Below are 144,179 nucleotides of genomic sequence, written 5' to 3'. Positions count from 1 at the left end.
CTAGTGACTATAGTGGGGCTTTTCAACTCTGAATGTGCAAAAATGCAGAATCAGGCCCTTAGTGTTATCAACAGGTTAATAGCTTTTACAAAAGTGATTTTATTAAAAAACCTTCCAAAAACACTGCAAAAGACTTAGAGCTATTCCAGTCAGGCATTTCTATAAATAGTAAGACATAATGCAGGGAAACAATGTTCCAGTTTAATTACTGCTGGCAGTAATTAGGGAAAAATAGTCAGTGGAGAATGAAAAATATCTTGAATTAGACACATCTTACTTTCACTGATTTAACTTGGTTCCCTATCATTTCTAAAAAGAGTTTCTGGTATAATCTGTACATTGTAAATCTGTGAAGAAACTTAATCACCTTCTTCAGACTTTGGATGGTTCGTTTCGGAAAGTGGTATGTTTTCAAGTGCTTCAGTCCGTACATTAAACCTTTAATGGTGTCTTGGTCACCATTCTTTATTCTCCACAGATTGAGAAGCCTCAGAACTTGTTCTGTAGGTTGACATAGTTTCATTGTGCGCTCGATATCTTCTTTTCCCACTTTCTTGCCTGGTAAGCTTGCCATCAGTGTGTTGAGATGTTCAAAGGTGAGGTTCGGGTGGCCAATATGCTTTAAGACACTATTTTCGCAAAGATCGATATCTATAGAAAGCGAAAAGAAAAGCGAGGTAAGTAAATTGCATTACAACTTTACCATGGCCTGCAAAAAAACTTCCAAAATTTCAAGGTGAATATTCCTTCCCAATTTTTTTTTTACTTTATTTCAAATAATTGTCTCAGCAATGCTTTTTTTTAGGCTCCAACTATGAAAAACACTTAAGAATTTATTTAACTTTGCAAATACAGCAGCCCCAAATTACAAACAAACTTCATAGCAAGTATTTATTGCTATACGCTTGTTTCATCTGTCCTGTAAAATGTTCTGTGTATGTGATAGGATGCCTAATATTTGGTTCCAGTGAATGATAATTTTGCTCTTCTTCAGAAATGTCTAGGAAGGTTTGCTAAAATAGTCACTTTGGTTTTTGAAGTATTCTAGACACTTCACAGTCTGACATAAGCATACAAACTAAAAAGGAGAGGGAAAAAAAACCATTTCTGCAGGATTTTTCAAATCTATTCTGAGTGGACAAAAGGTCATTCAAATGTGGCAGTTGGTGCTGGTGGCTTACATGAAAAGAGTTGGCCTGACTCTCATAAAAACCTTGGTGTTAACATTGCAGCACTATTTCACCTTTGACACCTGTCTTGGCAGATTCAGCACAAACAAAGCAGTGAATTGGCATGACAAATAGGTACCGGAAGGGAAAAAGAAGGGAAAGCTTGTCTGTGTATTCCTCACTCCCATGCGTCCCCATTCTGTGAATGGATGTCCTAGTCCGAGCTGTCAGTCTCCACTTTATAGAAAACAAATTGCACTCTCAGTTGCAGGCATCCAGCTCCCTCTAACCTCAACAGCCACTGCTCGCATATAACAGTGGGAAACATTTTCCCCACTTGATCAAAATTCTTCATATGTTGTGCAACCTCAAAAGGGGATCTTGGCTGTGACACCACACATGCTCCCAAGGGGGCTACAAGTCTGGGAAGAATTCAGTCATCAGCTGATCAGGAGAAGCTGAATTCTCTTCCTGCTTCCCCTCGACTTCCCTGTGCTTACTGCATCAATAAATCTCAGTTAAGCCCTGCAGGTCCTCCTCAGAGCATAACACATCACCAGGAGGTATTTGATCCCAAGCAATTTTTAAAATGCCATTTAGAAGGTTGCTTTTAATATACGTGCTATCAAAATAAGGTACCTTGAATAATCTTCTTCACCATATCCTGTTCTTTGTTTTGCTGCTTCCATAATTTCAAAAGCTGGAAGGTCTGCTCTTGAGAACTGTGCCTTTGTTTAATCCTTTCGATATTTTCTGTGCTAACCTTTGTCCCAGGCAAACTGTCTGCCAGTATGTTCAGCCAGTTAGGTGTGAGCTGAGTAGGAACAGCAAACCTGAACAAAGCCTCCTCGCACAGGGTTACATCTGAAATGAGAAAAAGAATATGTCAATTGTTCTGATCTCTGTTACCCTGCTCGGCTCTGAAAAAAAAAGGCAAGTAGCAAGGATGATAAGAAAAAAATGCTTAAAAAACAAACTAAGAAGTGGTCTTTATAGTGCTGTCACTCTCTGTGCTTGAGTTCCATTTGGTCTGACCTACAATAATTAAAACTCTACTATGGCCATCACCATAGCAGACAAATGGCTAACAAGCTAGATATTTTTATCATAAATGCTGATACAGTAATTTTAACTGCAATTAAAGGTATGTTTTCAAGAGCACTCTTCCTTAATATGATACATACCTATTCCACATTTCTGAGGTGCCATATCTGTATTTTCCTGACAGACGTTGTCACGAACTGCATTTCCCTTCAATGCTATTTTCAAACCCAATGCACTGCAGTTTGTGTGCTTTAGACAGGCTGCTTTGGATGATGTTTCATTTGAGAAAAATCCTTCTGGACATCTCTTACATACAGTGTCACTCTCAGGTGTACCTGTGGAAACAGGAAAACAATGCATCCAATTACATATAACCTCAATTATGAAAAAAAAAATACAAGAATACATAACTAAAATAAAATATTCCTCCCAAAATTGTCATGCTTCTGCTTTTCACATTTCTGATCTATGAAGGAATCACATTTAGACAAAAAAAACCACTTTAGTTTGTAAAACCAAAAAAGATTCTTTAAGAGAATGATGTTCCTGCTGGAGTAATAGAGTAAATAGTACTCTTACATACACTTGTTACCAACTGTAAAATCAGTAATTACTGATACAGTAATTCAGTAAATTACTGAATCAGTAATTTAGTAAAGTAATATCTTTAAACCAGTAATTACTTGAGTCTATTCAGACATTACATGATGTCTGACCTTCATCCTTCAACTGTACAAATACTCTGTAAAATAATTAAATGGCACAAGAACCTGCTCTAAATTGTACTCTGCCCAGAACCTTACTCGAATGGGTTACTTTAGTTCTAGCTAAAAATATAACCCAACTAAATATCAACTAAAGACCCTCTGAAAAGTACTTTCCTTGCTTAAATATTAAATTATACAGGAAAACAGAATTTCGGTAACATTTCTGAACTTTTTTCTGGGCTTGAATAAAATATTATTTAAAGCAAAGAAAGTAGATCATCCAATACAGCAAAAATATTTAATATACATACATATGGTTTGCTTGCTGTTTTGCTTTTATAAGGCATAGTTTTACTTCAGAATCAAATATATGATATAACAATAGAAAGACAATATATGGTTCTATCACATTGACAGAGGAAGAAAATTATTGCATGAAATCTGAAACAATGCAAACAGCCTAACTACCAGTGGCTGGAAAATAACAGCACCAATAAATGCTGTATATTCACTCCTAATTCATCTTTATTCAGTCAACATTTAAGTATTCAGCCAACCTTTAAGCAAGTGCCTAAAGTCTAATATCTAATATTGCATTATTGAACATGAACTTAAGCATGTGCTTAAAATTATTTGGAAATAATTGGAAATTACATTTGAATAAGAAAATGCCTCCATCTAGTGTATTTTGGAAGTATTTACATGTGGATGCTTATTTTAATGCTAGCTTTTAAGTAAATTGTATTTATTTTGAGCATTTCCTTAGAGAAAAAGAGTACGAATCTTCAGTTTTCAACAAGCTGTGAAATAAAGAGTAATACACGCATACAACCAACCTAGCACTTCTTTCATCAGACAGCAAGTGAAAACAAAGGAGAATTTTTTAGTTGTGCATCTGAAAATGAGAGACCCAAACCCACAAAATCCTCCACCTCGGCAGCCGGCGCCCAGCCCGCAGCAGCAGCCTCTGCCCTTGCGTTTTCTTGCACAATGCGTGCTGCCCGCGGCTCTGGGCTGTACGGCACTCCAGCCAACACCTGCACCTGGGCAGGCAGCAATTAGCTTTGCTGAGAAGTCTGAATTTTTAGCAACTTTCCCTGCTACAGACATGCTGCTGTTGTGTTCCAGCAGCGAGGAAGGGGAAGAAAGGAGAGTCCCTGCAAACGGTTCATCGTTCTGCTCAGAGCTTCCTGTATAACCTGTGCGGCGCAAGAGGGAAATAAACTGCGTAATCCATCAGTGTTCTCAGGGTTGAGCAGAAAGTCACCTCCCAGCTTTGATAGCTTCTTCTTTGCTGCTTATCTGGCCGCTCTCGTTCAGGGCACAAACCGCCGCAGCCCAGCCGCCCTTCCGCCGCTCCCTCCAATTCACCTGGAATCCCCTGTTCTCCCCAGGGAAATGGCAGCTGCCACCGGGGAGATAGTGCAGCCTCCTAGCAGCGCTGCTTCCCCAGCACACTGCTGCTAAAAACTCTGCCGTGTACAGGGCCAGCTGCGGCAGAAAGGAACAAAACCTTAACCTACACTCACAAAAGGGGACTACCGAAGTAAAGTGATCTGCCCAACGTAATCACAAGCGACCAGCAGTGGGGAAACAGATTTCTAATGCTTTAAGCTTTGAATGAGACACTGGACCACACCATCTCTCTGTGTGGCAGTGGAAGCATGTTTTTCTACACTTAGGTTTTATTTCACCTGAATTTACATCGTTACAAAGTTCAAGGCTATCATATGGCAGAAAGCGGGAACACAGTGTGGTCCATGCTTATTAAATTCTTAGTCGATGCCTCACCTCAAAAACTGACTGTTGACACAGGGGGACGCAATTATTTTTACAATGTTTTCATTCCTTTTTTGAGGTCTGCTTGGGTTTATCTGGTTCATTCTGATGGTCTTTTGGAAACCAACTTTCCAATAAATTACACGATTGAACAATTTATCTTCTTCCAAAGTTTGTTTCATTTTGAACTGAGGGATTCAAATATGTCTGCCACAGTTTCGCTGTGCTTGCAGGGATGCAGCAGACTGGTTGCTCAGAGAATTTATACTTCTTTGCTTCCCAAACGAGCGTTCTGAGGACTTTGTTTCTGTCCCCTTTTGACTGGCTGCCGAGGTCCAGTGGAACCTCATTAACCCAAGCCCCTGGGGATAACGATTTAGGTTAATGAAGGTTTATAGTATGGAAATGCGGTAGCTGCCAGTGGAAATGCTTAGCAGTGGCAAGAGCATCAGGGTAGTGTTTAGGTAACCAATTACTAGGGGAACAGTGAGCAGCTACAGCAGCGACATTACTCCCTTACAGTAAAGTTATTCTCCAATGAGATGTTCATAACACGAGAAAGGACTCCTGACCTGTCATTCAGCATAGCTCTAAAATGTACAGGCCAGCCCTCATGTTTCTCACTGTCTATACGTAATTCCTAGGGAAGTAATTCTGTAGTCTGGAGGTTGGTTGCCTATGGGTTCGTGTCTGAGATGCTTTGATTTTCTGTATTCCCTTCCTCAGTACTCTTCTCCGGGCAGTTATCAATCTCCGGTACAATGACAGTTTACAATTCTTTCAGGCTGTATTAAATACTGGAGCTAAACTGGGCCATGACATTTGCCAAATGATAAATGATGTATTTTGTTTCGAAACAAGAACTTATTATTGGTTTAACAATTTATGTTGTCTTAAATGAAGAATACACTCCACTGAAAAGCGCTGCTTCACTCTGTATCCCCACCAGACATACAGCACAATGCCAGCCTGCTTGACAAAGGAACAGTTGGTTGTTTGATAATAGTAACAGTTTCCCTAAGAGTTCCACTTAGGATGCTGATAATTAATTATTACCACATATTGCTGTGATGCTAGAGCTATATTAATATTGTTATAATTATACACTTGGTGTCAAACACGTAGTGCTCCTGGTGTTTGTCAAGATATACAGTTGCTTGAAACAGCAGATTTCAAAATGAAAAACATTATTATTTATCACACACACAAATACTACATTCCAGATAATGTTCCTTTAAAAGAGGCAATCTATCATGTTTCTCATTAGAGTGCAATTTGCTGCATTTGCTACTGCCATTAAGTTATATATTACAGTAGGAGCAGGCTATTCCGCTGAGAAATGTTCCTTTGGCTACAGTCCAAATGATGCAGACTAGGAACAGGTTCAATTGGCTTTACAATTTACTGTCCTGTAATTTCATCTGGACGAGCCTCTTTCCTAGTCTTGTAACTGCCATGAGCCGTCGACGTGCAGTAGAGCTCTAATTAAGTCTGTGCGTATTGACAAGTGGTACATACCTGGCTGTGCAATGCCGAATCCAGGAGGACACTCTGTGTGCTTTAAACAAAACTCGAGCTCCAGGTATCTGCCTTCGACGCACTCGCAGACGCGGTTCTGCGTGCTGGTGCACTCCTGCTTGACGTACTGCAGCTCTTTGCAAACGGTGCTGCAGTACTGGCATTCATCGTTGCTGTTCCACTCTTCGGCGTAGTACTGATCCGGACACGGGGCACACTGCGTCGGGCTGGTGGCTGTACAGTGCTGCTTTACGTAGCTCCCAGGAGGGCACTGGTCACACAGCAGTTGACGAGATGTCCCTGGGTCGTAATGGGGATACTTGGGGGGAGAGTCGTCCTGGATGGTCCACTTAACAGAAATATCCAAGAGCTAGCAACAGCAAAATAAAAAATCGCTTGCTTTAGTTCTGGGGCACGCCATGGTCACAAAGGAACCTACATTTTAATGAGTTCATGAGTCTAATCCTGTTGCTGTCTTCAAAAAAATGTTTGCATTAGAAATTTATAAAATATTAGCCAGCTTCCAGACTCTCCCATGTCTATCTTAGAATGGGAAAATTTTAGGATCTTACCCCAGCAAATCTTCCTGATGTAAGTACTTCTTTGTTCTTCCAGAGATGTAGATTCTATTCTTCTCCTATTTACACCCTTTTAGTATCACTGGGCAATGACCTTTTACTGCCTGGCACCAGAGAACCTGACCTATTAGTTTCATTGGCAACACGCTTGATGCACAGCAAGGTGGGGATTATGCACTCTGGTGTTCTTATGTATCAAGTACTTCAGATGCAAAAGAACTGGTATCTGAGCATATAAATCTGACCAGCGTACTGCACCATTACCACAGATACCTTTAAAGGTGATTCCTTACAATATTTCTTTTTACCAGCAGCGAATGGCTTGAACAATACAGGTTACTTTTTAATGCCTTCCATTTAATCTTGTACTGAAATGCAGCAGCTCTGGGGATAAAACGTGGCAGCTACGTCAAGTACGAAGATGCAGCTTCAGACAAATGTAAAGAATGCTGCAATTTATGAAGGGTACATTAAGAACTTAATCACACAAGCTGGAAGAGGCCAGGCCAATGCTTTCACTTCTTATCTAAAACCACAAGCTTATGGCTGTCGTGAGGACCTGGTCAGTACCAGCACACGTCATGACCACTACACTCCGTCTGCTTCCTGCAACAGTCTGCTTTGCTGGCACGATTTGGGATCTAGGGATCTGATATGACCCTGCCCTTCTGCAGAGACCTCCATATCATGTCATATTGGTCTTATAACTGAAAATTTGGTTCTGTGATTCCACCAGCCTACCAAAAAAAAACCTCTCAGGTTTACTCCCTACATACCACCCCGAGCCCCACAGGGTCCGCTGGCAGCTCACTCTCCCCACTGAGAACCCGGCTCTGTCCCAGCGCTGCGTGACCAACGTGCCACTTCTCTTCTAAAACTTGTACATTTTATAAAGATGAAGTAACCTGGCTCTGAATGAAGATTTTTCTCTATATATCCATTCAAATTATAGATCCAGCTGACTTGTCTTTGTTGCTATTTTAATCCCAGTCAGCTAATACAGAGTTGCCAATTCAACTTCAAGAATGTATTTTCCTCTTTTCCAATGCAGATGTCCCCAAAGTGTAAGTGGAATTAACTCTTTTTATTCATTCAGACTCTGTATTTCCTAAAGATGCTTCACCTAAGGGTCTCACTTCTGCCACAGCATGGCATTTCTTAAGCAATAGTCTTATTAAGGTTGGAAAAAACAATGTAATCGTTCATCTGCATTAACACAAGTTACAGCATTTGCACCAAATATTAGGTGCCTAAATTAGGAACTCTTACTGCTTAAGAAAATATTCTTAAGTGCATTCTCCTGTTGCCTGTCTATGAACCCACTTTTTATGCAGCTATACTTAGGCTGAAGAATGAAATGCAGATAGTATGGATGAATATCCGCAGCCCACCCACAGTCTCTTCTAGTGACCCTTGACTAAGCCCTGTAACTTGTCCAATCTGTGATTTCTACAGGTGGAGATCCCACTTTTTCTTGTGGTCTCCATGCACAATCTCTTCCATTGTGAGAAATTCCTTATTACTCATTGAAAGTTGATGTACTGTTCCATTTTTCTTAAATGACTGAATCTGTTTCATGTGATCTATTTAACAAGAGGGTGCAGCACATTTTTTAATAGTGAATGGCTTTCCACTGATGAAAAATGCACCCACCCTTGGTAAATCTACAGCTATTACACTAGTAATAAGGAAGTCCTGGTAATCCCATTAATTGTTGATGTGAACTGTCAGGTTTTCTTCTATGGTTTTTATTCAGTAATAGATAATACAGCATCCCAGAGTCCAAGACTGGCATGGACACATGCATTCTCTTCACAGAACATAATAGATTGCAACATGCAGCACAGATGCTACAAAGACAAGCATCAGCCCACATTTCATGCAGATGTCTGTGGAAACCCAAGACAATACCCAATGCAGATGAAAATCTTGAACACTGATGAATACTTGAACAATACGTGTGTGAAAATGATTAGGGACAGCAACCAGACATTCAGGCAGCACGTCCTCACGGAGAAACGCCAGTTTTCCTTCTCTGCAATGCACGGCTCACAACAATCCCCAAGCTGTCACTGCAGCAGAATCTGCTTCTCTGGGTTCTGCCTCTGCCCTTGGTGACACATTTTCAGGTGCTGAACCATTAGGTGGACCATTTCATGACTGCTCAACTCCCCCCGAAACATGCAGGAGCAAGAACAACAAGATTTTCTCTATTTTCCTTACTCAATCATTTCCATTGGAAATCATATACGAGGCAAGTGAGAAGTTTTGCTGCAGGGAATGATTCAGGATTAAATATAATTCAAATTCAATAATCAGGGTATGAGACCATGGGGTTTTGTAGGGCAAAATGGAGGCACTTGCTTCCCGAAGAACCTATAGCTATGTGAAGCAAGCCAATAAAAACTGAAAACAATTCAACACAATTTGAGAGGAATTGATTTAAAAAATTGAGAAAAAAAATACTTGAACAATACGTGTGTGAGGCCATGTGAAGTTTTGCCTTTGGAACTACCAATAGCTGTGAACTATTAATGGCAACCAGAATACTATTAATCTAAATGAGCATAACCAATAACCGTAATAATAGGATTCATAAATCAGCATCACTAAAAGGACGATCAGTCTTTGCATTTGATCTTTTCTTTGTGTTTTTAAAAGCAAAGCACATCACACCTGTCTTCCCTTCTTTCCCAGAAACACACATTATGTAGCTGCAGTAATCCATCCATCAGTGGCTGAGCCGTACGTATGCAGCATCCAACTCTTTTATTTAGTAAACAATTATGACAAAAGATTCTTCAGTCAAACTAAAGCTATAAATGCAATCAGTATCTCAGTATTTTACCAGAACTTTTATACACAATTTTCAACACAGAGCTAGATTACCATTACTATTACTGTTTGACTACTATGATCCTATTACTACAGTGAGCTGTGCAACTCATTGCCACAGGACATTGTAAATGGTTGAGGTCAAAATGTTACTTGACTTAGTAATGGAGGAAAATAATAAAGGGCTATTAAACATAAGTATCACCTTTTGATCAGGAAATCCCAAACCACAACTTGCTTGAGCCTGGAGGAGTGTTTTGGAAAAATATCACTATTTTTCTGCCTTTTTCTTCTACCTCCTCTACGCATCAGTTATCAACCCCCGCCATAGACAGCATATGGGGCTTTTTAGGGCATTGTTTCTGGATTATTTTTTTCTTAGACCCAGTACAGCCATTAGTATGTTGTTAAGTACATTTCTAGACTCCAATCCCCAATACCACACTTCTTCATAAGACTACTGTAGGTCCCTTAATAATACTTAAGAGAATAGATCTGCAAGATTGTCTTCTATGCAGACTGAAAACACCTAGCACATATGAGTATTCTGAATGTTAATATGCAACCTGAAAATCAGAAGTTATCCTTGAACCTACATCTAGTGCCAAAGTAAAAGCAATCTATTTTTCAGAAGTTTTGCAAAAATGCAGGAAGAATGGTGGAAGGTAATTAAGTAGAATTTTTACTAGTTTTACTGCAGCAACTTGGCACAAACAGAATGAAAAAACTCTTCTTGTCCCCCAGCTCACAGAATGAGCTAGAGGGGAACCTCCTAAATTGTCCTTTCTCTTGGCCTAAGACACACTGAATTTGTGCTTACATTAGCAAGTTGGATCACCTGTTACAGCAGATTTGTAGAGCAAAACAGATGGTGCCGAGCACCTGACATCCACATTATGCATGATTCAGAGGGGGTATTTTGGACTAACTTCAGTCTGCTCTCATGGAGTGAGCATGCATTAGTGGTTACAGTGCATCTGGTGTGTCTCTGGAGTCCGTCTCTGGATTTACTTTCATCAATCCAGTTTACTTTTGTAAATCCACTTTGTGCACTTCAAGTCTGCTCTGATGTGCAAACTAAACTACAGTAAATAAGGATGATCAGGAGAGGCCATTCAAAAGCATGTGCCCAAATCAAATTAAAGTGGTAATTAAATGCATTTCATGTCATTCCTGACATTTGTCCTCCTAAACTATGCTACGACCAACTTGGTAGCAGATTCTCAGCCACATAAAACCTCTGATTGACCTGAATGCCCATACTTAAAGGTGGGCTATGTACTAAACACCTGAATCTCTGCTGTAAGAAACAGCACTGTTTGAGCACATGAAAATGCCATGATCAGAACTTACTAGTTCTGAACACTGGTCTTCCCAAAAGCTTCACAGAAAGCAGGATTTCTCCTATAATCGCACTGGCACTGGCCTGTTTTGCTCTTGCTGGAGAAGAAGCCATGTTCCAGTTTGCAAGGAGGAAAAAACTAGAAGTCTGGCTTCAGTTTACTGGAATCAGAAGTAGGGGCAATGAGCATATTCACCCTTTAACCCTTAAGAAACCAAAGCTGCAGTCTATCAGTGTTACACTTGGCCAAAGTCATGGATTTGTCATTCAGAAGACTGTGTAAAATTCTGTTCATCCTTGTTTAGGAAAGGTTAGTTCAGCCTCAAAGAGGTACAGAGAAAGTTTAGAAGGAAACAGAGAGCTTAATCTTGAAGAGGATCTTGACTTGTTCAATAGCTTGGCAAGTCAGAACAGTACCTATAGATTCAGTACAGGTAGACGGTGAACACACAGAGAGAGAAGAACTTTCTCCGTCAAAGGATAATGCTGGCAAATGAAAAGGGGATTCTCTCGTCAGATGAAGTTTGGGAACAGCCTTTTACTGAGAAGCAGGTGCAAGAAACCCAAGTAGTTTAAATATAGCTCTCAATGCATTTCTGAAAGCAAATATGCCATTTGGTTTCCTGGAAGAGCTGGGGAACGGACTGAAAAGATCTAGGCAGTTTCTTTCAGTTTTAAACCCTAAGCAAACCCTTTATATCCCAACACCGACAGAAGCCAATGATATCAATATCTTGTTCATCTCAACAAATTAACAGTTACTCTGATTCAGAGTGCACTCAGTTGCAAACGGTTTTCCTAGGGGTAGTGAAATGCAAGGCTCAATTTAAAAATCAATCCCAAAGGTTGGGGTTTTTTGTTCTATGAGTATGAAATGCTATCAGTAACAAAATAATTACAACAAAACAAAACCAAAACAAAATCTAAACTACATCTATCAACCTACTGGGTGAAATTCAGTTCTAGTGTCATGGGCTCAGTTCTGAAAGGACTGAAAAACTCAGTCTTTGTCCATCTCCCTGGGCCAAATCCTGGGCACCTCTCAGGATGACTGTCTCAGTGTGAGGAATTGGGATGAACTGTAAATACTGTAATACAAGTCTAGTGTAAGTCAGTGTCATGCAAGTAAATACTGAGAACTTATTCAAGATGAGCTACCCAAGGTTAAGAAGCAGTTCTTTGATTGTGTCACTCAACACATTAGGCCTGAAGCTATATTTTCCCATACCATCTTTATGTCAGCATAGACAATGCTAACATAAAAGGCCTGTTCAGTCCAGTTATTTGAGCCCTTAGAAGATGCCTTTGAAAGAGAAATAATGTGATTGTAAAATTTCATTTCAGATCTTGGGCATGAAAAAAGTACACGCCCTTTCTTTTCATCTTTAAATGTAAGGCGAAGAGGCGCTTGCTTTTTCTTGTTGAATTAAAATGAACTGGAAGACAAAGCACATAAAGGAAAAATCCTTCAAGCATCATCCCCTTAAATCACTGCTTTGTGAGAGAAAATAAAGTGGCTTTTCAGCATATGAAAATATTATTATATAGCTTGGCTTTGTGGTTTTGGGTTGTAGACCAAAGGAGAATGTTTAATTTGCTGAGAAAGATAAATCTGTTTCTGTTTTGCATTCCACAACTATTCCGAAGCATATTTTCCTGTGTGATAAATAATCATTCAAGGCATCTGTCAGATTGCTCCTAGTGTTTGCATTGGGTTCAAAGTAAAACCTCATAACTCTCCTACTTTGCTTTCTACACAAAGTGTTTGGACACAGCTGAAGCAGGAGGCCTTCACTTACCCTCAGCCCTTAGGCAGAATGCCTCACTGAAATCATGCACAGACCCCAGAGAAAGCCCAGTGGCAAAATATAGCACTGAATGATATTAACGAGGTCCTCCTAATCAATAGCTTGTCAAATCAAAACAGTATCTATAGATCCAGTACTTGACAGTGTCATGCTGGATCAGATCCATGGCCATCTATTGCAAATAACCATTGTAAAATATTTGTCATCTAGGGAGAAATTACTCCCATCCATCTGGGGGATACTCAACTCTCATCCTCCTCATCCTCCTCACCTTGCTGTTCTGGGGGGCCCCATGCAATTACTGAATTTAACCTCTTTGGGCCAACAGCTATGCAGCACTGCTTACCCCATGAGTTGCTGCAGGCTCACTTAGAGCACAGCCCAGACAAAGCACCTTTCAGCAGACCACAGCTGAGCGTCAAGAACACAACGAAAGCTAAAATGGAGTCATTTTTGCTGGTTTGAGTTTAGCTTATAAAGCTGTTCCATCATTCTGCCAACTACTTCAATGCAATCCACTCACTTTGGACATAACGGGACCTACTTTTGTATGGAAGATGCTTTATCACATGGAGGCTGCTCTTTTATGTAAGGAATATAACTAGTGACTCTCCTGAGCCACCTGTATTCGAAACTGAGGCTATCAACCACTGTCTTCATTTCCCTGTCAGTAAAGCAATGTGTCAACAATTCAAATCTCGTAAGGCACCATTAGTTGTCACTCACAAAGCAATTTAGGAGTCTAAACTATTGTTTCATTTTCAGTGGTAGGAAAATGACATGCAGTTGAAGAGCAGTTTTGCAACTTATCAAAGAAGCGCTAAGTTGGAAGTCTTTGGTTATGAGAGTTCCGTTTGCCTGGAAACTTGTGAAGGGAGAAAGCAGAAAAGACTAACCAGCTACTCACCAAAGGATGTGTCTTATCCATAACTCATATTTTGGAACATTATTTACCAGAGTGACAGCAAGATTTAGAGATAACCCAAATCTGGGATGTTACCACCATCACTACAGACTGCCTTTGCATGGAAGAGAATTACTAACTGAAGAGAATTGACCATCTAACTAGAGAAACCATCTAGCTAGTATGTCCCGTATCATGTGCAAACAGGTGTTTTTCTCCAGGAAGACCATCAGAGTAGTAAAACTACTAGCATAAAAGTTAAATACAGAAGGAACAAAATTAAAGTTTCTGTGAGATTTGAACAGTGGGTGTTATTTAAATTGTGACAATATCTTTTAAAAATTCTTCTGGTAACCTTGGTGTTTTATTTTTAACCAACACACATGCAGACAGACAGAAAGAAAGTCAGACAGAAGATAACTCCTACCCTCGCGGGCTGCAAAGCCACTGCTGCCTACACACAGCAAACCCAACAGGCCGGCCAGAAAAAGCATGTCACATGCGCCCAGAGATCCAAAATAGAGAAAGGTCAAGTTTAAGGGTCAAGTGTAACTACGTGACAAGTAATGAGATCCAGCTCTGGGGAATTTCTTTCAATTCAGTCTGATTTCATAACGCTTGTCTGTTTGTAAGCAGTTTTAGTGTTCCAGCAAACAACACGTACATGCATGCACCACCACAGCAGGTCCCCTTTCTGAAACGTTAGCAAAAGGCCGAGGCTGAAAGTACATCATGTCCAAAGAGTCTTTTTTAGGTATGGTGTCTCCAAACTAGGTTTAAGGTATGTGAGCCAAACACACACAACTTTGAGGTTGCTGAGGTGCTGTTGCACCTCTTACAAGTATTCTTATAAAACAGGTACTAAAACTACTTTTCTGAGCTCTAGCACATCTGACAGTACTTAAACTTCACGGACAGTGCTTAAACTTCACAATAAGTTTAAATAAATTGCTTTTAAATAATAATAAAAAAAGGAGTTGAATGATGAAGCTCTCTGGTAGGTACTCCTGCCACCGACGTATTTCAGCTCTGAGACTCATCTGCCAGAGGATTATGCTGAACTTCACCAAATGCTACTACTTTATGGGAGAACATGAACAGGCACATTACATTTAATCAAAATCAAAATACTGATGTGATTATTTTATGACAGCCACAGATAAGAAGCCAAGCTGATAACAGGCTATTGCTGAAATTCCCAGATTAACTTCCTGTGCTTTCATACAGACAAAGAAGGCACAACATCATACATGAGATGAAACAGTTATCCTGCGTGTCAATTTGCTGACCACGAGCCTGACAATTTTTGCTTCCCCTGCACCATTAATTACTTTGGTTTGTTTCTCAAAAAGCTCTTTCAGAAAGTTGTACAGAGAGTAATAAACATGCATTACTCATCGGATCCTGGAAATCTCGTTGCATTTATAAAAAGCTTTCAAAATAAATGGATCTCAGTTCGAATGCTCTGCCACAACATTAATGCCACTGTACTCAGCAAAACAACCCAGGAACAAGTTACCGTGCAGGCATGCATAACAGTCTGCTCTGAATATTATTTTTTTATGTTTTTCTTTGAATGTTTTCTTATCCAAAAGATGAATAGCCTCCAAATAGATGTTACACAGTATCTGTCTGTATGCAGGTTTTAATTAATCTGACATCATATACAATTCCACACAGCTAAATGGATTAAATGACATTTTGAAAGATTTACTGCACTGCTAACATCTCTAAATTTGCATCTGGAAGTATCTTGCTAAATCACCAAGTAAACAAAAACTTATTAAAGCGGCGGCTTATACCGGATTTAATAACACAACTTTTTCTGTAATAGCTACTGACACAGCTACTAATTCATCACTTTCTTGCACATGAAGCTGAATTTTCTAAGCCAAAACAAGCACCGCAGGCTTCTGCTTCTTTCTGGACTTCACAGTGGTTTTCCCGGGTAAGAAAGCCAGCGCAGTATCTGAGATACTGACCAGTGCCACTGTAGCAACGATTACAGAGACAGGCAGGGATGGAGCTTTTTGGGAGAAAAAGCAAAACCAAACATCCCAGCCTACAGTTTCTAAATTCATTCCTAGATACAGTGTTCTGTGTCAGCCCAGTATGATGAAGCCTTACAAAAGGAGAGAGGAAGATAGGAAAAAAGGCAAAAGAAAAGCAAATCATGCCACTACCTTAAGAGTGGGATGAAAATCCCTGCTGTCTCCCTGGAGCTAGACGTGTCCGTTGCACTCCAAACCTCACCAGAAAAGCTCGGCGTGATGAAAGGAAAAGAGTTTACCAAGAAAATGGAGAGAAGACAAAAAACCCCCCAAAACCAAAAAAAAACCAAACAAAAAAAAAACAAACCAAAAAAACCCAGAAGAAAAGCCGTATGTCTTTACAGCCGGATCTCTGAAGCTGTAATGCATCTTAAAGCCTATCTACCTCTCTGAAGGGACTTACCACAAGCGTGCAGCACAGGAACTTGTTCATTGTGGTCGGTGGAAGAAACCTCAGCGAGCTGGGAAATCAGGCAGAGAGTCAGCTCCCGCTCCAGTCTCCTAGCAGCCTGCTTACATCCCCCAACATTAAAGACACGATATATATATAGTCCCGGTGTAACAGGAAGCTTTGGCTCAGCTTTGATCACTCATTCCCTACCATGACCAAACTTTTCTCTCTCACTCACTCTCTCTCCCCCTCTTTTTTTTTTTTTTTTTTAAGGAACCTGTAAAACTTGATGACTTAATGGAACCCTTTGAGTGCTCTAACCACAGACTGGAAAATGCAGGAGGGAGTGTCAGGGGCTGGCCAGGGGAGGGTTTAATTGGGCTCTGGCTGGCTGGCTGGCTGTCCCCCCCTCCTCTCCCCTGAGCAGCTGGCTTGGAGGGGAGACGCGGGCCCCGGGGACGACCGCGGCTCCCTCGGACGACCGCGGCTCCCTCGTGCCCCAGGCTCGTGGGAGACACGGTTAAAAGTCACTGGGAGACATAGTTAAAAGTCACTGCTGGAGGCTGAGCCCCGGGGCCCTGCGGCAGCGCGGCTGCCCGCTTGCAGGGCCCTCGAGCACACGTGGGGCTGCCATTTCCCCGGGAGGAAGAGGCTTCCTTTCGGCTCGGCTCCCCAGAGGTTTCCAGGAGCAGGGCTGGCTGGGAAGCAAAGGCCAGGGAGGGGGAGACTGAGGGGAAGGAGGATCCCCACTGGTTTCCCTTCCCTGCTGAGGCAGGCATGCAAGGAATGGCCCCGCTGCCCCTGCCGCCTGCCAAGGCAGGCCTGCGTGACATGACGGGTGTCCGGCTGCCTGACCCACCCGCCGGCCAGCACCAGCCCCGAGGGGCTTTGCAAGGAGGAGAGACCTGTGGGAAGGATACAGGGCTTTTGCACGTGTGGTTGTGAATTTTCAGTGACATTCAGTGTCCAAAAAAAGGGAAGGCTTAGCGTTTTCAGCAAGCCCTTGTCCACAGGAGAGGCCCAACTCAGGGGCCTGTTCTTCCTTCCCCCACTTGCCATGCAGTGCTCTTAGTTAGAAAAGGGCATTTTTCTAAAGCCATAAAGATTAAACCCTGCTGGTCTTGCCTCCCTGGATTTCTCAGAGGGCTCCTCGGAAGCCCCAGGGAACCTGCATGTACCAGGCGCAGAGCTGAGCGCCGCTTCCCAAGCAAAGGTGCGGGAAAGGATTTCTTTTCCCAACCTGCAGATATTCAGAAAGTGATTATGGGAGGCTGTGGGATCCTGGGGTAGAAGCCAAACCCAGATGTGCCTCCAGTTTTCACAGATGGTTTTCTCTCCCTTTTCACAGGCCAGACCAAAACCTCAGCTCTGGATATTCCAGCTCTCGAGCATTTGAAATCTGGGGCCCATGTTGGCTCTGGGCTGTGCAGTTTTGCCCCTTTGAGTCACAAGGCTGTGCGGGATTGGCAAAAGAGTGAGGTGGAAAAAGCCTGCATAATGTTTCACAAAAATTCGGCTACGCTAAGTCAGGAAACCATCGTCTTCAAGCAGGACAGCCTCGCGCATTCCTTCTTACACATCTGTAACCGTTTGAACACCCATCAAGCATAACCTGAGATTGTAACAGATGCTGATTACACTCGTCAGGACAATAAAAATTCAAGACACTTGAATTAGTGATGAGTTGTCTGTAAGAGACAATGTGAAAACTGGCACAGAAACCCTACCCCCCGAGGGAGTATTGCTGGCATCTGTTGGGTAGTAGTCACCACTCAATTACTATTGCACCTTGAATGGATGCTGTAACTGTTCCTGCAATCTTTTCAGAGCCTTTTAGTACTTTAGCATCTATTCTTAGATATATTTATGAACATACTGCCCAGATAGAGGGACAGTAGTGCCAATAAACAGGATCTACCTCTACATTTCTACAGTTTCATTGTGGGGTAGGGGGAAGGACTATTTTTGAAATGGCCATCTTTGACCATGTAAGGGTAGCTATGTGTGAGCACAGGACTCTCCATATAGGGACCAACTTGAAGTGTCAACCAGAATCTATAGCAACTGCATCAGCAGAAGTTATTTAAGCCAAACTAGCTTTATTCCCTCAGAGGCCAAGAGCTGGGCATGGCAATGTATCTCTTCTCCTGATTGGGAACAGCCAGCTCCAGGGTCAACTCAGGGGTCCCTGGGAGGTGGGGGAGGCTGATTGCTTCCTGCTCCGATACAGCAGAAAGAAAAGCACCAAACCTACAGCAGGCTCCCTGTGGCTGCTGAATTTCAGTGGGCTTTGGGATTAGGCTGTGTCTTCTCATTGCTGGTGCCAGCCATAAATACACAACAGCTGGCTCTCTAGAGAAATAAAAATGTAGCTTATAAGCCTGTGTTTTAACAGGTTAATGTGTATAGAGAATATTGTTCATATCAGAATTTTCTAGAGTTTGAAATATTTTATGCCATGAAACAGACCAGAAAACAAATTAAAAAGCCATTAAAATTCTTTAGCTGAAAATGTGGCTATGGTTAAGCAGTGGCATCTTCTTCAACACATCTGTGTTGTGTATATTTATGTTACGAGTTAGATTTGCTGACCTGCCTAAAAAGATGTTTTACTCCCATAAGCAGTGAAAAAACTGACACAGGTTAATGAGAAGAAAACAGATCCTCCTTGAGCTCATTCAATTAAATGGAAGGGGGCCAAGGTGTATCTCTTTCAGTGAGGACAGGAGATTTGGAGAGATGATAAGGAGACCATCATCTTAACAATACATGAACATCAGAGTTTCAACTATCTTATCTTATTGGAATCTGTGGAGCTGGCTGTGGATGTTAGGAGGGTACTATATAGTTGTACTTCGCATGTTTGATCTGGAAATCACAAATAGACAATAAATACAGGATCCCACACTGCCATTTTTAGTGTCACTTTTCAGAGAAGAACTGTGCTTTAACAAGGTTTAAACTGCAGTTTGAATGTTTTCACAAGTGCTTTACAGCATTGCCACTTTGCCTTTGGGAATTAGTTAAGATGTGCTTTGCAGAGCATGGAATCATAGGACAAGGCAGTAAACCCTGTAATAAACACTTGTCCATGCTACAACCAAGCTGTTCTCAGCAGTGTTTAAAAGAACCACGTTTGTGACTACATGCCATAACAGGGAAGGGACACAGCCTAACATTGTTTTTTAAAAGTTAAGTCCCTTTAATTATTCATTATCCATAACATAGTTTATAAGATGTAATAGGAAAAGAAACTAAAAAAAAAAATAAATCAGGATTTCTTCTTTCACTAACAAACCTAAGTGGTGAATATAGGCGTTAAGTAGTCCGTTCCATGTTACAGGGATATGACTAGCTTGTTTTAAAAATCATTAGCTAAAAGTGATGAAGAAACAGCCCTCTAGTTAACAGAAATGGTTCATTGCAACTTGTAACAGTACATAAAACTGGAGAAAAAGGACCACTTTCATTGGGCAGGCTGAAAGTTACTGATACCACATTGCTTTCAATCGGTAATGACGTGCTTTTGGTAGGACATCAGTTTATTGATTCAGTAATAGTCATATTTCCAGACAGGTATTTATCTTTCCCTGGTTTTTATCCTCACTATTTGTATTGCTGTCCTGGATGTTATGATTGTTATAAATCTATTTTTGTTCCCATGCATCATTATAATCACCGGGTCTATAAATGGCTTTGCTCTTTCAGCCTGTCTGCTATCTGGAAAAACTCACAAGTCCAGACCAGTGAGTTGGTGCTGGCAGGTGAACGCTGCGTAGCTGAGTCATCTCAATATATCAGTGTGATGTTTATTGAGCCTAAGCAACAAACAGTGGGAAGACTGTGGCTTCATGCTTGGGACTCAAAGTTCACCACACATTGCATTTAGAGAACACTCAGAGCTTCGTCATTAACAGATTTCTGTCAAACTAAGGGGAAGAGGGATCTGAAAAAGATCGATTGCCTCTGAAAGCAAACATACTAGTAGCTGCAAGAATGAAACAATCTGGCATTCTACCATGCTGTTATAGCAGTCCCTTGGAAATTAATCTCTCTGTTTAAATTGTAAGAGCTGATAATCTGAACTATCCTGGGAAAACTTTGAAAATGGAGGCTTAAGGAAACCTGATAATCTGTGAACAATTTAGTGGTTCAGGTAGCCGGAAAGTATGTTTCAGATTTTGCCAAAGTGGGTGAAAACCCCCTGCGATATTTCCTCATCCCTTTTCTCTCATGTAACTCAGAAACCCTGGGGAAAAGATTTCATGCCAACATATACTGAAGGAAGAGAAAAGGTATTTAGCTAATAATGTTGTGAAAAGAAAACCACCTAGGTGGTTATCTTTGTTTTAACTGTGTGGCTTGTTTTATCTTTTAAATGGTTTTGCCTTATTTTTTTCATTGAGACCTTGGCTCATTTTGTAAATCTGAGGCAGATACAAGGTGCTAATATACCAAAAAGAAAACCTCACTTGTTGAACTACGTATCCAGAGAAGGAAAGATGGAGCTTGTCTTATCAAAACAGAACTTGATTTGGATTATAGGATTTGAAGGTTGCAATGGTGCAACTGAAAAATTGGAGTCAAAGAATGTCTATAAAGTTACCAGCCATAAATAATTAAATACAAACATCTCCTCCAACTTCAAAGTGAAGAAAGCCATATATTCTTTGCTGTTTGGGCTTGCCTACCTAGGGAATTAAGTCAGCTTGTGAATCTGAAAAGTGCTGGTTCCCTATGTGAACACCCTTAGCTTGCAGGTAACATTATCTTCTCTAGTCCCCTTTCAAAGTGGATTTACACCACATCGCTCATCTGGATTTGTGGATTTTTCAGGTTGTGTAAGGTACGTGAACCAAGTAGGATCAGACTCCTAACTTTCAGATGGCAGTAGTTGAGAGTAAGCCCTGTACCTCTGTATGGGGGCCACCAAACTGCTGCACTGTAAATCTGCATCCCAGCCTGCTTCACAGGCACTCCGACCTACAGGCAACCAACCTCAAGCAGAAGGGATGCTGGAGGGCTGGGAACTGAGAAGTGGCGGTGTCATTTAGATCATTCCTGCCTTGGCTTTTTTGGCCTTGAATTTCTTCCTAACTTGATCTCTGTGGCATCAGGAGGTTTCTTGCAATGCTTCAGACCCTTCGAGCACTCAGAAAGCTTTAAGTTCTTCTGAAAAACTAAGTCATAAACCCCAACTATTTGATAAGAAGGAATTCATTGTTCTCAGAATCAACATTTCCAGTTAACACCAGTACTCCAAAAGAGACAGCACATACTTTACCGAAAGCTACGGAAACTGGAACTGAAACAAGACAAGCTTTAGCCAGTAAGATTTTCTGGCTAACAGGTTTTTCTTTTTTGTCTCTACTAATTTGCTTGCTACTCTGTAATTGAAGGTCACTGGTTAAGGAAAATGGTCCTGTTAGCTCATGAGGAGCGGCTGTAATTTCATTGCTTTCAGTCTGACTTCATGGTGTATATTTGGGTGGTATTAACATAGCACCAATTTTCCCTCCTTCTGGTTTTCCACATACGCGAGGATGTCAGGCCAGCAATGATGCCGTGCTCGGCCTTCAGTGAATTTTGCATGGACATCTGAGGTTTTTTTGCTACATGCTCAGAATTTCAATCTCTCAGACACTGGGTTCATGCAGCTGTGAATCAGCTATTGGCTTCTGCAGCTTGATGGACAGCCTGTATCATTTACATCCAAATGGTTTCTCCACCTGTGGATTGCTAGGCTCTCCCCTTCCAGTCAGGAAAGTAGTTAAAGGCAGTTATCATCTATGAGAAGAAGCTGGCTGCTCCTTTGCACAGCACCTTGGCTGCTTCTTGTGGCAGTAAACCTCTACAGTACAGCAGGGACTTTGAATGCTGAAGAATCTGAAACACAGGTGAGAGAAGAGACTGGAACCTCAAGTGTAGACTTTACTGAGGTTGGACAGAAAAAGCACTGTGAGAGAGTGCAGCCTTTTAAGGAAATCAACCAAAGAAAGAATACTGTGGATAAAAGCAGTATTTTCCAGCTGCAAAGATCAAGCAATCTGTATGTCAGTCCTATGAAGTATGTAGAAAACATTACAAATCCAGGAATTTCAGACACATATAGCATTGCTTTTGCCCTTATTTATAAAAAGTTTCTGACCTTGCCCTCTGGCATATCAGTACCATCCTCCTTTGAACTTCTCCAACAGCCTCTCCTTTTCCCACTGAACTGAATTAAAGCATCTTGTCCACACCTTCGAGAGAGACGTGGTCCTTTCCCTTCCTAATTATCATGTTTCTTTTCATGTGGCTTCTGTTTCCTTCACCATGCCACTGAGGCCAGCCTCAGCTTGCCCATTTTCCCACAACCATCTCCATGTCTTCATCAGTACTGTTCTCCGTTCATAGGTCACCCTTTCTTGAATGAAGTTTGAAGACTCTTTACTTTCTAGTCCATCCACCCTCTCTGGGAGCAACCCACTGCCTGTGAGAGATGAGTGCCTGAGGGGCAGGCCAGGCTAGTATAAAGGAAGATTTTTTTAAAGTGTATGTAATATATGTGTGTATACATATTGTAGAAATTGGACGTACTTCTGTGCCATCTACTTGCTGTACTTTCAAAAACATTTTAAAGTTTCTTAAGAAACTATTCTGCCTTCCTCAGACTTTGTGCAGCACCACCCACAAAAAGCCCCACTTATGAGTATACACAGAAACAATCACAATAAAGTAACAAAATCAATAATGAACAGCCGATGTTTCCTCCCCAAAATGGCTATCAGAATTTATTTGAAATTCCTTGTACAATGTCAGCTCTGCAGCTTCTGGCTTCAAAGGGAGTGCAGTGGTGCAAGCCAAGAAAAAAAGGAGGGACATTCATGAAGTAACACAGAAGGAATACGCAATTTGTGGATGATGGCAAAAGTCACTCAGAGAGCTTGCCACGTCCCTGCAGAAATAGCACACGCTCATGTACTAAATGCTCTGAAGCACCTTTTAGGTACTTTTGCTTGTGGCCAAACTTCAGGCATAATAAAGCTTTTGTCCTTTTCTTGGCAGAGAAGGTTGAAAACCAAAAAAAGGAGGGGGGAGAAGGTGGAAGGAATTTCAGCCTCCTCAGGAGATGCATTCCAGCCGGCGTGGTCTGTGCTACATCCTCCCTGGATACTCCAGTGCATTCCTTTGTTCCCTCTGACCAGACATTTTCTTTCGTTTGGTCCATCAGTGCCCTGCAAAGTATATTTTACCTCCTCAGCAACGTGGAGTGCATTGCACAGTCCTTGCCTCCCAGCTCTGAAGTTTCCTGAGATTTAGCATTTTTATCACATGCTGCTCTTTACTCACTGTATTAAAAGAACTATTAATTATTGTTATTAATTTCTCTTATTCTGTGCTGACAAGTGAGCTAAATTAAGCTTTGGTGGAAGCCAAACTAACTGTCGACTTCATGCATATTTATTCTCCATCACCATATGCACAGCAGGGTGGCACCCTGACAGCAACAGCACAAATTCCAGCGCTTCACCCAGCAGGGACCAGGGCTTTTAAAGAGATTGCCCAGAGACAAGTGACTGTTGTCCACAAGGGAATGCTGTTGATTTAAAGATTTTGCATCTACCATACCGTGCCTCAGTTAGCACCTTGGATTTGCTGCATTTCATGCAATGTGTGCTTTAAGCATTGGATGTTTGACTGCTCTGTATGGATGTGTGTGTGCAAGATGCACCTCTTACTTGAATCCACCTTTATTCACCTTTCTAAAAAATTCTAAGCTTCCCTCTTAGCTTTCTTCGAAGCTTGTCTGCTCCCAGTGTTAGGGGGATTTTGTCTTTGATGCTCCCCCTCAACTTTCTAGCCTCTGCTCCTTTTTTTTGCATGGGGATCTTCATATACTGTCGTATTTCTAGAGATACTAGAATTCTCCTGGCCTGCTATCAAAGTAGGCAATACAGCTTTGTACTGTGAGACAAGTTTCCGTATTACCATGTTCCTTTTGAATCAGGATTCAAGAATATCACTACTAGGACAAATATTAAGGAGGGCGCCTAGAGTCAGTGGTAGTGGGCCATGAGCTAGGCTTGTGTCAGTGAACAACAAATTAAAGTCTCCTTCCTCCAAGCTATTAGTAAAGAGCAGATTTTTTTAGCAGTAGCAAAGCAGAACTTCCTTGATAGAGCCATGTATTGCAGGTGATCCTGCCCACTTGACCTTTCATGAAATTTTGCAATAAGTGTTCCTGCAGCTATGACTGCAACTTGGGGAGCGGGAAGCATGGCTCCTTGGCTAGGTCTGCTCTTGGACTGGCTTAGGACTCAAGAGTCTTGAGAAGTGAAAAATAAAAAGAGAGGAAGTGAATGTACACCCTGTTAAAAAGGATTAACACAGAAGACGTGAACATACTTTTTTCTATGATAGGCAGATATTGCAAACAAGAAAGAATAGTAATTTTAAAGTGCCCTTTCAGTTAAAGAATTCAGTGCTGCTGCTTTAAATTGTTGATGCTGACTACACAAGGAAAGCTAACAGCACTCTGATTTGTTGTGAGAACTTCTCTCTAAAATGTAAAAGCCTGTCTTATCAGAGAAAGCCTTTCCCTTCTCTGCTTCTGACATCTTTTTTCATATTGCTATAAAAAGGCTAACAGTAAATGTCAATGAAAATGAAGGCAATGTGGAAATACACAGAAACTGCTGCTCTGTTTTTTTTTCCCGGTGAATTCTTTTAAATAATTTTGATCTGCATCCAGAGCAGTTTATGGAGGCACAAAACAGTGCATGTGGAACAGCAGGCAAGAATGTGGAGTGAATACTAATGCACTCAAACACCCTCCCCCAAGCTCCCTAAGCCTGAAAAATCCTTCTGCAGCATAACTACCGGTTCCTGTAGGACTTGCTTATATCCTCATGGAGGAAAGTCCTTTAGCGTTTAATAGAAAATTATTATCTTTTCAAACACTTTTTGAGCTGTTAGAATTTAATACAAAATTATAACCTTGCCATATAGTAGTTTGGGAAAAAAAAACCCTACAGGCTATCATGAATAAATTCTAAAAGGTTTTTAGGGGAGATTTTTCAGGAGAATAATACTTTTTTTATAGGACCTGCCTGAATACCTCTTGTTAAATACAATGGGATTTCTTCACAATGGCAGAATCTTGAACTAAATAGATTTTTACAGATAAATTTATCAGGGCAAATTTTGGCCCTTTAGTGTAAGAGGAGAACAGAAGGGGGCCCCACCTGTGAAAAACAGAAGAAAATTAAAAATTGACTTTTTTCCCCCAAAATATAATATCAGTCCTGGAAGCCTAAATACTTAAATTATTTAAACCTATTCTGCACAAAATGCCACAAAAGGCCTTTCTTTTTCTTCTACTTTCAAAGGTCTAATTGCGGTCTGACATACAACGCAGAGATGCCAGCTGAAGTCGCTGAGGTGCACAGGACACAGTTTGGGGCTAGACTCATATCAGAACATTTTTTTTCACTAAACCATTAATTTTGTGAAAGGGACCATGTGATGTCTGGCCTGCAATAGCAGAAGACTGCCATTAGTGACATCCCCTTTTCTGCTCTCTCTGCCCCATATTTCTCATGAACTGGAGTTTCATTTTTCCTCCCATTACACCCATAAAATGACTTTACATGTTCAGAGTGGAAATACGCTTAGGTGTATTTCCACCCAGAAGGACAGACGTAAAAATTCCGGCAACTCCGGAAGACTCCGGCAACTCCAAGGACAGAGCAGCTGCTGTTCCTGCTCACATGTGGAGTTTGAAGTTGTAAAGGGATGAAAAGCATCACAGTTCCATAACTAAATGCAGCAAATTTACTATTTATAAACCTTGCATGTAGGTGGCATGGGCTGTTTGCAAATGTTTGCTAAATCAAATGTTCGGCCTCGTGCCCATGGGGACTGGGACTGCCTGGGAGTATGGACGTAAAAGGAGAAGGAAGAAATTGCACGTTACTTCCCCTAGGCCATTTCTCCACAAAAGGACGGGTGGCCCAGTGTAAGGCTCTTGAAAGAGCTGACTTGAGTTCTCTGCCGTAGCACCGCCTCGCCCACGCACTCCCAGCAAGACATCTACAGTGATCTCCAAGTTATTTTGGCTCTGCAAGCAGAGATGGGATCTGACTATCTTGCAAGATGGAGCTTGTCATTTATTTTTGCCTTGTTTTTTTATTGTGTTTGGGTAAAAAGTCATAAACCGGGATTGCTAACAGATTAATACCTCAAAGCTGGATGCAGTTGGATTCTGCAGAGAGAAGAGCTATATAATGACCTTGGGTAGGTAACTAAGAAGTGGTGCTGACAGGCCTTGGCATTTAGTGCGCTGACTGTGACAATGGAAAGATTTATTCAAAACTACTGAGTGAATTAGAGTCCGTATTTTATTTCACTACACTATGCTTCTTGGTGTTTTGCTTTGTAGCTTATTTAGCAAAATAAGCTCCCTGTTGAATACATCAGCTGACTGTTAAAATGAGTCAAAATCCATGGCCTTCCACAACAGCACTGCACAGAAAAGAGGAAAGCAAACAAGCCAGACATGCAGATGAGAAGGGTGGCGAAGGAGATTCATCAGCCACTCTGGCAACAGCAAAAGCCAGACAGTGGTTATTTCTCCATCTCCCTTCTCCACCGTGCGGTGGCAGGGGCTGTATTCAATGAGAAGGGGAGAGTGAATCTGTCCATTTGGAGCAGAACCCAGATCAAGGACCTCTGAGCACTCTTGAGTGGATTTCCATTGCCCCACAGCAAAGAGCTGTTTTTTTTCCACCCCTTATCTCCATCTCCATATCTTCAAGCAGCCTTGCTGCCTTTCTCTCATCTCACCCCTCCCTCCCCAACCTTACCCCATCTTCCATCCAAAAAGGAAGAGGCATAAAGCTATGATGTTGCTTGCTGCTACTACCTTATTCATTTTCCTTGCATGTTGTGACATTTCTTTTGGGGCCTGTCTTGACTACTTGCATTTTATGCTTCCCTGTTTTACACTACTCACAATGGGGCTGTGGCCTCTTGCATGTTACCCAAATAAATAAGATCAAGATAAGGTCAAGTTGAAGCAGTGGCATCCTATCCAGCAATTAAGAGCAGCAGGCACTATCTCAGACATCAAATCAAAACTTAGGTGAGACTCAAATCATGTCTGGGTCCCACACACACCAGCTAGTTTCATTGTATGCCAAGCCCTTGCTCCTGAGATGTGTAAGCACATGTCCGACTGTGTGTCAGTAGCCCACTGCTTTGAATAGGGTTACTCACACTGTGAAGTACCTTCCTGAACTGGAGCTTCAGTATTGAGTTGAACAGCAGAGAAAGATCCATTGAAAAAGTGCTAATTCAAACCCCATGTAAAATGTGGGCTAGTCTGAACCAACTACATTATTTCTCTAAAAAAATATACAGCCGTCTTGGCAAAGCTCACTTGTTACTGAATTCATTTTTATACTGCAAGTTACGGGAAATTAAATAATACCTCACATTTTTCTTTGTTATGGAAACAATGTGAAAATATTTCAAGTTAACAAATGCTAACACCCTTTAGTAGTCTTCAAAACATAACTAGAAAATTAACATTCTTCTTTATGATGGTCCTAATTAAAAATCACAGATAGACACAACTTCTTTCCCCCTGAAACAATGGGAAACCTTTTTAAGTAGTGCATATCAATGAAAGAAAATGCAAGTAGATATCAATCAAATAACAGCTATATGCAAGTAGATATAAATCAAATAACATTTTTGTTTCTTTTACTGCCAAGCCTTGTGGAGGTCCTTTGCTTTCTCACACGCTGGATGGTTGCTTGGGGCATGTCACTCTTTCTGAATCGTGTACGTTTGCCCACCATTGCATTTGTCCCAATGACTTTTCTGTGAAACCATAGTTTGTGGTACCTCCTAAGGGTATTCACAGTGAAAACTTTGTGCATCCTTTTAGGGGTGTTGAAATGACTGAAATACAGTGAATAAGAGACATACAGGAATTTCCCTCACCAGCAGGAGATGAAGTAAACAAATAAGAAAATACAATTTCATCACAAACCCACGGAGGTCAGAGTTGGGTCATCATGTCAAGCAGTATAGAAAGAATAGCTTGGTTTCCATGTTCATTAAATACTCCTTCTCTCTGCTGAAACTGCAAGCAAGAATGCTAATTAGCACTTGCCACTCTACCTTGGACTGACATTGTGAGATGTCTAAATATTCATCTGGCTAAAAATCTGTTGTTTCTTGTGACCTAAGTTATTTCTGAAGCAATTATTTGGAGGTAAACAATTCTGCTTCCCCTTTTCAAAACCTCTCTCTCCATCTTAAGCTGTTGTAATTTTGCAAAAAATGCACAGTTAATTCTTCTAAAATCCCCAGTCATTTATTGCTACAATAATGTATTACATGTTGCTCAAAGGCTCACATGACAGCTGTAAAATTTTGCCCTGAAACTATTGTATTGGCTGGATTAATCATATTGGCCAGATTAATGGACTCCAGAGCCAGAGAGATTGTTTTGTTTAGCAAACCTGACTGCTTGTGTAATACAGATGATGCAAATGCTCTGAACTGAATTAGAGAAGATCATGTGGAAAAACATCCCATTTTGACTGTAAAATCACTCCTTGAAACCTTAAGGTGTTGTTCCACGGATTAATTACTAACAGCATAAAAAAAAGCGCGGCTTATCTTGTCTGCATCAACTTCTCTTTTATGCCATGCAGTTCGCAGAACACCACTCCGCTACCTCAGTATTGAACCCAGCAGCTTTTGTCCACTTTTTCCACATCTAGTCTGTATTCAAAGACATCAAGAAGTGGAGAATACACCAGTATTCTTGGTATTTTGTTCCAATGGTTAACCACCACCAAAATTATTTCCTGACTGTTTATTTTCAGTATCTTCTGATTTAAATTATGCAGACAGTTCTTCCTGATGTCATTTTGAACAACTGAAGCCTCAGTCCAACACCTATTTAAATCAAGGGAAACATTCCTATTGATTACAAAGAATATTGAACCAAGCTCTGAATTATATATAACACTTCTCTGTGGTTTATGAGATGAATGTTAAAGAAAGTCTCTCTTAATTTTCCAGCAGAAAGAGAATATGAATGATAGAGAGAATGCTGCCCTCTCATGGTTTTATAGATGAATGTGTTCTCATAATATATTAAAAATACAAAAATAATATTTTTAGGCTGCTACATGCTGATCTGTTCTCTTTTATGTATTGCACTGAAAGGCAAACTTGTAACAGGCATCACTCCTGCCACAATAAATGATATAAAAGCACTGAAAACAGCCTGTTAATGGCAGACATGGAGGTAATGAAGCACAAGGAGAAAGGGTGATGCAAGATACAAGTTTAGGATCACTGTTTTTCAGTCAGCTTTGTAAGCTGAAGCTGGCTGGGATGCAGCCGGGTGCTGATTTTGTTCCCCCTGCCTGAAACTGTGGAACCCCACATGTTCCCAGGATGAGGACTCATCCGTTCTCCAGGTGAACTGTTTCACAAGCCATGCTTTCCCTGCTGGAGAAGTCCTGGGTGCCACTGAGCAGGAGGTGCAAGAAGAACTTTTCTAGTTTAAGAGCAAGTCAGTTCAGCAGTGTGCACACAAATTACTGGAATCTTTTTCCCCTCCAAATGAGTAATCTCTGCATGCTTAAAGGACGAGAAATAGGTACAAAGTGACTGCAAGCAAATCAAGGCTTCCTACACATCCTTGGTAGCTGTTGAGCAGTATGGAACATATCCAGCACACCCAACATATCCAGTGCATGCAGGGCCCAGGGCAGCTACAGACCTAACCACAAGATCAGAGCTGCCGTTGGCCTTCTGTGCCCTCCATGTACACTCTCTGCCCAGTTGATAATTTGACCTTTATTGTCTTCATGACCAGTTGAAATTTCACAATGAAAAACATGACATCAAAGGAGAAGACCCCATGCGGTGATCTCCCTGGTAAAGGATTCCTGCAGCCTATTCAAAGAAGCCTTCTATTTTTTGGTAAGAACTGGATATCATACCGTATAACCTCAGACCATGAGCTCAGTCATGTCCCACATTCTGCGGAGTCCTTCATGTGTAAAACCATGAAATAAACCACATCAAGATGTGCAGACCATTGAAATCTTCAAGTAAACATTACCCACATTTATCTATCACTTCCTTACTAGGAATAACCAAATGCTATCTTGACTAACTGCTAAACTATGTTAAATTGGAAAAAAAAATGTATAAAATAACTACTTATATTTAAACAATTCATAGGCCAGAATAGACCATTACATCATGTAGCTTTGTCTCCTGCATAACACAAGTCATTGAACTGCACCTGATTACTGCCAATAAGTTATGTTTGACTATAGCATAATCCTCCAGGAAAGCACTGGTGTGAAAATGTCAAGAAAGAGATTTTCTCTCTTCCTTTGGCAGTTTGTGAAGGTTAAATCTCTCTCCTTCTTAAGAGTTTGAGCATTTCTCCTTCACTTCTCACTGGAAGATATCTCTCTGTCTTTCAGTCATCATTTTATAGCCTCACTGACAAAGTATATCTTAATTTTACAGATGGATCTTTCCAACAGGTGTTACTCAAAGGATTTTTTTTTTAATGGAGACTTTCTAAAAAAATAATGGCTTCATCTCCACAGTGGTATTTCTTAACAGTTATGGGCGTAGTCATGGCAACGTAATGTAAAATAAGCTTCTGTTCCGATGTGGCGTGGTAAACTCCTGAAGTTATTGCACTGAACAGGGAACTTCACCCTTAACACATTGTGAATGGTATGGCTTACCCATTTTCTCAAAATAGGACTGGGAAGTTTCAGTCTGGCCATACTAAGGCTAAAAAATGTCTTGGATACCAAATGTGAGTATTCAACATATTTCAAAGTACTTTATTTTGGGGCAGGTTATAACGCTGTAATGGGGTGAACGGCAGCAGAGTAATTCTGGTTTCCAGTTGGTCTCAGGGAGGAAAACCTTCTGTCTGTTCTATCACAGTCAACCAGATATATCCCTCTGAGCACAGACTGGATTTTACTACTCTAGAGTGTCCTAGAGAGAGTGAGAGTCCAGGCTTCCCCAGTTACTCGTCTCTGTCTCTCCCTGGTGCCAGCGTTGTATATTATGTTAAGCAATTTTAAAATGTCAGAATAAAGGTACAATAAAAATATACTGCAAATATTTTTTCTCCTCCATTTCTCTGTAACAGTTTTCTGGGCTTCAGGAGTCAACTCACACATAAAACCGTATTCAAAAGATCACTTGAACATACCCCTGTGTTCCTTCCCAAAGCTATTGCATCAGAAAAAAAAACAGGACAAGAAAAGCTTATGACCCTTAATATGGCTGTATAGACCAAAACAGGGCAAATATCTGCTTGGTACATGTCTACACGAGAAGATTCAGACTGGCTAAGCAAGCTTACCTCTTTAATCCCTCCCAAAAGACTCAAGTGGAATAGGTGTCTGGCAAAGTTATCAGACAAGGCCCACTTTGGGGAAGATCACAGACCTCAAATTTCCATTCCATGAAGAGATCTGATGGTGGCAAACAGAAAGAGATGCACCTGTAGAAAATCCACAGATCCAAAGGGAAACGTTCACAGATTTGCATCCTCTCTGATCCGTATGATGGTGTAAGAGGCTTGTGACTCATTCAGACACGCAGCTTGCTAACAAGGCTATCTTGTTACCCATGTACTCTGGGTTGAAATTATAAATGTTTCCCTAATAGAGGGTTACACTGAAATATGACCAGTTTGCATTTCTCATACTACATTGAAAATGCATATAAGCAATGATGCAAGTTAAATAATGTTTGTCAAAAACTACCCTGGCATTTTGATTCACCCAGTCCGCTGGTAAATGTTCATTCTTCCTCTCCGCAGCTATGCTAAATACAGCATGGCACATTTTATATATTAGGGCTTGGAAAGCATTTAATTCTTTACATCATGCATCTTCAGAGTCTTAACCAGAAATATACCTTGCCAAATATCTATATTTATGCCAGTGGCTAAACCTAATGTTACAGGGAACAGCTTCAGAAGACGGTGCAATCCTAGCACATGATATGCAAGCTCTGTAGCCTGAAGCTTTGGAGAAGTGGCTTACGGGCAATATTACAGACTCTCCAACTTCCAGCAGTAGCCAGGCTGTAGCCAGGCATGACTGCTACTACCAAAACCCAAGCTATAAGGAGAATAAATGATGTTGCTCCAGAACATATTTTCAGTCAGTAATGTCACAGGCCAATAAAGTTTTGGATCTGTTGCTCTAGAGGACACAGAGCTACCTCTGAAGGGGCTGAAGGGTAGATGCCATAGAGCTCTCCACCACTGTACACAAACGTAAGCTCTGAGCTAAAAGGAATGAAGAATGGGAAACAGCATTTACTCGTAGTTATCTTTGGGTGCACTGAGCCCCGCTTCTCCCTCACTCTTGAGCATGGTGAGGTGCCAGAGAGCCCGCAGTGGAGACTGCATGCCTCACTGTATTTCAGAGTTGCTGCTCTTCTCTGTGGAAATCTGTTTACTAAAATAGCTCTACAGCTAAACCAGCTCCAGAGCTACAAAATAGAGGCTTGCCATCTCCTTTACACATGTTTTGTATTATCTGTGCCTTGGGCTTTTTTTTTTACCCATACCTCATCCTGCCTTATTAGTATGGACAAAGGAGATGATGACTACAGAGATTACGAGATTTTTATTCAGAATCCCTCAAGGGTCATTTTGAGCATATTTGTAGCTATTTATCTACTCAAAACAGAAATCAAATGGACAAATGAAAGAGAGAGGAATGCAGCATTATGCAAAGAAAGGACTGAGAGAACTGGGATGACTTAGTCTGGAGAAGGGGACAAGTCTTCTAAAAAAGTAAAAAGTAACAGCAAAATTCGCCATTCTCTACCCATATTGAGCACAGAAGAGGAAGGTATCAAGTTAAAAGACAGCAAGAGAGAGGTAGGCTGCACTCTGGAAAAATACTTTCTGCTTGGAAGACAGTTAAATAGTGGAAGAGATTGTGTGGAGAAGCTATGGCTTCAGTGTCATCAGGGTTGTATAAGGAGAGGTTAGATAAACCTCTGTCAGCTACAGTTGATTTTATCTGGAGACAGCAGCAGGTCTCCACTGGCTTCTCAGGGTCCTTTCTAGGGAACAGCCACAGTCCTGAACAAACTCTGTCAACTTCTGCTCCCCATCAACTGACGCTGAAATCACAAGAGCTGCAGTAGGTATGAAAGCCTTGGGAAAGAACCAGGCAACATTTCCGAAAGGTTTGGGGAGAGGCTTTCCAAGTACACCTGAAGACTTTAGGCCTTTATACCCGCTGCCACTGCCCTGGGAGAGAGGGTTAGCCGAGGTGGAAGGATGGAGTCTTGTGGTTGGAGGACATTTGCTACTGGATGTTTACACCAGCAGGCAGGAAACCAAATTAATGAACTCTTGGCAGAGTTACCAGGGGAGAGCTTTTTATTTATCGTTCATATAGACGTATTGCTGTTTTCTCCCGCTAAGACTGTGTGCCTTTTCCTCCGAATACAGTTCCACCGGTCTCCTATAAATTCTTGCACTTGGCGGCAAAGATGTGTTGTGTGTTAGGGGCACATCAGAAGGTCACACAGTCTACAAGAGAATTTGAGCTGGGGATGTTGGCTTCAAAAGGAGATCCGCCCAGGAGCTATTTAAACCTGTCTCTTGTTTTTGCCAGTAACACCAGGAAGAAGGCTTACACATAGAAAATCACTTTCTCCTAATACTGGCCAGAGGCCTTTTTCAGGAAACAGAGAATAAAAATCTCTCCCAGTAGAGCTTCTTTTCCTGTCTCCCTGATAGTGCTTGCCTAGCAGGGCTAAGAAGCAGTAAGTAGGTGCAGAATGGGTTTGAAATGCTTGATTAGATATGGGGGAAGTAGCAAGGCTCAGATTTTCAAGGAGCTCAAAGTGTAGGGCTGAGTTTGGGGTCTGCTCTCCACAAGGAAGCGGGGAAAGTATTCATGCCAACGAGGTGAGGAAGAGCAGGGGAGTACACCTATGGACTCTTACCACTATGAAATTAAAGTATATTGACTTAAATCCTCTGAGCAGCTTTGCAACGGCAGGGCAGCATCTTCTAATAGATGCTTTGTTCAGGGGAGGCCTTGAGAGGCTGAGAGAAACCCTGATGCACATCTGGAACAATAATCATCGCCCTGGCTACACCAATCCCTTCTGGGGAATCAGGAAGAAAGTTCAAGGATGGCTGAGGCTCTTAAATACACCACAGTGCTTTTATCTAAGCAAGGCACATCCTCTGCCCGTCCCAGGGGCAGTATCAGGTACTAAATTTCCCAGCAGTCATGTAGCGTCTGTCATTCGTAGCACCCAGTCAATTTTTCTAGTGGGCCTTTTCATCCTTTCCGAGTACTTTAAGGTAAGACTCAGCCTTTTGTTGCAATCGGACATTCCTTCCAATGATTTCTAGGATTTATCTCATGTGCGCTGCAGACGTGATATAGGCTCTGCTCCAAATCATGTTTCAAGGACCATTTGTTTCAGTCATTTCTGGGTTAGTCTGTACCTCCCAGCACAGCCTAGTCCAGGCACTTGCTCTCCCAACACAAAAGCGACTCTCTGTGCCAAGACACTGTCTTCTCCACCCCTTCTCTCTTGGGTGAACTCACTGTCCCCAAATCATTTAATCTTCCCACTTGGCTGCAGGATAGCAGCTGCCTCTTCCAATGAAACTAAAGCCACTGGCAACCAAACCTTCATTCCTGGGAGAAACACCAAGAACAGTCCATCTGTCTGTTTCTTGATCTTTTGAGGCTGTTTCTACCAAACAGCCAGAGATGGGAGATGGGAGATGGAAGGAAATGTGTTCTTCAGTCACAGGAAATTTAGGGGGCAGGCTTGAGGAGAGGGGAAGTAACTCAGGGAGGGAAACAATAAAACATAAAATAATGAAACAAAATGAAATGAAATGAAACAAAATGAAATGAAATGAAATGAAATGACATAAAATAAAATAAAATAAAATGACATAAAATAAAATAAAATAAAATAAAATAAAATAAAATAAAATAAAATAAAATAAAATAAAATAAAATAAAATCAAATCAGATGTTCAGTGCCAGAACCTGAGTGGCATTTATGAGTGTACAGGAAAATACTAGCATCGGCGTGGTCTCAATGTTTTGTGAGTGCAATAAAGCTAATATGGATTCAGTTGGATCTCTAAAATCCTGCCACAGCATGTTATTGCTAATTCTTGAAGATTAAAGCAGCCTCTGGCTCTCCCTCAGTGGCCCAGTATGTATTGCAGGCTGCCAGAAAATAAACAAGCAGTATTAATTGCCCTCTGTGGTGCTGTTTCTTCCAAGAATGGCTGGCAGTATTGCTGTAGCCATTGCAAGTTCTCGCCAATGGCCACAACTAAGAAGTGGACGGGTAGTTGTGGCCCCTTTTTTCTTCTTTCCGACATTCGCCACAGGTATATCATACCACAGTGAATTTGGTATTAAAGATATTAATATGGCACTATATCAAATGTTTCTCTTCAGGCATTCACCATCTACAAGAAAAGTACTGAACAAGGTATCTCAAGGTTAAACTTTGCCAGTAACTGGCAGGGATTTAAATTCATTAAACAGTGGAATTCACACTGGAATCAAACAGCCTTCTCCTTTCCTGGGCAAAGTTTTGACTGATGACAGGGTTTTCCAGTAAAGAAACTCAATGGACTTCCAATCTTTCCAGCTGAAGACTCTCTTAATTATGAATCAACTCAGAGCTGCATTTCATGGAACTGAAGAGACAAATAAATACAAATTATGCATTCCACTCCATTTTAAGAGGGTTTTTTTTTCTTTTTGTTTGTGGGTTGTTTTTTTTTTAAATCAGCACAGATATCAGCTCAGATACAAGTTCTCAGCTTTCCCAGTGTTCTCCATAACATGTTCCTTACAGGAAAACCCTAAGTATGATCTTGGATTCAGACTTTTTTATGCTTGTGCTCTTTTCAATACTCAGGGGAATATTTCAGGGGAAACAACACATTTCCAAAGCTCCTTCAATATTTATATTTTAGAGGTAATAACTGGTGTGTGAGATCATTGTACATATGGAGCCTTTTCACTTTGAGGCTATTCGTGTAAGTTATAATAAAGACAACATGTTTTGCAAACTGTGTTGTTTCCAGGCCCAATGGTTATAATTGTCCACACTTTGGTTAGTACTTTACATATGTTTTCTCTGATCTTTAGATAAAGTGGCAAGAGGATGCATCAGGTGGTGTGGAATATTGACATAATTTTCTGATGACAGAAGAAGGGAGGCTTGCAAATGAGATGTGACAGCTCAGAGAAATTATGTGGGTAGAAGGGAGAATACGGATCAGAGTATTGAATTTCCATTGCATTTTATTTAAAATGTAAGGAAGAAAAAAGAAACTGCTGAGACACGTAAGCTGTTAATCATTGCCAACTACAGCCCATGCAAAAGTATAAAAACACTGCTTTGCATTAGATTAAAAAAAAGATGCAGCATTTCTCCAATGTAACCAATAAGGTTGAGTAAATAACTCATAGTGTATAATATACTCAAGAAACTAGTGTTCAGTAGGTTCTGTGAGAAGGAGCAGCATTACATTATTATATTCCACTTAGGAGATACTTGTGTATTCTGGAAAAATGTTAATCAGGCCCTGTTCCTTGGAATTTGAGCCTAACAATATTTAATAGCTGCCTGAGGGGGACAACGGGGGACAACAGACACTGCAGATCTGATCAGCTCATTTCCTGGTCCTTGGGCTCTGGTTTTGGCTGTGCTAGTTTCTTGTCATTACCACTGGAGCTAGGATTTGAGTCGAGGGAATTTCTGGAATTCAGTGTTCCTGAGTTACGTACGCACTCTCTTTGCTTTTCGGTAGTATGTCCTTTTCCTGACTCATGGCTTGAGACCAGTGGTCTAAGTAGAGAGAGGAAAAAAAGGAGGGTGTCATTCCAGCCTCAGCATGAGCTGCTGCCTCCTACAAATGCATCAAGGCAATGGCTCCCAGCTCCGACTGTATTCCTCTCACAGCTGAGCGTATTCTGGCTTTGGAGAAGATGATGGAGATCCAGCCCACTGGACATCACTGGCGGAACCGCAAAGGCACTGCTTTGCTCAGCCATATCCTGCTGCCGTGCAGAGCAGCCCACCTGGCTGAGGCCATGCAGCTGGTCAGAGCGCAGCCTGGAAGCCTTTGATGGCCATGCCATTCATTCAGACAGTGGCAGCGTGCCATGCTGCTATGGACTTGGAGCACTACTTGGGAAGATTATTCACTGCAGGAGTGGCATGAGGATATCTGCAGCAGCAACTGCTTTAAGCATTTGTTATTTATGATGAGGGCACTGCAGGAGGGCAGCCACGGACTTCCTTGCAGCTGGAGTTTTCTCCAATAGGAGAAACGAATGTCCTAAATCAGAGAAAATGGTTTCTGGTTTCTGTTAGTTCGATTCTCAAACTCCCTCGAGATTTTAAAGAGAGTTACCTAAAATATTCTGTTGTGAAGAGTCAGGTTTTCATACAGATGTTCACCCTTTCCCTTTCCCCACTAATTCTTGTGGCTAAACCCTTGCTTAGAAGAGCAGGTAACCAGAAGGTATGTTACAAGTCCTCTCTTGTCTAAGTTGTTTATCATTATGGAGTCAATAGATATTGGCAGATCCTCAGATGCCCCAAGGCTCTTCTTCTGTTAGAATAATTGTTATTTTTTTCCCTTTTCCCTCCCAGTGATACAATGGTTATATTATGGGACCAGGACTCAAAGGTTTGTTGCTGCAACAAACTATATGACCTTAACATATATGACTATATGACCTTCTCTGTATGACCTTGGAGAATGTAAGGAAGCACTTAGTCACCAAATAACTCTTTTATTATTATTGGGGAATAAAACAAAGACAAATCCAAACTTTCCTTCTCCCAGATTTAATGAAATTAGGCAAAGGAGGACTTTATTCAGTTTCTTATCAGGTCAAGAAAGACTTTTGGTTGGCCTGTTCTGGGAATGGAGTTAAAGGAATTGAAGTAGAATGCTGGTGTGGGGAATTTTAAAAGGTTAAAATTGTAATATATTTATTTTAAAATCATAAAGGTATACACAGGCTCACATACACAGTGTCTAGCAAGAAATTCTTATGGTTTAAAAAGTAAAGCCTTTGAACTAAACCCAAATCTCTTGCAGCAAAAGTGAGAAGAAATTTTTGTGTTCAGCAAAGGAAATACTTTGTGCGTTTTTCCTTAGTGGAAGCAGCACAAAGAACAATTCGTACTCAACTGAAGTTTTGTGGTGTCTCAACTTTGTTTAAAACACTTTGGAGAGTCCAACTTTACACTGTCTGGTAAAAAATCTATTTTTTCAATCATTTAGCTGACACAGTGTGGTCTCCTTTGAAGGATGCAGAGCAGCCAGAGCAGTCAAAGAGCAATTGCCTTTAAGACAAGAACAGGCTTGATTCTTTCTTGAAAGGCCTCATCCCTTGTTTAATGAAATACAGAACATTTCTTACTCACTTAGATGGCCTAAGAACTAAGGGCCTCAGAAGTCTGGGCCTCAGAAGTCCTGTAAATAGTTTTGTGTTTTAATTTCTAAACAAGGTGAATGAATACAACAATTCACACATTCAGTGACAAACCTCCTTTGTGATGAAGAAGACTCCTAAAATGCAATTAAATGCATGATTTTGACTCTAAGTGATGCAGGAAAGCTGCATTTAATCCATATATGCACCTGTGGCTGGATGGGCACCTCCAGTTATTACTTCTACTCACAAGAACCACTGCCTTGGCTGAGCTCAGCATTCAGAAGCCGTTCTCCTGCCTAAAGCTGTTTGGGATTCACACAAAAGGAAACTGCAGCCATAAATTGCTTGATTCATTGGGTGTGCTCACAACACGAGTACAGTGCACAGAGACCTGCAGCCACAGCCACCTTCATTTAAAGATAGTGGGAAGAGGCAAGCTACACAGTAACCCGGAGGTTATGGTACTTGCTCAAGTAGGAGAGTTGGCTTGTGGACCTTCTAGGATGATAGAGCTCAAGTCCATGGCTCTTGCTTCACAGGAGAGAGCCTAACCATCAAGTCATAGGATGCTCTGAGTAAGGAGTACACTATCCCTTCTCGCTGAAATTGGGACACTCTGCAACCTGAATTTGAGATCCATGAGTCCAGAGACAGCAATGAGGAGACCTACAGTTGGTAACTCAGCAGTGAGGGAGCTCTGCTTCTGAAGCAGGGCTTAGCTTTCAGGTGTTCAGTATCAAAACAGTCAAAATTTTTGTCGTTTGATCCTTTTACCTCATGAAAGAGAGCGAATCTTCCAGTAGTACTGCTTCTTTGTAATAGAGACCAAAGTGTGCACTGAGTGGAACTGGATTGAAGTGAAAAGACATCATAAAGCTTTAAATGAAACACAGTTAGGCTCATAAAATTATCCTTTACCCCCCAAAAGTTTCCTTTCCACCTCCCCCCACAAAAAGATGTATATTTCCCTTTACTTTTGTTGGGGGTACTTATAAGTCTTAGCGACGGCTGCAGACCACCTATGTGATTTTCCTCCACTAGGTAATTTAAAACTAGCCACAGATCTAAGTCATCATGAAGTGTTTAACAATATAAACATATAAAATTCATAGATGTATTGTTCACTTACCATACAACATAGCCAAGCATTCCTCCCTATTATTGCCATCTTATTATTGGGAAAATGCCCAATCCTGCTCATTCTTACAACTCAGCAGGTTCTTTTAAGCCAAAAGAGTGTTTCAATGAGAGATGAGCCGGCAAATTCACTTCTAGGTTTTTGTTAACTAATTTCATGTGACCTTGGCAACAAAATACCTCTTAAATAATTTCATATGACTATGATGATCAACGCAGAACCAAGATTTGCAGACAGTGAGCTGGTAGAAATTGCTGGACCTAACATTGAAACAAAGACGCTCATTCTTCTAGGAGAAAAAAAGGGATACTACTTTGCCATCCCTCTGGTTTTGCAATAAACTTTTCCATTTGTGCTGTGCTGTTTGTGTCTTCTGCACTGGTGATGAGTTAAATTCAACAGACAACAACAACAACATCCTGAACATTTCAAGCAATATTTTATTTTGGTTTAAGTCTATTGAAGTAGATAGTATCAAAGGTGAATGGATGGAAACGAGTGTAATAATACACTGAAGAATCAACTCCTTTGAAAGCAGTGAAGAAACAGAAATTGCCATTAGAAGTACGTTAGTAGCAGGCTGGAAGGAGCATTACAGAGAGACGCAGAACAAATGGAGAGCTCATTAGAGACTGACTGCAGTGAGCCAAGCAGATAGGCTGGTTGGGTATTTCCAGCTCCTGAACGCTAGTCATTCAGGGTACCAGAAGAGTGACTTTTCTGAAGTTGTGTCTATTTTGCTAAAGGATCAGCAAGCTGATCCAAATTAGCAGATCTCAGTAGGAAGAAAGTCCACAAACAAATCCCCATCACATCCGCTCAACTAATGAACCACTTGATACAAACTGCCTTCACAAAGAAGTGACACCACTTCTGCTGTACAGCTTTGACTTTGCATCAGTAGTTTCTCATTGTGTCTATGTTCACAGCCACCCACACATTGCTACTTCCAACAAGACAGTAGCGACAGAGAAGTTCTTTCGAGTCTTGGGGCTGTTTCAAAGACTGGAGTAGCGAGGAACTGATCTGCACTGCCTGGACAGAATTTGGCTTGGGATCTTGGCAATGAGAAATATCATAAATCCACAATACAGGTTTGGGTGATCTATAAGTAAAAAAATTTGCATTTTGGCATCTAGTTTATTCACTTTACTGGTCATTCAGGAAAGGGTATAGATTAGAATCACTAACTCATTCCTCCGTTAGTTCCTCTTGTTTAACAGCAGCTGTTGTTTCTCAGCTTATGTATAAAGTAAGCTTTCAGGCTAGAACTGATATGTCTTGTTTCCGTTTCGCCCTGTTACATTTCTCAGGGCTAAGCTACGGACTGCAGGGAGTCCAGCAATAGCTCTCCTTCAGCGGCGAGAATAAGAGAAGCCTTGGCACCGAAACATCCATCAAAACAGAATTCAGTGATGACAAACATAAAGGGATCCATTATCTGCTTTCCTGTATATATTACAGACCTTGGACCTCCCTGGTTTTCAAGATCAGAGAGACTAAAATATGTGACAGGATATGAGGCCGTAAGTACTACTCAAATTCTCCATGTAGCACTGAAGTAGGGCTGAGGCAGTACCGAATTTTATGCCAGCTTCCTGGGCAGGTGTGCTTTTCACCCTGGCTAAAGGACATAACATTTGCTTAACTCCTGACAATTGTGGAATGCATTGCTAACCTCACCACAGACTGCCACAAATGCGAACGGCAACCTACGGCAGCATGACAAACCTTCCTCCGTGTCTAGCTTAGAGCCTTCTTCTCCTTCCAGCCACATGCAGCCTGGCAATCATTCAGTCCCTTACTGTCCCTCACCTGCTTTTTGTGAAAACAATATAATTTCCATTACTGGCATCCAAAACCCAACGTTATAAATATAAAAATCAGACGGCTATTCCCTCTTTCTTTATGGGATTTTCCAAGATTGTCTTGGATATATTTAGTATTCATGTGTAATGAGTCAGAGTGTCCACCTGTGGTCTCCATAAACCGATTTTGTAAATAGCATTGACTGATGTGACTCAAAAAAAAAAAAAAAAAGGCCAGTTTCTGTTTTCCAGTTTTAGTCTGAATTCAAACACTGTTTGCAGTTCCAAGAACTCTGTGGGTTTCATGCTCTGGGTCAGTGGGTGGGGAATACTGGAAAAGGCACACTCCATCCTGTCCCCTCGTTCCGGTGGGCTGTAGGTCTGCAGAAAGATGACTTTATTTTATAGCACAGCAAACCACCTTTTCATTTAGAAACGGTTTAATATGCAACCTGTAGATGAGGCCCTGGCCCCACATACTTTCCTGTGTCCATTCCTCACTTGGAGGTTGCTATTGAAAAACACTGAATTTTGATCCAGCACAAATGAATGCACAAAACGAGCTGTGGTCCATTTTTTATAGGTATCAAAAACCATGGAAGGATGTAAGTATCACTGACTTTTCAGTAACACTTTGAAGAATATGGGAGAACAACTTGACTTCAGTGTTACATTATCTAAGCTCAACTTAGCCTCATGCTAATGGAGGTGGCCACACTGTCCTTAGTGACAATGTCCTTAGTTTGGACTGGAGTCACCTGTGCGTGGTGTGAAGCCCTTTAGGGCTTTGGTACTTGTCCTCAGTCTTCGGACAGCTGAACTGTGGGTCTGAAATGCTCCTGTGCGAATTGAGAGGGAACTTCCAGGCCTTTTTGGTGCAAGGGAGAAGTTTTGGGCAGACAGTAGAAGACCAGCAGCAAAGAAGAGGAGGCAGCTTGTGTCCTGTTAATAACTGAAGAGTTGTGTTAACTGAAGCTTAGATTAACCCCTCTGGCAGATCAGTATCTCAGGTTAAAAGCACCATCATGCATAATGTAGGGATATAATATAGATTGAGTCAACTATAAAAGGATAACTGAAATCAGCTCTGCAATGTGGGCAAGCCCCATCTCCAGAAAAAATATACCTGAAATGGGAACTCAAGTTCCATTTTAAAATATGGCATTTCTTAAGCCATTCTTAAGGCTTTTCTTAAGTTCTTGCCTTAAGATCTAGTTTCTTCTGCATCCTTTGTCATCTTGGCACAAAATGAGCCACTAGACAGCTGTACTATAGTTGCCAAAGGACAGTATAAAACCAGTTCAGATTAAGGTATTAAAAGGACACGTATAAGAGCACAGGTACATGTATTAGAAGGCTGTAAATGTCCAAAAATAACCAAGGAAATAAAGTAACAGGATATGCTTGCTAAGTGCTTAAATAGTCTGTTGACTTTAGTGGAAGTTTTGGCAAAAGCTAAAGGCAGGCTGGCCCCTTACTAAAGAGAACCAAATGAAATAATTGCTGATTATGGCAATATCAGCTGTGTTTCTTTTAGGTTTTACATGAAGTGTGCTGTGTTTGGAGCTTAGAAAGAGACCCCTAACTCACAGCACGTGTATCAAAAGGTCCATTAAGACTCAGAGAGCTTTTGAACCTGCTCTGAGTTGCAACCTTAATAACACTGCTCCATTTTCCTTCACCAAAATTTTATGAAATTTACAGTTAGCATGTTTTCATTATGAAAGTCAAGAAACGTGATACCTTGAAGGATTTTGACATTAATGCTTCAGAAACACTTGAATCTGGAGCTCAAAGCAAACTTCAAGGCTTGCAAAACCACTTAGGTTGGAATGTATAACACGATAAAATGCAATAGTCTGCATGACTCTTTGCCAACTGAAACCACCAAGCACCACACAGATCGATTAGGGCATGATTCTGCCAGGTGCCAACGTGTCTTGTGAGTCACTGTGTAGTCTCAGCTCTTTGAAATCAACAGAACCAAGTCAAAAGACACTCAGTACTTACTGAGATCAGGTTTCTAATAAATCAGTAAAAGAGTGGTTTCTGCTATATGCTTTGAATAAAAGAAGAAACTCAAAACACCCACTCTCAGACATCAAAATTAATAAAATTACCAAGGAACCAGCATTTCTTATATCGTAATGAATGCAAAGCAAGCAGCTGAGCTAGCAGATAACACAAGGCATGGTAATTTGGAATTACAGCAGCATTTGATAGCAAGGCGATGGCTAAAGTTCTATCAGCTTTTCCATTATAAGCCACCATAAAAATCTACTGAAAGCAGATATTTGGTGTGTGGTTTCTGAGCCTCAGAGTCATTCTAAAATTTGCATTTGATTAAGTAGTTTCCACTGAAAAGAAATCAAATCAGTTATTATTATGGCATTCTAGATAAAAATTCAACTGAAGTTTAGGAAAATTAAGTTTATTTGTGCTTTTATTACCTAGCAAACTTCAGTCCTTAACATTAATTGCAATGCTTATTATTCCATAACTGTAAGAAAGAGCTTCCTTACTTTAAAAATAACCTGCAAGGGAGTAAAGTAATTGCTCATTCTTTATGAGTATGTGCTAAGTGCTCCTGATACATGTGGCTGACAATTTGCTGGTACTGTTAAAATGTGCACTAAAATAAAATATGATAACTGACTCAAGCCAAGTATGTCTTCTATGTGGGAATGGGGTCTTCTGCCTATTGTACTTTGTGCTTTTTGGTACCTGTGATGCTATGTAAAGATTATTTTTATTTCCTGGCATAGCACAAATTTCCAGTGTTCCTCAGGCTAGCAGTGTTCTTATTTGGACATGAACCCCAGTAGGTTGGGCACTTCCCAAACAGGAAAGGCAGTTCAGCTTTTGTTCCAACGGTGTCACAAGCTAAAAAGGCATGACGCAGAAGCAGCAACTCAGAAATCACTGAAATCTAGCCAGGTCCCCTTGGGCACCAAGCAAAGCCAGTCACCCCTAGAAACACAGCAGCTATTATAAAAGTGCCAGCAACATGACACTGACCAAGGGGAAGAAAATACAGAAGAAAAAACCATAGGCCATTAAAGCAACCAGAACTTTAATGTAATTACCCAGTTTGTAATATAGCCAAAAGCCAGAATAGATGCTGCTATTCTTGTGACAAGTGTCATCCAATATTTCACGGCATGGAGCAGTCAGGACTCAGAGCCTCAGTGCTGGGATTTACCTGCAGGAGAGCACCCCAGCAGGGCATGGCTGACTCAAGGTGAACGATGTCATCTTCTGAATCACAATGCCACTTCCTGTGACCCTTTGTTTTTCCTTCCAGGATTCCCCTGGCTGCCTGATACTGGGTAGATTGTAAGATCTTTGGAAAGCTGAATACATCTAAGGTCTCGGACCAAGTTTGTGCCCAGTGCAATGCAGTCAGCATTGCTGGCTTTGCCTCCAGGTTGAAGCTGAACCATTTAGTTTCCTCTAGTCCTTATAAAGGTAAGAATTGTAGGTCTAATTTTAAAATATGCCCTTGTTTTTGTTAAGCGTTGCCTAGCCTTCTGGTTCCGTAGTCATTTAAGAAGCAGTCAGTGTTTCCATTACAAACTCCTCTTTCAGGGATTTATCATTGCAATAAAAACATATCCTTATGGCAGAAATATACTCTCTGCACAAATTCTCTGGTGAAGGAAGGTGAGTTTAAGTGTCAAAAATTGCTATACCAGAGCAGGACACAAGGAAAAGGACTAAGGACTTGATTCTGAAAAGAATGTCAAATGCTTGGTTTTAAGCACCTGAGGAGTTTCATTGAGTTCCAGAGCTTTGTTTACATTTTCAATAAGCAAGCACATTTTCAATAAGCAAATAAATAAACAGACAACATACATATGCCTAGCATTCCTGCAAGTAAGAGCCACATCTGCCCATAGAAGAAAGGATGAAGATCACAATCCTAATACAGAAAACAGTGCCATCTCAGTTGTGTAATGAATTTCAGGTGTGCTTTGTACCCTAAGCTCTTGTTAAATTTAACTATAAGAAACTCAAGCTGTTAAGAAAGAGGATTGTATCCTACCCTCTGAAGGAGATGATAGGTTTGATAATGCAATAAGTCTTATGCATCTTCCTTCTACCTGCTCATAATATCTACCTTACATAGATACAATAGGAAAAATTAATATATATTACAGTTATGGGAAGAAGACTAATGTGTGACAGAGAGAAACTGAATGATGTTTCTGTAGATAACCAATTCTTCTGCTGAGGCTAGAACTCTAATCCAGCATTTCAGCAGTAGAAATTGTTCCTTCTCTCATTAACACTCTCACAAAATGGTATCTCTTTTGTCAAAAGTATTTCCCTACACAAATCTAACAGAACCTCCTCTGCACAATCCTGTGGTGCAGATAGAGGCAGAGTTAAAATAAAGCCTGAAACTATTGTCTTCTGATACATAGAGCTACTTACTAGCACAAATTTTACTGTGTATATAGTATGTTAAAAGAAGAGCTGAAACTCTTGCTTATTAAGAAGATAGTTGCAATACTAATTATATAGCTAATGAATATAATAAAATATTGATTTTGTCTACTGTAGCTACAAAAATTGTATAAGACTTACTGCAAAAATTTAAGCATAACAGATGCACAATATTATATAATTATAACAGATGAAACTAATATGGAACAGATAGTGAAAAAAGATTTCCTGAATTTTAACATTATAACTATAGAAATTACAAGAAGTAGAGATCAAGAGAAATTGATAGAAAAGCAAAGGGAAGCCAATGAAGAAAGAAAGATCCATAGACATTTTGAACATATTTGTAGAGTTTATGCCTCTTAATTAAATTCTCTACTGCAGTTCCCACAAACCCACATCAAATATTCAAAGAACCTGCCATACCCAACAGATTTAGTGAGCTGTAGGCCAAAAGCATATGCCTGTGGAAATCAAAGAAAAAGGTTTTTGATGAACAAGTGTACCGACATTTTATCATCTCCTCTCATATTGAATTGAGCTGTAAGTACTGATAAACAAAAAAAACAAAACAAAAATCCCACTTTCAACATCATCCATTAAACCACATTTTGACAATGATTTTCTTTTTTTTCTGTGCAGTCCATCTTATCTACAGAAATATCAGAATAAGAACACCCCTAGCATATTAAAATACTACAGTACACTTTAATTACCCATTCAGGTGGTTTTAGCATTTACTTCCCGACTGAAATGAGGTGAAGTGACTGCAGACAGACCTGCTCCTTTCAGCCCTCCTCATAATGCTGCATCTATCAGCTCCCATGGTTCAATCTCATTCCATCAATTATTTTTAAAAGTGCTCATTTTTAGTCTAACATCACTATATAATGTGGCAAAACTGGTACATAATATGGCATGCTGAAACTTACCTTTCTTTTCTTTTTTTTTTCCCCAAGAGAGATGATCCAGTTCTTCATATATGGGAATGGCAGCCTTCTGGGAAAAGGACAGACTTTTCTCCAACTCAGCTCCTGCCCAAACTGCTCTACAAGTTCAATTTTAGCAGGCTTTGATCAAACTTACAAAGATCTTACTGAAACAATCTTTTTCATATGTTTGGCCTGCAAGGTTTGAATTACTGCAAAATTTAATCATAGTAGTTACTGGCAAAACTTTTTGAATACACTTAGAAAAGAGGGAAGGGAAGGGAAGGGAAGGGAAGGGAAGGGAAGGGAAGGGAAGGGAAGGGAAGGGAAGGAAAGGAAAGGAAAGGAAAGGAAAGGAAAGGAAAGGAAAGGAAAGGAAAGGAAAGGAAAGGAAAGGAAAGGAAAGGAAAGGAAAGGAAAGGGAAGGGAAGGGAAGGAAAGGAAAGGAAAGGAAAGGAAAGGAAAGGAAAGGAAAGGAAAGGAAAGGAAAGGAAAGGAAAGGAAAGGAAAGGAAAGGAAAGGAAAGGAAAGGAAAGGAAAGGAAAGGAAAGGAAAGGAAAGGAAAGGAAAGGAAAGGAAAGGAAAGGAAAGGAAAGGAAAGGAAAGGAAAGGAAAGGAAAGGAAAGGCTGCAAATAACAGAGGTAGCTCCACAGGTAAAACTGTTGGGGACAGGGTATGAAGAAGCTGGCCAGGTGCACAGACTATGTTGCTGTGTTTTAACTGTATCAGGATTGAGTCATATTTCTTGCTTACGTATAAACTTGAGATGCTGAAAGAGTATCAAATTGTAAACAAATTTATCTAAACCTGCTCTTGTTTCCTATCGGACTCCTGGTTCACTGGACAGTATACTAGAGGTGTTCAGGGAAGTGAGAGTCACCTGAGAAATTTTTATAGGAGGTCTCCAAGATAGAAAGAGATGCTTTAATAACTAATAAATTTTTTCAGCTCATCTTCTGTTTAGCTAAGGGAAAACTGAAAGTAAGAGCGAAGCAGACAATAAAGCTGACAAAGAAGTGTTGTTCAAGGCTGAACACATCAACCCATCCTTGACAGTCTGTGAAATCAGCCAGCTGTGATACTGGACTGACAATTAAAAGCTTTTATTTCCCTCAATTAGGTAGAATAAAGGTGTCACAGGTTTTCCACCTGCACTTCCTAAGGGGATTTCACTTCAGAGATAACTTCACTTTAAATGCTGGCTTAGTAAAAGCCATGCAGAGATTTCATGCATGTGGTACCTATTACACACACTGGAAGCAGTGCTACCTCTCTTGCCATGGTATATGTTTCTCCAAGTAAGGAAACTATGTACTTTCATCTTGTACCAAACATGCCAGCTGAAGGGACTAAAGACATAATTTGTAAGAACTGTTTTGAAGCATAAGGCAAGAATCTGGGTAAAGCCTCATCCCTTTCACACAGCAAAAGTGCAGTTAGCCTGAGTGCTTTGTGCATGTTCTGCACCCAGTCCCAGGAGTGGATTTATCCCCAAAATAACACAGGGGTGCACTCATTTTGCTGAAATAACAAATAAACCAGCTGAGCATACTCTGGTGAACAAAAAAACTCCTAACAATTTCCCCATGGAAGTACTAAGCTGTTTCTGTAATACTCAAATATATCAAAATGGTGCTTAGGCACATTTAGTCTGAAAATGTTGTCAAGTGCCATGCTGCTTCAGACAAAGAAATATTTTACAGTAATATCTTCTCAAAACTCAAGTCACTTTTAACCAGTAGTTTCCAGTTACAAGCAAGAGGAACTCACATGCCTTTAGGCACTTGCGTCAAAAAGCTTTTACTGAGAAGGGGTCAACACACTTAGACCCAGCAAAGCACTGCTGATGCAGAAAACTTTGTCATATTTAGTCAGCATGTTACAACGAACAAGAGCCATTTGGGAAGGGCTCTGTCTTAACAATTCCACTACATCTTGGGGAAGGGCTCTGTCTTAACAGTTCAGCTGCATCTGTTCACCTCCACTGGCACCACAATACACAGAATGTCAGAAAAAGATTCTTTGTGGAAAAGGAAAATAAATTAGGGCTAAAAACTTGTAATATAATGTTATTATTAGATTAATATTAGGGGTTGACATCCCTAGGAAGGAAAATTGATAGGAAAGGGACAATCTGCCATAAAAGCCTACTTGGTAAATAAGCAAAACGCTGAATGTCTGGGTCTGCTTGTGTTATGCAGCAGGTCAGTGACTACACCAAAAACAAGGTGTAGGTTTGCCAAGCCTCAGTTCAGCAGCCTGGTGTAAGACCCAAAATAAAAAAAGTGTCTATGATATTTGGTCTTCTTTTTGGCTGAAGTTGTTTTTTAAAACTTCTTCATAATTTGTTTTGGGGTTATATTCCTATTGATTTTAAAATATCTGCCAGTTTTCTTACAATTCTGCTCTACTGTTAAGTACAAAGGCTGAATTTCTGCTTACAGCCCACACATTATTTGCTTTTCTCTTTCCTGTGCCTTGGAGTTTATACTAGCCTGTGATTTAGGTACTTGAAAAGTGACAGGTACATATGACTGGGTGAACTGATCCATTAAGTGCAGTAATGCTATATTGGTAGCCCACAGTCCATTCACATCACCAATCCTTTCAGATTACTGGATTCGGGAGTTTTTCTACACTGTTTATTACTTACCAAAGAAAGAGCATTAAGAGATTGCAACATGGGCAAAATCAAACTTTCAGAAGTGAGGAAATAACACATTTGCATTTGCCCAGATAGCCTTAATTTTGACACTTTGTGTTCAAACTAGGAATGAAATGGAGAAGGGCAGGCGTGCAAAGTTGCAGAATGAAGGACACTTGGGAAACCCCAAGTTTGGTACTTCCTAATTTCAAAGTGTTGATTTTGAAACCAGGCTGAACTTCATATGAATCAGGGCCCTGGGGAAGAAAGAGTCCATGACGAAGGCAACTGAAGATCGTAGCAGAACACACAAACACGAGGCTAAATTTGGGTTGGCCAGACAGACAAATATCTGGCATTTCCCAACTTCAGAGGACTTGATTTTCCACCTAAAAAAAAAAGTGTGTGTTGCTAATTTAATTTTTCAAGTGTGCATGGCTAATTTACTTTCTAAAGAAAGCCTACACTGTTCACATGCAGCCACCTCTTCATCATCAATGGGACATCAGTGCTGACTGCTTATGATAGCTACACAGAAGCTAGCTGCTGGAGAAACCAGATGAACACTCTCAGCTACCAGCCCTACAAGCCTTATTGCCAGTGGAGAGAACTGGTGGAAGAGGGGGTGGAGAGGGCTCCTAGAGTGGGGCAAAGGAGGGAGCCTCTCCCAGCCCCCTTTCCCCAGCGAGCAGCTCCAGCATACCTGTAACCTCTCCTAGCTGTGCTGGCTGCAGTGGAGCTACGGGCATGCCGGTGTCAGCTGGTGGTGCTGGCAAGCTGCCACAGCTTCCCTGAGCTCTGGTAGGGAGAGGTGGGAAACATCTCAGGAAAAGCAATTTTGCAAGACAAAAGAAATGTATTTTTTTCTACACTAAGAGCTCCCTCCTTTTTGTCCTGCCACATACATATGTGCACAGTCCTCACACAGCCATATTTCAAAGCCCTGTTGGAAGCACCAAAGATGTTAAAACTTCTCACGATGAAGTAACAAGAACCTTTTATGCTGAAATGGGTCAGGGCTCCCAGGTGTGCAGGTAGGCCAGCTGCCACCCCGATGATTAAAGCAATATAAGATACAGCCTACCACAGTGCATCAGGCTGGAGAAAAATTTCCTCCTGCATCTCCTCCAGTGCATACCCACGTATGGGGTGCTCATCACTGGTCCAGATTATCCCAGTAAAAGTGCTACCACTGACTTCAGGATGAGAGGAACCCTCAGCAGGTTTCTTATCTGGTCTCCCTGAATGAATCAGAATTTTGAATGTGCAAAGCCAATGCTGAGTGTCTGCCACAGCTATTACAGGAAGAAAAAAAAAGAATAAAGTCACATAATAGCACATTTCTCTCTCAAGAAGCTTTGATGTCAGGAAACAAAGTACCCAAGTACCACTGTTTTTCTAACTTGTTCATCTTTGGGGGTTGCCAGAGGAAGGTCTTATTTGCCTCCCAGACCACCACAAAGTTGAGACACGGAGAACAAGTGATCATCCACATGACTCTCCTGTGAAAAGTTCTGGATTTTCCAACTGGCCATTTACAGTTACATGTTTATTCATTTTTCCAGTCAGTGAGCATTACAAAAATAAAGGACAGAAAAACAGAGGTTATGCTAATAGTTCCCAAGTGACTATCAAGAGCATGCAGTTTCAGTCTCGGATGCAGATGATAGTAGATTTTCTCAGGAAGCTAAGGGAAGACACAATTGTGAAATTGCGTAGAAGATAATAATTTGTAAAATTTGTATCTATAAAGCCATATCAACAATTGATTTCTAGGTGATTCTTTGAATTATTGGTAACATTCATCACATTCTCCCACAGACACCAACTGTAATAGTTGTAGTGAGGTAGTGAGGAATTTTCCATCAGAGCTGAAAAGCCCTTAGGTGAGAAAATACATCTATGACTTAAAAAAAAATTCTTTCAGTTGAAGAAACAGTACCAAATTTCTGATCTTCTGACACCAGACATATTCTGTAGTTGAGATCTGGCATTTAGACTGGGTTTTTTATTATTAGATTTTCTGTCTTAAGAAAAAATAAAGTCAAATTAGTAAAATTTTGTGTACTTGACTAAATACTGAGAATGATGGCCCATTTCACTGCTCTCCAGCATGATTCACTGAATAATCCAATATGTAGCCTTGCTCCAGCAGTGATGGAATAAATTATACCTTGCTTCCTCATTGGGATGTTGATAATAGATAAGCTGTTCATCAACATTAAATGTAACAACCCTTCTTTGTGATTTCTCCTTTTTGCAAACCTCAGAAACTTCTGAACGAAACTTAATACAGATTGATGAGCCATGCCAAAACGAAAGCACTCATGGACACAAAATTGTATTGTTGGGCAAAAGCACAGAATTGTCTTCAATAGAAACCTTTCTGCATAAGTCTTACTATCTTTGTCATACCATTTGTCATGTGAATTCACCCGGTGTTTTTTCTGCTTTCCAAAGTAAGTGAAAAACAATCACTTGGAATGGAAGGACCTTTGATATGTCCATTCTTACGTTCTTCTACATATACCCGTTCCCATTGTGAGTTTACGTCATTCTGTTGAAGTGAACCTGGTGAAGAGGTGGACTGGGCTCTTCATATTTAAACACTCCATTTTCCATGCTATATAATTCACAAAGGTTTTGGTACAAAACTCAGGGAAGTTAATGGGAGTTTTTCTATTTCTCCATCACAGATCTTTAACTCTTCATTGTCTTTCTGAACATTCACCTGCAAAACTGCTTCCTTGGAGTCATGCTTTTTCATTCATTTGCATTCAAAGACTGCCTGGAGAAGCTCATTCTAGTTCTGTAGCTTCCCTATATTCTTCTCCTTACCCTATTTCCTCGTTTCCACAGAAAGGTAGCTTGGGATATTCTCTGTTGCTCCCATCTCTTTCCCAATTGCTTCATGCATCCTTCCCAAACTCTTGCCAAATCCAGTATAACAAGGTGGGACTCAAAGAGCTACCTGGCTTTCTTGTTCTCATTCATGGTGGAATTTGTTTCCCCCACATATAGCTACAAAGTCAAATGCTTTGCAGAAATCTATTAGAATCAACTCTCCACTCTCCAGAGTTATGAGATACCACAGCCAAAGGAAAAATACAGGCACAACTCCTTCTGGACCTGAACTCTTCTTAGGAACAACTGCATAAGCAATATTGTGGCATCGTGCCTGAACTCCTTAGTTTTGCCAGGCCCAAACTGACTCACACAGGATCATCTTAGCTCTCTCTCTAACCACTGCACTGGTTGATCTGCAAACCAAATCGTCTTCCCATGCATAATGGAGAGATGACTCTTTGCTTTATCAAGCAAATTGGCTGTCTCATCTAAAAGGTTATTCAGGCAAAATGTTGAGGTTTTGTTGCAAATATCTGATCTCAGTTTTTTCTCAAGAGAGACATTAAGGAGCATCAAATGAGAACAATCAAGGTCACTAAGGACAGCCAGGCAACATCTCAGCCACCTCCCTACATGAAAGACAGTGGTAAGACTAAAGCCTCCAACTTAAATAGCTGTGGATTTTGCCAAGAACACTATATGCTGCAACAAGCTAAAAACAGGGGACCTCAGGACTGTTATCTAATGGAAAGCAAACCAAGAAACATGTATTGCTGTGTGCTGAAAAATATCACCAGTAAGAAGTGTAACGCTTCAGGATGAAAGATACTCTCTAACTGGGATACACCGTGTCATAAATCAGCTTTTAGGATATAGGATGTAGATCTATTTGGCATTTGGGCCTAAAATTTATAGAAAGTTATAAATACTTCAAATGCACTGGTTTATTTAAACAGGCACGCATATTAAATATACTTTACTAAATGTGCATTGCAGAAGATCCAGCAGGTTACAAGACGAGGGTAACTAGCCACTGGGATGGGGTAATTGTTGTGTTTTCACTCACTTGAAGTAGTTAAATAGAGATGATACATATTCCCATCACCACCAGCAGCTGTGAGCAGGAATCGTTCAGTGAAATTCCAAGGCTTACGTTATGTAGGAGGCCAGCCGGGATCATTGTAATGATCCCTTCTGGTTTTAAAAGCTCTGAACACTATATGTAATCCCTGTAATTAATCTAGCTCCATAGGCTTCTGTTTACGAGTCAGTTATTTTGGCTGTCTGTATCAGGAGAAATAACTAGTTGCAGCCAGTCAGGGTTTATTGAAAGCAGGGAATTACTATTTGGAGCGAAGTCTGTTTCTAAAAAGCCTGCTGTATAAGCCTATGCTCTTTGGAAACACCGAAGTTGATCTCTATGACACATCCTATTTGCCGAAAGTTTACGGTAGATTGACTCATGCAGTTTTATGTTGTGCTCTGTTTAAAATACTATTTTTTCTTGGTTGAGTGGTAGCTGTTTCAGTGGTTACCTTTTGGTTTGATGGTTTGTTTTTATAGGGCAGAGAAAGTTTACCCAAATTACGAGCAGTTGCCAGTACTGCCTGAAGAAAAATGTCATCCTGACATTGATTTCTTTGGGGAATGAATCATGCAGCTATATAACTTTTAGCAGTGCTGTCTGTCTAGATTTGTGATCTTTTTTTCTTTCTTTTAGTACAAAGTTTGTCACTTGAAACAATGCGTGATGTCTCGTCTTAAGCATATTTATAGTTTTCCCTTGGTTTACTAACAGTTCTGTTCTGTGTGTCACTTGTGTCTGGCATATGCATCATCAGTGGTTCCATTTCAGTATAGAAACCCGTAATTTCACTTTATATTTTGTCCATATGCATCATTTTTGTGGCTATGTTTTATCCATGATGGGGCATTACAAGGAGGCCTTCTTAATGATAGAAACCATAATGTGTCCCAAATATAGCACAGTATGGATAATTGTAGACAGGAGTTTAGGGGTATTTTTGGTTTTGACAATTAATGACTGCCTGCATGAAAGTTTTAATGCATTGCATCACATAAAAAACCACCAACAGAAAACCAATGGCACATTCCTTCAGAGAGTTCCCTTGAGCTCAGCTAATCCAAAGAAAATCAAAACGGCCAAACCTTTAAATCAGCACAAACAGAAAACCTAAGCAATGAATACAGCTTTAGGGATTTCTTCAGGCCAGATCCTGCTCACTTGAAGTGTTCCACTGAGGAGGAAAGGGGTGAGGAATCCCAGGAGCAGCAAAATCAAAGCAGCAGATGTTTCTAGTCTGGTTCTAATCCCATGTAATTAGAATAACAGATAAAAACATAACTTCTCATTTTCTCATCTCTGCTTTCTTTTTAAGATTGCTCAATTCCTTTGTTTCCTTGCTCTATTACTGCGTGTCCCTGTTACTTACTATTTATTAAGTGCTGTCTGATGCAAATCTTTGGAGGTATAAAGCCATCATGCCTTTGCCATGATGTTTAGGGGTTCCAGTCAATAAATCTCAGCTCTTGCCCATTGTATCCTTGAAAAAGGGCAGCTCAGCATTCAGTTTGTGCCTCCATCGCCTTCCCCACCACAGCATGGACAGACACTCACTGAACATGCGCCAGTCCGAATAGCATAGCATGACGGCGGGTACGGTCATCACATCTGAGGGAGTCAGCGCTGAGGACACACTGGCATCCACACACAGGGAAAGACTCACAGTTACTGACTCATTCCCTGCCACAGATCCTCCTTAAAGGAAAACACGTGCTGTCTGTGAATCTCTTCCTAGTGCTAACAGGCAGTAATTCATTTCCAGATCAATTAAGTCTAGAAATTTAAAAAAAAAAGTTATTGAAAAGAGGCCAGTTCCAGCTGGGGAACTGGCATAGGCAGCATCGAGCAGGATGCCAGTCTAAATCCACTTCCAGTGCTCATCTATATACCCTTGTGAAACTGGCTTCCCACCTCTGTGAGCAGGCACCATGCCATCCTACTGCATGGGTACTAGGGTGGGCAGCGACGCGATCATGCGCAAGCACTGACTGTGGGCAAGAAGGGCATGAATCCAAGCCCAGGAATGTGGATGCAACAGCATGGCTGGAGCCTCTGCACAGATTCAACAGTTTATGGACCGTGTCAACAGCATGAAGCTGGAATCACCTCCGAGATCAGCCAAACAGCTTCCTCCACTGTGTGAAGTAATTTTTGTCACCAAGGGATCAGGACATATATTGCACAAGAAAAGGAGAGGGAGGAGAGAAAGGAGAAGAGCAATTGGAGATTTCTTAATGATGTGTTGGGCATTCAAGTTCTGCCTGCCCTTTGCATAGTCCTTATTCTTTTGATTAGGTCGTTGGTCTTTGGAAAGAAAGCATCTGATCTGTGATGCAGCACTGTGGATGCTTTGCATGGCAAATCTCTTCTGTGCTATAAAGCCAAAGACCAGTTAATATTACGTAAGAGGTAATCTCTTGCCATTAACCCAGCTCCTCACAAATTCAGGTTTATTCTTAATTGCTTCTGGCTGGTTATGGCCCAAGGGGTAAGACCTCTCCACCACAGCGTAGGACAAAAACCTGCCAGGAACTAGCATTTCTTCCCAGCACATGCTGCTCTGACCAAACTGCAAGCACCTATCAGATTGTGGCAATTTCCTGTCCCTCAGACTGAAAATGACTGTGAATCCCATAATAAAGTTGGAATCTCCAAAACCCTTGGAGAAATGACAATGCTACATAATGTTTTACTGACAGTGTTAGACATAGTCCGACACTGTCCTTGGAACTGATTTAATGTTACTTCTAAACTCATAAATTCGTTTGAACGCTGCCACAAAAGCCCACACATTAAACAAAACCGTGCACCAATTTTTGGTGATGAGAAATACTGTGCTGATTTATGAGTCTTTCTTCTATATCTATACTTACATTGCTGCAGCCAGAGAGCAGGTAGATTAAAAAGCAAAGCAGCCAAGCGGGTGTCACTTCCTATGTGGGGATGAGACAACAAAAACTTGGAAGTTTGGGGGAATTCTGCCGTGGGGAAAAATGCTGAAAACTCAGTGGTTCCCAACAGTTCTCATCAATGGCAAAATAATTACCATTCAGAAATCTTTTTATAAGCCCTGTAGCTCAACTTTTTCCTTGCCAGGCGTGGCTCAGCAGTAGTTCCAAGTGATGTGAATTACTCCAAATGGTAGAAGTCACAGCAGTCCTCTTATCCAGTCTGTGCTAGTGCTGTACTTTATATGTTAAACTACTGTTAAACTAAAACCCAGCCATAATGACACCACATTGTATCCCTAAGCAAGTGTCCACAATTCAGAGACATGCATATAAAGTGGGGACTGGAATCCAGCCTTCCAGCTTCCAAATGACAGGTCAAAAGCTCCAGAGGTACTAGCAATAATCAGAATTGAGCAGAAATAATACCTTCATTTTTTTATCTTTCTTCATTACACAAAACTTGAAGTTGTAAAAAGTCTAATTCATTAGCAGGTTAAAAAACCCATAACAAACAGCTTTCTGAGTACGGACTGAGTGAAGGGGGTTTTTTTCCTTTGGTTTTGTTAGGCTGTCAAGCAGAAAATACGCCACCCCCATCACCCTCCTTCCCTTTCACTAGCAAACAGTCTGGCAGACAATAACTAGGAAGGTGGGAGAATGAGGTTCAAAAGTTTCTTTTTCTTGCCAGAAAGACACCCACGCAGACATGAAACCAACGTTACGATACACATTACACAACACTGTGCGTCCCCAAACACCAGGGAAGCAACTCAGGAGGTAAGACAGAGTTCACTGAGCAGGGCAGATGTCTCGAGACACATTTGGTAGCAGGGTTCAGGCAGTGACCAAGTTCAGGAGCTCTGAGAGCAAGTCAGCCCCTTCGAAGCAGTGAGCAGCCACTGTCACCACTGATGGTGTTCAACAACACAGCAAAAAAAAAAAAAAGTCTGGAATACCTGTTTTAGACTATGCACATATTATCACATACCTATGGGCTAGGAGGGAGGTCTTCAAGCTATCTCTGGTTTCCTGTCGATCCCTCCTTGTTCATTGTGTTTCCCTCTCTCTCACCTTCTTCCTTCCCTTTTTGCTGGATGAGCTCATAAATCTTCCAGGGCAGGTTGAGCTGCCTCCTGGGGTTTCTTTTGCAAAGTGCCGAAGAAAGTGCTAAAAGCTGTTTGGCTCTGGCTCTGTTTGGAAAGTGTGCAGCAGAGTTTGAACTGAAAAGAAGAAAAAAAAAAATTATAAAAAATTATAAATAAATAATTATAAATCTATACAACCTACAAATATGCGTGTTCAACAAGAAGGTCAAACAGGTAATGCAATGCACAAGCAGCTGAATGCTAGAACCAGGAGACTAAGATCCTGTAGGACTGACAGAGCTTGTTCTTTGAAGTTTTGTCATTGCTCTGCACGATAAACAGGTTTCATACAAAATCCACAGGCCAGCACATCACCTTGGTACCACTTACTCATTTGCATGTTTTATCCTGGGCACAAGTTTAGCGTCTGCCACCTCTTGTTACTATGTCTTCTATCCATCACATGGCTTTCCCTGGAGGACCCCACACAGTTCACCACTTCATGGAAGGGTTGTGAGCGTGTTGGCAAGCAAAGCTCAGCTTTGCACTAACACAAGGCTTCGTACAAGGCTCTGTCAGTCTGTACTTCAAGGTCAGTGACTTTTCTGTTTTCTTAAAAAATGTAAAAGAGAGCAAGATCAACCTTTTTCTGTTTGTTGTGGTGGGGAGTATACCTGTTCTCTTGGGGCAACTTGTGCACAACTTTGCCACTAATCCCTACTAAAGATGTAGAAAGCAAACTCAAAAGACTGCATGCCAGCTCTATTTCAGTTCACAGCAGTGTGTTTAGGTCTGTTTTTAAATATAAATACTTTCATTAGCCATGCAATCCTCTGTTTAATTGCTTACATGATTTTTTATTTATTTTTTTTTAGAGAGGAGCCTCAAACCAGAATTGGAAGGGCATAACTGGGCAGGACAGAAGTGTGATTCCATGCAGAATATTACATTTGGTGCCTATTTCTGCAGCCCAAAATAACGCTCCAAAGAGCATAGGGAATGTTCAAATTCCAGAGCCAGAACTAAGCTCTGTGGCTCAAGACATGATGCGATCTCTAGAAGCAGAGTGAAGGAGAACTCTAAAAGACAGAAATGCCTGAGATAAGAATGTAAAAATCCGAGGCTGGGTACATGCCCATAATCTCTCATGTGTAAACAAACAGTTAAATTTGTGTCAGAGAGCAGCATGTTCAGTTTTCTGAAGAAGACATGTTTCCCAGAAGGAATTACATAAATATTTATGAAAATGAAGTAGGAAATATTTTCCCAGGGTAGGACACTGTTCAGCACTGCATCAGGTCAGCAGAAGCCGAGGTTTATTCTGTCAGTCTTCCCCTGGAACTGAATCATTGCCCTCTTGTTTGCAAAAATCTGTTCTGACACAGGAAGAGGCTGCACTTAGATAAACACAATTACAAACCACACTGAGCATTTCACTTTCTGTCACATCTCTGAATGTATATGTGAATGCCTTACTTTTTTGGACAGCTTCTCCAAGTGATTGCATGGAACACAATAGCCATAGGTATCTGTCTCAGGGCTCTCAGGAAGGCTGATGCCATATGAGTAAAGTCAAAGGCACTTCCAGTAGAATTTAAAGCCTGCAGGCTAACTGTCAGAGAAGTATTCTCAATGAAAGTGTTCACAATAAAAGTGCTTATAACACATTCACTGTGAGACAGTAAATTCTTGCACAGTGCAAAAGTTAGAAATGCAAAGTTGTAATGCAGTGCTACCTGAGTGAGCAGAAGTTACACACAATTGAGGTCTGTTTAAAAAATGGGGTACAGGGTTCAGTACTGCACTTCATAAAGCATCCAGCAGCTCTCTGAATCTGTGGTCTGCAACCCAAGCTCCTTCTGAGATTTCGGTGTTGACCAGCCATTCTGCTCCCTGGGCACCAGCTGTCTCCAAATGCCTCCTGCCTCACAGCAGACACTTCCAGCTGGAATCTGGGTCAGCTTTTCTGTTTAAGGGCTAAAAGCTGAGGGGGATAGGAGTGGGAAAAGAGAGGTAGGAGTATCCCAAGAAGGGGCTGTAAGCTCTAAAGCAGACCTAAGGTTCTCCTAGAGCACCATCCCTGCGTCAGATCAGGGAACGCTCACACCCACTCCTGAAGGTACCCAACTCAACAGAGAGTCAAACTCACTAGCAGGAAACCAGGGAGATCATAGCTGATAGGGGAACATATATTTCTACACTGCTGAGGCTGATGAAGCCCCTCAAATATCCAACAAGAATTACCTAAAATCATTAGTCCTACAAGATCTGTTTACTGAATATAGAAGCAAGATTTTGGAGAATTTTGTCCTTAGTTTGGTTCTTTTTGTCAGCTATTTGCAGGCATATCAAGGTCCAGTCATTGTTTATATCTTACTCAGAGGAACAACAACTGGTGGAGACTGTGTTTACAGGCTTGAGTAGTCATTGCGTGGTGTCAAAACCAAAAATGACGTTTTACAAAATAGCCCTAGGATTACTTTCCTCCCTACACTTGGCAAACCACGTTACTGCTTTTCCTCTTCCATTCTCTCTAAGCTTTGCCACCATGATTGATGTATCCAGTACAACAGGCTGAAACACTCCAAATCATCATGACCTCTGATACCAGGAGAACCGAAAACATCTAGGAACCCAAAGGAGAGAAATATTATACTTTCTTTTTCTTCTACTTCAGATGCTCCCAAGTTTATTAAGTATAGTAAGGTACAGAAGAGGAAAGTTCTCCTTAATACTAAATTTGGATTAGAAAGGATGTCAGCAGACTCTTGGCACTTGTGGCTGAATCAGCCCATGGTAATAGGCAGGGTGTATTAGCCTGGAGTCCAACCACAGGATCTGGGACTCTACGAATTATTAAAATTGGCTGTAGATCTGGCCACCTTTTCATGAGCAGTATTTCAGGATGTTGTCTGTACTCCTTCTAGTCTATTGACACTTAACTACTAACATCTGAAGAATAAGCAAGTGAAGGTAATACAAATTACCAAGGAAGTACTTGGACTCCAAGGAGGCAAGGCACTACACAAAGGTTACCCAACTACTGCCCAACTCAAAGCAACAGAATCTTTCAGGATTTTCTTTTGTGTCTTCTCAGGGTTTCCTTGTAACGCCCTAGGAAATGTTTGCTTTATGTCTTTTATGTCTGGACAACACTGCTTAGTTGTTTTTTCTCTCTTGCCTACAGACATTTCTCTAAGCCCGATTCAATAAGAATTAACATGCACAATGCAACGTGCCTCATTAAATCTCCATCACCAATGAAGCTGCTTGAAGATTTTTCAATGAAACTGGTTTGATAAATACCAATTTGCCAAAATCCAAGCTTTTCATGCTAGTACATCAGTTTTGATGGATTGCCTGTTAAGGCAGGTTTCCTAGCTCCAGGAGAGGATTTCTGGTCCAACATACAGGAAGACATAACTGATTAGCAAACAGCCTTGTAATAAGGCAATATAACCTTAAGGCTCTAGTGCAAACACTGGTTTGAATTAGGCAGAGGAAGAATTTGAATCTGGATCTCCTACATTTTGAGTAAGTGCCTTCATTACCAAGCTCTTGGATATATTAAGCTTCATTTCTCACTGTGCCTTTAGGGGTTTTGTGACTTTCATGGAGGAAAAAAAAGTAAGGTCTTGGTTCCTTTTCTAACGTGGAATGAGAACATTTGAAAATGATCACAGCAATTGTAGTATCAGAAAAATGTTCCCTGCTTAGTCCTGGTCAGTGACTGAACTAGTTAAACAAATGGTTTCCTCTCTCACTTACACTTATGCCTCTTTATCCCTGATAAATAACAAAGAAGTCACTGTAAGTCTCTCAGTACTGTGGAACAGATAGCATCATTCATGTCAGTTTGGCAACATTTCCCAAAATGCCTCCTCCAAAGCTAAGTACACTAGCTTCCCACTCCTACGCTCTCTATTCTTGCTCTTACATTGACCTTCTGCTCACAAAATGGAAAGTGAAGGGAAGAAAAAGATAAATAAAACAGATTTATAGTGTACAAGTCAGAGGCACAGTGCCCAACGCAAATCACAGAGGAACAAGTTTATTCCTGGTACAACTCTATCCATCTATAATCCCGGCTTTCTCTTTCCTCCCCCTCTAGCTATGGTGTATCTGTTATTAAGGCCACATTTGAGGGTGTTAGTTAGATGACATTCTTTAGGACAGAGACCACTATTTATTTCTGAAAAGTACTACATACAGTTTAACAAAAAAGAAAAGTGTTTTGAAAAGTGGGACAGTCTGTGACCAGGATAGAAAGAAAGAGGGAGAGGAGTGTCTTGACCCCACTTGGGACTTTGGCCAACATTTCATCCTACATGAAAGCTTGAAATCAAAGCCTTCCTTCAGCCTTTAAGAAAAGGTATTCACTTTTACATCAGTGTTGCTACGTTTTCTGTCTACCAAAAGGCTGAAACGTTTGTAGGGCTGAGAAACTAATACTCTCTTAAATAATGAGGAAGGCATCTCAAAAGCTATTATCATAGGAAATATATTTTTTGCCTAGAATGGAAAGCAAACATGCGCTCTCACACACTAGGCAGTTCAAAAGCATGGTTCAGCTTTTTCAGTAGCTGTCTCCTTCATTGTGTAAGAAACCAGAAGTTAACGAAATTCCCGGAAAGATTACAAATACTCATCTCCCCTTTCTTTGCTGCCAGGCTACCTCGAACAGTCTGCTGTCCCTGGTTACAGTGGTTATAGTTACACACTCTAAGAGAAAGCTAGAGTTTTTTTTCTAGGAAGGGATTGCACATGGACAGATATCTGTCACAGCTCCATCCAAGAGGATATATAGTGGATATATAGGATATATAGTGGATATATAGGATATATAGCATGCTCTCTGTTCACCCATCCAGGAGGCCTCCTACACCTGGTTTCAAAGTCCCAACACCCAGCTGAAAATCTGACAGTTCAAATCTCATGTGGATTTGAACCAGCAGCAGCTTCCTGGACAACCCAAAGATGATGTTCTCCTGGGACCTATGCTATACCACTGTCCTGATGTGTGGTCTCTCCCAGTTAGCACATAGAGGAGAAAAGTGGTATGGGAGGAGGTACTGCAGTCATTCAAGCTCATCCTACTGTGGCTTCAATCCTGAAGTCTGTCCTTCTGTACTGTGTCTACCAACATAATCTGGGCTTGGAGCAACCATTGTGGAGCAATCTGTAAGCATAAAACCATCATTTGTGGGTTCTGGCTCAAACACCCATTGGTAACATCAACTTTTCATTTCCTACTCTGGGGGCTACAGGTACATGGCATCCAAAAGGTGTGAAATTCCTTGTGACTTCCACCCACAGCAGACTAGCAGCTTGTCTGTTGTCACTAATGGTCTCCTTGGAGGAAAGCTGTTGTTGAAAAGTCTCTCTACATGTTACACGGAGTCTGCGTTACTCTTCCAGCACAAAACCAGCCACAAGTATCCTGTAACTAATTAGTACTCACTTGGATACAATACTGAAGTCTTTTGTCTCTTGAGTAAGTGAAAAGCTGGGCATGAAGAGTCAGTGCTGAAAGGAAAAAAAAAAGGACAAAACAGATATCTCCATATATTGAAGAAATTTTCCATGGCAAAAGCAGCTAAACATCTCACAGATAAGAGATAAATTGGAATAAACAGCTGTCAGTGTTAACTAAATATCCTGGATAACGTACAGGACAGAAATAACTACAGCATTGTCAAACTCCTTTCTTCACTTTATTTAGCTGTTCTTGCATGTAGCTCCCAATCTTTGCACTGCTTCAGTTAGTGGAGCATTTATTTTTGAATCAGCTGCATTTGTTAAGACTGTAACAACGAAAGGCATTTCCTGGGAAGCTGTAAGGATGAGCAGCAAGAACGAACAACAGCTAAGGAAATATGGGACCCTAGTAGTGCTTTTTATCTTCCAAGTTCAGATTTTTGGTTTTGATGTTGACAATCGACCTACAACAGATGTCTGCTCGACACACACAATTTTACCTGGACCAAAAGGTGAGGAATATCAGGTTGCTAATGCTGAGACCAGTACTGATAAGGGCTGATTTTTAAAAATAGAGACATGGAGGGCTTGTGGCATGGGCTGGGGATGAAAGATGTGAATTACTGCGGACTGTACGAACATCTAGAAAAGTGGAACTGTGATGGGGGAAAGTGATGAAGCAAGGAGATTTGAATTTGCTTTTCTTTAGTTTCAGGAACAGTGCCACATAGTCTCATATAAGTTAGAGATGTCCTTTTGCATCTTTCTCCAGCCACATAAATATTCTCTTACTTCTTGTATTCATCACACAACCAGTACAGCTAGCAGCCATAAATTGAGTGACTTTGTCTAAAAGGAGGCACCTATTGTGAACTGTTAATGGTTCACTTTGCACCTATAGGTAGAGAGAGATATGCAATATTTAAAATGACTGAACTGTCATTATTTCCAAATGCTTACTTGTAAACACAGCTCTGCTGCATTCATCAGACCTGATCCAGCAGCTCCTGTTGAATTAAACAGGACCTTCACTACAGATTTCAACAAGAACTAGATCAGCTCTGGCATGTGCAGTTCTTTTATCTTCAAAACACTTTGCAAATATCTGAGACCAAATTTTCTGCATTAACTTACTTTTTGTGTAACACAACTAACGTCAATGGAATTGCCTGGAGGGTATCTCAGCCAAAAATTAGGTCCATGACGTACAAATCTATCTTGCGGTGACAGATCTAAAAATATATATTCCACACCCAGGCTATTGCAGTTCGAACTATTGCTTTCTTTTTAGTAATTCATCGTATTTTTCTATAGGCTATAGACTGAGAGAAAAAAATGCAACTGATTTAAATTTTAAGCCGAAAGAAGATTATCAAGTCAAAAGCACTGCTACAGACTCATTTGTTTTTATGATGGATTATTCAAATGCATGTTGCTTAAAGGAGCATTTTTAATCAGCAAGTTAATTTCTTTATGATTACAATCCAAGCTTAAACTTCTGCTGCCACAGCATAAATGCAGAGAGATGTAATGATCCCCAAGGGAGCTAGTGGGAGTTTGTTTAGTTAGTATCTGAATAATGGCAGGCTGGAGAACAAAGTTTGACAGAATTGTGTTTAACAAGTCACAAGGCTAATGAGGTGGTCTGGTGACAACATGAGAGTAGCTGGGACTCCAGCTGGTTTCTGTGGTGTAGCTTGTATAGGGAGCATTTAAAGGTTAGATATTATGGTTCTTTGCAAGCGTGATACTGAAAAGGCAGTATTTAGTCATTACCAGTCCTACTGCCTCCTGGCTGACACCAAGACACAAGAGGAGCCAGACAGTATATCGGCATGGTCCTCACTACTACTTTAAAATTAGATTACCATGCCCAAGATTCATGATTGGTAAAAGGAGTATCAAGTAAATCATCTCCAAATTACTGCCTCACATCCACTGCAGGTTATCAAATACATTTTGCAGTCTTTGTGGTATGATCCTATAGACTAATTTCAGTTCCTACCAGATCTGAGCTCATCCAGGACAGTCACAAGAGGCTCTCAATGGCACTGGTTGTTTTGACTGCCAGTCAGCTGGGCAATTAAAGACTGAGCAGGCTGGGTGTGTGAGCTACCCTGTTACTCCGCAGGCATCCCTTGTAGTCAAAGATGAAGCATGCTGACCTAATACGGCAGAAGAAAGTCTGTCCTGCTGTCAGTTTTCCTCTATCCGTATTATGTCTACAGACTCAGAGCACATGATCGCCAGCCTACAACCACACCACAGCCACAGGCAACACTTTGCTGCTCAAACTGTAACCCTGACAATGGATAAGCCTCTGACTCTTGTTGCTGTAAGTTTTATTTTCTGTGCTACATCTGTTGTGCCCCTTTGTCTGCCATTCTCCTGAAAATGGGGTTTGACGCACCCTGCACAAGTTTCACCCCCTCACGCCCATCTGCTGAGCATCTTCAGCTATGGGCAAACACAGTGGTGCTCCCATGAGATGGAGGTGCTGAACTAGCACAGTACATTGGCCAGCTTTTTCTACCACCACAGGCCAGATTCCTATTGTGGCAACTTCCTCCTTCCATATGAACATGGGAGTGTCTAATGGCCCAAAGCACCTAGAAGTGCAAGGAATTAAAAGGTATTCAATAGCTGTAAGACCTCCTACACTGTCCCACCTCACCTATCCCAGTGCAAGGCACAAATTGTCCTGTAGGCTAGATCCAGTCTGTGGGCTACAAGTGGGATGGTCCCTGGTGCTATGCAGCGGCAATATTGCTGTTCCCATCACACAGCTCAATGGAGAGGAGAAAGCTGAGGGAGAAGTGAGGTTGTCTGGAGAGGCTCAGAACTTATAATCCTTTATTTCTTGCACTGTTGGAGGTTGCGTTACTCACTTCATCATCTAGGCATTCACAGGAGCAAGCACCTGACCTCTCCGTGTTCTTGCCCTGAAAATCACCTGTTCAAAAAGGGTCATTAGTGTTGTGAAAATTGGCCAGTTCTTGTACAAGCCACATGTAACTTTTCCAAGTTAATTTGTGCAAGCCACATTCTTTCCCTTCAAAAATGTACTCTTTGTTATGCTCATATCTGAGATGCCACAAGAGAAGTATGATATGAGTGATGGGATGAAAAGAAAGGGTAATTCCAGGCTGATTATCAGGAAAGTCTTCAAACCAGTTGTGACAGTCCCACCAGCTCCCAAAAAGCATGAGGCAAAGCCAGAGGCCTTTGTGTATATACACAAAGAGCTAGAAAATACCCTGGAAGGATGCAGTCTCCCAGGAATAGAAGGAATGCAGTAAATGTCTTGTAAGCCTTTTGCACTTTCTGTTGCAACGATAGAAGTCAGTCTGAATTAAACTGCTCAACATCAGAAACGAACAGGAGTTTAAGTCCGACCTCTGGTGGTTCTGCACGATGCAAACCAGGCGCCTTGCCATCCCCTCTGTCTGTCTGCTGCTTTTCCATTGCTGGTGCAAGCAAATGAAAGTTGAAGTCTGTTTGTAAAGAATTACGCAAAGAAATTTTCTAAATAGGCATGCCAGAAAAAGGGAAAAAAAGAGTAAGAGAAAAGCAAAAGCTGGCACTCCTCTCCCAGTTTCCTTTTCTAGGCAATGCTCAGGTCTCTTCTCAAAAAGAGGGGAGTCTTTTTAGTGAACATAGTCCTAGTGCAATGGCTGTCTTGTTCTGCCTTCCTGAAAAAGCTTCAGAGATGCACAGCAAGCTGGCTTATATAGCAGTTAAAAACAGAAATGTGTGAGGCATTTTCTAGGACCCTTATTGAAATACCCTTAGAAACCAAAAAAGAAAAAAATATGTGCTTTGGACCAAAACAGATTTTCAGTATTCATAACTAGTGATTTTTGGTGTTTTACCTGAGATATTTAGGAATAACTTGGTCTTAGCTGGACTGCTTTGGCACAGGACCTCTGACAACTTGCATTAGGTAACGCTGAACCACAGCTGAGTAACTAAGGCAACAAAGGCCAAGTTCTGTACTCCATCGACTTCTTGGGCCCGAACAGAACAAGATCAAGCATAAACAAAACAACAAATTTCCCAAAGCAGCCAAGTGCTTGGCCTAGCAAAATTAGTCATGGCCCTGTTGTCTACTTTCCACCCTTCCAAGCCTGGAAGTAGGCTGGCTGTTGCTGCTGCTAAGAGAGGAACTGGGTCTGTGGGGAGGCAGCAGCTAGTGTGGTGAGAGCAAAAGCACCACTTGTTGGTCCATGCCGTGGCAGCAGCAGGAACACCAGGCTCTGCTCCCCTGGGCTCTGCCTTCGACCGGTATCCCAGCTCTGTCCTTTCTTCTAGCCTGCTCTCGCCTGGAGACTGCAAGCTCAGCTTTGTCTAACCTGCAAAGGAAGTTTTAAGTGGGCTGTTGACATAGATGAGATGGGATCTGACCTAATCTGAGTAAATGAATAAGCAACAACACGAGGGCAGAAGTAAGCAGAGGGCCCAAAACTTTGACTCCTAAACTCCCATTAAAAGCATTAGCAAGGGGAGAAGAAGAATGGGGCGGGAGCTGGCTCTGCAGAAGCCGATTTCATGTGGATTCGTGGGAGCTCAGTGTTTCAGAAGACTAGATCTTGCTATCTGTCCCAGGTCCCAGCTCATTTCCTTTGAAATCCAGACACAGGAACTTCAAAAGTCTTGAATCAGATCCAGGTTGAGAAACTGGAACGAGATGAAATCTGAAGAATACCGGGAGTTTCCCATAGCAATTTAGATGTAAAGCATTTCCTTATTATTATTTCTGACAAATGATGCTTATAAACTCTGTGACAGTGGCTGGCGCCTCAGAATAGAATTTACTGTGGTCTCTGGTATAGCTGTCCATCTCTCAGCTTTCATTGCACTTACGCAATTCCACTCCTGGAAAATCTCAAACTCTCTCAGAAGCCAGATATGCTGCTATCCACATTTCCTTCCGAAAATATAAAATGCCTTACCACATCCTATAGGCTGTTCAAACCTGTAACTAAACTGCCCTCCTAGCGCCTCATATTTGATCTGAAGAGCCCTTTAATTTCAACACATAATTCTATTTTTCATGTCTTTTAGACTTCCTCATTTTAGTGTACGTTAAGTTTCTGAAGTTTTTCAGCCTGCGCTACAAACCATGTATGCGCTACAAACCATGTATTCAAAAGATAGTGGGTCTGTATTTCTTACCAATGTCCATTTGATTCCTCACTGAAGCCACCGTAATCCATGGGTCTCTGAGATCATGTCAGAATGGCAGGGGAACAGGCTGGGAAAATTAAATTGGGCAGACCAAGTGAAAGGAGAATCAGGAATAATTTAAATTATTTCTGTGTTATTAAAAAAATAATGTATGTCCCAGTCAGGCACAAAGGCCCACACTTTCAAATAATACAAGTCAGCAGAGCTTCACTGAGCCTACTGAAGGCTTGGGTCTGGCTCATGCAATGCTATAGGAGAAGAGGGTATTTCTACGGAAGTCAGTGGACATTTGTAAGTGGAAAGTGGAAAAGTGAGCAGAGAATCCAGTTTATTCTTGAAGATTCTTTCCATTTCACCAGGGAAGGTGACTTGGGCCCCTGTTGTATAATTTGGAGCTGGGTGAAAAAAGACAATGTGTCCAAGAACTTGTGAGCAAAATTTTTTATTTCTCACAGTGCAAACTGTGGAATCCTGCATGTTCCTGTGGGACACCTGGGAGAGTGGCTATGGGTGCAGTTGCACACTACAGGTGCACTCGTCTGTCAGGTTTTTCGCCAAAAGGGGAGGCCCAACATCTTTTTCATCGCCCACTCTGACCATGTGGTCCTACCTTCACCTTGTGCTGGCTCGGCTGTTTACTCACCAGACTTTTCACTGAGCTGATTCAGCTCACTCACTAAAAATCTGTATTATTTGCCTTATTGATATTCCTCTGTTTAGTGAGTTGAATTCCTTCAACACAGGGTCAGAAGAGTGCTCAACATCAGGCAGAGGGGAGGGAGATATGCAGGTCAGTGCTGGGGGCTGAAGGGAGGAGGAAGGACAGGGAAGAGGACATTGTGTCAAATAGGCAGAAGATGTCAAGCAATCCTGTCCTCACTAGCCATATATAGCTTGAAAGCAAGAATCCCCACTGCTACAGGAAATTTGTTAAGGATCTAAAAGACACTGAAAGTGAAATTAGAGGAAATCTTGAGGCTTTCCATTGACGCAGCTGTGACGCGCGGGTACACTAGAAAGACAAACTGGGCTGTATTTGCTTATTTTTGGAGTCTGTGACTCCCTCTGGTGACAAAACCTCTCAATAGAGACTGCACATGCACAAGTGCTGCAAAGGTTCACTGTGCTCAGGGTCAGTCTCTGTAAACTGCAGAGCTAATCCTGTGGCTATCTGCAAGGCTCTTCCAGGAGGGCAAGGCATTCAGTTGCTCCTGGAGGAGTCTCAAAGCTTCAGAATTACACACATGTCCTTATCCCTTTAGTTTAATACCCAGGACAGGCAGAATCACCCGTACTCTTCACACTCTGTCTGTGGAGGTGGGGAAGGTCTCTATGCCACCTCAGGTGGAACCAAGAGCATGAAACACGGAGCTCAGCAGAACTGTGTCACGTATGATCAGAGAGTAAAACCGTGTAACAGATTCCATGCAAAGCCTTTGTGGTGGGACATTGGCTATGCCTAGGAATGCTAAATGCATCCAAGGCAAGCAGTGCAAAGCATCCATGTGCATACTAATCAAGATCAACCATCCAGGGATTACACCCCAAGTCTCCAAGAACCAGGGTCAGCCCTTGATCACAAGACTTGGAGAGTCACTAAACATATGTGGACAATTTAACCTGACAACTTCCTCCATTCATGAATGCAAAGCAGATAAATTGCCTACAAAAGAGTCAGCAGGGAAATCTAAGTCACTTGAAGGTCAGTAAATTCTTACTAATTAAATTCTTACCAAATGTAGCCTCTCAACATTGTGTTATTTAGTGAAACTCCTAAAAAGGCAGAGCCCCTTTCAGCTGCCTAAAAATCCTACTGATTATTAGATCTTCAGCATTTTCCTGAGCTTGTTTATAGGAGAAGGAAAGTCTGGGGTTCCCTCTCAATTACAATTAAAATTTTCTAATGGCTGCAAAAGTCATTTACTGGTTATGGCTTCTGCTTTCCTTCTGTCTCACACAGTCCCATGCTGGAAGAGTCTGGTAATTTATTGTTCCATGTGTTCACTTTAATAGTCCAGTATTTTAAATCTGTGACACAGAAGAAGTGAATCAGCTTGAGGGAATACTAACAAGGTTGAGAAATGGTCTTACTTCAGCTACTGGCTCCCAGTGCTTCACCCATGCTTCAAATGCCAGTGCAGTGCAGTATCTGACATCCTTGCAACCACAGTTTTAAGGTGACAGTCTGCTAATTAGGATAAAACTTAACCTGACACTCTCCCACGTGTACACCAGCACAAAAGAGAGGTTAAACTCTAGGTATAGACTACAAGCATACGAGGTCAGGGATCAGAGAGGGGTTTTTTCTGTAAGAAAACTCATGTTGCACAAAGCACAGTAGTACAAAATTCAAAAACCCAGTCCAGAATACTGGCAGGTTTAGATTTTTTTTCTGGCAGATTACAAAAAAGTGGCTAATACAGTGGGATGGCCTGTCCACGTGAAGTCCCAGAAGAAAGGGAGGGATACTTACTATAAATTAGAGACGAAGCCAACTCAACCCCGCCCAATACAAAGTCAACCAACCTCTCACAATCCCTCCTACCTGGCTGCAAATCATAGCGAGACCACAAGGGGGGAGCATAACCCAAGAGTTCACGTTTCTTGCCAAAATGTGACATCACTGCACACAACAGCTAAAGGGGGACTCAATGCATTTGTAGTTATAAGACCGTATTATCAAGCACTGAGCTTAATCCAGTCTTAAATTAACAATGAGGTGGTACCACTGATTAATACTGTTTGCTTCTACCCTTGCCTATCCATTCTCAGATGCCATATGGGGAGCAAAGCAGGATTTCCCTCCCTTACAGATAGGCAAATTACTATTCTTCCCATTTTCCTAGGTAGGGAAAGTAAGGCAGAGTGTGGTAGGCTGCTTTACACCAAGATGAAACAGGTGATAGACCTTACTTCCATCTCCCTTGGGCTTTTAGAGGGCTTGAGCAAAAATTGGGACTACACGAGGTGTTAGGAATAGAAGTTGAGACACTCCCTAATCTCTCAAAATCGCCAGAACAAATTCCCCCCCCCCCCCCCCCCCGCTTTTATCCCTTTCATCTGTCAGCTTTCAGTCTGATGGCCCATACAGGGCAACCTAACTTGATCTCCAGCAGCCCCACGTGTGAAAAGCTTGCTCTAAAGTCTCTCAGAAAAAAACATGGCAGCTTTTAGTGGCTCCAAATGTTGAAACTAAGATTGGAAGAAAACACCTTCAGAAAGTAATCACAGCTTCTCCACTGGTATATTGACTTTCTTTCCTGGGTTCTATTTCTAAGATTAACTGTCTAAGCAATGTTTCTTACCACAAAAAAAAAAGAAAAAAAGAAAAAAAACCCCATCTTTCTTGCACAGAGGTCTTCCTTCTGCAGCAAACAACAGTCTCTCTAGAGCCCTTACCCCAACAGAGCAGTCTGCAAGCCACAGGGAATGTAACTAGGTGGCCTGAGACAGGTGATGAGGACTGCCAGGGTGACAAGCCCTGGTTTGGAAGGTCAGCAGGAATCTGGTTTGCTCTCCTGCGTGACACAGGCCAAAGAAACTCCCTCAGCAGTTTCTACACCAGACCCAGAGTTACAGCATATCTTACACAAAGGAATTCATTGCACGGGGAAAGGCTGGACATGAAAAGCCTCCTACATCTCCCTTCCCTGCTGGAGAGCGCAGTTCATTTGTTAAATATCCCCATGCTGCATTTCTAGTCAGGACTCATCCAGCTTTTCCAGCCTTTGAATAACACCCTGCTTCCTTTCTTTTATCACACATTTCTCCCCCTGAACGGGTTTGCAGACCGTGATCAGATCAGCTCTTAACCTTCTCCCGGAATTTCATTTCACAAGCCCTTTGACAGCCTCTGGGAATCTTTTCTGAATTTCTGAACTACTGAGAAGTGACTTCTACACTTTTCTCAAGGGTTTCATAGATGGGTTTGGAAAGAACAATTTCTTGGTTTCTCAGTTGTAAATGTTGTTAGCACTGAGGTCAACAGCAAAATTAAACCGTACATTCTCTGGCTCTGCTGTTTGATGATCAGTAGACAAGAACCCAGTACAAGCAGGCATCCTTCCATCAGCTCCAGGCTTAGACCCACAGCTTCAGCTGGATATTTAAGGAGCTTGGCTTTTGGAAATATATACTGACTTTTCCAGTATTTTTAAGAATCAGTGAAAATAGAGATGTTTAAAATTTCTGTTGCTACCTGCTTATAGCCTTTTCCCTTCCTACTTTGTCCTGTAGCAGCTGGTGTTAAAAACAGAGCGCCCGAGTGAGCCAGCACACCCCACATGTTTCCTCCTTGTCCATCCCTCTAGCAAATGCTTCCTCCCTCCAACGGGGACTGAAGTTCAGCCCTTTATCTTCCTCAGCTTGGACCACTGACCATCCCCGCAAAGCACATCCTGACCAACAGGGTGAGTCTGCTCTCCACAAGAGAGTCCCAGCACTGCAGTTTTTTCAGCATACAGGGACAGACTCAGCCCAGTCCACGTAACTGACGTGGAAAGGAGCCAACCAGCTAATACTACATTTTATATCCTGCAACTAATATGCACCACTTCTCATCTGTCATCACCTCATAGAACAGCCCACAATATGCTACCTATGGCTACAGAAGTAGGAGAAAGTAAATCAGGAATGAGTGGGCAGTATTTTTCAGGAAATAAGAATGAGATCCAATGAAACGATCAGTCTGAAAGCAACCATGGGAAGCTGCTTTCTCCCTCAGCACATAATTAAATCATTGACCTCTCTGCCGCAGGATATTACAGGGGCCAAAAATAGAAATAGGTCTAAAAGACACAGGACTAATCTGTGCAGGGAAGAATCACTAGTGGCTGTTCACGAGTGGTCTGGATGCAGTGCTTGGCTCAGGCAAGCCCTTTAAACCGCTGCTCGTGGGAGGCTGGAAGTGGCTGCCTGGGCCATAGTCACCCTCAGCACATCCAGTTCCCTTCTGCCAGGGCTGGAGGTACCATCCTCAGTGAAACAGGTTATTGGTCTTGTCACGTAACGCTGTTCTGTCCTCACTTCTCTTTTGCTGACATCCAGACTTCCCTCCCTTGGGTACTCCGTATGCTGAACTGCAGCCTCTTCTCCCCTTCTGGGCTGCAGGCACAGACACAACTGGCTGCCGCTCACACGTGAGATTCTGGCTTGGCCAAGAGACGGTGGCACTGCTTCCCACTGCACAGCAAGGCTTACTGCAGACAAGGGCAGGGGACGGGGGGAGAGGCTTTGGAAGGCTGCCTGTATTCAGTGCTGGTCATTTGGTGCAAAGGGGTGCAGGGGTTGTACCCCCTCAGTATTGTCCAAAAAAACCGAGGAAAGATGTTCTTGGGATTTGGCTCAAAACTAAGAAGTAGAAGGTAAGAAAATCATCTCCAGTTGTGCCTCCAATTTCCTGCATAATGTGAAGCGAAATTGGATGCTACTGAAGGAAGGAGATAACATTTCTTTCCTACTAATTGCTGTCTTGCTCCTTTAGACTGTAAGCTGCTCAGTGAGAGACTGTCTCTTAGAATAGTAAGAGTACTTATACAGGACTATACAGGAACCTGTGTAATAGGGTCTTGATCTCATTTGGAGAAATCTCTGCGCTACTGTAATAAATGCAATGATTTTACCTCTTACAGATACTCTGTGTATGACATTTTCAAAATAAAGCATTGGAGTAATTGCAAAACACGTTTGTTATATCAACATATAAATGTCACCTGTCAAAAACTGAAGGCAAGACTTCTGCCATACTAAGTGCTATGGTCTATGTTAAGACCTATTTCAACATATTTACATTCCTCCCACTCCAAAAGCATCTGCATACCTTGGACACAGAATCACTACGAACAGAGTCACTAGGAACAATTAATAAATTCCTATTGCCTCCCCTGGCAAATAGTTCTTCCATGTGTGTACAGGTTTCCCAAGAGAGAAAGACTGGCTTATTTATCTGCTTTATAGCTAATCGGGCTTAAAGGGTAGGACTAGAAATTGGTGTTCTATAATTCTCATGTTGGAATAGCCTCTCCAAAAGGGAAAGTTTTTAGCTTTTCCTAATGATAATCAATCCTAATGATTCATCAGCTCTTCTCTGGCAATTTCTCCCATGGCTACTGTGCCTTCAATGTGAAATAAAAATAAATTAGTAGGAAAAATAACCTGTGAACTTTACTTTCTGAGGATGTATGGTTGCACTTACTGCACTGAGAGAAATGTACCATGATGCTTTATTTTCTGTTTTTTGGAAGGGGATGGAGGTGAAAAAGGAGATAGAGGAGAAGTGGGCAAACAAGGAAAGGTTGGACCAAAAGGACCAAAAGGTATTTATGACAGTTTGTTGGCTATTACTGGTATATGAATATCATTACACACAACTGTACTGGTGCATATGATCAGTGACATTTAATGCTTTTCATTCTTGTTGCACCAGTGGATTTCACAATCCCGTCAAACATTAATCAGTGAATTTAACAATACTCGGAGAGCTTGGTGCAATTCCTACCCATACATAAGACAGCTATATATGGCAATAAATTTGAAGAGTCATGTTATAAACAACTACATTTACTGCTGCTCTCCCAAGTGGCTGCCATGAGTGCGATCCAGAAGACACAGATCACAGATATAATCATTACCCAGATCATATGTATAATCAGAAAGATTACTGTTCTCTTACTGAAATGATCCTTTAGTTGAAACTGAATTTTGAGTTATTTCCTAGTAATACATCAGGATGCTCAACAAAATTCGGTCTCAGTTGTCCCTGTTTTGCAGAAAAGCAAATGGAGGCATACACTGAGAAACGAAGTTCCTCTGATCAAACAGCATCCGAGCTGAGAACAAGGAGTCACAGATATCTCAGGACTCGGATCTACTAAACATATCCCATATCCACAGTGTGAGCTGGGCAGAGCATTCAGAGGCACCAGATGTGATGGTGTCAGCCTTGTTTGCATACTCTAATTCAAAAGCTTAATTTATCATTAGAGTTTAATGATAATGCATATCCATGGTCTTTCTTCCTTGACAGTGGTTTAAGACTAATCAGGAAAGTTTTTGCTTTTATAGAAACTTTAAAATCACCCTGATTATTGTTATAATTAAAAAAAACTTTTCCATTTTTAAATGCATTCATATGACTTTGCTTCTTACCTTAACAAGAAGATCAGGTAAGATACAAGGGAATCAGGTAACCAACCATTTACAAAGCAACTTAGTGATGTTAAATTTAGTGTGCAAACTGAGATTCCCTAAATTGGGCTGTCATCATTAGCCAGCTATTTTAGAACTTAAACTATTAATCAATTGAAAAGGCATCCGTTATTTTCGTGCTCTGAGGACTGGGAAAGCACATACAGCAAAACTAGTAGCTCCCTATTTGCAGTCCTGCTTTGAGAAGGATTCCCAGCAAAGCCAAGAGGACTTTACCTCAAGGAAGAAGGAAAGGCTTTTGTCTGGGGTGGAGAAAAAGAAACCCCACATAAAACCTGCTGTTGGCCTGGTTTGGCTGTGAAGTAAAATCAATATTTGAATACTCACTAGTAGTTTTAGTTTGTATTTTCTGTAAGAAAACATGACATTTCTGGGCATTTGAACAGGCAGTTCTAGTAAGGTGCCTTGCAACGTCCTACTGTTGTATCCTACAGTAGCAGAGATCTGTGCTGTCCTCCTCCAACCATCCTTGGGGCTCCACTCATTTCGACTGCCACACATGCGGACTGGCCATGCTCAGGAAAAATAGCAGCAGTAGAGACCTAAATAGTGCCTTGGGAAAGAAATGACAGAAACCATCCATACTCTTTTCCTCTTTATTTCTTCTCTTAGGAAACAAAGGACCTGTGGGGGATGTTGGTGACCAGGGAATGCTTGGGAAAATCGGTCCAATTGGTGGAAAAGGTAAGCTCTGGTCTGGGAATTTTCTCGTTTTTTCCCTCAAGGTAAATATGTGTTTTGTGAGAGTTCCAGGTATGGCGTAATATCAAATAACGGCTGTGACCAATGCTCTCCAAATAAAGTTATGCATAAAGATTGGTGGTGAGAGCTAACTGAGATATTCTTGTTTTATTTCCCACATGCAATATATCTGACTTACTTGGCTAAAATAATTTGCTTTATGAGTTAAGAAATCAGTCCGCTCTGATGGTAAAAGAGGAAGGGAGAAATCCAGCCCTTGTGAAGTAAATCCTCTGAATGCTCTTGTCGTGGTTTAACCCAGCAGGCAGCTAAACACCACATAGCCATTTGCTCACTCCCCCGCAGTGGGATGGGGGAGAGAATAAAAAAAAAAGGTAAAACTTGTGGGTTGAGATATAGGACAGAAAAGAAAGGGAAAATAATAATAATGATAAAAGAATATACAAAATAAGTGGTGCACAATGCAATTGCTCACCACCTGCTGACTGATGCCCAGCCAGTTCTGAGCAGCAGACCCCCGGCCAGCTTTTTCCCTAGTTTATATACTGAGCGGAATGTCATAGGGCATGGAATATCCCTTTGGTCAGTTGGGGTCAGCTGTCCCAGATGTGTCCCCTCCCAACTTCTTGTACACCCCAGCATACTTGCTGGTGGGGTGGTGTGAGAAGCAGAAAAGGCCTTAACTCTGTAAGCACTGCTCAGCAGTAACTAAAACATCAGTGTGTTATCAACATTATTCTCATCCTAAATCCAAAACACAGCACTATACCAGCTACTGGAAAGAAAATTAACTCTATCCCAGCTGAAACCAGGACAATAGCCACCCCTTATCCTATACCATCTACGTCATGCCCAGGTCTCACACTATCCAATACATCCCAATTAATCATCACCACCTTTCCTGTATTTTGATATATATACACACACGCATTTGATATATACACACAGATGGCCCTTAGTCTATGGACCATCCCTCTAAAATGTCTGTTGGGTTCATTTAGTCCATGACTTTGGGCTCCATCTGTCATAACAGTCCTTCCAGGCAAGAGAGATAGTGTGTGGGGTTGGATTGTTGCAGGCTGAAGCCAGTTCTGGTTCCATCACTGCTGCACTTGTCCGGTTCTCCTGTGCAGGTCCCTTGACCTTACTTTGTTTTACGGCAAAACCGGCTTTCAGAAGGATTTGGACCATTTTCTTCCCTTTCTCAAAAACTTCTGCTGCTGTGTTGCCCCACACGATGAGGTCATCAATGTTTTGCAGATGTTCCAGAGCTTCACCCTGTTCCCATGCAGTCTGGATCAGTCCATGGCAAATGGTAGGGCTGTGTGTCCACCCCCGGGGCAGTTGATTCCAGGTGTACTGGACACCCCTCCAAGTGAAAGCAAACTGTGGCCTGCACTCTGCTGCCAAAGGGATTGAGAAAAATGCATTAGCAATATCAATTGTGGCACACCACTTGGCTGCCTTTGACTCCAGTTTGTATTGAAGTTCCAGCATGTCCGGCACGGCAGCACTCAGCAGCAGTGTGACTTTGTTCAGGCCACAATAGTCTACTGTTAGTCTCCACTCTCCATTAGACTTTTGCACTGGCCATATGGGACTGTTAAAGGGTGAGCGAGTCTTGCTGATCACTCCTTGGCTCTCCAGTAGACGAATCAGCTTCTGGGTGGGAATCAGGGAGTCTCGGTTGGTGTGATATTGCTGCCGGTGCAACGTTGTGGTAGCAATCGGCACCTGTTGTTCTTCAACCCTCAGCAACCCCACAACAGAAGGGTCCTCTGAGACACCAGGCAGGGTGGACAACTGTTTAATTATTTCCTCCGTCTCCAAGGCAGCTATACCAAAAGCCCACCGGTAGCCTTTTGGGTCCTTGAAATACTCTCTCCTGAGGTAGTCTGTGCCAAGGATGCATGGAGCCTCTGGGCCAGTCACAATGGGGCGCTTTTGCCACTCATTCCCAGTTGTGCTCACTTCAGCCTCCAGTACAGTTAGCTGTTGGGATCCCCCTGTCACTCCAGAAATACAGACGGGTTCTGCCCCTTTATAGCTTGATGGCATTAGGGCACACTGTGCACCGGTGTCCACTAGAGCCTTATACTCCTGTGGGTCTGATGTGCCAGGCCATCGAATCCACACAGTCCAGTAAACCTGGTTGTCCCTTTCCTCCACCTGGCTGGAGGCAGGGCCCCTCTAGTCCTGGTCACAGTATTTGTTACTCACTTCTTGTAAATACGAATCAGAAGTCCCTTCATTAAGATCAGAAGTGAGATAAGCCTTTCTACTCTGTCTGGGGAACTGCCACTGGAAACTGGAGCAGCAATTTTCTTGGAAGAACTCCCTTTTGTGATTGTTTTTCCTTGCAGCTCACGTACCCGTGCCTCTAGGGTCAAGGTAGATTTTCCATCCTACTTCCTCACGTCCCCTCCTGTGGTGTCTACCCTCTATATCTTCTCTCTTGAGCAGTGGAACGCTTACTCCTAATAGCTGAGATACTGGTCCATACAGGTGCGGAGTAGGACATCTCCTCTTTGAGTTGCTGGACCTCCTGGGACAGTTTCTCCACAGCCCAGATGCAGGCCCATAGGGAGGAAGAGAGACTTTCTTTGTATTGCCAGAGTTGGCCAGCCAATTCATCCACCGTTTGTCCTTCTCCATCTTTCCTGGTCAGTACTGCCAATGAGTTGGCATATGATGCTGGTGCACTCCGTACAAACTTCCGCCACAGGGGTCACGTGCGCTTGACGTCATCTGGATCTTTGGATAACTGCTCGTTGTCCAGGTCCTCATAAATCACCTCCAGCATGGCTAATTCCCTCAGGTACTGGATATCTCTTTCCATGGTAGTCCACTTGCCTGGGTGACATATAACATCTTCCTTGAAGGGATACCTTTTCTTCATACCTGACAGGAGTTGCCTCCAGAGGACTTGTGCCCCTTTTCCAATCGCTTTGTCAATGCCCCTTTCTCGAGAAAGGGATCCCAGCTTCTTGGCTACCCTACCCTCCTATTCCAGCCTACTGGCCCTGTTATCCCAGCATCAGAGCAGCCAGGTGACAATGTGCTCGCCTGGACGACAACTGAAATCTTTTCGCACGTCTCGCAGCTCACGCAGGGACAGGGATCAGGGTGGTTACCGTCTCATTTATGAGTTCTGCCTCTTCCTCCTCCTGTTCTCGTGATGGCCCTGCTTCAGAGTAGTCTGGCTTGTTCCCTTCCTCCCTTAGTAGGGGAAGAGTTTCCTCCCTTACTAAACGAGCTGTCTTTCACTTCCAACACTTCTTCTTGTGTATAGGGGTGACTGATACCAGCATGGGTTGGTTCTCTCGTTCCACTGCAGTGCCTGTCACAGGGCTTGGAGCAGCCACAGTGCCTGTCACTTTGTCATCAGATCCAGAGACCTTCTCTTCCCCTTGAGGGTACTGAATAGTGTTGAACAGGGCTCGGTAGGCATGGAGCAGGCCCCAGCACATTGCAGTGATTTGTGTCTCTCTGGAGCTGCCAGGGTGACAGCATACTTTTTCAAAATGTTTTACTAGTTTTTCAGGATTCTGCACTTGTTCAGGGGTGAAGTTCCAAAACACTGCAGGTGCCCAGTGTCCTAGGTACTTGCCCATACTATCCCACACACCCTGCCACTCATAACTATCCAGCCTTGGGGCAGATCTCTGGGTGGTATTCTTAAATAGTTGTTTAAACTTAAACAAGGCCTGAAACACATTCAGGAGACATAGAAATAGGAACATGCTGGTTTGAACATCCCAAGGATATTCAAAATTCTCAAGAACTATTGTAACTAGCCTGGAGGAGAAGGGGAAGGTGAAAGACCAGGGGAAAGTGTCCCCCTTTGTCTTCCCCATAAATTGGCTCTCCAAGGAGAAAAGGTAAAGAGTGCAATTATGAATAGTTTCCCAGAGATGGTTCCCGAAGTATGGAGATTACAGGAACGCTGAGTACAAATACCAGATTAGTCTCTCGACCAGTAATTTTGTCATATCATAAGCCAGTGCTACACAGTACAGCAAAATGATAACCTTAATCCAGCCCCCAGAGGTGATAAACGGCACAACAGGGAATATATACAGCAAGTAAAGTGTTGCATAACACAACTCTGAGAACAAGCACAATGACTCTGAGAGCAAATAAATCAACATTATGACCAGCAACTATTAACCTAATAATTAATGCTTATAACAAATTTGTTTCAATACACTCTGGTCAGACCTGTCGTTATCTCAACCCTTCAAGCCCCAAAGCACCAAGCCCCAAAGCCCACTTTTTGGGCACCAAAAAGACTGTTGTGGTTTAACCCAGCAGGCAGCTAAACACCACACAGCCGTTTGTTCACTCCCCCGCAGTGGGATGGGGGACAGAATCAAAAAAAAAGGTAAAACTTGTGGGTTGAGATAAAGACAATTTAATAGATAGAAAAGAAAGGGAAAATAATAATAATGATAAAAGAATATACAAAACAGGTGATGCACAACGCAATTGCTCACCACCCACTGACTGAAGCCCAGCCAGTTCCCGAGAAGCAGACCCCCAGCCAGCTTTTCCCCTAGTTTATATACTGAGCATGACATCATATGGTATGGAATATCCCTTTGGTCAGTTGGGGTCAGCTGTCCCAGATGTGTCCCTCCCAACTTCTTGTGCACCCCACCCTACTCGCTGGTGGGGTGGGGTGAGAAGCAGGAAAAGGCTTTGACTCTGTAAGCACTGCTCAGCAGTAACTAAAACATCAGTGTGTTATCAACATTATTCTCATCCTAAATCCAAAACACAACACTATACCAGCTACTAGAAAGAAAATTAACTCTATCCCAGCCGAAACCAGGACAGGTCTAAAAGAGAAAGCCAAATTTGTACCTCTGCTTTGGACGCTGAAGGCCTAAGTCAATATTCTGCTGCTGCTCAGGGACATGCAAGCAAGCTCAGGCGCTGCTGTGGGACACGTGAGCAAGCAATGCACAGGATCGCTCAGTAAGGAAAGGATTTTAGGAGTTTTAAGAAAGCAGTCACGTAACCAGGGACGACAACTACTTGCAAATCAAGGTAGACTCCAAGTCTACCTGGACAATAATTTAATGAAATTATGCTCTAGTCGTCTGAGAAGAGGCTCAGGCATTCCTTTCCGGTGTTCCTAAAGAGCTACTTAAGAAGGAATATTACTTCTGCCACAAGGAGACCTGCTTTGAAAGCTGAGCAGGGACTCCACCATCCCCAGGGGAACTCTGTGGTCTCTAACCAGCGCATCAACCCAGGCATGCAGGAGAGTGAGTGGAACAATCTCTCCAGGGAGCTTCTCAAGCCAATGTTTTTAATAAACCTTTGATGGCCTCTAGCCAGCCTCAGTATCAGAGAAGAACAAAAGAATTTGGCCTGAGGGACTAATTTTCAGAAGTACCTAGACAACTGAAAACACAGACAGTTATCTCCTAAGATGTCTTCAATCACGAAAGGAGACTAGAATTTAAGAATCCCACAAATTGCTTATCTTTATCTGTAAGTACACCAATGCTCTGAGTCTTTAAATCAAGCTCTCTCTCAACCTGAACGTACAATTTATTGTCCCCTTCTAGTTTTTCTCATTTTCTTTATTTGCAGAAGCAAAGGTCACTAAGTCACTGTTTAAATCTACCATTAAACATTCAAGTTCTTAATGAAGCAACCCTGAAATTTCAGCTTCTTAGTGTGCAGTGTCAAGCAATGCTAATTAAAATGACAGCCAACTCCTAATTTCTTTAAAAAACCACAACCATATAAAGGAAAAAGCACATCAAAACACGGCCATCAACAAGACAGAGAAAGCATTCGTATTTTTTGACCTCTGAAGGTTTTAATTCATAAGAGCTGACATAAATTTCAGATAAAGTCCAGCTGCTCCTGATCCAAATTACAGCTGAGATTTTTTAAAAAGCTAGTCACCTCCACTTACATAGTAGCATAGCATTTGGAGAAGTATTTCTATCATTTTTATGATTTACAGAAGAAGAGGAAAGCAGTTGGATGAAAATAAATCACATTTCCATGAACTACATCTGAAATGAAACGCTGCTCCTTAACTGACCACATTTCGTGCAGCTGCTAACTGCTGCCTGCACACGTAATCTGTTGCACACATGAATTCAGTGGCTTAGTGCACATCAGCCTCATCTGGTGCCTCACCCCATCATGGAGCTACTGAATCCAGGGAACGGCTCCCTCCTGCAAGGCAATGAGAGAACCCAGGTCTCACCTCTCGCAGATTTCTTGAGTGCTTTCAGCCTCTCAGGGTCATTTTGCAGTTTATATTTAAAGTAAGTGGTACCAGGAACCAGCAGCACACAAGATGCCTGTGTTATCAGTGAGTTAACTATTAAAGGGTTCTCCTTATTTCCATATACCAGAATTAATCAAGGTTTGTTTGACTTGGCCAGTACAGTACATCAGGGCTTCCTATCAGAAGCACACCATTAATATATTATGAAAGAGGTTTTTCAAATATGGTCCCCTGACATGTGCACTGTCTGAGATGTGAGAATATATTTTCCTTTTTATTCAGGTGACAAAGGAACCAAAGGCTTATCGGGGGTTTCTGGAAAAAAGGGAAAAGCAGGTATGCTATGCATCCTTCTCTGCAGAATGGTCAAGTCTGCTGCGGCTTTGATTTCAGGGTCGGTTTATCTGGAGTTTCATAAAATTTTGAGGCCCATGGGAAAAACTTGAGAATAGATGAAACAAACAGGAAGAGACTGAAAAAGTTTTGTTTAGCAAAATGAAAGCTTGGGTAGGGACATGACTGATACCTATGAATATACCAACATACACAAAATATGGAGAAGAGTCACCTAAATTAATGGAAAATATTTGATATCATAAAAACTAACACATAGACAGGCCAGCAGTACATTTATACTGGAAACTAGAAGAAAGTTTCTGAATACCAAAGGAATTAAGTCCTTTAAGAGTTTCCTAATAGGAGCATGGGGATGAAAAAATAAGTGATTTTAGATAGAGCATAATCTGTTGTCAAATGAATGCAATGCATTTGCTTGCAGGAGAAGAATTTGGATCTGATGACCCAAAAAGTTCTTCTCAGTCCTAATAACCTTGAACGTTTTCCCACCTTGAATGTACAACAGAAGTATAACTGAGACTTCAGTGCTTGAAAGTTATTGATTATTTGAGTTGCTATCAACTATTACTGCTGTACCACAGCTGCATGCAGCAATTCACTAACATAGTCCTTCTACCAAAGTTTTGCCAATCCCACCTCAATGCATACTCACAAAACTCCTTCACTGAGAAAGCAGCAGTTCCCCATTTCAGGGATGCTGTTGTTTGTATTAGAAGGCCAGGGAACCTATGCTGTTGACGCATACAAAGGTAGACCTTTGGCATTCAGATGTAACGCTGTAGTGATCACCGTGACAAGCCCCATCTCTGCAGCGAGATGGAATCAATAATGAGAAGGGCAGAGGATGTGCAAAACCCACACTGATATGGGTGTAAAGAAGATAGCAAACTCTTCTATCTACGTTTTTAAAAGCAGGGATTCTTAAGTGAGTTAGCAAGGGAGTGTACAGAGCCAAAATATTAAGCGCTTTGATCAACAGAAGTATGGCCAGCACGACAGGGTGAGACTGGCCCTCCACAAGTAGATGCCAAGTCTTCAGACAGTTTGGAAGTGGGCTACAGACGACCCTCCATGCACACACACAAATGCTTCTGAACAGATAAATCCTCTATCCTTTGTATTGCATCAGGCACGGTCTGTGACTGTGGAAGATACCGCAGAGTTGTTGGACAACTGAATATCAATGTTGCGCGTCTTAACACATCCATCAAGTTTGTAAAGAACGGTAAGGATCCTTATGTATTTGATGTGATTTATTTGGCTCCTATAACATCTTGCATTGCTATTCTTCTACCATTGCTGCTTTATGGCAGCATCCATAGATGACCCAGAGAGATGGTCACACTATGCGAGGCACTCTGAAAACATACAGAAAAGAGACAGTCTTACACCTGTAAGGATATAAGCAGCAGATGACTAAAAGCAAAAACAACACAGAAATTTTCAACAGCACAACAGAAAGAATCATGAAAAGCACAAGGCATGGCTTGCTAACTGCCTCTGCACTGTCAGTCTGCTCAGGCTCAGCGGCTACTTAGGCAATGAACGGAAAAAGGTTGTGCCAATCTGCTCCAGAGAGACGGGAAAAGCAATAGGAACCTCTTGATCTTTCTGCTGCACAGGAAGGCTGCAGACATGGTACTCCTAGTGCTCCCCTCAGTGCAACCATCATTCCCCTGTAACAAGGGACCAACACTCAAAGACATGGGTTTTAAGAAGCCACGTCTGCAGGCAGCACTGTCAGGTGGACAGTGCAGACTGCCCCCACTGAAAGGAAGGAAATGCGTTTCCCAGCATAACAGAGATTTTGAGAAGGCTCCACCTGCTTCTAGGACTAGGTCTGTATCAGTAAATTAAATGTTTGACACTGTTCTCTGGCACTGTGAGCAACCAGCAAAGAACAGCACTCATCTATATTATTAAAACCTACAAAACTGAATGCCGCCTTATCAGGAGTGTCCCTCTACTAACTCCTAAACTGTGCCTCAGATAACTCCTGAATTGTCTGGGAGAGTGTTAGTTGCCCCAGGCCAAAGTTCTGCTCAGGACCGTTCCAGCAATCCATCAAGAGGGACAACCAACTGCCAGGTGCCCAGGCATGCTCCTTGGCACTGCTTAATTCACTAGGATATACGCTGGTTGAGAAGTTTGCCTTTTAAAGCTGCTGAGCAGCCACAGTTTTCTTCCTAGTCAATGCCACTTAGTGGCCACAGCAGCTCTGAATATCAGGCTGTATTTAAAATGTCTTATTTTAGCGGTCACATTGATTTTCTTCTACATGGAAAGGGCCTGAAAAGCTATCTATACCCCTGTGTTTCTATCCTAGGGCACTCTTTCACAATCTGTATTCAAACACATACAAAGCAATGGGGGTGATCCAGAGTTAGACATTGCTATTTGACCTTATAAGCATGCCTTAATTTGATTAGTACTAGATATCCGTGACTTAAGTGTCACAGGCAACACATGCCAACCAGGACTGAATAGTTCTTGTCCTAATGTGTGCAAGGTGCTTGTCAGTCCCAGTAGCAGCATCAGTCTCTGATCACGTCCTCATCGTTCATCACAAATTCAGTGTGGGAATACTTTTCCTCTGTCCTTTTTATTAATTCTAATGTAAAAATAATCTCATTGTCATATTGGAACAGAAGCACCTTCAATATCTGTTGACATGCCATTAAACTTTTTTTTTCCCTTTGAAAGTTATAGCAGGTATCAGGGAGACAGATGAGAAATTCTATTACATCGTGAAAGAAGAGAAGAATTACAGAGAAGCCTTGATCCACTGCAGGGACAGAGGAGGAACACTGGCCATGCCTAAAGATGAGGCAACCAACACCCTCATTGCTGACTACATCTCCAACAGCGGCCTCTTCCGAGCCTTCATTGGGCTGAATGACATGGAAAAAGAAGGACTGTTTGTGTATGCAGACAACAGCCCACTGCAGAACTACAGTAACTGGAAGGAAGGGGAGCCTCACGACCCAGCTGGCCGTGAGGACTGTGTGGAAATGCTCAGCACAGGAGAGTGGAATGACTCCGAGTGCCAAGTCACCATCTACTTTGTCTGTGAATTCCTCAAGAAGAAGAAATAAAAGTGCTGCAGAATGTGCCTGGCACCTGCTGTACATACAATAACCCCTCTTCATTCATCCAATGTAGGGAGAGCAGACAACCAGGGATAGGGCTCAGTTCAGCCTTCACCTCACTGGGTTAAGCAAGAGCAACTACTGTTAAGATGGCAGTGACCATAAAGTCAGCACAGGTCTGCAGTTGTGAAGTTTTATTTCATTTCTATGTGCAGTTTAGGGTGGGCATTTCTATATGTAATTTAGGGGCAAATTTAGAGCACGCAGAGGTGAATGTGATTTCACTAATGCCAGAAATAGTAAACTCACTGGTATATTAATTACTGATGTGCTTCACAAAGTCCACAGATGGAAAGAGTGGACTTTGATGTGCCAAAGTCCAGTTTACTAATCTTTGATGTGCACAGGAAGTCCCAGTAATTTCCCTGGTGACTTCAGAGCTAGGAGAACAGATTTGCAGTTTCTCTTGAAAAAATCCTTCTTTTGTTAGAATCATAGAGTAATTAAAGTTGGAAGGGATGTCTGAAGGTCACCTGGTTGAATCTTCCATACAAAGCAGGGCCAACTTCGAATTGAGATTAGAAGTTGTTATACTCTCCTTAATTTGGCCGTGCAATTATATTGCCTGATATGCAGGGGAGGACTCGCTTATCTCTGCTTCCAACCCTATCGTCCATCAGGCTGGTCTGAGGTGTGAGGAATTAACTTAGCAACAGCACTTTTGCACACAAGCCTGCACAGCTTGTAGGCAATCTGAGAATAGATGGGGCGGTTCTAGCCTCTGATGTCCCTCAAAATCTGTGAAAAACATAGAAAAGTCTAGCACAAAGAGAACAGTGCAAAGGAAGCAACACCATTGCTGTAGGCTGTGAACAGGCACATGTAGTATCAGCTATACCAATGTGCATTGCTGGTTTAACAAGTGATTCTAGGAACATGTTAACTCCCTAACTCAGTAGCCAGTGACATTTGATGTCTAATGCTAAAATCACCCGTGCCTTTGCAACACAGGAAGCAGTTATAGAACAGGCTTTAACCCCCAAGAACCCAGATTCAGGTGTGGTTGAGCAACTTAGTCATGGACTTCAGCAGGACTCTCCACAAATGATGAGCAGTAAGTGTGAAGGCTTTGCTGTCAGTGCCCAGCTACTCAGATCTCCATGTCAGTATGCCCACAATGGATACCATTTTCATATCTTTGATAATACTGAAGGAGCTCTTTTCTTCAGACACAGCAACCATTTTGCTTCTGAAGTGAGCCTGTTCTTAGTCATGGTTCACCTTTCCTCACAGCAGGAGATGTCAAGAGAAACCCCAGGGCTATAGATCTTCTTTCCCACGTGACACTAAAAATGAAGGAATGATATCTGGAGGCTAAGGAGAATGCTAGACACTATGCACAGTGCAAGAAATGTACCCTGCGGGTCACTCTGAGCACCGATTGCACACAGTCTTCCTTGGGGTATATGAAGAGCTGGACATGCCATCAGCTAGTAATGCAGAGGCTCAGCTCCAAGTCTCCCTTCTACTGCTGTGCACAGCACTGCAAAGGCAACTAGACAACAGTCATACTTCCTCAACCTCAGACTCAACATGAAAATCCTCCAAACCATTTAGCTGGTTGTTAGTTTGACTCCAAGCTCATCTCTGAGCAATGACCAATGCAGGAGCATCCCGGGAGACTCTCGGACTCAGAACCACTCTTGTAATACAGTTTCTCTGTCACTTGTTCCTCCAGAAAACCACTTGTTCCTACCAGCGGTAAATTATCTGTGTTGCTACACACCCTCCGGGGAACTATTCAGACCCGTGAATGAAGCGGTGGGACCACATTTCTTTTCATTGCTCCCCTACTATGCTATGAGAGTATCTGGGCAAACAGGTTCACTTAGCACAACATAGCTCATCCTGAATTGTTCCCTTCCTGGGAATTTATATCCCCCAAAATTAAGCAGAATTACACTTTTTAGGATCTATAGTAATAAACTCATTAAGGTAAACACTTTGGTTTTAGAATCATTAATGGGTAATGATAAAGAACTAATGACTAATTCAAGGCAAAGTTTCTTGAGGAAAAGTAATGCCTTTTAGAAGTTCAAGCCCAGGGCTGCTAGCATCACACACAGCAGGTCAGTTCTTACTAGTCATGCAGAAGTGGCATAGTAACATCCCTGTGGGTAGGCACAATCACACTGATACCCTCTCCACACCTCATCTTTACTTCTGACCCAAAAGGTCACCAAAACATGCTTGCCAGACTGGGGGTCCAAATCCTGGAACCCTCTGGCCATACTGAGACCACTGGCTGATAAAATCCAGAGGGGTCCTTAATGCTACAAACATTATGTACAGGCCATTTTCCTGTTCTTTAAGAGGAAACTCAGAGCTGGGAGAACGTGAAAGAGGAACAATACTTTGCTGCAGGATCAAGGTCTGCCTGAGTTTGGACCAGGCACTCTCCTTCACGTACAAAATCAGGGAATACATGTCTAAATTGAAACTCTGGTCTTTTTTAGGAGACCATGAGTTATAAGTAACCCTGGAGTATGCTCCAGGAATGGAAAGGAATGACTGTCGCAGTCTCTGGCTGCATGGCTGAGGGAAGTGAGTGAGGAACTTGTGTTGGGTTTCTGCAGTGGAAAAGCTGGAACTGCCCAGTTCCTCCATTATCCCTCTCTCCTACCGCACCAGCTTCATCCTTTCTTAAATAGAAAAAACAAATAAAACCAACCCTTTTACCCACTATGTATTCACATAACATTGGGCAAGGCTATACCAGTTGAAACAAGTAGACCTGGGGTGGCCTTTCCTTTGCTAACTATAGAAGTCGGACAGTAGAGGAACACAGCACAGATGTTCAAGCTAGCCAGGCATAAGTGTGATCAGGTGCTTGTGCAACCCATTCCTGCAGCACTAGGTCCCACTTAATAAATTTTGCCAGAAGCCTAACTCATAGGCCAAGCCAAATAAAAAAGGCTATCCCACACAGGAAACCTGGCAGGTAGGTCCATACAGCTCTGCACCATGCCATGCAGACACAAGCTTGAGCCTGCACTAACTCAAATATTATAGCTGGGTTTTGCAGAAAAAATATTCTTGTTATAATGAAGAATTTGGGCTATATCACAGGTTTCACTGCTAGCCAATGGAAATTCACTGTGGTGGGTAAAGTACCTTAGGTTTCTACATGAAGCGGACGGAGCCAGGAGCACAGGAAATGGTGTCTGACTATTCAGGATTTATGGTCTGTTAGAGCTCGGCACCTAAACCATTTTACCCAATCCCAATATTATGTTTTTCCCATGTTTTTCTTTTCATTATTCCCAGTCTGAACCTTTCTTGTTTCAATTTATGCCTGCTGTTTCTTGTCCACCCACCTATCACCACTGTGAAGAGCCTGGCTTTGTCTTCTTGAAGACCCCCTCATAGGTCCTGGCAGGCTGCTATGAGGTCCACCTGAAGCCACTTCTTCTTCAGGATGAACAAATCGGGTTCCCTTAGCTCCTCCTCACACAGCTCTGGCTCCAACCATCTTGGGGGCCCTCAGCTGAACTTGGCTCCAATTTTTCAATGCGTTTCCTGTCCTGTGACTCAAAAGGACACAGTGTCTAGATGTGGTCTAACAGGTGCTGAGTGGGATAATCCCTTCCCTCACGCTCCTGGCTGCGCTCCCTCTAGCACAGTCAGGACGCTGTTAGCCTTCTTTGCTGCCAGGGCACACTCCTGACGCACAGTGTGCTGTCTGCCAGGACTCCCCAGGGCCTTCTCAGTAAAACCAGTCAGCTCCAGCCTATATCAGTGCAAGGACTTGGCATTCCCAGAAGAAGGAAACTTTTAATTTGTCCTTGCTGAATTCCATAAGGTTCCTGTTGGCCCATTCCTCCAGCCTGCCTAAGTTCCTCTGTATGGCAGCCCTGCCCACCAGCATACCCACTGTTCCCTCCAATTCGGTGTCATCTGCAAACCTGATGAAAGTGGACTTCATCACCTCCTCCGGGTAATTGATAAAGATGTTAAACTGGACAGTCCCAGTATACAGACCCCTGTAGCACTCTATTTGTCCCCCGGGTAGAGTACAACCCGTTAACCACTCTCCTCTGAGCCTAATCATCCAATTGATTTTTACCCATCTGGTTGTCCACCCATCCAGACCATAACATCCTAACTCAGATGCAAGAATGATGTTGGAGACAGTGTCAAAAGCCTTGCTAAAGTTGAGATAAGTGACATCCACTGCTCTCCCCTCATCCACAAATCCAGTCATTTTATCATAGAATGCAATCAGGCTGGTCAGGCATGATCCACCCATGGTAGATACATGCTGATCGTTCCCAATCAGCTTCTCCTCCTTCATACGCCCAGAAATGTACTCCAAGAGGACTCATGCCATTAAGTTCCATGGGGACCAAAGTGATGCTGATCAGCTTATAGTTCCCTAGACTGTCTTTTTGGCCTTTTTGAAGGCTGCAACATTCACGTATTTCCAGTCATTAGGAACCTTCCACGATCTCCATAACCTTTCAAAGGTGATAGAGCGGCCTTGCAGAGACATCAACCAGTTCTCTCAGCACCTTGGATGTGGTCTGTCTGGTCCCATAGAGCTTTCCAGTCAAACACTCTCAAGTAATCCCTGACTTAACCTTCAGCTACTGCTGGTAGTTCTCTTTGAACCCTTGCCCTAAGCACAGAGGAATGGGATAGCTTGTTGGGAAAGAAGGCAAAGAAACCATTGAATACCTCAGCTTTATCTGTGTCTGCTGTCACTATATCACCTCCTCCATTCAGCAATGGTCCCACATTTTCCTTGCACAGTCTTTTTGTACTAAGATACCAGTGGAAGCTCTTCTTGTTACGCTTCCCATGCAAGCCTCAACTGCATTTAAGCTTTGGATTTCCTGAAGCTAACCCTACAAACTCAAGCAATGTTTCTAAATTCTTTCACTGCAGCCTGTCTCTGCTTCCATCTCCTCTATACTGCCTTTTTGCATTGGAGCTCCACCAAGCTCCCTGTTTAGCCACACCAGTCTACTGATACATCTGCTTGTAGATGTACAGTGAACACAAGTCAGCTGCCTAAGATCTTGCTGCTTTATAGCAGGAATACTACAGTGTTCTTCCTCCTCTTGGAGAGCCAGGATTTTATGATCTCCTATATTCTGAAAATTGTCATCTCACTCAGTACAAGCATTAACTCCTGCTCTCCCCAGGTCCAGAATGCACATAAGATACAGATACACATGGTAAATATAATGTTTTTAAAACTAATTTGAATAAAAATGATCACAGAACCAATATATCCCATTACGAATATATTTTCCTCAAACTTTTCAAACAATCTCACATAGGCATTAAGCAGATCCACTTCTTTCACTGCCTTTAATCTTTTCAATCACTTTAAAAAAAAAAAAAAGCACCTAGAGCAATGGAGTGCCACATTCTTGACCACAGGCACAAGAATATACAGGCATCTCTAGTTTCCCATACAGTCTTAAATAGTACCTTGTAGTTGTAGTTCAACTGGCTGAAATGGTTATTAAGAGATGTAATTTGACACTGTGTATGATGATAAAAATGGTAAATGTGTCACAGAGAGAGGGATTCATTTATGGTTATTTGGAAAGCATTGCTCTAGATTGTCTTGCTTGAATATGTTTGCACAGGTACAAAAGCCATGAATTTCCATTTCTTTTTTTCCTCTCTCTTTTCTGTTGAAGTCATACGTAACCCACTCAACATGTGTAAGAAAGAATGGGAAAGATCAAAGCAATAGCTTAATCTGGGTTGATTGTGTGGTAAGGGAGAACAGCAAATGGTAGAAGAATTCTCTGCCTACCTGCTGCGTGCAACGTGCCCAACTGCAGCCCCAGGGCTCCATCCGCTCCAGGCCTGGAAAGGTTTCTCTATGCGGATGTTTCAACACAGGGAGGAAAAGTTTCACTTGATTTTCATTAGGTGGGTGAGACCAGGAACTTGCATCGCCCTGCTTTGCAGACAGTAGTAGCAGCCTACCGAACCATAGTCGCTAACTACACAAAAATCTCCGTGGCTGGGAAGTATGTGTGATCATGTGAATTTCTGAGTTCTGAATCCCTAAGACCCTCAACATCATCAGTGCTATACCTATGCTTAAATCCCATGGAAGTCCTGTGCCTAATCAAGTGCAGATCTACAGATGTTGGGGCAGTAAAGGGGCTGTAGCTCCTCGTTGCTATGATGCAGTGCAGCATGACCTTCTCGTAAGATGCAATTTCATTATGTATCTTCCCTTTCCATTCAGATAAGAGCTGCATTTATCTTCGCTTATGTGTTTTACAAAGCAGGCATAACTTTTAAAAAGTAGCCAGATGCCAATTATTACTTTGGTCTTATTGTTTCAGACATAGTTCAATCCTTAAGAGTACAACAAATATAAGTAATGTCTTTTTGGAAACAGATTTCAGTCATGAACCCCCTGTTCATTTTTTCCCCTTACTAGATGTTTCAAGCCTTTCCTATCTTATTAACCTCTCAGCAGTGAATTGTCTAGCAAGAGATCCTAATTTTCCCAACTTCATACAATAGAAGTCTTTCTGTCAGTTGCTCCACAACATTCCCTGAGCACGTGGGGCACTCTACCATGTGGAGGGCGGAAGGAGCAACAATGATGATCAGTCAGTCAGTAGAAGATTAAGTAAAACTGTGCAGAAAAATGTGAATACAGAGTTGGCGGATGCTTAGCATGTGAACTGAGGAATTTATTTCCCACTGTGAGCCAGCTTCTAGGTCTTGCAAATGCTTTAAAGCTTGACAGAGGAAATCTAAAAGGTTGGCAGTAGATCCAAAAAGAAATCTCAGTTCAATAGCTCAGGAACCCCAGAGCTTTCTGTAAGTTCACATATGCAAGAGAGAGAGTTTTCTCAAGACCTGAAGAAGTAGAAATACATTTTCTGCAAAACTAAGGAAAATGACAAGCCTTTCCTTCTGAAAGGCACACTTTTTCCATTCCTCCTTTCTCAGATATGAACATTTTCCAATGTAGGCACATACCAGTGGACCCATTTAAAGTTTAAGCAAGGAATGTATATGACTGCACTGCACTGTTTTCTCCTTGGACAGGACGCATTTTCTCCTTGTGTGACACATGGTAGTGACTGTGCATGCCATGCCACTAAAAGACTCTCATAAAAGAGAAAATAAGAGCATAATAATAATAATAATAATAGCAGAAGAACTCTACATCAAAACTATCCAAGTAGCCATGACAGTCTGGGAAGCAGAGGAGGGAGGTTATGGAATAAAGATAGGTATCCTTGCTTATCCTCCTCAGTTGTTCTAATTACGTATAACTCATTAACTTCTGAGGATTCAGGCCGTGGTTCCTCCCAACACACAAGGATCTGATTCGTATCTTAGAGATGTCACACTGCATATTCTATCATCAGTCCCTATATTCATCCCCTTTTGGTCGTTGCAGACAGGTAATTTTCTCTATGCATAGAGAAGGGTATTAGCCTCACCAGTGGAGGTGTGGCTTACTAGAAAAGCTGGAAATGAGGGCCAGCTGCTTGTATTGGTCATCAAAAAAACAGAAAGTAGAAGAGAGATTTGGAAAAGGTTGAAGAGAGCCCCTCAGAAGCCCAACCCTGCATTGGTCCATCTGGAAGACCAATTCTGGGGGAAGAAACCAGAGAAAGCTTTGCAGGAACACAACACAATCCTACACTGAGAAAGTTGTTTTCATTTTTTTGCTAATAAGGTTAGCAAAAACCTGAAAATAAAGATTTTCTAGAGAAGAGCCAGACTGGGACATGCAAAGATGTCCCTGGAAGGAAAGAGGTTGCTTACGTTTGAGGTAAAGTGTGCCATGCAGTACTGGGCACCCAAAACGTGGGTAATGTGGATTCCACTGATCCCCTGAACAACTGCTTCTGTGGAGCTGGAAGGACTCTCAGGAGAAGACAATCAGTTTACTGTGGGGAAGGCTGGAGAGAGCTTTGTGTCTGCCATAGGTCCAAGAAGGAAGGAAGGTCTTATATTTGCTTTGTGTTTACCTTACCACAGACCATGTGAAACTGTGACTCAGCTTCAGAGATACCACCCACACTACTGACCGGAATGAAAGGCTGAGAAGCTCAGAAGTCTCTGGAAGGAAGCTAGGGCTGACACAACTTAAAGCTTGGGTGGGTTTGCTCTAGGAACTGATCCTGCTAGGCTTTGACAGAAAGAAAAACACAGACTTGAAGGGCAAAGAAAAAGAGCATAACAACATTTTTCATTCACTATGTCAAACATGCTTGGAACCAAGTACATATGTATATGGCATACACAGTCTCTTCAAGTTACATTGAGTCAGTCCCTTTAATCAACCAGCCCAGACTGTTACTTGACTCATTTTAAGCAGCCTTTATATTTATTTCCAAATCACTGCAGAAAACACTGAACTAGTCTGGTCCAGGGATTTCTCTCACCTAACTTTAGTTATCTGCAAGGTACATGTCCACATCAGGCGCAGCCACCATAAACTTCCTTTGCAGTTGAGAAGCAGACACAAATTATTCTTATGATCTATTTTCAGCTATCTACTTTACTACAAAAAAAATTGGTCCACGAATGTGGCTATTTCTTTCCTATTTGTAGTGGGGGGTCTAGCCAGGTAGCTCAGAGATACACATAGGCACTTGGTCAGCTGAATCCTACCCTCGTTTCTTTCACCGTGCACCAGAAACCCAAAAGGACTTCATGCAAGGTCGATTACTTCTTTCCGAGTATACCTAGATGTAGAAGTGTATGAACACAGCATTAGTCCTGTACAACAAATTACATCTTCAAAGTACCATATAAACACTAACTACACAGTGATTAGATGATCCTATTAGTAAAATAATGCACACAATACTGACCTATTTATTCTGTTGCTATTATGTAAAATTAATGAGCTGTGTTTTTTGACCACTGATTCATCCTTCTTCCAAATACCTGTGGATTAAAATTTAAGCGACTTAAATAGCTCCACAAAATTACTGGTAGGCAGAAAATGGCAAGGCAAGTATTTGAAATGCACTGCTACATACTGTAAACACTCAGAAGGATATGTGAACATAAGGTCCCATCCCGAATCAGATTCCAGAGTAGAAGAATAATTGTGTTTAAAGGTGCAGGGAGGCTGCTGTTTTAAGTTTGTTTGGTTTTATTTTTTAATTACTGCCTTGTAAATAAACTACAAAATTTTCCTGGTAGCTAACTCATCATCCCTTTCCCTCCCCCCATCCAGCATGTCTGAGAACAATGTCCAAGTGAGGAGTTATTTCCTGTAGAGGATGAAAACACTCACTACATAAGAGGAGCACATACAAGAAGTGGAAATATGTCAGGAAAGAAAGCACAAAGTCAGACACTAAAGAATACAATAAACTATTAGCAGCTGTAAGTGAATTAAAATATTCATTATCTGTGTGAGTAAATTCTGTGGTTGCCACATTGAAAATCATAAAGGGAAAGGGAGATAGTTGGACTTTAACTTATTTTTCATAGTCTATACCACATCTTAGCAGAGAGCCTCAGTGTGCGGACAGCACAAACCACTTCACCTTCCTTAATTATTCGTAAGTTGAAGGATGCTAGTAGAACTACAGATTGTTTTCTATCCAGAAATTGCATACATACTGTGCGTAATACTTATTTCTTCATGAAGGTTGCCAGGCTAACAGGAATGCAGTTTAACTGGTTTAGGATTTATGAAAGAAAGGAAAAAAAACTCAAGCCTGTTTGCTTTCCTATGAATCAAAACCTACTTGATCAAATGCTTAAACTTACCAAAACATTGTGAAAGAACCTGAGGCTGGGTTCAGTAGGAATTGAGTAGCTGAGGTAGGCCTGAAGAAATATATTCACAGTAACTCCCTGTTTATAAATACTTGTCAGTTCATTGCATTTGCAGCTGAGATTCCTCCAGCCTCTGCCCCTGAAAGGGAATCCCTTATGCAGGTGGGAGTAACCACAGATTTTCCCAAACTCATGGTCTTTTGAAATAAAGATATTGTTCTCACGTGTTATACTAACTTCTGATGTTGCTTCAGCACTTGGTGAATCAGAAACAGTTACTATTTGGAACTTGACAGCAGTATCAGGGCTGGTTTTCAGAGGATGTAAGCACATCAGCGGGCAGCATTTCTCAATCTGGCATCAGAAAATTGTGCATTAGAAATAAGGTTCGTGTTCTCTAAGGGGCATCCAGCTCCTGCAAACACCCAAGTGCCCTATGGGAGTTTATCATTGCAGAGGACACGCAAGCTCATAATCTAAAGTTCAAGGTTACAGAACATGTATTCGTGCTTACTCTAAGTAACAAAAAATGAGACAAATGCTGATATATTGTGACCCATTCATCTCTATTGAGACACTTGAAGTCTGCCAGGATGTAAACCTGACTCAATAAGATATATTCCAGATACTAATTTCCCTAAAATCACGTATATATAAGAACATTCAAACACCTCTTTATGAACAGTTTGAATTTCATAATGAAATCTATATTCTTTTGGTATAAACAGATCACTGTGATGATCTGATTTTTCCTTTTTGTTAATATGGGCATAGCAGCCCACAGTGTCTAGAGGTGCAGAAGCATGGCTCAGACCATGTGAAGGCTTCTAGAAGCTGCATCAACATTTCTTATCTAAAAGAAAAATCATAATAATGGTTTTCCATCTATCATCTTAAAAGAGAAACAAAGTCCATGTACTGTACCTTCCATAATGAAGCCAGAACATGGCAGTTTATCTGGCTCATAAGTTTTGTGTTTATTTTTAAACTGATCTGTTAGTACTGAAAATTAATTAATTTCAGCACAAGCCTAATCAATCAAAGAGAAAAAAGGAACAGTTTTGCCTTGGTCTGACCCACTCTGCACCCTCACTTTTACTAGCTCTGATGCAAAGGAGGCAGAGGGAAACCACAGCTGGGGGAACAGGATCACTTCATTTGGCAGCGGCTCAGTTATACTGGCTTATGTGCAGCCTGAACTACCACGAGAAAGTTTTTAAACACCAGAGGTATAGGATTCTCAGAGGCCGGGGTCAAAGACAGTTTTGAGATGAAGCACAGTCAGTAAAAGGATTACAGGTCCGCCCGTGATTCAGTTGTTGAAGAGCTCCCTCTCAGCCTTATAACTGGGAAGTAGCAACAGATGCCAGTAGAATAAGACCCTGCTACTTTAAGCAAACTGAAACTAACTACAAATGTAGAGGTTACTTATGATTCACTTAATGATGCCCATACTTACATTCAAATAGCTCTTTACCATCCTACTAATAGTCATCAGATAAAGCCTAATTATGTGTATACATTCTAACACAGATAAATCCTTTTTATTTGCAATGGAATAAACTCAGAGTGCTTTGAAATCTATAGGCTCACTCCTTTTGCAGCAGCGTTTTTATGCTACTTCAGAGAGCTTTTTTATACAAGCATATTTTAATATGTCTCCCTGCTTCTCCTTCCTGAATTCATTCATCACAAAATGAAGCCACCGTTGTCTTTTGCTTAATTATCCTTTGCCTTCTATTGGATTTTTAGCCAGGAATTCACTCAATAAAACAAACAGTCCCCAAAAAGCAAATAAACTGCAACTAAGGAAAAAAAAGTTTCTCCCTGTCAGCACTGATAATTCATCAAAACACTAGATACATACTCCTGACCAGCGAGAGATAAGATCGGAGGCCAACACATTATGATTAAAGATTAGCACGTCAAGCCCTGACTGATGATAAAGTGAGAAGAGCCCCATACTACCAGCAGCTCTAATGGCACAGCACTGTGCTGCATCCTGTGTTGGCAGCACTTAGATAGCATGTCCTCCTGCCCATGCTGCTGAATTCGGGTTCCTCTGCAACCAGCTGGACCGTTCCTCTTTTACACCATGGAGCAGAAGGGGGACAGGGCAGAAAAACCAGTAAGTATTGCTGCTGTACTGTCCATCCACTGGTTTCCCTGGGCAACTGTGTCTTAAACAACCAGTGCCACTTACTCATCCCTCATCCACAAGAATGTTATGCTCCAGTCTGTACTTCCAAGACTTTCACATTCCCTTCTGGGGTCAATCATGAAGCCCATTTTCCCTGCTGTCTCACCTATGCCAAGAGCAGCACATTGACTTCCTGCAACATTTTCCCACTTGGTAACTTTGCTCTGCTCTATCATGTCCCTCCCTACCCACCCAGCCTCCCATACCACGTTCAGGATCCTCCTCTCTGCTATGACGAGATTTTGCGTCTAAGAGGGATTTCTCAGTGTAAATGAAAGGAGAATTGGCCTTTTGACTGCACGTTATACTATACTGCTAGAGAACTGCAGTGCCACCAAGTCAAACAAATTAAGCGTTGGCAACCTTAGGAACATGGAAACAATGTTATCGGAACAGGTCAGGGACTTCATTCTGGTTTCAGCAATACCAGCCTAATCGGCCAAGGAGGGTCTCTGGCTCAATGCCAGCCCCTTGGCTGCCTGGTGCCTGTGTGAAAGGACCCTCAAACTCCCTTAACCAGCCAGCTAAGGATTCCCTGCTTTAAAAGGCATCCTGGGACCATGGAGAGCCAAAGTAGCCAGGTCAACGCCTTTCCTCTCACAGCTCTGGGCACAGAAGACACTTCTGCAGGAAGAGGCCACATCCAGAGTACCACCGCAGCCTTACGCGCCAGCCAGAAATCACTCCTTAGAGCAGCTCTGAGACTGCTTTAAGCTACTCTGGGGACTGATTTGGTAACCAGCCATCCCTGGGACTGGTGGACCAAACAGGTGACACTTTTATCTTCATCTCCTCTTTCCAGCAGGCATCTCAAGCTCAGTTTAACTGGATCAAGCGAGTGATTTCAATAGTTTTTCCCTTAGTTTGATGAAGCAAAAAGGGGTAGCAGGCAATCAAAAGCCTGGCCTTGCCTGTTAAAATAAAAACTGTCATGCTGCCTCCCAAGAAACCTCAACAATGTGGTGGTATTTGCACACTAATTCATAATATGCACTGGTCCAACCATGACACTGAAGTTCTGTTACCACTGAGTACATACACTATACAAATGACGCTAAATGGTTTCCTTTCATTCACCTTATGCAAAACAGTTTTATGCCTATTTATTTTCACTGGCTAAAGGAGAATGACTCCTGAATTTGCACCAGTATGAGATCAGAATCCCACATGCAATTTCCAGGAGCATGTTAGATTAATTCATCTGTAAACAAAACAGCCTGCGTTTTATACGATCAACTTCGGGCTTTCTATTTTTGATATGTAACTAACTATAGGATTAAGAGAGTCTGTGTTCTTTCTTAAGAAAGAGCAGCTCTGCAAATCTAAAAGAAACACAGAGGGCTTTTGGGGGCAACTTTTCTAGATCAAGAAAGTAACTGGAAGAAAGAAGCAGATCCTGATACTATCAGAAAAACCCTGCTCAGCTCCGCTCTGGCTTAGGGAGATCTGTTTGTGCAGATCTGCCTGTGGGTAAATAGAGCTACAGAGCCACATAGGTAAAGAATAAGGTTACTGTCATTTATTGTTTTTAAACTTTCCACCACTTTGGCCATTTTGGCAGACCACCCTTGTGCACACTGCAACACGAGGCATGAGATTAGCAGAGTTACATCTGCTTCCAGAGGGGCTTCTGATCACGCACTCAGATAAGGTGTTAAGGACCGTGAATCGTTATACTGACATTACTTTCACCTATTACTCTAGCATCCTTAAAAGTTATTCAGCTCTTCCAGAATTGTTATGCCGTACATCACAAAAGGTAGTCTGAATCTTGCTACGTAGGACTCCTGTATAAGTAATTTTCATATCCAGCACAATGCATGTCTATATTTTTTCAAAATACTAATTTCTCTCTTCAAATCTCTAGAGCTTATATATGATGGTTAATCGCTGGCTACAGATTTTAATAATTAAATGCATTTTTCTAATGATTGGTCACTTGGGGGAAGGGGAGAATTACAACATTCATAACTAGGTATTTTAATTTCAATATATATTAAAGATATGCATACATTACATCACTATACTTGGAATTTAAATAAGCAATAATTTTAATCACCTAAAAATGATAGCAACTGTTTTTGCAGTTCTGTGACAATGCCAACTTTATGTTAGGCTGCCATAAGCATAAGAACACAAAGGGGAAAAAGTTTGAACTTTATGCAACAGTTATTTAAGAGAAGTTTTTAGTCCTTTTGGTTGTATAGACAGACCTTCCTATGTACAGTGAATCAATATACTTCTGTCTACTTGTTGACTCTGGTGGACTTGAAGCAGCATCATTAGTTTACCCTGTAACATGCCAAGATGCAGTTATTTACATAAAAATGCCATTAAAAAGCAGTCCAACACAAACATGCTCTTTTGCCATGGAAACTTAAAAATGCAATCCTGATACTAATCTCTTAAAGAATCCAGATTTTTAAAGACTCAAACAGTGTATGAATCAGTATATGAAGAATCCCACATGGCATTGAAAATAATTTAAACAGCTACTTTCATGTAAATGATTTAGGAAAAAGTATTGCCATAAATTTTCTTTAAGGTTATTTGTGTATATGTACATCTAACAGTGAAGCTTAGACTTTACTGTGAAAACCTCCTAAAATTCAAGAAAATCAGTGTTAAAAGGAATGTACAGGTTAAAATGAATGGTATTTACAAGGAAGAAAAAATGACAGCACATGGTATGTAATCATCAGTAAAATCCACTACTGCTGGAGTTCACAGAGATTAATTGTGTGGCTGGATAATAAAACTGGAAATGTTTATGACCAAGTGTTATTTGTAATTCCTCTGTGTAAGATAAGGATAATCACATTTCTTGTTCCGAATCATAAACTGATCAACCCAGTTTTCCACCCACTCAGATTTCTCCCTCTGCAGGGCAGTCTCAACAGCTTTAGTGCCAGACTGTGAAGTTAATTTGACATATGGTCTCCAGAATGCAACCCCAAGAACGAACTGCCTACACCCAATTACTTAGGCACATGTCTGAATCCCATTCCTTTCCAAAACACACCGAAGTCAGGACCTGTAGGCATGCACTTCCAGAGCCTGGAGCCCTTCCCTGAACATAAATGGATGGAACACAAGGTTCACTTTTAAAATAGGTCTAGAGGAAGAATAAGAGGTATCCATCTTCTTATCTGATAGCCGATGGGGTAAAGCACTCAGAAAAGAGGGGAGGCTAGGCTCAGTGCCTTCCTTAGCCTAATGGGGATTCAATCCCACATCTCCCACTTCTTCAGAGTACAAGAGGCATCCAGCTACAAGGGGCGTAAGGATGAGGAGAGAGCACAAGAAAGAATACAAACTGTTGCTTCTTCCTCCTTTAGCAGCCATTATTTCAAAGCTAAGCAGCTATTACTGCATTTTAGAAGTGTTCCAAACCTATTTTTGTACTCGGTATGCTGGAAGTACAGATGAGTTGTGTTTAGAGGAGCTGACTGCTCCCCACCTAGAGCTTAGATTGGGGTGGGGAAGATGGGCATCTCAGGCTGAGGCATTTCTTGTCATCACAAAAGCACAACTGAGAAACACCACGCATCTAAAAATAAAGGAATACAGAGTTAACGCCCTAGCTGGTAAAACCTCCGGACGCATAGACTTGCATGAAACCTTCTTAAAATCTTATCTTTAAAATTGCAGCTGTATAGGTTGAGGATAAACATCCAGAAACACTGCATGGGATAACACTGGCTGAAACAGTGCTTAGTCATCCCAGCGACAGGACACCCCATCCTAAGCCACACAGGGAGAAATAACAAAACTGCCAGATGATGCCACATCCTTCATTGGGGAAGATATTTATACTAAGAAGCATGAGAACATGCATTATAAGTGGTCTGACAAACATTACCTTTCTAGACCCTCACCTACCCAAAACTTTTACATCAAACAAACATTTTCTATTACTTTTAAGTAGTTGCGCACTACAGTCAGACTGAATAAAAGTAGGTAGACATTAAATGTTTTTAGTATTTTGAATGGGCAACCTAGTTGGCGTCTTAAAAAAAAAAACACCGTGCAACCTCGTAATTTTGAAGCCTGAAATATCTGTAACCAGAAGGTAAATAACAACCTTTTGTAAACTGGCATTAGGAAATAACGCCGTAAGTCTGGCTGGATCTGACTCAGGACTTGTGAATGAGGAGCTCTGCGCTCCAGTGCAAACACTCACAGCGCTCCCGGGGAAGCCGAAAGCCACCGGCCGGACACGGTACGGCTCCCCGGGGGAGCCGGGAGGCCCGGGCCGGGGCGCAGCGCCCTCCAGCCCGCCCGACCACCGGGCACAGCGCTCGGCCGAGAGAAACTGCCCCTGCCCACCCGCACCGCCGCGGCCTCCGTCCAGGGCGGCCCGGGGGCCCGGCCGGGCGTGGTGAAGCGGGGCAGGTCTGGTCCCCGGCACCCCGGGGACGTCCGCCCAGGCCCGGGCGAGGCGAGGCGAGGCCAGGCGGCGGGGCGGGCCCGGCGCTGGGGCGGGCAGGAGGGAGGCGGCCGGGGCGGCGCGCAGAGGCTCGCCCGCACCTGCTCTCTGCTCCCTCCTTCGCCTCCTCTTCCTCCTACTCCTCGCCCACCTGGCCGCGGCTCGGCCGTCCCCGCCGCGCTCGGCAGCAGCAGCCGCCGCCACAACAACATGTTGCCCAGGGGAACCTCGTCCATGCCGCCGCCTCCCAACCCCGCTGCCTACTTCCCGCCCCCCCGGGTCACTTTGCCCTCCGGCCTGGAGATCCTGCGCACCTATTCGGGAGCCGTCATCTTCCTGGAGATCGTGAGTGCGGGGGGGGACGGGCGGCCACCGGCCTTCCCGCGCTTTTCCCTCCCCTCAGCGCCCCGCCACGGCTCCGCGCCCCACCGCCTGCTGACCGCTGCCCGGCGCTCGTCTCCTTCCCGCGTAGGCGGTGGTGCCCCGAGCCGGGGGGGACGTGCCTCCGCCCGGAGACGGCCGAGCAGCCGCCCCGCGTCGCCCGCGCTCCTCACCTGCCATTTTGTGAGTGGGAAAGGTGCGGGCGGCCGAGGCTGCGGCAGAGGGCAGCCCCCGGGCTGCCCCGCTCCGGCCTCGGGGCCGGTGTCTGGGATGCGGAGCTATGCCGGGAAGGGCAGCGGGATCCGTCCCCGCTCCCTCCGGCCTGCCCTGCGTGTTTGCTCTCCTCGGGCCGGGCGGTGGCAGCGGCGCGGCGCTTCCCCCCCGCCCTGGCCGGGCGGCACCGGGAGGCCCGAAGAGATGGGAAGAGCCGCACAGAGTCCCCGACCCAAAAATCCACCATGGAGAGTTACACTGTTTTTTGCCTGTGTGCGTGTGTTACGGGTCCTGTGCAAGCTCCTACAAGTATGTTTAATTTCATGTGTGTAAGGCCTCACTGGTCTGTACACAGGGCTGAGGACCTTTGAGCTAAGGGTGAGTATGAGGCCCTCCAGAACTGTGGCACTAATTAGTAAGAGAAAAAAGAAAAAAAAAAAAACAAAACGTTGGCAGAACTCATCTGATTTTATTATTATTTTTTTTCTTGGGGTCAGAGCTGAATACTGCTTGGGTCCCAGTCTGTGAGATGGATCCCACCCTGCAAGCTGTAAAACTGCACCTGAGCAAAGAGCTCAGAGCACAAGTCCAGGCACTAAATCAGGCCCTGAGTCAGTAGGGACAGAAGGTTAATTAGGTTGGCCAACCTATTATACATCTGATAGCCGAGCTGAAGTGGATAGGTGTAGTATGAGGGAAATGGCATGGCAGTGGGCGCTGAGATTAGCAGTCTCTACAGTAGATTTCTAAATTTATTTTTAAAGAAGCCGACAAGGTTGCACATTCAAAATACTGAAAATATTTCATGTGTCTGCTTTTTGTTTAACAGATGCTTTCTGCTATTCCTTCTGCCTCCTCACTGCCCATCACTATCTGGTCTCTGAGTAACAGACTTGCACCTGCAGTCTTGTGAAACTAGAGAAAGTTTGGTTCTTTGCACCAACTAAAAAAGGAACCCTAGAGAACAATTTGAAGGCTAATACATAAACCCTTGGGAGTTTTGAACTGAGACTAGCAATGCATCTTTACATATATGCTGCTGCAATGTAACATGAGAGAGGAACTAACTAATTTTATAGCGGGCATATTTTGAAAGGTATCTCTCATCCAACCTCGATTCAAAAGAAAGTTCTCTGAATCTGAAAATGTAGCCTCTGACTTTGTAGTTGTAAATCTGTAGGATTTAAACAGGAAAGTAGTAAATTGCTTAGAAGTTGATTGTAGCTGTCACTTCACAGCATGTTGGATTATGAAGTTAAATCTTTCTGTAATAAATGAACATACTTCAGATGGCAATTATGATTTTCTCCAGTTATCCTTTTTTATAAAGAGGCAGGATTTGCAGGGAGAGATAGTACCCTTCGTTAGGCCAAGAGTTGGTTAAACCAGGCAAGCCTTAAAGTACATAGACTGTCCATCAGCCCATCATAGCACAGCATCCCCACCACTCATTCACTGCAATCGGTATGCTGAAAAGAAAATTGGTGGTGCTGAATTCTTGCCCAGGTTATGATAATTCTGGAAAGCTGTGTGTTTTTCTAGTCAGTACAATGTAATTTACAACTCGCCTTATTCTGTATTCTAGTTTTCTCTTTCACTTTATTGCTTAGTGTGTTCTCTTTCAGCATTTTATTACAAATGCATTGAGAAAGAGGATGCAGTTTCATCTCTTTTCTATATTTCATCTGTTTAGGACTACAAAACTAAACACTATGAGACTGAATCCGAATCTGATGTACATCTTTGTCATGCTAACTTTAGTATATATAGAGAGAGATTTGTATATGTGTGAACCATGTTCTCACATTTCTTACATTTCCCTCAAAATGAGAGTAAGGGTAAAATTTTCAGGAGCAGCACGCAAGTCACCTGGGTTTGTAAATCCCATTTTCAAGACTATTTTAAGAGCTTTTAAGAATTTCAGAGTGGCTTCATCTTACTGCCACTTAGTGCCTATAATTTCTGAGAATGGCACTTAGGGTCTCTGAGTACTTTTGAAGTGTTTCCTCTTGGTTCCTAAAAGTAATCTGAGGACGTGTTGATGTGTGATATTAGTTCTGGGGCAGAAAGGACTGAATAAAAGTTACCTCTCAGTTCATCATCTGTATTCCTTTCCTTGCAGCTGTTTGGAACGATAGTATGGATTTTGGTAGCTTCTACCCGAGTTCCACTGCCGCTGCTGCAGGGATGGGTAATGTTTGTAGCGGTGACTGCGTGGTTCCTGTCCATTGTGTTCCTGTGTGTGTTCCTCTTCGGTTATGCAAATAGAATTGCTGTCAACTGGAACCAGACGGTAAGATTTTTTTCTTTATTTAAGGATTCCCTTCATTTTATAAACTGAAAATGATTTCATGAGAAGTACTGATCCTAAGTCCTAAGGCCTGGCTTTCTGTTTTAGTGGAAAGTTTTTCAAAACAGAGGAATTCAAAACTGGAAAAAGAAAAGAGTAGGGCTACAAGGATGACAGAGGAAATACAGGACCTGTTTTATGATGGAGGCTGAAAGAGCCCAGCTTTTGAAACTGGAGGAGTATACTTGTCCTCTATGAGCATATGAAATGCGTGAGCAGCAGGAAGAGGACTAGTTTAACAGGACATGACAACAGATTGGTTTAAATGGCCAGAAATAATTGTGGACTGGAAATCAGAAAATATTTTCTGACTATTAGAGAAGTGGTAGTAACACCCTGTGAATAATGGAGGGTAGAAAGATACATCTTATTAGATGTATCTTTGTAAAGGAAGTGATACATTTGTGAACACATTGTGTGATGTGGTTGTCTGAGTTAGCACAGACTGGTCTAAAGCACCCAAGAAGTCTCTTCCAGTTCCTAAGAAAGTCTTCTGCTGACTTTTGGGTCAATTCCTTAAAGCTAAGGCAGCACTGGTGAGTGGCTGTTAGACCTTAGGTCAAAGACAGCATAACCTGCAGTCTGATACAGCTTAACATCTTTTTACGAGACTTAATGTTTATCTTTCTTAGAGGAAGCCTGGTGAGACTACAGATATTATTATACTCTCCTCAGCTTTTCTTCATTGTGAAGACAAGACTTGATTCTTACTGTAATGCATTTTTATGGCTTGTGCTAGTAGTTCTCACAGACTGTACCTTCCTGTTAAAAAAGGGAAGCTGTTGGCTCCAGTTTTTACCAACCACATTGATACCTGAGGTTATTGACTGCTAATTTATGTACTCCTTTGTTGTCATTAACTGTTTTTTACTTTGAGTTTTTAGCACTTAAGTAGTTGAGCATGAGATGGTATCACACTCTTATATTACTGGAAGTGAATAAGAGGTGGCAAAACTGTGATCCAAATAGGAATTTCGAAAAAATCTTGCAAAAAGGACCAGAACTTCTAAAATATTAAAGTATGGCTGTTTGTAATTGCTGATCACCTTCACCTTCCTCCTATGCAGCTTAGTTTTCCTATTGACACTTTTCTTCATCATAGCTGGAATTGCATGCTTCAGTATCAATATCTGTGGTTATTTATCTGTTCAAGTTACTCATGGGCAGTCCCTTAAAACAAAAGGTCCTTAAAGCAAATAATAGAGCTTCATGAGTTTGGGGCTCTAACTGATCACTTCAAAGCACATCAGTGGTAACAGACTGGATTCTATTAAAACAAACTTTAGCACTTTGATTGAATACACATACACGCAGTGTCACCTTTCCAGCACAATACAGGCAGTAATTAGGCTAATAATGAGCTACAAGTACAGAGGCCTTTACAGGGATTTATGCTGTGACATCCTCAGAAGTTATGATGCAACAAAGCCCTTGAGCATGTGCATAACTTAAGTAAATTAATAGTGTCCTGGGTTTCACTGAAACTGTTTGCCAATTTACAATTGTGCACCTATTTAAGAGTTGCTGGGTGAGGGCATAGCCCTTTATAGATTGAAAATGCTATACAAATGTTCATTTTATAACAATTGTGTAAGTGTGTCTTGCATATTGGCTACTTGATGCTGGCAGTGATTTGTTGTACTGTTAATTTTGTCCCCTTGCATATGATAAATTACTGAAAAACTTTTTATGTCAGGAAATTGCTACATGACTTGTATAAAAGCTACATCTGTGTGACTCTGTAACTTAATCTAAAAAGCTGTCATAACTAAGTCAACATCTTAAATAAATGCAGAGTGAATTGTTTTATCTCTAACATGGTAGCTGAAATCCAGCCCCTTCCAGCTGTCAACAAAAGTAACACTAGATAGATCATTTGACCACTATTTTCAGTGGTCAAATGTTCTGTAACTTCTCGGCACTAAACTCTTTAGCAGCACTTCACAAGGATTTTTTACCTTCTATTTACGTAATAAATAATTACTAGAAACACTAAAACTATTTTTACTACTATAAAATAAAAAGGTGTACATGTTTGTTTTAGGTTGGCATGTATTTAGATAAATACATGGTTTTTGCTATTTCATAAATTAGATTTATAATTGAACTCGGAAGCTACAGGCCATTAGATTAGGTAAAAAATGGGAAGAATCATGGCTTAGTTATATTGGAGTACTGTAGCTTCATGTAGAGATTCATGAACAAATGTGGTTTAAGACTGCAGGAGTTTAAATGCGAGTTTGAAAAATAGCATGGGATTCTGACAGCCCTGCATTTAGTAATACCTTATGTCATAAGTAGCTCCATTGATTCTAATACAGCTACTTAAAAAATAAGATGCTACACAGTGAAAAGATGGGGGAAAATAGGGACCTAATGGAGGTACATCACTCTGTACATCACTGTATTAAACCAGATGGTGTGACAAATACTGTCCTTTACAGCCTGACTCACAACATGCTTATTTACAAAATTAGATGTGAATTAACATACCATGCAGATCTGGTAGTGTTTTTCATACGTTTTGTGTGAGGTTTCAATGTATACAAGTGTGGAGGCGAGGGAGAGTTAGGCACCATGCTAACAATTACTAAAAACCAAAAAACCCTCCCTCATAAGATCTTGGGTTTTTTGGTCATAGAAACCATAACCATACAAATGTGAAACTGTACTGATGCTACATAGCTTCACTGTAATTGCTGCCATGAGAAGGAAATTAGAGGGTTTGGCAGGAGAATGAAGGAAATGAAAGAGTTTGTCTTCTGAAAATACCTCTCCTGTATGCAGTCAGCACTGTCTTCCTCACAGAGCTATTTGTGCTCCTTCATGAACAGTGGTGCCAAAAGCGTACAGCTGGTAACACTGACATAGTTGCACGCTAGGTATTTAGCAGCCCAAGAATAATGGATGTCCATGATTACCCACTTGATTACGTAGACCTTTCAAGTTTCTGGAATCCTGCGCTATGAAATGGACATGTCAGGCCAGGATATGGGGTCCAGTATTTGTCACACAGTGAACACACACCTGCATGCAGTCTGACATGGTGCGTGTAGGCGGAAGCATGAAAGATGTGTGTGTCTGTCTGCCAGCTCGAGTGAGCAGGGGGAAGCCACAACAGTAAGCATCTGGTGGGGAGAAGTGCCTCCCCCAGCTGCAGCAGAGCACTGTAGCTTCTCCGATGCTTCAGCACTCTCATGCTGGAGTAGGTCCCTACTGTTTTTTTCTGTGAGGTACAGACGTTACAGAAGAGCTGAAGACTGAGGGAATGTGTCTTGTGCCCAAAGTGTGAGATCTGGCAAGCATAGCACACAAGGCTGTCCAGGCAGGTCAGGAAGCCACCCTCTGCCCCCTTATCTTCTCAGTTCTGTTGATGTCAGTGGGGCCTCCTGGTGATACTCCAAGAGGAAGTAATTGTTTTTAAAAAATGGGAAAAAACCCAACAAGCCAGCCAGGACAGAAAACCAGAAGTTGGGAATTACTGCAGCTGTTTTGACAAAACTTGGGCTCCCAGTAATTAGCAGTCATTAAGAAAAGCAGTACACTCTATGACCTAACCTCAAATGATCAAATGATTCTTAAGAGAAAATTATTTCCTGGTCTAAGTGGAATGGGAAACTGTAGTAGCAGCTTATATTGTAACTTATCAAAACTGACTAGGGTGTTGCAGACCTGCATAGGTATAGGCACAAAGTATATGTTGCATGGACTCGGGAACTGAGTGCAGCACAAATGTCAGCTTTGCAGATTCAACAACAGAAGGAGGTATTAGAAGAATGTTTTAGATATTTTAAAACTGTACTGGAACATGTCTTGGATCTTGCTGCATGGAACACTGGACTCTGAAACACAACCCGCAAAGAGATTTAGGCACCAGAGCTGCTTTTTCATGTGCTCCAGTAATAGAATCCAGAAATGAGAATTAGATATTTAAAGCTAGTGTTCAGCTAGCATTCACCACAGAGGAGGGAATCGCCTAGAGAAGGCCAGGAGAGAAGCATATTTAAAATAAATCCTAACTCCTGTCCTCTCAAGTCTCAGGCATTTTATTCCACAGTATCATGAAGTACTTCCAAATTACTGTATTTTGGGTAGAGCCAAATCAGAGAGAGTTCAGGAAATGTCTCAGTTCTTGGATTCCAATTGTATCGGGAAGTAAACTTCAGCTCTGTCAAGGCCAAGGTGTTTCTGGGCATTTACAGAAGAAAATTTAAGCGTGGAGGGGGGGCTTCTGGAGCTTAGGTTATGGCTGAGAAGGGATTTGGGGGACTGCAAGCTTGTATTGTACTGCTTAAATTGTGATAAAGTTGGCCTGTATGTCCCTTCTTTTTTATCTAAGCCATATGAAGGGTGAGTTCTGTAAGCTCTAATAGCCTTAAAGTGATCTAAAAGGCCAGCATACATACATATAGCTGAGCACGTGCCTCTTCATTTGAAAGAATATAGGGTTTGGGAAGAAGGAGAGTTGCCCTTTATCACTAATTATGTTAGTGAGTTGCTTATAATTGCAAGCAGCTGTGAAAACATGTCCATGTTAAGCTCTCGGATGGATTTAACACTGCTTATCTAAAGTTATTGTTATCAGTCCTCGTTTCATGTTTCAGTGCTGGGTTTCATTTGTACTGAGACTAGAAGAATTAGATATGTATTGCAGCCCAGACTGATTCTGTTATTTACTTTTCAGGATTTTCTTTTCCATGGGGCTACTTTTGTGTTTTATTTTGGAGCTTTTCTACTGCAAGCAGCAACGACATCTCTGCATCACTTTCCCCGCAAATTCAATTCCACCATGCAAGAGAAGATTCTAGCTGATCATGAATATAACATAAGCATAGCAGCCTCGGTATGTATTTCATATATTTGTATCTGGGGAACAGAAGTCTGTTGTAAGCCCTTGTGGCCAACCATTCAACTTGGGAACTTAACAGGAAGCTGGAATAGAAAGAGGAGCTGTGAGAGAAAGGATTGTCTTTGAGAGCAGCAAATAGCGTCTAACAGTGACATGCAAAAAATATTGGAATAAGCTAATGCTAATATGATAGGTGCTCAGTTGCTATGCTTCACTATAGTGTTTTAAATATATGATCACTACAGCTTATAATTTTTAGATGAGATATTTTGTAAAAGCAATGTTGGTTATTAGAATAGAAGAAAAAGGTAACAACTGAGCCTTCATCAAAGCATCAGGTGTGAATTTCATGCCTGTGCTCAAACTTTCAGTTGCTTTTTTTATACCATATAGATAGTCCTGAACATGCCATGGGGAAAAAACCTTGGACTAGGTCCTTGTGAAGCTCCAGATATGTAATTACTACATCAGGCATAAAAGTTATGTGTAAGGGCCTGCTGTCTCTTATGGCAAGGATTAGAGTGCTTTTATTGATAGCCTAAGCTCAGACTGCATTTTTCTCACTGTAGTTGCATCATCACTGAATCACTGTATCTGGCAATGTGGGTGTGCATAGCTGAGTCAGAAAATATACCAGGCTCTAGCTTTCTCCCTGGCTGGATTCCTGAAGGGCAAGTAGAGGTGTGCCAGGAGGCTTAACTTAAAGAACTGAAACTACTGCTCTTATGTTTTTATACCATCCAGAGGCTCTTGCATACCTCAGGGAACTGTATATATTTATTAAGCTTCTAAAACCCTCTGTGGGTATCTGTTGTCCTTAAAACCAAATACACCATAAGGTGTAAGGTTCACATTCTCCCTGCAAGAGGAGAATAAAAAGGAAAGGCCTTTTGCTTTGGCAAGCCAGTCTCTGAAGGGGTGAGGTGGGCATGTCAGTCTCCAAGTCCAGAGCCTCTCACCATTACCCGCTTGCCAGTAACACACTCAAGCACATCTGATCCCTGTATGGCCATATGGCACAAGGACAGAGGTGGTGTCTCATAGCTGTGCCTGAACTAAGGGAGGGCTTTATACTAAGCAAGTATCTCATATTCCACCCTTAAGTGTAGGTCTTCAGTCCTTGTTCAGTGTGTTCGGATCCCACGGAATATATGGTCACTTCAGTCATTTTGTCTGACAGCAGGATACTGGGGACTCCAAGAGACACTTTCCCCCTTCCATACTATTTTTCCAAGGGAGAATTCAGTTCTTCAAGTCCCCCAAATCACTGTCAAGATAGGGGAGGAGGAGACTCTTTTGTAACTTGCCTCAGTATTTTTAATTAAGAGATGCTGGGAAATGGTGAATCAGATAACTGTAGTCTTTAGTGTCTTTGCATTTTTTCCAAAAGTATATAATTAGAAAGTCAGGACATACAGAAAAAAAATGTAATCCTTTGAAACACTTTACTAAAACAGTCCTGTGATCTACATGGAAAAAAATAAAAGGTTGCTAATATTTTGTCCTTTAAAATTACTTTTGTATACTGTGATTAAAAATATATATGTTCATTTTATATGGGTGATAGTTCTACAATGTAGCATCTATTCAAAACTTCAATTGTGAAATTAACACTTGTATGGAAAGCAAGGCATAGGTTATGACATGATTGAATTCGTATGTTCTAAGAGATAGAATCCATCGTTAGCACTGGACAATATGAGAAACTATTTTTTTCAGCAATTCAGTTTCTCATTTCTTCCTTCTGGTTTACATTACATATTCAAGTTTGCTGTGGCATGACCTTCAGTTCAAATCTACTCAATTCAGTTCCTGAGCAATAGCAGCTTCCTGGCATTTCTCAGGAAGTTGTTCTAATGGCTGGTTATCTGGTCAAGGAGGCCAGATTTGAAGCTGCTTCTGTATTTCTGCAAGTAAAAGAGTTCTGCTGTTTAGAGGGATGTCGTCTTAGTTGTTTGCTGGTAAGGGCATTCGCTTGGAAACAAATGTGAGACTAATGTTTGATCAGTCTAGATAAGAGAAAACTGAAATACACGGTGTACATACACATGTGATTACTTTGTACCATAACTTATGCAGACATTCTATTTCATATACTCTTTCAAAATGTCTTCTGAAGCAAGCAAGCAAGTTAAAAGCAATAACATGGGGTTATAACAGAGAGGTTCCTGAGAAAACTTCAGAGGATCCCAAACCTATCTTTATCTTAAGCATTTTGGCTGGGGGAGGTAACTTTTGAATCATTTGTGTTCCTGCATTCATTTAGAATAGAAAAAAAAAAGCAGAACAATATAATGTGTGATTTACTTTTTTCTTTTTTCTTCTTTTTTTCCCTGCTCCTCCTCTAGATTTTTGCCTTTGCCACAGCTGTTTGTTATGGTTGCAGCACAGCCCTGGCATTAAGGAGATGGAGGCTATAGCAGTTGAAGAGAGGTTAATGCCTGAGTGTTCCACTTCAGATCAAATTAAGTGCTACTTGTCTGTTTTACTGTAATCTAATTCCAAAAAGACTTTTTTTGCTTAAAATCTGTTTTAAAGTGCTGAAATGCAAATAACCCCTAATCAGGATTTCCTTAACAGAAAACAAGTTTCCATCTCTTCCCTTTCTAATTTTTACTTTTATTGTGTACTCATTAGAAGCATATTCATTGTACGGTATTATAGAGTTCAGGGATAAACAGATGTGTCATTAGCAGATAACAGAATTCTAGTGCTAAATCAGAAGAGGAAGAAAATGGAAACTAAACCAACATGTTAACTGCATAGGCAGCTAAAAAGCTCCCCCCTTGTTAAGTCCTGGGATTGGGCCTTAAGTGCAGCGTTACAGTGCATTCCGCACAGGGAGAGCCTTGAGGCTCCTTGTAGAGTCATGGGTTTTCTGTGTGCTGCTCCTTGCATGATCAGAGCCCAAGCTGACTTTGTGATACCAACTTATCTATATATTATTAACTTTGATGTACAGAGAAAATATTTTCAATACCCATCCGGTGAAGTCTTTTGATACTCTTTTATAGCCATATCCAGCTATGGGCATCTGATCCTTAAAGCTTACTGTATTCCATAGTAGATGGAAACTGTTTGGGACTGTCAGTCAGTAGTTCATTAGTTTTAGGAATTTACCTTAATCAGATCTATTTATACTGCAAAATAGAACAGTGCATTTGTGTTGTGTGTGTATATACATGGTATATTTTTGTTTAACAGGAATATTTGCACTGTTTTTGTTGGAGTACAGCTTTGTTTTTGTTACTTCAAGTGCTGCATTGTTACTTATTATGTGAGTCAATATCATTTGAATGGAATGTTACCAAATGGTGAATAATGTCTGACCTCAATTCTTGCAGTGTGTTATTTGTTGCATTCTAAACCTGCAGTGTTGTAAAGGTGTTTTTATTTGGACAGATGCTTATGCAACATCTTACTGAAAGCAGTGGAATGCAAAGCGGTCCGCCCACTATGGAGTTTGCTTTTGGCACGAATTAAGTTTAACTGAGCCTCTCTTGAATATCGCTGTTGTATAATGTCATGCAATATTATATATAGAAAATTAAGTTAACAAAACTAAACAATAGCATTGCACTCTGCTCCCTAACACTCATGCTGTTTTGCAGATGGTGAAACTTTTTTTTTTATAATGCAAGTAAATAATTTTTGCTCTTGTGAATAGTGCCAAATTGATAACCTGGGAGAATAAAGGCTCCCTGTCATTTGTAAAACAACTTGCTCACCACATCTTGCCAGTGCACCTGAACGTTCTGCAGAGACCAGCAGTGGTTGTGTAAGGGAATACAGGACTTTCTTCATTCCCAGGCCTACTCATTCTCCTTGAGCCAACAAGGGTGTCTGCTATGAAGGTTACTTTATCAAACTTGTCAGGTACAAGGATCTCTGAGGACCAGCCACCCTCAGTAGTGCCCTGCAGTCCCTGCTGACCCAGGACAGGTTCTTATGGATGACATAGCAGTGAGTGGCAGCCCTTCTGACTACTGGAACCACTCGGTCATCCTGAATTACTGCAATGGGATGGTTTTTTGTATCTTGTTTTCTGAAATTTTTATCTTCCAAAGATTTTGTACTCTGGCTGATTTTTTTTTTTTTTTCCTAACTCTCTACTTGCATTGAAACTTGTTTTGTGAACATTTTATCTAGAGCCATATACTTTTAAAAATACTTCATACTGTAGAAAATACATTTACACTGGAGTGTATGGATGAAAGTATATAACAAAGACTTATGCTAAGCAGCATTAAAGTTACTTAATATATTTATGGCAGTAGTCTGGTTATTAATTCTGTCTTTGGAAAGTATCAAAAAACTACCCTGCAACTTCAACTGACCTGATGCTAGACATCTAAAATTAAGGCTAAGATTTCTTGAGAAGACACAATTACTGGTGCTAGTTTTGTATAGCAGTTTGCCACGTGACACAGCATGAATATTAGTGAGGAGAAGAGTAAGGTTGGGTACAACAACATTGCAAACGGGCTCTGATCTTTGGTGTGGTTTCTCCTTCATCCTGCAACCTGGATGTGCACTGCACACCGCAGGCTGTGCACACCACAGCTACAGTCTCTGCAGCCAACTGGGGTGATGGGGGAAAGATCTTAACTTTTTGCCTGTTTAAACCTACAGAGTATGAATCCCACACATGTTGTCAATTAAAAAGCTGTCCAAGTTTAGTTGGCATTTGTATCTAACCTCTGAGTTCAAACCCGAGGTGTAAAGATCATGATTGATGGGTGCTATTCAGGTCTCTTAAGCTACTTTTAGAAATCCAGGCAGCAGAGTGTGGTTAGCATAGCATGGAAACTGTTTGTATAGTGAGGAAAAGCGGAACTTTCCCTCTTAAGTATCAAAGACAAACAAAGGGCAGAGAAGAGATAAAGGTAAAAGCTACAGCAATGAAGAATGTCTTTCATAGCTAAAAAGGAGTGAAATAATGGAAATTTTCTGTTAGTATGCAAGAAGTTTTGCTGTACTTTGAGGAAGATCTAAGGAAGGACACACCAGAGCAAGCAGTTACATTCTTTCAAAAAAGAAAAAAAGAAAAAAAGCCAGTAGTTAATTTTGTATTACCTTATACAGGGAGCTAAAAAGATAGGTGGGACTCAGAAATGGTATGTGCATGCTGGGATGTCTGTATGCAAATACTGATACAGGAGTAACACATAATCCTTGTGATAGGTATTATAGGTGATATATGCAGGCTGGTTCTAATAAATCTTACTCCTTCCCGTATAAAAATTCCCCCAAGCCTATGACCTTGAAGAACACAAGCTTAGACCTCTCTAAAGAATGGAAGGAGTAGGGGAGGACATAGGGAGATAAATTATCTCAATGAATTTAAGGTGAAAGGAATGAGACCACAGATGCCAAATAGTGTTTTCATCAAACATCTCTATCTGATGTGAAGCTGCCATGCAGGAATATCTAAGATACCATGCAGGTCCCTACTTTTAGGATCAGAAAATATTTCATAGTATTTTGGATACCACTGTGTAGTAGCTGCTGGTAAATAGGGTCTGTCTAAGGAGACTTTTCTTCAAAGGGTGCAGAGAGAAGCAACAGTTTGTTGCTTATTGCTAAAGAGAAATGAAAGCGCACATTTTAGAAAGCTAAAACTTTGTTAGAACTTGCTCAGAAAATATGCACAGCAAGTGCGTCACAGAAGTCCTGACTCTGCTTCTGTCTTGCTGAATGCCTGGAAATAACCCAAAGTGATTATTGATATGTACAGGATCAGCCTATTCAGATTGTCACGATTTCTCTGGCTGTGTACATTAGTTATAACTCCTGACATGAGTAAAGTTATGCTGCTGTAAATGTTGCCTTGAAATGCAGCTGTAAAACACAGCTGTGAAGGGTGAGAGAGGCAGAACCAGTCATCACACAAATCTGTGCCCTTCATAGAAAGTTAAAGAAAAAGCACTGGGAAATCACTAGTATCTTCTTTTTCTTTAGCTTCCAAAACCAGACAACAGTGCTAACTCCTGTTGCACTTCCTCTAATCATTGTATTTTATGCATTTGCTTTATAACTTTAAAAACTGTTGACATTCATAATTTTCCCATCTGAATTTGCAAAAAATAATGTTAAGAGAGCTTAAAACTCTGATAGCTCATTTGTTCCATTTTTGTCTATATACTGTGAAATCGGTCTCTGAACACTAGTGTCCTGATGCATTTCACGCTCCATTGCCAGGCTGTCCCAGTTGTACAGAAAGGCTTCCCAGGTCTCATCTGTGGATAACAGTGAACCACGAGTTCTCAAACTGAGAGGCAAATAGGACATTGCTCTTTTCAATCTTACCAAAAGAAAAACTTGAAAGCATGTTGTATTTCTTTCTTAGCTGTGTTTTGTACAATTGGTCATGATACACTGGTCTTTGTGGAGACACAAAGAAAACCATCAGAAGAAAAAGCAAATCTGATGTCTTAAAATCAGTAAACAGCAATGGAAAGTATTTAATTTTTTTTAGAAGTTGAGTTCAGCATGACTGTTCCCGTTTCTCCCACTGGGTTAAGTTTCTTTTGGTCCGTTATGGTGCTTATCTAAACCCCTTTCTAACCTGAGCAGCTCAGAATTTACTGTATTGATCCTCAAGGTGCTCCTGGGAGGAGGAGAAGTGCTATTCTCATTTCACAGGTGAGAAACTCAGACACAGAGACACCAAGCAACTTGTTTGCCAAAGGCCTCACACAGGAGATCTGTGGTGGAGCAGGAAAAGGAAACCTGGTTTCCCAAGTGAGAGGTCAGTGCCCAGCCCAGCAGCCCATACTGCTGCCCGCTGCGGGCAGGGAGGAAGCAGTATAGCATGGACTGGGTGACCTTTCCCCCTTCGGTCTCTGTCGTGGTGGTATTACTCTGCAATTAGTTACACGGGGTTAAAAGGTAGAATGACTGCTTGTGGCAGATTATGAGTCAAAGGGAGATGTAACGTGCCAAACTGGCATTCCTAGATCAAACATCGTAGTTTCTGGGTGTTCTGAACTTAAATTTTGATTATCCAATTGTAAATAGGCTATATAGAGTTCCTCTTTGAGGTGTTGATCTACCTCCTGCATCTTAAGAGAGGAAACAGGTCCTCAGGAATTTGCAGGTTTCAGCTGCTTCCTACTATACAACATGCTTGAGCCCTAAATTCCTGGCGTTAGCAAAGTACTACCTGCCTTAAGCCTGCCACGACACAGCACCTTTCAGTTCAGAAACCTGAGCTAAGTTTTCGCAACTAACTTGTCAAGCCACCTTTCAAGGGAACACAATGATCCAGTCAGATTATGTCTAGGTGTGGTTTTAACACCTTTCTAGCTCTGTGATTGTGGCAAATATCTATAAGGATTCTGGAGACTGTGGACAAAATGTTCATACTTATGTCCAGTACATCCAGTGTCAGACCTCTCATGCCTGGCTCCAGAGAGGCTCTTGTGCAAGGACTGAGCCCTGTGGATCCATATGTGATTGCAGCATTCCTAGTAATCTTAATTACTGGAGATTTTCATCTCATCCAAACACCTTTTCCGGGTCATCTCAGCAAGGTGTGGCCTATGTCACTGGACCAGTTATGTGGCACAATAAACAGCAGTTGAGAACAAGCCCAGAGGGGTTCCTTGCAGAGAAAAGGATCCTTCTGCACTCCTCTTGCTGCAGAGCCGGGACCTCACACAGCCCCGTTGCCCTGTACAACGGTGCTGGGGCTTCCCAGTGATGTGATTACATGCTTGGGCAGTTCTACTGGCAGTGCCCATGAATGATTGGCTTTTAGGTGTTGGTTTAGGTTCAATAAAGCTTTACGAGATAAACTAATGAGGCAAAAAGTGTTCTGTTTCTATAAACACTTTGCTGCCTCTTTTTTGTCCCACACAAGGATCATAGCCATTTTTCTTTGTGATTACTTTTAAAGTAGAAAACATACTTTAGCATAAATTAATAATGTAATTAATGATATCATAGGTCTTACTACTCCCGGATTGCATGACCTGGAAGTATTTCCAGACTCCTGGGTCCAGGCGAACTCCCCAGCTAGGTCACAGCTCTATGCCACGGTAAGACCTAAACAAGCATCTTCCCTTCTCCCTGCCTCTTCCCTGTTTTTGGAAAGAAAGCAGGGAGCTGCAGCATGATCTGGACAGGCTGGACAACCCAGAAACCAATGATGTGGTGTATTGGGATATGATTCACTGTTCAGTAGCACTAAAGGGCACAGATGGTCTCAAGATGGTTCCACCAAGATAACATACAAAGTTATGACAAATGGGGAAATGGAGTGGGAGGCCTACTGATTAGAAAAGGAGATTAAGACCTTAGTACTTGGCTACATTTGTCACCTGTATAAAATCTGGCATTGAATCCAGCACTTGACTCCTTAATATACCTGTTTTTCAAACTGTCAATACCTTGGCCTGGGATCTGAAGCCCTGGGGAACCTGTAGGGCCAGCTTAGAGCATTGGGCTGTTGGAATAAGAGACAAGGTGAATCATCACCAGATGCTTTAACCCAAAATTCAGGAGCAGAGGAGAAGGGGGAATGTTCTCCACTTCCCAGGTCTGTTTCCCAACTTGGTACCAGCTCTAAGAGTTGGAAGAAGGGCAGGAGTAGTTCTCCTCTTCCTCTCCATTCCCTGGTTCCAGTCGCCATGGGCCCTGGATGAGCTGCGGGACAGAAAGGAAGAAGACTTGGACAGACACATCATCTAAGTCCTAAGACATGCCTGACCACCACAGCAGTGACAGCTGTTCTTAGCCAAGTCCAAGGTTCAGTCCCTGACCTACAATAAAAAGTAAATATATCCAATAATGAAATTATCACACAACAAGCCTGAGCCTTAGCTGAAGCAAATGTTCTTAGGAAAAGACAGAGCTACCTCAGAGAGAAATTTCATTATGAACAAGAGGCCAAATTTTTATTTTAGTTATATAAATGCAACTTCTTTTGAGGTCCAGTCGCCAGCGAGGAATTTCACTAATGGAAGTAAGAACAGAATTTTCCCTCAACACTAAATAGAGCTGACCTTTGAAACATGGTATTACAAATTCCTTGGCTTTGTCTCATTTGCTTTTTCTCTTAAGGATCCTGCTGCTGGGATAAGTTACTGCTGAAATAGCTGCTGCCATTAATGGAAAAATAGCCTTTGTGGCCATGGCAGACTTAGAAAGTGTGAAGACTCCAAGATAAAAATCCAGCACTTGTAGGATCTCATTATTTTGGGGGACCTGACTCATAGGTTGTGAATGGTTTAGGGTTGGCAATGTTGGACAGGGTATATAAGGTGCAACGTCACATAAAACTCCTAAGATGAAGAACTGCTATATCACCAAGTTTCAGGGGTCTCTGGCTGAAAGGAGATCAGAAGAGATTCATGGTGAATTTACCTCCTTCCTGAATACCATATTTTTTTTCATTAAAGAAGACCTCCAAAGAGAACAAGTTCCTTGTAGGCCGTGACTAAAAGGTGGCCATCAGGCCCTTAGTACCAGTAGATGGAGCTACAAGCACAGAAAGCCCTTCACTGTCAGCACGGTCCTGCTTTAGGGACATCCTTCGCCAGTCATACTTCAGGGCTTCTACGTACCCTAATTTCTAAACAAGCAAATCTCCAAGGAGTGCAATTAGGAGTACTCATTATAACTTCAGTGATTCATCTGAAAGGACAGGGCTTACATTTTCATCTTTTTATTACAAGCAGACATAGCAACAACTTAGCGCCATACACGACTTCATACTTCTGTCAGTGTGGTTATATTACAAATCCCATATTTATCAAGAACAATCCCAGGACACTAATATAAAGCAAAGTCCCTTTTCTGAGGAGCTAAGAGGCAGTTGGAGACAATATCCTTCACTCTTCTCCCTACAGGACACCATTGGCTTTATCGACCTCTATAAATCATTTGTGATTGAAATCCATGGAGCTCCACAAGGTTAGAGAAGTGAAAACGAGCCTTCAAACCTTAAGGGGATTTTGGAGGGATGTCTTTTTCCTAGGGAGTTATAAGAGTTAAGCAAGTCAACTAGTTTAAAATGGCAACTGAACCAGCTCATACCATGGAGTCACTGGCACTGCAGAGTTGCAGATGATACTAAGTTCTTTCAGACAGTCAAGTTCTGTGCAGGCCATGAGGACTTCACCAAACTGAGTTGGCTCAAAGGTGGCAGATGAACTTTAAAACAGATAAATCCAGGGCAATGCATCTAGGAAAAAATTATTTATGTCAGACTTGGAAGTGAGAGTTACAACTTAGGAAAGAGATCTCTGAGCCGTTGCTGATGGTTCTCTGAAATCATCAGCTCAGTATGCAAAGGCAAACAAAATCCAATAAAATGTTGGAACTCGTAAGAAGGTTGTTAGGAACAGGACAGAGGGTGTAATGTTGCTGCTACATAAAAAACTGGTGCGTTCTTGTAGTAGAGTTAAAGGGCAGAGAAAATGGTTGAGGTGTTGAAGCTGCTGCCTTACAAAGACTGAAAATACTGGGACTCTGCTCTGGAGTGATGAAGCGATGTAATTGTGATTTACAAAATGATGTATGTGCTGGTTAAACCAAACATGTAATTGTTGTTTACAAGAACCTGGCATGGGATCTAGGGGACACTTGAGGCAACTAGCAAAAGATCAGTTTAAAAGAGATAACAGAAAGTACTTGCTTACATAGTGGGTAGTGAACCTCTGGAGCTTGCCAACACAGGAGCTTGTGGAGGCAGACAGTATTAGCATGTTCAAAAAGGGATTAGACAAATTAATGGGTCTTTATGCTAAAAGGATGAGGCAGGAACATACCCTCTAGTATCCCTAATCCAGGGGTGGAATCCATCCTAAAACAGTTGTGGATGCTGCATACTAGGGGAAAGGGCTGCACATAACAACCAGCCTCACATGTTCTTCCTAAACAGCATCTCCTCTTGCCACTGTTGGAAGCGGAGCAGGGGGCTCGACGGCTCACTGGTGTGACCCACAGGCAATCTCTTAGATGCAGCTTGTGACTTCTTCCAAATGGCGAAGTTCCCCTGCGGGATGCAGCCTCACCTACACACTCAGTCCTTGCTACATCACTGAAATGCTGAGTTCATCCTCAGGCTGAGGCCTGAGGCCAGCTGATAGTTTAAAAACAAGCCAGCCTAATTAAGATTTTTAGGAAAAGGTACAACTTGTATGTCCTAGCATAAACAGAGCTGCTTGATTTCGTACAAATAAATAACAGTGTTGGCTCCTGGTCCCTCACAAGGCAATGGAAGAACAAGAGGTAAAATCAGGTCATGCTCTTATACGCAGTTTTGGGAACAGTAAATGGATGCAGTACAAGGTGCCCAAGTCAGCTGAGAAAGTTCTACCTTACCCTTTAGTACTGCTCTTCACTGCCCAAACACATTTTTCAGCAGTGACAAGCTGAAAGCTAATTGTCAAAACTAAGTATATGTACAAGGTTATTGAAAAAGAAGATTCACAAAATTTTCTTGTTATCTCCTAGATACTTTCTGTCCTGTTTTTTTCTCCCCCAGTTCATCACCTTTTTTTCTACAGTTCTGTGAGGGCTGGGCTGCCTGTATGCACATGCTCGTGCACGCAAACACACACACGCACACACACGCTTCCTCATCCCACTCGTGGTTTTCAGCATCTAATTCCCTTCCCAGTCTCCCATAGCATCCTGGTTCAGCCATTCCCTCTGCTACGTCTTTTTTTTTTTTTTAATACAGTCCCAGTTTCCTCTGGGTAGTGTTTTCAGTCCCAGTATGCCTTGCTGGCGTGTCATCCCTGCCTCTTCTCACAGTCCTTGTGTCATTTTTTAATCTTCCCTGTTGTCAGCCTTAACTGACTCCTCACTCGTGTTAGACCCAAGACAGGGATGTAGTCCTCCAAGTGACCTGAGCAGGGCTGTGGGACTTCAGGTAACCAAGGAGTTACAGTCTGTGGCTGGGCATGCCACTAGTGCTGAGTGTGGAGTGAGGGGCCTCGGAGGTGGTCAGGTACCCGCCTTTCTCTTGCAAAACACGCAGCTGCTTAGTAATACAGGTACAGGATTATTTTTTTGCTATAGGCAAAGCAGTTTATCCCAGTTGCTCTTTTAGACAGGATTGAATGACTTCTGATTAAACCTTTCCCAGACAGTTCAGCAGAAAATAAGCAACCGGCATGGAGAATTTCAGCCTGATTGGTTTAAAATCTGGCAAATCATAAGCAATTGAAAAAGTCTTTCAAAGGAAAGTGTTACGCTTCCTTAATGATAGGCAACGCTTCCAGCTCTAGCTGTAGCGTCTTTAACCCTTCACACCAAACAAGCCCCCGTGACACCAAAGAAACGCTGCCTTTTTTGGACAAAATTTCAGCTGTATGATCATCACTGAAAAATGCTTGGATTGTTACAACCAAATTTTCTCAATTACAATCTAAATGGCATTTTCCTGAAGTAAATGAGAACGCGGTTTGCTTTGCAGACTGAGTGAGAGAAGTATTTGCCACTTTTAAAGGCCCCCCCTCCCCTGAGCATATGTACTGCTTTCCTGGAGGTCTGAACCTGAGGACCTCTCCTCCTACTGCTGTGGGACAACTTTTTTGGCTTGTCCAGCTATGCCAGCTCACATCAGCTGAGCATCCAACCTGATCTTTAACTAAAGTTCTTTTTTAACCTTTATGCTTTGTTTTTCTTTACCCAGCAGCCACCACAATGGTGAGGGACAACTCCGATAATGAGGGCAATGGTTCTCCGAGAGAGATACAAGCACATGGGGGCAGGTGGAGGGAATAGCCTTCCAGCACCAGTTTCAGAGAGGTTCACAATAAGACACTTCCCTCAGAGAGTATCTTTTATTCGCGTATGCATTAAAGGGTACCAAGTAGCCACAGGATTCAGTATAGCTCTGGGTATTCAGCACAGAGGCTGCACAGCTTCCTGGATTGTCTTTAGCAGGAGAGGAGGCAGGCCTGGAAAGCTTTCCATTTTCCAGCCTGCTGGCTTTAGCAATAATGTCATGTAAATCCAAAGGGAGAGAAATGACCTTCTAGCTCCTGCTATTGTGCTGGTAACACACATAAACAAAGCCTGTAGCTAGAGGGGGAAGAATTTAACCGAAAACAAGGTCTAAGGAGAAGTCTTTTGTACCTTTTCATATAATACTCTCGTGATAAAAGCTCTCCCCTGAGTGACTGGTGTTTTTGTCCTTCTTTCCCCTAAGGGGTTTAAACTCACCTCTCCCACTGTCAAGAGAGATCCTTCACCACCACACTCTCATCGAGGCTGAAATGGCTCACAAACACACATGCTGAAGTTGCACTGTAGTGAATAAAGAGGTGTTGCATTCACGTGGCGACAGCCATCAATAAACTTCAGGTGATGACCATTTTCCCATCGTGTCCTTGTCTTCCATTACCAAATGGCTATAGAATATCCCTGACAGGTTAAAATTTTAACAGCTGTAGAACATGGTCAAATTCTTGGACTATGCTATCATTACTAGCGCCCATAGCCACTATCAGCCTGGATGTATTTTCCACTCTTCTCACAGCACAGGGTGTGCTGAGATCTGTCCCCAGATACAGTCTCAGGTGAGCCTGCCTCCAACAGCAATTTTGGACGTCCCCACCCTGGCCGCTGCTCCCGTCCCAAGGATGCTGCTGCAAGCCCCATCCTGGCCTGCTGGCCCCACGGAGGATACCTGTCCCGAAGGGAGCTGGCAGCTCTCTCCATGGACGCGGGCAGGGTGTACTGAGCAGCACATCCAGCAGAAAGGGGAAAAAAGGATTTAAAATATTTCCTATCTGTAGCATTTGAAAAATACTGACTGTTCCAGTGTAATAGTGTGCCCCTTGTGGCTTACTCTACAGCTCAGTCCAGCTCTCCCCTTTGATGTTTTGCCCACAGTATAATGAACTTCACCAAAGAAAAGAAAAACAGCTTGTGTCTTTGAGAGCCATGAACAAATGAACTGGAAATGTGAACTGAAGCTGTACCATAGTTTTTGCAGCAGCAGATTCTTTTATGTTAAGTGGCCTAAAAGGATACTGTAAAATTCAACCAAACAGAATGATGGTCAACCTTGCTGGAATTTGCCTGGGTAGAAATTGTGTTTCTGAGCAGTTTCCGTAACTTACTAAATTTTGGTAAGTGCAGAAAAGGGAAAAATACTTCCTTCAGAGAGAGGTGTCTTAGTTTTTTCTTCTCTTCAGACTCCTGGTTTCAGCTAGTTCAGTATCAAAGAAACCAAACTGAAATATGAAAAATGTGACTTCTGGGAAATAATCAGTTGTGGGAAGAGCAGAACTCAGGTCTGAGAACTGTAATTGGAAAATAATAATTTCTCGAAGACTCACTAAAATGTATGGCCAAATCCCCGGTGCCCTTTAAGTTAAAAGGGAAATGTTCTGTCTAATCTATCCTGAACAGTGGGAGATTTTTTCCTCTCACTGTATTCATTTCTGTTTGTGTCATTCCTGGAAAAGGACTTCTTTTTTAGATATCTTCTAATTTTGTGGTGGGGATTGTGGATTTTGGCAAAGTGCCGAAGTTTAAAGACTTCCAACATCGAAAGTTTCTAAGAAAGAAATTATGTCAGATAGATAGACTCTCTTACCTCCTATGACACTTGGCATGAGATTTACTGCTGCTTTTTTCTAGGATGCTGGAAGAAAGCTACGCTGCCACTAGGAGAGCATACTGTAGTTCATTTTTCAAGTAGTCCTTCACAGGTTTTATCCACAGAGGAACAGAAAACTTTACCAAGAAAATATAGTGCATCAGCAGTAGCAACGTGCCACGCGAGTTAAATTGGGGGCATAGTTTTAAAACCATGTATGTGATGTGAAAGCCTAAAAATCCAATTGCTTTTTTAAGTCATGAAGGGCCAGCTCCTCAGAGGCCTGAATTATGACCACTGTGCACGTTGCCATACCTAAATATGGGTGCTCAGCACCCAAACTGGAGTTTCCTGACTGGACTCGGAGTGAGAGGGCAGGTAAGGTGTCCCAGTGCACGGCCAGGAGACACTGCTGTGCTTATAGCTAATTTCCACTTCATTTTAAAGGTACCATGTGCCAAAATACATTGGAAAAGGGTCCAAGAGATGAGGAAGCACCTATCAAATGAGTAAAAGGCAATTGCTGCTGTTTGTGCTTCTCTTTCTGTTCCTAATTTGAATGGTCCTGCGCAGTATTTCACCTTAATCTCAAGAGGAGTTCCCACAGCACAAGGCGCTACGCTCACCATAGTGCTTCACCCCCATCACACCGCTGTTTGCAAGCAAGGACTGTGCATATATAACCGCTCCCAGGGCAATGGTCCCTGCACCCTCACCGACACCCAGCAGTGATGCTGAGGTGTGGCACAGTAGGCAATGCCCTATTTTGCTCTTTCTGTTGGCATCTGTTAGCTTTTGAATTGCGTGTGGTTCTGAGCAATACTGGAAGACCTGGAGTGGAGACCACTGCTAAATGAGGCGAATTCTTCCCTCAAGCTGTTGCAGAACTCACCGGCAGAGAATTACGTCACGATGAGGGACGACGTGTGGGATGCATCCACAGACAGCCCTTATGGGGAACAATTCTTTCAAGGCACACAAGACCCCATCTCGGAGGCTACCTGCAGTGAGTTGTGAGACTTGCTGTGAGAAGTCCTGCACTATCAAGCAAGCCAGAAGCTACTTATTCTCCTTCTTCCATTAATAAAGAGATTCTGTCCTGTATACTGAGCTCATGCCTGCCCTGTTGCTCTGCAGATGGACTCTATTTGTTGACTCAGTAGGAAGCAGACCATGAAATCCCCTAGGACTGTCTCGGAGGATGTCTGCATGCTCTCTGACAGCCGCAGAACCTCATGGGGACGAGAAGAAGCTCTCTCCATAGAGTGTGCTGCGCTCTATCCCCTGACACCTCATTACTCTTTTGCAGAGTATTCAGTGATGACCCCAGTAGTGATCCTTTTGTGATTTTTAGTTCAGCAAAATTCCCATTGTACAGTCAGCCTTTAGACATTTCAGGGAAATTTTTTTATTACTAGGTACAGAAATTAGGCATGCAAATCCATTTATTAATACGTTCTGGCTTTTCCAAAGCATCTCCCCATCTAGGTTAATCAGAAGCCATGAGAGGGAAAGAAGGTTAGAGAAGTGCATTTCCACAAAGAGTTTCTTTATGATTTTTCTGCTCTAAGGCTCAGCACTTACATTATGTAAACCCCTGCAATATCACACCACTCTGGAATGCCAAAAAGACATTTTTGATGACACTTTGACTCTATGATGCTCCAAGGCACTGAGTGTCCCAGAATGAAACGCAGAACTGGGATGCCAATGGCAAAGGCTCCGAGACAGGCGTCTCAGGAAGGCTACAGGTGTGCCTCTGTGAGGAGTCTTCCTGATGAGGTGCCAAGTACAAGTTGGCTTGGCTAGCAGGCATGAAATTTCACCACAGAAATGTATACAATGTAAACTGCAAGCCTCTGGCAAGTCATTTTCGTACAATTTCCCTGCCAAGTGCTCACACTGGGGCTTACGCCGACACAGCTCTGCACGCAAGTCAGAACAAAACTGACTCCCAGTTCCAACATTATTCCGTCCCCATGTGGCTTTTGCTGAAATCACCTTGCATTTCACAGCTCCTTAGTATTAAGCACAGTAGTTACAGCTGAAAAGACCTAAAATTTATAGAGGCCATAAGCTAACACACCAGACCAGGTTTACACAAACTGAGCCTGTTCCGCCCAGGAGCAGTGACTCTCCCATCACATCATTACAGCACGTGTGGGTCTGACACCTGCGGCTGGAAGAGCTAATGCTCTCCCATCTCCCGCAAAATGAAGGTCAGGATTTGCTATTCAGTCAAGAGCAATATTGCAGAGGGACGGTGAGAAAGGTACCAGATAACCTGCTTCCTACATGGGTGGTGTGGCAGAGGGCTTCCAAGCCAAGTGACAGCAGGACACAGTGTCCAATAGCTACAGATGAAGTCCTTGGCATTTGCTAATGTCTTTAGAGGATACTGTGAAGCAAATCATCTGGGGAAGCAGATTTACGGCAAGAGGCTACCATTTACAGTTTATTTTTCAGTAAGGTTTCATCCTCCATCCTATTCATTTTCCTAAGCAGTTTAAACCATTTTTTTTTTTTGTCTGAGTGTTTAGCCAATATTTGGAGCCACAAAGGGTCATTTCCCTTAGAATGAGAGACTGCTAATAAGAGTCAAGTATGCACTCAGAAAAAAAAAAAGTGTATTTTTAAAAAATAGTTTTTTAAAAAAAGCTTATTTTCACTAAACTCACAACTGAAATAAATAGCAGCTGAATACCCCCCAACAAAATCTGCCCTCCAGAAAGCTCTGGGCTCAAAAGCCTGCATGCACCTCTGTCTCTCTCCTCCTCTCCCTGCCTTTACTTTCAATGTCCCTGTGACTGGCTGCCTGTCTCCAACACGCCAGCTACATTTCTACTGCCTTGAAAATTCAACATCTCAAAAAGCCTCTCTGACACATGCAAGGTGCAGCTCTCAATCTCCTCCGCTGCTGGTTATCATCACGGGGCCCTGGGGGCCTGCTTGGGTTCACTCTGCCCTGCCATTTGCAGTGTCATGCAAGGTGGACCCAGCGCTGTGGGTGTATTTATTTGAGGGGGGACGCTGCTCCTACTGTCAACCCTGACCATACTGGGGGGAGCTAAGGCTACTGGTCCCTCTGCAAGAGAGTCTGGAGACTTCTGTCAAGGAGCCTGTGAAGTGTTATTTGATCCCTAGAGTCACAGATTATGGATGCATGTCCTAAGTGTCTTGCCCCCAGACTGATCACTTTTTAAAACAATCACAGCTTGGTAGGATTTTTAGCATCTTCATTAATGACCTACTGGCACAATGTGACAGAGTGCACCCTCGGCAAGTTTGCAGATGATACAAAACTTGGAGGAGTGGCTGTTACACAAGAGGGTTCTGCTACCACTCAGTGTCCTCAGCAGGCTGGAGAAATGGCGAAACAGGAACCTCATGAAGTTCAGCAAAGGGAAATGCAAGCTCCTGCCCTTGGGAAGGAATAACCCCAGGCACCAGTACACACTGGTGGCCAACCAGCTGGAAAGCAGCTTTGCAGAAAAGGCCCCAGGGGTCCTGGTGGTCACCAAGTTGACCATGAATGTCCCTTCATTGGAAGTGTTCAAGGTCAGGTTGTATGGGGCTTTGAGCAACCTGATCTAGTGAAAGGTGGCATGGGGGGGGTTGGACTAGATGATGTTAAAAGCTACCTTCCAACCCAAACCATTCTATGGTTCTATGATTCTATGAGCCAACAGTGATGTGCCCTTGCAGCAAAGAAGGCCAACAGCCTCCTGGGCTGCAGTAGTGTTGTGGTTTATCCCCCGTTGGCAATTAAGCACCAGCCAGCCACTCGCTCACCCTCCCCGCCGCCGGTGGGGTGGGAGAGAGAATCGGAAGAGCAAAAGTAAGAAAACTCATGGGTTGAGATAAGAACAATTTAACAACTGGAGAAAAAAATAATAATAATAAATTGTAATGAAAAGGAAAACAACAAGAGAGCGAGAGAGGAACAAAACCCAGTAAAAAACAAGTGATACAACCGCTCACCGCCTGCTGACTGACGCCCAGCCCGTCCCCGAGCAGCGATCGCTGCCCCCCGGCCAACTCCCCCAGTTTATATACTGATGTCCTATGGTAGGAAATAGCCCTTTGGCCAGTTTGGATCAAATGTCTTGGCTGTGCCCCCTCCCAGCTTCTTGTGCGCCCGGCAGAGCATGGGAAGCTGAAAAGTCCTTGACCAGTGTAAACACCACTTAGCAACAGCCAAAACATCAGCATGTTATCAATATTCTTCTCATACTAAAATCCAAAACACAGCACTATACCAGCCCCTAGGAAGAAAATTAACTCTATCCCAGCCGAAACCAGGACAATTAGGAAGAGTGTTGCCAGCAGATTGAGGGAGGTGATCCTTCCCCTCTACTCAGCCCTAGTGACACATCTTGGTACTGTTTCCAGTACTGGGCTCTCCATTACAAGAGAGACATGAACATACTAAAGTGAGTCCCAGTGAGCGGACGCAAAGATGATTAAGGGCTTGGAGCATTTGACACACAGGGAGAGGCTGAGAATGCTGGGACTGTTTAGCCAGGAGAAGAGAAAATGCAGGGGGATTTTATTGATGTGTATAAATACCTGATGGGGAAAGCAAAAAAGACAGAGCCATGCTCTTCTCAGCAGTGCCCAGTGACAGGACAAGAGGCAATGGACGCAAACTGAAATACAGGAATTCCATTTAAACATAAAAACCCCCACTTTTTTACTGTGAGCGTGGTCAAACACTGGAACAGGTTGCCCAGAGAGGATGTGGAGTCTCCATCCTTGGAGATATCCAAAACTGAACTAGATACAGCCCTGAGCATCCTGCTCCAGCTGACCTTGCTTTGAGCAGGGTGGTTGGACCAGAGATCCATAGTTCCCTTCCAACCTCAACTATTCCATGATGCTGTGACTTTGGCAACACAGACAAAGCAAACCTCGACAACAGAAAGGCCCAAATGAGACTTGACTTACACTTAGATGGACTTCCTTCAGGCATCTAAGCGGCAGATCGTGTTGCTTTGTCTACTCAGGTGATTCTCCAGCAGCAAATCATCTTCTTAACAGCAGGACCCATGTAGCACTGTCTCAAGGTAGGCCCAATTGGATGGGAAGCCGCTGCTCAGTGCTACAATGCAGAAATTTCAGACTTGCTTGCATAAATCACAGCAATACAGAACAGTAGAGGTTGGAAGGGACCTCCTGAGATTGCCTAAAGAATCCCTTTTCTCTGCACACTTGTAGCTGGTTCAACATGTTAGATGCACCATATATGTGCTGCCACAGGCAGTGAGACTGGTCTCACCCGTTACAGCAAGATCCTTCTCTGCTAAGCCCAAGGACTGTTAGATGCAGCTTTGGGCCTGAATGCTAATGGAAATTTCCCACCTATATGTCCTACTGTTGCCCTCAGAGTGCTCTGCAAGTCATATTCATTTCAACTGATTCATCTTTCTTTGAATATTTTTGGGGGTTCTTAGTTTTTCCAGCTCTCTACCATGGAGGGGTTTTCCTCCCTTTTTTTGTCAAGTAGGGATTGTATCACCGATAATACTATTTGCCTCTCCTAGTCTTTGATCAGATGACTTTTCTTCAGGTGTAAGCATTTAATCTTTTGCAGTAACTAGAAAGTACTCAGAGGCTTTGTGTTAGATGTCCAATAAAGAAGTGAAATTTAACCAAAGAAAAACACTGAACCACATTGTCTATATTCCTGACATCCAGTGAGTTAGGGCAACAGAAATGTTTAACCTATTTCTTTAATCATATGGAGCCTGATCCAATTCTCCCTGAGGAATATCATAGTCTTTCCACTGACTTTCATATGTCTGGAGCACATACACAGTGTATGTAGTGTATCTCCACCACATCAATAACTCATGGAATGTTCTCCTAACCTTTAAAGAGTATATGGTACATTTTACACATATATATACACATATATAAAAGGAGTATGATTTTACTGCCATGGCTAGGCATAAAAGTAATCATTAGGAAGTCGTACCTTGTGCCTACTCCAATACTGAAGTCTACAGCAAAATCTGAATCTGGAGGAATGAAGGGAAGCCATTATTACTTTTTCTATGAAAATGCTATTTTTATTAAAAACAGAAGGTGAGCTGAAGGCACCAATCGTCTTTAAAATAACTTGGGTTTTAGCATCAATAATGGAAATATATACACTGTGGCTGGGATATGTCTAGCACCTCTCCCATCTTTTCTGACTGTCCATAAATAAAAAGTTTAAGGCCAATGAATATAATCAATGAATGATCTTAATGTTCTGCTCTCAAATTGTTTCCATTTCATAGGAAGTTCAAGTTTCCTTCAGTAAATGGTTTATACTTTCCCATGCGTTCTTACATTCTAGTAAAATCTATTTTATATGGATTAAGGCTTAGTTTATTTATTGGGGAAGAACAAGAACGCCACAGAATAATCAAGAACGTGATATTTTTAAGGTTAAATTTCTTTAAAATAGTTAGCAACTCCTTTTCCCCTGCCACTTTGAATAGGGTACGTACATCACTGCTTCTAGTTTCTTGGGTAGATGGTGCCAATTTCCTAAACAACAGCCTTACACAGGTTTAGACTACCTGAAATGCAAGTCTAAGATCAGAAGTGATGACAAAACTTTGGAACTGCAGAGTTCCCCACTGCTTTCCATGGAGCTCTGGAAGGGGCAGCAAGTCCCTGTGCAAGGATCAGACCGCAGGACTGGATCCTTGATTGCTCCAGTCAGGTGGAATTTACCAGCTGGTATCCCAAACAGTGGAAGCATGGCACATTTTCCTGCTCTTTGATAGTGTCAAGACCTGGAACCTTGACTGAAAAACATGGTGGGAAAAGAGGACATGTCAACTGCTTCTAATGAGTCTGATTTACTAGGTGTAAAGAAAAACATTGCCTTTTTTTATAAAACCAAGTAGTTATTTTTCTGAGAACAAATCTTCTCAACAAATTAAACACCTTCTACTTTACAAGGAACACAAACCTCTGTTATTGTAAATACAGTCTATCCTGCTAAAATACTGAAGGAGATAAAAACCTAAGCATTCCTGCAGGAGTGAACTCTAAAAATTAAAGAGCTGGAATTTTCCACGTTCATTTTATTAAAATTTCTCCAGTATCTATAATGAGCCCTTTATCTCTAATTTACTTCAAACACTTGCTGGCTTTGTGGTACTGGCTCTAGGAAAATCCTCCACTCACTCTTGCCATTTTCTTTCCACTGGTCTAGAGGAAGGTTTGTTAACAGTCCTTCCTTGCCTACTTTCATATTCATTCCCCATGTATCACAAATATTTAATACTTTATCCTGGATTCTGGTTAAGTGCTTAGTACACAAACTCCAAGCTGTAAGCCAGGTGCTTGACAGGGCTGGAAGAGGAAATAAATTGCTCCCACCTATGGGTCCAGGGATTTAGAGCGGAGGTAGGATGGGTGGTGGAGCCATTACCAACTGTCCCTGGGGTCCTGCCCTGGAGGAAGGATCTGCTGGCAAAAGCCATTGGGAGAGGCAGCTATGGAAAAGTGCTTAAATCCCTGTATCGCACAGGTTCCCTGGCCATGGACTTGTTGTGGAGGAGACAGGAAGATGGAACTAGTTACCAGAAAGCCTTTAAAAAATGCAGCAGGTGGAATACTTATTTTTTAATATGAATATATATATCCCCAACACTGTAGAAGCCTACTGCCAACATCTTAAACAAGGGAATTCCCAGTAACCATCCATCTGTTTTTAGCTGGGACATCTGGGAGACTGGAGAGTCTATTCAGCCTCCACGTCATCTGAATGCTGTCTCACTTCTGTCCTCAAGCAGGGAGGATCTTACCTGCACAAAGCACATCACTTCATGTTTTGTTCCTGGAAAACAGACCAGGGATAGGGGTGAAGCAAAGCCATGCTTGGCTTGCTTGCCCTAAACCTGGGGAAGAAGAGACTTTGGGGCAAAAAGAGGAGTATTCTTGGCATCCACTTCTGGGAATTTTCTTTAAAATTCCTCCCATTTTTTGTGACCTGGTATAGGCCAAGAATAAGAAAGAAATGTGCTCCTTGGGAGTATTTCAGTAATACCTAGCGATAAGTTGTCTCTGGCAGAGATTATTTCAGCAGGATCCAGAGAGGATTTAAAATCCAAACAGAGACAGGAAAGCAGCCCAGCACTCCATTTGAATTGGTGGCAGAATTAAGTCAAGTGTCTCAGCAGCACCCGAGAGTTCTCGCCAAATATCTCTAAGATGGCATTTTAACCTGGAATTATATTGTGGCTGCTCCTTCTGAGAGCCTGCAGGGACATAAAGGGGCATAAGCTACACAGACACTTTCCTGTACTGTGTCTCCAAATCTCAATAGTACGCAATGAATAAGGAGAGAGCAGGGGAAGCATAACCAGTCCTCTCAGTCCTCTCAGCTCCTCGTTTGCTGATAAAAGATCTGTGGCCGTAGGTGCAGTCTCGACCCTGCTTCCAGGGTTTTAGCCATGAAGGTAAGTCAGCATGACAGCAGAATAAGCTTGCTACGTACCCATAAGAGCTTGAGAAATGGCTCCTGTTGTGGGATCCTCAGGGAAAATGAAGTTATGGGCCACCTCATAGCATATGCCTGAAGATGGAACCTGGCTTTGCAGAGTTTTCTGTCTTCATCTTTTCAGCATCTCGCTCCTATTTTCATGTCCAGCCTGAGAACATACCAGGCAATGCATTTTGCAATTCCATCACCTGTGCTGTGAAAGACAGATGTAGGTGTGGTTGTACATGTGGATTTCTGCAGGTACAGCTGAAGTCATGCTGTCGCTTCTGACATTTTGCCCCCAGCACTGGCAGAACTCCTCCCAGACACAGCTCCTGTAATTGGAGGCATGAAAAACGGCGTGTCTAATTAAGAAGGCACTGAAAACACAGGTCTCTAGATCGGATGCTTATCAGGTATACGCCAGACTCTACCAGCAGAATCATGTTGCTAATCTATTTGTAGAACTTGATTTATGAAGATTAATAAGACAGCCAAATTATGTCAACTTATGGCAAAACCCATGTATTTTTCTTTCAGTTCCGATTCCAAAAGGTTATTTTCTTTCTCATAAGGCTATTTTTAATGGCAGAACATATGTGTACCCTACCCAGCCCTGCATGGAATGCCAGGACAGCTGAAAGCACTGTGATTATGTGACCCACCAAAAGGTCAAGCAAAAAAATATACGGTGCTTACCAATATTTATTAGCCATTTCTAAACCTGGACAGAGCCAGGGTATCACAGTGATTTCTCTTCTTTCTTAGGACTTTGTGCAGAAATCCTTGTTTCCTATTCCATCTGTGTCTTCATATCTGCCTCAATGTTAGCTGGAAGATCCTGGTGTCATCTGCTAGTAAACCAAATTCTGTTAAAACTCTACAAATATTAAACACCATGGATCCTGACAGTCTACATTCTTCTTGTTTCTTCTACCACTGTTTCTTCTATCATTTCCTTAAACACAAAGCACTTAAGGTTGTGAGTAGCCACAGACCTATTGGTTACATCTATTCCATTGTGCAAGAGAAGGCATAAGGCTGGGCTTTAGGCCAAGCTCAACACCCCTCTGCATTATTTGCCCTGAGGAGTATTTCAGAGTTCTTTCTGAGATAATTCATTGGATTCTTTTAAGTGGGACAGTCCCCGGCTGTTTGCTCTGCTTTCAGGTATGTTGGAGGTAATGGGCATCAGCCTTTGGTGCACCCTTCCTCCATGCTTTTCCCCCTGCAGTGATACCACATGGCTGGCAGCAGGCAGAAAAGTCATCCACTGAAGAGGATAAGTGGGGAAATCTTTCTTAGGACATCTCCCTGACACACAGCGCTAAGATACATAGATTGCTGAAGCCTCTATTCAGGTTTCCTATGTCTCATAAATCCAGATTAAATCAAAAGCAGTGGATATAGATAAAAATATGTGTATCTATATATATACACATAAATATATAAGAATTTGTAGTTCTTGGAAGCACAATGGGCTATAGGCTTGTTTCAAGACTGGATAGCTTAGGTTTAATGTTTAAGGCATGAGAGGAACTCTTCTAAAATATCCTTCATCTGACCTTTTGGACCAAGGGAGATGTTACCAGAAAATCCATTTATAACAGACATTGGGAAGGGGAGGGACTCTAAGCTCTGTAATGTGTGTTAATTAAAAATCCCCGAATACTCTCCAATAGTAAAGAAACAAGACCAGTGATGGCACTTGTGCATTTATTATTTGATCTGCATATGTACATTTCTTTTGCTAGTCAAAGTAGTCATTTTGCTAAGTTCATTTGGTTCTGCTATCCCATTCCTCTACATAGATATGGAAATGGTTTAATCTTGGGCTCTCCATCCTCAGAAGTAAGAAAGAGAGGTTCTGCAATCCAACAGCAACCACAAACTAGAGCCAGTGCCTGGTTCTGCTACTTGAAGAAGTTTAAAACATAAGGAATGTAACTGTGTGCCCAAACCAGATTAATAAATGCCCAGGGCAAAGGCAGGAGCAAAGGAAGCTCAACCAGGGCTGCAACTGACTACAAGAACCTGGGACCTTGCTACCTATCGTCAGAATAAGGGCTCAGTGATTGCAAAACGACTGTTCTAGAAAGCTTATTTTAATTACTGGTTTCACGTGGCCCTTGTCACTGATCAGGCTTGAAAGCAAAGACAGTGATAGAAAAAACAAGATGTATTTTATGTTATGGCCAGGTGTTTTTATATTTTGGTGAGTAACATTTTCTTCTCAAATCCAGGAATTCATTACTAAATAAACATACATTCTGAATTTCAGAGTCTAAGAACCACAGATTCCTCCAAACCAATGAAACCTGCTTGCCTGGAGACTTAAAACTTTCTATTTGAAAAGCTGGATTTTATAGAAGAAAACTTGAAAAATTTGTGTGCTCATATTAACCTATCACGTGTATCACGCTGCAAATTTAAGCATGAACCTGTCTCTGAAAAGACTGAAGAAATTCTTATAAGAGTTCTCCGTATTATAATAGTTTTCCATATTCCTGCTTCCCCTCCTGCCACAAGTATTGGCTAACAGACGGTCTATAGAGCAGTCCTCAGAAAATTACAGTAGCTAACTATAAACCTCCAGGAGTTGAACAGTTTTAACATTTAAACTTCTCTGTATTATTCAAATTTCAACATGATTTTCATTCCAGTTTCTTTCTCACTTTGATCTTCAATATCTGATCCCACTGAAGTGACTTTGAAAGATACCACATTGACATATTTGACACATTGGCATGATAGAAGAAAGAGGAATGAAAGCCTATTGTCTTATGGAGGAAGAAATAAAAGTACTAATTTAATTTTTTTTTTAATTGCAGCCAATAGCTAGAGGGGGATATACACAATTCATCAGCACTTGATTTAAATTGCTGTATCTTCATTTTTATGTGAACCAGTACATGCTTATTCCTGTAGGTATGCAGACTGCATACTTATCACCAAATGCTTCAGAAATATGTGGGTGTAGTCAACATCTGGGATTGCTTTTGCTGAATGTTCTGTGCTGTCGCAATCTTCTGATAATAGAGGCGAAGGGAAACACCTTTCACTATGTATATAAGGCAAGAAATGCACGGTTATAATAAATGCAATTTGTGCTTGTCTCATCTTTTCCAATTTTAAAATCCTAAATAAATATTAAATGTTTCATCCTACCCGTGCTTCCCTGAAGAAAGAAAGTAGATAGCTTTACCTCCATTGCACAGATGGGAAGACTGAGGCAGAAGTATAACATATCACAAAACATACCTCTAATTCAGAAGTCAGGAATCTGTATCACTTAATCCTGAATACTCAGCAGAGTGGTCAAAATGGACCAGTATATTTCAGGAATGCCATAATGACTCTTCATAGAGATATACCAGCATTTTTCATGCACGGTAAGTAGAATGGAATAAAAGTACATCAGGGCTCATTACCACATATATTCACACTTCTGAATATTAAATATATTATACGCTGCTTCTGAAGTCCATATCAACTCTGGCTTATGCAGACTCAGTTTGCAGTTCTGATTAAATCAACTTGCAGTCCATTTTTATTTATGACTTGACATGGAAATATTCTTTGCTCCATTTGTGAGCTACCTGTGGGGTGCTATTTCAACTAGTTTGGCCTAGGTGATACTTTATCCAACAAAGAACAAAGCCTTAGAACAAGGTTACGCCCAGCCTGGGGCTACTCCTTATGTCTCACTTTTTAGAACATTATTGACATTGATACAGAAGCAAGAGGTGGATTATTTTGCCCCCTACACCCCTGTACGATATTGCTCAATGTTCTTTGAGATGTGGACTTCTAAGAAACAAGGAGTTAGTTGCATAGGACAGGTGAGTCCCTTGCGTGCCCTCCCATTGCATGCCCAAGCTCTTCTGTGGTTTGGACATCTCAGCCGGTGCCTCTGATCAGGGCATCACTCTGAACTGGATACACTGAATAATTTACCAGTCAGGAGAGTGCTGTCTGTTCCAACTGCTGTACAACTAATTACGAACAGATGACATGCACAGGTGCTGAGCTACCAGCAGTAGAGGTCTTTTAAGTACAGGGAAGGATCTGTGAACTCATAAATTCATAAAGGCCAGAAGGGAGTGTTACAATCACTTCTAGCCCAGGCTCCTGTATGTTGCAAGCAGAGTTTCTCCAAACATTATTTACGTCGTGCCTAAGTGCTGGTAGAGCATGTAAAGGTGAAGCTAGCCCTTTTGCCCCCATATCCTCATTTGGCTGAGACCCACCATCCCCAGAGGACTCAAGGAACAATTAACAGCGAGAGGTGTCCCTGGGTCTCCATGAATCCTTCTGCTCCACTTGGGAACGGACTTGAGCTGGGACTTTGCTTGGATCCCAGCGCAAGCTGAAGATATTGTACCTGCAGTCCCCATAGCCCGAGTCTGTCCACAGCCAGATTCAGACAACCACACTGACTACACACCCAGGAACCACGCGTGGCTAAAATGTCACAGGCTGGCAACCCCTGGCTAACACCATGGCTTTGAAGGAGGTGGTGCAGGACTAGCCCCAAACTCCCGTCACCTCTCTTTGCTGTTTCCTGGCCTCTGTCACCTTCCCCTAACGCTCATCCATTTCTATAGTGGCTTCACTCCAGAGGCAGAAACACTGAACTGTGACAAACAACTGAATTCATTGATCATTTGTTTCTTGTCACATATTTTTCCTTAGAAATGAAACTAATAGGCAGTGTGGGAGGGGAGGTCCATCTCCTTAAATTCCTGGGTGAAATTTGCTAACCTTGAGCCAGATATGCTGAGACCCATCACATTTCCCCCTAGAAGGAGACAAAAACCCCAAAGAGTTTGAAGTCTGATGCCACAAATATGGCCAGAGTGAGATTTTGAAACTCTGTCAGCTTCATTTCAAGCAGTTAAGAACTAGTGTTATTGTGGTTTGAAGGTAAACTTCATGGTGAACATCCTTAAATTAATTTGGATATGAATTTAGACATACAGTTACACACACCTATTTTTAAGGACAAGGATATTGATCTTGGCAAGGCAATAAATTCCAGTAATATCTCTCGGCAGAATAAAGCCAAGACAATTCAAACCCGTTTATTTTTTGTCTTCACAACATTTTGCCAAAACCATCATTTTGTTGGCCACATAATTCTGATTTATATTCAACAAGAGTAGTAAAAAGCTTTTATAGGGGAGACAGCCAGAGTGACATTTTCCTATAAATCACAATGATTTTTACTGCCACAAGATCCCGCGGCTCGACTTCAAATACAACTGAGCTGTAAACTGCGTGGATGAAGCTGCATTCCTTCTGAATGAGAACCATGTTTCCCTTTCTCAGTGAGCGACTCCACATTCCTATCAGTCTCTAGCAGATAATAACAATATCCAAACAAAAGCAGTTTTCAGAACTGGTAGAGCAGCGATGGGAAAACATGTTCAAAGACACTCTATAGTATATCATTCTTTAAAAAAAAAAAAAAAAAAAAAATAAAAGGAGATAGGCAAGGTACATACTGGACAGTGAGTTCTTTTTCTCATGTTTCTGTTGGTTGCAATTTGGGGGGGGGTAAATTTTTCTGCTGGTAGAGTATGGAAGAATATAATTAGAATCAGAGCAATATTTAACTACTGACCTGGAACATAGTACTCCTGAGATTGTATGTAATCCTCAAGGCACTTTAATCAAGTAAAGGGAATTGGGAAATACCTATATTCGCTTCTTAAACTAACAAAGGAAAACCCAACAAGGACTGTTGAAATTAAAATAACACTAACCTGTTATGTACTGTTAGGCATTTATTTCCCAAGAAGGGCTGGCATTTCTGTTCCACAGTCCTTTCATTTTCTCGTTTGGGAACCGTCCCCACCAAAGCCAGGTGTATGGAGCATGGTCAAGGATGCAGTGTTCTGATCTGACTCTAGATTAGATTTAGTCAAAGGTCCATCCACTAGGCTCAGGATATGCTCCTACTGTGCCAACATCTCACTGAGAGCTGTGATGAGCCTGCAGCCACGTCCAAAACAGAACCTGAAAATGATTTTATTGCAGTCCATCAAATAACCTTTATTCCCTAACTCTATACACATCACGTGAACTCAGGTGACAAGGGTTCCTGCTCCTAGATTATGTCTTTGTTAGCACTCCGACTCACTTCTGAGGCCATATGTTCAGCCTGGCCACGACTCCATTCTGTGCCAGGATGAGACCCAGGTACACATGTCCATCCCCCCACCTCGCTTCCAGGATGTGGAAGCCAAAGTGCCCAGGCTGGAAGAGAGGGAGCAGCTTTGCCCTCCCTCCACACCAGGAGTCCAGGACCGCAGGAACAGCAGCCTCGCTCCAGAGCTGCAGGCAAACGCAGTTTTATCACTGATCTCCCCCACTTGCTTCTTTCCCCCAAAGGCACAGCTTCTGGGTTCGTGGGATCACACAAAATGGGATCATTTGCTAACTGGTATGATAAGTGAAAATGTGAATTTAAAAGACACAAAAATAAGAAGGCAATGAATAACCCCATTTCCTAGTGACAATTCAAAAGCCACTTACATGGTTGATGGTGCATGGATTGTGATTATTTTTAATTTAAGTCTACAGGATGGCAGTCCTGAATCTCCTTTTCAACACAGCACACTCTTCATCCCAGCCTCTCTCTGGCACACAGCGTCAGATGGAAATGGGAATTGTGTGGCAATCCAAGCTCAGGATCCTCCAAAAAACTCTGTGTGAATGGAAGAAGGTTCAGATTTAAATCTCTAATTTTATTAAATCTCAGTTTTGGGGTGGGGAGGAAATGCACTTATACCAGAGTGCTAATAAAAATATAACAGCTGTAAACTGCTGGCATGTGTAGAAAGTTGTTCTTCCACAGCTCTTTAAAAATAAGAGCGACTTTTCCTGCTCATGCAAGGATTATCATGGCTATATATAAGCAGAGATAGGAGGCTTTTTATGATTCGCACCTCAGTATGAAATATTCTCCTTTCCCTTTTCAAAGAATTTCTCTTCAACTTCTATGACTATAAATGCATCAAAATCATTAAAATCCTGCAGGCTAAACCACCCTTGTGGGGGCCAAGAAAAGAAACCTCTCTACTGTAGAGCCATGGACAGTGGGCTGGCAGCATGGCCAGATGAAAAAAGCGCAGCTACCTCAGTCACCAGCACTTCTATTTCTAGTTGCTTTTAAAGAAATGGCAAGTTACAAAATATTAATTAGGGTAGTCATGGAGGAATGTGAAAAGGTTCAGGTTCAGCTTGCATAGACCTGCCGAGGAGTGGTCGCTCCTCACCCCTCAGACTAGCGTGGCACTGGTTTTGGTCAGCTTTTCTCCCTCATGGCTATTCAGGAGGCCAGATCAGAAGATAATAATGCTCCTCTGTACCTTAAAAAGACAGCAGCAAAATCAGTGGACTAGGTCATATTGCCTTTACCGTCACTTAGTAAAATCAACCCTTCTTGAGGGCCCTTCTGTAATCCAGAGGGCCAAATTAGGATGGCTTGAGACAGCGTGGCAAGGGTCAGAGCTATGACAGAGCCTTGTGGTGTACCCAGCCCCTTCCCTCACAGGTGGAATTTTGCCTTCCCTCAAGTCCTGTTGATTTCAGAGAGGTTTTCTTTCCTCTGCTCCCTTTCCCACAACGCCCATCGCAAGTTGCTTGCCCTTCGCTGCTGAGAGCTTGGGATCTGCCCTCACTCCTACAGCTTTTTGAAGGTTCATCTCCTCCCTTCACATGGGCTGGGGAAAGTAAGTCCAGGCAGCATCTGCCAAGCCACTTCAGCTGGTCGGGGACAGGGCTTGGTCTGTCCAGCTACAGAAACTCAGTGTACTCTCCATTGCATGGAGACAGCCAATGCAATTAGCAACCTCACATAGACGTTTTGGGTTTTTTCTGACATTGAAACACTGAGAAGTAAAGAATGACTCTGAAATAAGCATGTTTTGGAGGCACAGCACCTAAAAAGCGGACAAATTTGGACTGCTTTTATTTTGAAACAGTCATGATAGTGTTACTTCTACTGATTTGTTCTTAACATCCTGAAGTAGTTCTGATTAAATAAGTCTTGCTCAAACTAATTTTCTTTCCTTCTACCCTGCGCTACCTATAAAGATAGCAAAATTCAGGTCAGCATTAGGATACTGAACACTGAGTTCTGGCAGCAAAATAAAGGTCCTATTCCCCCGCAGATGGTCTGGAAGCAAAGCACTATTGTTTGGCTATTGCTGTATCTCCTGTTCTCAAGGTTAGTTGATGCAGAGCAAGACTTACATTTGGATCAGAGGTGCAGGTTAATGAAAAGAGAATTGAAAATGGACATTTGCACTACCACTGGTAGACAGAAATCTGAACTGATTTTATCATATAGGTCTGGCGAAAAAACCCAGTGTGAGTGTATGAACTGGAAAAGAAACATCAGTGTGGGAATAAAAGAAATCATTAGTCTAGACCTAGAATCAAAGCCTATGGTACCCTACCTGGGACCTGATTTGCATTATGAAAGGTTCAGAGGGTGACCTCATGAGCCGCTCTTCTACAGTGGGGCAGATGAAGACAGAAATCATTTTCTGAGTTTGAGATATATTACTGAGATCTAATTTGGGGGCCCCCAACACAAGAAAGACATTGGCAAACTGGAGTGTGTTCATTTGAGAGCCACTGAGATGTCTGAGGCAGGAGCAGTTGTCCTTGAGGAGGGGCTGAGGGAGCTGGGCCGGTTCAGTCTGGAGAAGGGATGGCTTTGGGGGGATCTAACAGCAGCCCCCAGCCAGTGCCCATGAGGAAACCGTCAAGAATACAGGGAGCCAGGCTCTTCACAGCTGTGCCTGGTGGGTGGACGAGAGAGTCTGGGCATAAGCTGAAGCAGGAGAGGTTCAGACCGCTGGACTTTTCCCCCCTGAGGGCAGTCAGGCATGGGAGCAGGTTACCCAGAGGCTGTGCAGTCTCTGTCCTGGAGGGGTTCAACCCCAGCTGGGCTTGCTCAAAGCCTTGAGCAATCCAGCCTGACCTCTGAGCCGACCCTGCTTTGAGCAGGAGGTTGGGCTAGAGACCTCCTGAGGTCCCTTCCAACGTGAATTTTCCTATGATCCTACGATTTATTACATTTTTCCCAAACTATATGTTTGAGAGAGCAGATAATAGTTATGCCTAATCTTTTAAAACTCTATCTCCAGAAACAAATTTCACCTACTGTGTCCAGCAAATTCCTTCCCCTGACTGCTGAAATTTGCTGATAAGTGTGTCATTTATTACAGTGATTTTTATGATTTGGCACCACTTTCACAAAAACCGTTCAGAAGCCATTTCATATCAAAGCGGGCAATCATACACAGTCATTTCAAATGGAAACCACAGGTCATGATGAGCTGGGCTATCGTCTGATTTTTGTGAATGAGAAATGAAAATTTAAATAGTCACCACCAAGTATTTAGTCTCCACATCCAATTAAACGGCACTTCTGTTTTATTGAGTATAGCTTACTTGACTATATTAAAGAGTTTTAAACTAACTTTTCAAAGACGAGTGGACAATTTATCACTACAAATATGAGCAAGCACACTGATGCCAAGAAATGCTCCCAAAGTATTAAGCTGTTCTGAATAATATTTCAATACAATTGAAGCTGCTGTTTTCATGTCCCTGAAACAGCAAAACCAGAAATATTTGCAAGCTGTTTTGACATTCTTGAACACACCATTAAGCAACAATAAAAGAGGTTGTCATAGCTGCTGTGTCATAACGGAATGAGTTTGTCTCTCTTCAAACTGGTAGTGGCATTTTGCTAGTCAGAACATCAGGAAAAAATGCTAAAATCAGAGCCAGAAAAAAAAAAGACTCACAAGACAGTATAAATCATCTCTTGTTTTATCTTAGTTCAAGATTTATTCCCTTTTTCTTTCAATCTTTTAATCAATCTTTGAAATAAAAAGCAGGGAAATGAAATCTAAATGAACCAAGATTAGTTGCATAACTAAAAGAAAATTATTGTAGCCATTATTTCTCTGTCTTGTATAGCTTGTCAAGAGAAAGTTGGTAAAGCAAAGTTTTCTTTCAGTACTTTGCAACTGAGTTTGCATCCTGTACATTACCTGCCTCTGTTTTCGGACCCCACCAAAGCACCTCATGTGCATTGGCCACTATGGCCTTAAATTGCAAGTACCTTTTGTCCCCTTTTTTAATGGATTATGCATATCTAGAGATTAAATACTCAGCACTAAAAGATAAACATATAGCAGGGAGTGATTTTGATTAAATTATTGATGCAATGTTGTTTAGTACTGGATTTCTCACTAGAATTTGATAAACAGTAAATTGTATTAAATGAAAAGTTAATCCTGAGAACAAGATTATGTCTGATATTAATAAGCAGTGATATGGAAGCAGCTAAAAAGACAGATACTTAGCATCTTTAATTACACATATCTTCATCATTAAGATTCTTATTTAACTGTCATGATTTCTGTTATTGTAATTCTATAACCAACATGGAATGAAATTGTTTTGCAGAAGTTATGATGCACGGGTTTCTGAGGAAAACAACATCTTTTAATCATAATATTTATGCAATAATGTTAGAATTTCAGCAGCAGCAGCACACCTATAAGCATAGCTGTTGCTAGAGAGACATCTGGCAGACAGGGCAGAAAAAGGTACAAGATTTATCTTTTGGTTATACCAGAAGACAGGTTCTAATACATTAAATATAAAACAAGTGAGAAAATCCTAGCTTAGAAATCAAGTTTGAGGTGCTCGGCTTTTAAGTTACTAGTTATGTATAATATATAACGTATGGGTACTCAGAGTTGTACAAACACAGAAGAAATTGTCCCTGTCTTGCTCCTCCCAGTTTGTGGACGGATCATACGAAGCAGTGAGAAGAAACATCCCTTGAATTCAATTAGTGTATTGATGTGATGAGAATTCTCATAAATACGCCCTCAAATGGGCATTGGCTCTGTCATCTATCATGATACAGAGAACAGACAAGCCTAGCATGAAATTCTTTAAAAGAATACACTCCCTTTGCTTTCACA

General features: G+C 42.0%; 4 protein-coding genes across 7 annotated transcripts in view; 2 read left to right on the top strand and 2 right to left on the bottom strand.

Annotated features, from left to right (window-relative positions):
- Nucleotides 1-16,382, bottom strand: part of TNFRSF11B (TNF receptor superfamily member 11b) — a 16,857-nt gene extending 475 nt beyond the window's left edge. Inside the window, exons 1-5 of the mRNA XM_072851987.1 lie at nt 16,139-16,382; nt 6,218-6,587; nt 2,354-2,548; nt 1,809-2,033; nt 1-651 (exon numbers count right to left, since the gene is read on the bottom strand). The exon at nt 1-651 is cut by the window's left edge and continues 475 nt beyond it. Of these exons, the coding sequence (XP_072708088.1) occupies nt 263-651; nt 1,809-2,033; nt 2,354-2,548; nt 6,218-6,587; nt 16,139-16,168 (1,209 nt within the window). The 5' untranslated portion in view covers nt 16,169-16,382 and the 3' untranslated portion in view covers nt 1-262. The remainder of the gene's footprint in view (nt 652-1,808; nt 2,034-2,353; nt 2,549-6,217; nt 6,588-16,138) is intronic.
- A 29,914-nt stretch (nt 16,383-46,296) lies between these two features.
- Nucleotides 46,297-102,578, bottom strand: LOC140647412 (uncharacterized). The gene is made up of 4 exons (XM_072851982.1): nt 102,066-102,578; nt 57,507-57,738; nt 46,995-47,077; nt 46,297-46,526 (listed from the first exon to the last, which is right to left on the bottom strand). The coding sequence occupies exons 1-2, from the start codon at nt 102,545-102,547 to the stop codon at nt 57,534-57,536; spliced, it is 687 nt and encodes a 228-aa protein (XP_072708083.1). The 5' UTR covers nt 102,548-102,578; the 3' UTR covers nt 46,297-46,526; nt 46,995-47,077; nt 57,507-57,533.
- COLEC10 (collectin subfamily member 10) lies at nt 63,424-87,866 on the top strand. Its single transcript, XM_072851980.1, has 6 exons — nt 63,424-63,593; nt 74,511-74,582; nt 76,087-76,158; nt 82,718-82,771; nt 83,922-84,017; nt 85,496-87,866. The coding sequence occupies exons 1-6, from the start codon at nt 63,446-63,448 to the stop codon at nt 85,885-85,887; spliced, it is 834 nt and encodes a 277-aa protein (XP_072708081.1). The 5' UTR covers nt 63,424-63,445; the 3' UTR covers nt 85,888-87,866.
- Nucleotides 102,080-125,530, top strand: MAL2 (mal, T cell differentiation protein 2). 4 transcript variants are annotated; one of them, XM_072851983.1, is made up of 5 exons: nt 102,080-102,656; nt 105,028-105,198; nt 109,940-110,098; nt 118,055-118,146; nt 123,273-123,532. In XM_072851983.1, the coding sequence occupies exons 1-5, from the start codon at nt 102,522-102,524 to the stop codon at nt 123,361-123,363; spliced, it is 648 nt and encodes a 215-aa protein (XP_072708084.1). In that variant the 5' UTR covers nt 102,080-102,521; the 3' UTR covers nt 123,364-123,532. The 4 variants fall into 4 exon arrangements, with proteins under 4 accessions (XP_072708084.1, XP_072708087.1, XP_072708086.1 ...); XM_072851986.1 differs by lacking the exons at nt 118,055-118,146; nt 123,273-123,532 and adding an exon at nt 125,463-125,530; XM_072851985.1 differs by lacking the exon at nt 118,055-118,146 and having other exon boundaries at nt 123,273-123,439.
- The last annotated feature ends 18,649 nt before the right edge of the window (nt 125,531-144,179 follow it).

Source organism: Ciconia boyciana, chromosome 2 (genome assembly GCF_034638445.1).
Source record: "Ciconia boyciana chromosome 2, ASM3463844v1, whole genome shotgun sequence".
In the NCBI taxonomy this organism is placed as follows: Eukaryota; Metazoa; Chordata; class Aves; order Ciconiiformes; family Ciconiidae; genus Ciconia; species Ciconia boyciana.
This window is presented reverse-complemented; position numbering and strand designations above follow the sequence as displayed.

Bases quoted from the DNA above. Each gene is read 5' to 3' on its own strand.
- LOC140647412 (XM_072851982.1), bottom strand. From the start codon at position 102,547: ATGGACGAGGTTCCCCTGGGCAACATGTTGTTGTGGCGGCGGCTGCTG. The intron at 57,739-102,065 runs GTGAGTGTTTGC...TCTTCTTTTCAG, and splicing joins TCGGCTTCCCCGGGAGCGCT to TTCAAACTCTGCTGCACACT.
- COLEC10 (XM_072851980.1), top strand. From the start codon at position 63,446: ATGAGCAGCAAGAACGAACAACAGCTAAGGAAATATGGGACCCTAGTA. The intron at 76,159-82,717 runs GTAAGCTCTGGT...CTTTTTATTCAG, and splicing joins CGGTCCAATTGGTGGAAAAG to GTGACAAAGGAACCAAAGGC. The intron at 84,018-85,495 runs GTAAGGATCCTT...TCCCTTTGAAAG, and splicing joins CATCAAGTTTGTAAAGAACG to TTATAGCAGGTATCAGGGAG.
- MAL2 (XM_072851983.1), top strand. From the start codon at position 102,522: ATGTTGCCCAGGGGAACCTCGTCCATGCCGCCGCCTCCCAACCCCGCT. The intron at 110,099-118,054 runs GTATGTATTTCA...ATGATATCATAG, and splicing joins ACATAAGCATAGCAGCCTCG to GTCTTACTACTCCCGGATTG. The intron at 118,147-123,272 runs GTAAGACCTAAA...CTTTCCCCTAAG, and splicing joins GGTCACAGCTCTATGCCACG to GGGTTTAAACTCACCTCTCC.